A 130,401-nucleotide genomic window follows, 5' to 3' on the forward strand; every position below is an offset into this window, starting at 1 on the left:
AATGTGGCAACTTCTTCAACATATGCATTATATATATATTACATCCTATAAAAGTAAGAATTATGAATATAAAGTAATTGATATTATACTTGATATAAACTGATACTTGATGGAGAATCGCTGGCCTTCTGCTTCATAGTCAGGAGATCCCCTATCTTTAATGGAACTCAATAAATATAAAGTATTTGCTTGAGATAATAGATAAATTAAACGTATAAAATAATTCACCTTACCTTGCATAAAGAACAATTTGCTAGTTCAAGCAGTTGTTTGTGTGTCAGAGGTTCCAATAAACCAAAAGACTTTTAATTTAAACACCATTTCATATTATTACTCCTGAGTAAATGCAATATCTTATTGAATATACTCATATACTGTAACTGTTGCTATCTCACATGACATAATTTATAGATATTATTGCTGTTACTATGACTATTGCCATTAATGCATTGCAAAATATCAAATGAAACGGACATGAAAGCTTTATCTTTGACATTATAATATTACATAGAATCTTGGTGGCTTAGTGGTTAGTGTGTCTGCCTCTGAATTGGTAGGGAAGGGGATCGATACCCTGTCGGCCGTCGGGTCATACGGTACTACGGTATACAAAAGACTTTTTAAAAGTGGTGGGCCTACTGAATTTTACTCCTGCTTGGCACTCAGCAATGGAATAGATTTTGGTAATATTGTACTCAGTTACACCACTATACGGCTGCATTGAAACTGTTTGCATTGTACAGTAATAAGGAGCACCACATTCTGTGATGAATAGGCTACAGTGCTATATAAAAACATACATTATTATCATTATAATCTACTTTCTAATGATGTAGAATTGATGTTTTTGAATTAAATGAAACAAAAAAAAACTCGGTTCATGCCGTGAACAAAATGTATCTGTAAGCAAATGTCACACTCCCAGGTTTGCTCTTGATCATTGACAAATTGCACAACAAGTACGGTAAGTGGCCACAGTGCAACACACAGGTAGGCAACAGACCTTTAGAAGTACAATAGCAGAAATAAAATTCAGTAGGCCTACCACTTTTAAAAAGTCTTTTGTATAGTACTCTCTCTGTAGTACTATGTGTACTGGACCAGAGTACAATATAATAATAATAAACAGTCATGAGTGAAAGATTATTATGATATATGAACAGAAATTACAGTGTTGCATCACCTTGTGATAGTTTAATACTCAGGCAGATGCTACAATTACCATATATACAGCTACCGCAAAATGACTTCGGACCTTTTTAGTAACTGCAAATTTTACACCAGGTTTTTAGCTGTGCGTTTTACATCAGATCATACGACTAACAATAAGCATTATCACTAACAATGCAAAGATTGTCAAAAATGTGAAGAAAATTAGGCGGCCTACCAAAGCAATATCAATGCTGTAAAATCTTGTTTCAGTTTTTTTTCACTTCAGTTAAAAGTCTTGAAAGAGTATTCAGAGAAGGGAGCCCTAGAGGAGTTTAAACTTGAAAGAACTTTGCAAGCGTTATCCTTGAAAGTGAATTTACTATGCTTGGAAAGTACACCAGAGATAAGCAGAAAGCTTGTATACTCGCATGGAGGCAACAAAGTAAAAATAAGGGTAATATGTCAGCATAGTGAAAGATCAAAGTTGACCATTATGAAGATTTTGCCTGATGTCAAAGAACAAAACCTCCTGTGCAATGCAGTTCTAAAGCATAAATTTGGTGGTAGAAGAAAAAGAAAAACGTCAAGGCATAGGCCTACAGACTGTATAATGAAGAGAACTGGAAAAAAAGACCTCAGCTGGCAGCACTAGGCTTGAAAAATATGCACCCAGAACTGCTAGAGACCGTGACGATCCGACAATCCAGCACCGCTTCAAGAACTTGGGTTTGCCTTGCCGCCAAAAAACCTCCCATAACTGAGCAATGAAGCAGAGACGTCTTACGTTTGTGAAGAAATAGGCCCACTGGACTACTGAGCAATAGAGGAGTGTAATGTTTTCAGATGAAAGCAACTTCCAGGTTTTCCAGATGGGCTCCACCACAGTGAGGTTCTCCACCACATCACTTCTTTTAAAAGAAAATTCAAACACTACCTTCTTGATTTAAATGACATTGTATGAATAATAACTGTTTTGTCTATATATAATTACATTATTCTATTTGCTCAATGCTCACCTCTTTGGTATATATACGTTACTTTTGATTTTTTACTGATTAAAATTGTCAATTGATATCTCTTAAACTCCACAATTAATTCATGCAGTAGCCTAGCACGGTAGTAAACCTGCTTAGGTTTTTTAGTTTTTTTTTGTTTTTTTGCCTAATAAAAACATGTGTATCTATATCAGCAAATGCTTGATTTTTTGTATGATTGTTTGTGTATGTTATTTAGACCTACATCACCTAGCTTGAGGTGGCTGCTGACTAGATGACCGCTTGGTCTTTTCGCAGTCTCCTCGTCATATGACACACAGCAGACTATTGTATATTTTGTATTCTTTTCATGTTTGTGTTTGTGACAAATAAAAAAACTGACTGACTGACAAAACTGACTGAGGTGCCTTAGATCAGGGTTTCCCAAACTGTGGTCCGCGGACCATTGGTGGTCCGCGACGACTGCACAGGTGGTCCGTGGCGATATGACTAGAATTGAAAGTCACACATATACGTTGTACCGTACGTACCCTGTCAAAGATAATTGCCGCAGTTCTTTACAACTTAAATGATTTCAAAAGCTTTTGCTATCCAGTATCGTAAATCTTACTTGTTGCACCTTCGTTGCAGTTAAAAAGTTGTTGACGAAAAATTCTCGCATTCAACATTCTCATTTAACTTGCTTAGATTAAATAAGAATAAGATTAAATGTTGATAAGTTCGAGAAAGCGAACGGAGTAAGGTGGTATGGGCATGTTTTGAGAAGGGATGAAGATGATGTTTTGAGAAGAGCGCTGGAGTTGCAAGTGGAAGGTTGTAGAAAACAAGGAAGACCCAATAAAACGTGGAAAAGGCAAGTTGAGGAGGAAAGCAGCAAGGTGGGCTTGACAAGAGAGGACGCGTTAGACAGATTGATGTGGAGGCAGGGTGTGAAGGCGATTGCGGCACTTGGAGGTGAATCCGGCCACCCTCAGTAATGGGAACATCACCGGATTAAAACTGGACTACAAGTAAAACTTGTAGAACGCGTATTTGAACTGCGAGAGGAGCTTTTAGTTTTCCTGCAAGCGCAAAATGCTGACTTGGCTTCACTAGTAGCCGATGAAATTTGTCTTGGGAAACTTTCATACCTGGCAGGCATTTTTAACCTTCTAAACCAATTGAACTTGTCACTTTTCAGGGAAGAAATGCAAACATTTTATTTACTCAAAACAAAATAACAGCATTTGTAAAAAAACCCAACATATGGAAAACAAGGATAAATGATAATAATGTTGTGGATATGTTTCCTGTTCTGTGTGACTACATTACCAACAAACCCTTAATTAATACAGACTTGATTTTCTCTGACGTTACACAACATTTGGAATTGCTTTCTGCACATTTCAAGAAGTAGCCTACTTTTTAAATGAGACATATGAGAATCTTGACTGAATTTTAAACCTTTTTGTTGTAATAAAGACTGATCTGTCAAGACGGGAAGAAGAATTAGCCGAATTATCATCTGATCGAACTTTAATGCATAGTTTCAATCAAACAGGTATTCATCTTTCTGCTTGAGTTTGTGGAGGAATATACCCATTGCTATCGCAAAAGGCAACTAAAATTTTATTGCCTTTTTCCACGACCTACATGTGTGAGAGAGCATTTTCATCTCTTACTAACATGAAGACGAAATACAGGTCCAAACTTTCTGTGGACCCTGACTTATGAGTTTGCCTTTCACAAATAACTCCGAGAAATGATGACCTATGCAATAAGAAGCAATCACATCTGTCCCATTGATGTCAGTCTTTTAAATAAACAAAATTCGGTTTTATTCATTTTTACCTTTGTATTGGGGGTCCGCGAATAAACAGATTCACAAATAGTGGTCCGTGGCCCAAAAAAGTTTGGGAAACCCTGCCCTAGATCATCCAATTGCTTTGATCCTCGCTATACATATGATTCAAACCGTCAAACATCTGGACTAGGTCATGGTGTGAGGAAGTTTTTCTGGTGAAAGAGGAAGGTCAGGAGGGCTGTATTTCTTGCCAAAGAACAAAAAAATGAATGCTGATGTTTACCAGAAAGTGTAGGAGGAGCACATGCTGAACTTCTTCCACATTTATGACTGTGAGGTCTTTATGCATGATGGTGCAACATGCCACACAGCCAAAAAGATCAAGAAGTTTCTTGAACAATATTGCATTGATTTTTTTGTTTGTTTTTTTGTTTGTTTGTCTTTATCCTGCATTGCGGGAAAGCGGACTTGAGCGCTATGCATCGGTGTACGCCTTCCGACATACACCTGACCCACGCTGCAGCCGACGGCAATGTCTGTTTCCGGTTGTCTACTCTACTTATTGACTTAAATTTGGTACTACCCATTACTCGAAACCGATCACTGGGTAGAGGCAATTATCGTAAAGTTTCTTGCCTAGAGAAACAACAGCAAGTGCGGGTGGCTGGAGTCGAACATGCAGGCTTTCGACTGTGAGCCCAACGCGCTAACCACTCGGCCATTGCTGCCGACTGGCTTCAATGTGCTTCAATGACCTGGTACCGGTAACAGTCCAGATTTGAACCCAATCGAAAATTGCTGGCAGATACTGAAAAAAAAAGCTGGAGAAGAGAAGACACCAAATCTGGACACACTCAAGATGTACGGTACCGGTAGCTCAAGAATTAAATGACATACGGTATCGGTAGGTAAAAGAATTAAACGGCATCGATCTAGAAGATTTAATAACGCTCCACTAACACAGGGAAGGTAAACATAAAACTAGCGATTACACAACAGAACACGAAAGAAACATACTCACCAGAATAACACTTCTAACGCAAAAAACACTTGGTAACAACAAACTATACAGTACGACAGCAGCTAACTCGAACAGTGTTAACAATCTGCCATCGCTTACGGAAACATTTCTAGCTAGGCTACATTGCACAAAACAAAATCTTGAACTTTTGGCCTAAAGAATTATAAATAAAAACACATTTCTCACTTCTCAGACAATGAGTAGGCTATTTCCATTTTCTGCTTTTCCACAGTCAGGATCCATTTCTGTTGGCCATGCTTGAGTGATTCAAGCAAAATGACTCCACCGGGGCGTGAAAAAGTGAGAACGTTTCTTTGCAACAATGCTGACCTTTGTTTCGATTTTAATTAAATCAAATGCAATTTCACCGGTAATATGCAAGAATAAAACCACAACAAAATCTGAATTAAAAGAAAGTTGTAAAAATATGATTGAAAGCGCAGACAGATGAATTTTGCAGGCTGGCAAACATGCCCTTTTTCGCTGATGCACAGTCGGTATAGAGAAAAAAGACTAGGTCTACATTCAGGGGCGCCGGAAGCGGGGGGCAGGGGGGGCGGATGCCCCCCCTGCCCTCAATTTTTCTGCAGATGGAGGGGCAGGGGGGGCAATGGTGCCTTTTTAAAGTCATGTAAGCTACTGCACATTTTGCAATATAACAATTTCTGTTATTCGCTTTTAGCCTAATTATAATCTTTCATCTTTACCTCAAAATAATATGTACGGCACAAAATTTTGCAACACAGTTAACAGGCCTTAAAACTCGTTTATTTTTCGGCAGCCATCGTGGCCTACCGGGAGCTCCTTCTCGGCGGCCAAATCTGCGTGCTTGGAGGCCAAAATACAAAATAAAAATAACGATAGCACAAGGAAATAGAATTAAACTTGCAACAATGCTAAAATGATCACTTAGCGTTGTTGAAGTCTGGGCCTGGGCGACGTCCTACAATAGAATCGTTGCACCACGCAATAACTACTTTATCGGATTGTAATCCAGTACTACGGGACCATCTAACGACACTCGCACAAGTGTCTCCAATGTGGCTGATTTTAAAGAAGTTCACCACTCCCCTAGAATTCTTTTTAGCAACGAAAAACAACGTTCGACATGTGTTGACGATGACGACAAGGTAATAAAATAAATATTTCAATGATGTGAAGGACATTACCGGTACTAAAAGAAGCATCAAGCAAGAATCAAAAACTGTTTTCACCTCGGATGTCAACTAACTTAGTTCTCCTTTTTAACAACGATTCAATGTCCTACAACATCGAATCGACATAAAAACGACAATATTGCCAGCCGATGTAAATTAGCACTTTGAATTAAGGCTTTGTTAAAATAAACGTCGGGAATTACAAACAAGACTTACAGCGCTGGTGATCGCAGATGGATATATTCCATCAATAACAAATATTTCCGCACAATACAACAGTGGCGATTATGACGCGCTGACCTAATTTTGCGTCACTCTTTGATACTACAGTACATATTTTCGACAGTTAATCCACGATCATTCTATTGTGAAATTAAATAATTGGATAGAAGAGACCGGCGGCCAAACTTGGCCGATTGAGGAGGTAGCACCGGCGGTCATTCAAGCACTACTTAGCGGCCATGGCCGCAGGCTGCTTTAAGGCTTGACAGTAGGTTACATCATTATAACATAGCATGATGACCTTCTTTTTATACCGGACACTTGTAGGCTATCATTACTCAATGCATAGTGAGCTGATAGATTAGCATTATCGCAATACCTTATCTTAAAACTTGAAAAAAAATTGGCCTTTTAGTAAGCAAAAGTGCCCTTTTTTCGTAATCTTGCCCCCCCCCCCAGTCAAAAATCGTTCCGGCGCCCCTGTCTACATTGAAAAGTTGCATAGAACTCTTGAGTTTCAGGGCTTTCTTGTGTAGGCCTATTGTGTTTATATTGCCAGAAATAATCCTACACGAAGATAAGATATGGATTTGGATTAAGTTGTGCTGATCGTTTGTACTTTCTTTATTACCAGATTTAGCTGTATCCTTGCGTTATCTTAATAATCTTAATATCTTAATAAAACTTGTACTGTCGATTATCGAACGAAAGCATCGTGCACGGATCACTCCTTGCCACCACAGTGCCCCACTCCCCAGAGGTGTCATCAAAGATGTCATTTAGGTCATCTATGGTGTCAATGTCTTGCCGGACGCCTTGATATGAGCAGGTAGCTCATCTTACACAACGCCAGCTGCATGCCGTATATCCTTGAGAATAAAAATGTAATTAAATAGCTTTGTAGTTTCGAAAACAAAAAAACAGCAAAGATGGAAGCTGGGAATAGAAACCTAGTGTTTTAAAAGGTGTATAATTTGTTTAACTTTTATGTTGAGATTACCTTGACGCTTCACAATAAAAATTTGCTGGTGCAATGAAATGACAATTGGGAAAATTTTTCAAGCGTTTGAGTAGAAACTTGTTTCACATTATCTGGCAACACTGCTGAAAAAAAAGATTACACAAACCAAACGACAAATGCACATCTTGGACTCCCGCGTTTTATGAAGTTTTTGGTAATTTCAGAATACTCCCATATTTCCTGAGAAAATTTTCAAAATTCATGATTGAAGGAGTTTGTTAAGAAATTCGAGTTTATGGAAAAGAAATAAATGCTGAAAGCAAAATGCTTGCTCGTCATCTAGAAATACAATTCTAGTTGCAAACAAAGTGGCTGCATTGGGCCCACTACATAGCATACTACAGTATTCGGGTGCAATCTAATTCGTACCCTCACTTCGTACCATGAAAAGATTGAGAGAAAAAATAGCACAAAGTCGAAGTCTCTGATTGCAACAAAGCTTAAGTCGCTAATCGGAGTTTCCGCAAAAGTTTTAAAGTTAGGGTTAAGCGGAAACTCCGATCCACATGCTATTTTGGTTTTTGTTATTTTTTTCTCGATTTTTTTCAGGGTACGACATGAGGGTACGAATGGTTCAGGGTACAAATTAGGTTGCATCCACAGTATTCTATAGCAGGGATGGGCAACCTTTTTACATGCGCAGGCCAAATGAAGTAGTGATAGTGCAGAGGCAGCAATGGTGTATTCAATGACATAAGATTAGGCAAACTTTTGAAGTTTTGCATGTCATAATTCAAAAATTATGATTTTAACTGATAAATTAATTTTATTTTAATCTTAAACTAAATTTTAACAAGTGGAGTTGGGATCAGTATAACAACTGGAAAACAGACTAGCCTAGTCTTAGTTACAATATTTTGTTATTTTATTAGCAAAATTTATCATTTATCAGCAATTACCGTATTTATCAGCAAAAAGACTCTATAATCATATTGAAATTGTGTTTTTTCAGGCTAGTTAGCCACTTATAGGTTTTCGATGCCCGCTATGATTGTACCTCTTGAACCTAAAGAATTCATTCCTTGTGGACAACAAGTTTACTCTCTTCATCCAGGTTTGGTTGATTTATCTCTTTTGAAATTTTTTTGTTATATTCCATTTATTAATCGTTTGTTTCAAACTTGCAATCCATTTAAAGCATAAGAAAAGTTCAATTAATTCACTTGAATGCAACATGCACTATGAAACATATGCCATAATGAACAAGTACCGGTAAACAAAATATATGGGTACCGTACTCAAAAACTTTTTTCTGAAATTTCATCTTTGTTTCTTCTTACACATGTCTAAAAATGGCCGTTATTGTGTAATACTTAATAAATTTATAAAATTTATATAACACTAATTCTGTTTTGTAGCAAATTTTTTTTGACAAATTATAAGTTGAAAAGCTTATCTTTGTATTTTCATTGAGCTTGTATTATGGTAGTGGTAACATTGTATTTACATTTTGAACTGAAGTAATGTTTATGAACGGTCAATGAAGCCTTGGCCTGTGATGTCAGTGTAGCCTACTGCGGGTGGCGACGATGTCGTCCCCTGCCAATGTCGTACCCCCTATGTCGTACCCTCATACATCGGGACGCGCAATAATTTACGCCGGCAAAAAAAAGCTTCAGATGCGGCGCGCTGTTGGATTTCAGCTCGAGCGTCAATGCCCATGTCGTCTCCAGTGAGTGATCATGAATCACGCTGCCGAACAGACTTCAAAATGCGGCGGGCTGTTGCATTTCAGCTCGAGCGTCAATGCTCACGTTATTCTTTCAGTTTGGTACAACTTGTGGGATTAGTTGATGAACAAACAATTTTTTTTTTGTTCAGATGAACAAACAAATTATTTTAATTTCAAAAATAAAAATTAATTTCTAGGCTAATTTTTTTTCAAATGTCCGCTAGCCAGGGTTAATTATTTTGTTGCTGACGAGTAAACAGTTTGTTTATTTATTATTATTTCTTTAAAATAACATAACCTACGGACACGGTAGCCCACTGCTACGAGTGGCGGATCTATGCAAAATGGCGCCCATGGCAAAGTTTAAATGTGCGCCCTTTTTAACAATTTAAGTTAAATATTGCATACAAGTCTTTTATGAACAAATCGTGAAGAAAATAAATCAATGTATTATTGCCGTTTTATAATGTTCAAAGGCAGTCACGAGAGATTGTTTCGTCATGCAAATTTTGTTCTCTCTGCAGAGCTAATCAATTTGATAGAATGCTGCGCTATTGCGCCTTTCCAAGTTATTTCTAACATAAAAACTAGCCAACGCGGCTTATTACTTTTTCATCTGACGCTGTGTGTGTATAGTCTACTGTAGCCTACTACCAAGTGAATTATTGGACAAAATCAATCGGACATAAGCTTGTCTGCTTGACTTTTCAGCTTCTGCTGCTTGCAAGTCTCGTCTCTTTCGCCCTTCAGCCCCACTTTCCTTTTTCTTTGTAGGCTATTGGTTTGTTTCAGAGTCTAAAAGGGCAAGTAAAAGTTAAATTAAAAAAATCCTTGGTCGATAATTACAATATATAGCCTAGGCATACGCAAAATGTTTTCGTAGTTCTTTACGTAGGCCTAGCCAACTTAATTAAAAATTCATCTCAATAGAGCACTGTGTTGATGCAACCGGCGGTGACCGACCTGTAGATAGGGGTATTTTTGTCTGATAACTGTGGATAAAAATAAAACGACCCAAGTCCGGCAGATTTTTTCAAAAACTAATATTAATTAATTTAATTTGTCGCTGACATTTGTTGGCATGTCGGCGGGTTTTGTAACCGTTGGGTTATAGCCTATGCTAACTAGAGATTGAAGAAACTGATAGCGAATCAATCCCAACATTGGTGTGTAGGCTACTAGCTACTAAGAATTGCGTTCATTTTATCCGTTTGACAACTTGAGGAAGTTAGGTAAAAGTACGGTACCGTATATTTATAAAGCACAGCTTGTGAAGTTGTCAATGAACCTCAAAACTTCAGACTGCTTAGTGCTAGGCAGTGCCAGCACAGCACGTAAAAGAAATCATACCTACCATAATTCTTGGTCTCAAAATTTCACATAATGATGCTTATAGGCTCAATAATACTTCAATGCTAATTTCTTCCTAGAACAGACTGAGTGCTCTGGTCAGGACAAATTGAATTCATACAACAGATTGGATTTATAAATTCTTATAAAAATGAATAAGTAAGTTCTGTTGCTACTTTTAAGCTTCAACTAATCGCTGCTTACCGACTTTACTAAACTTCCAATTTTTAAATGGCAAAATCGTCATTTCCGTAGGGTGGCAAATGACTAGGTCGTCTCGTTGTCTCCCTGTCGGTATGGAAACTTGTGTAACTTTTGCATTGTGTATATTACTTGCATATTTCCAACATGTAGGCCTACTGTAGCCTACTATGTTCCTGTTACTGACAAATAAACCATTGATTGATTGATTCCAATTGTTGCTGACTGAACGTAAAGTGAGCCAGGAGAGGCACAATGTTGCTTTTTCAACGTCCATTGTTTGACAATGGCTACAGTAAAGAGTGACCTTTTTTGATGTTTGTTGGGCGCAAATTAGATTTTGAAGAAAGTATAACTCACAAATTTTATTTTTTACCAACCGATTTTTGCGCCCAAGGCTCGAGCCATGCCTGCCATACCCTAGGTAAGCTACACCACTGCAGTGCTACGGCCTCTAGGGGAACGAAGTCGTAAAAATGTGGCTTGTAATTCTGTTCACTTCCGTTTAATTGTGTGTCTGAAAATACGTTATCAATGGAAAATTACCATCACAGAAATGAAGAAGAGCAACTTCTAAAATTAGTTTGCAGTCATTATGTGTTTATATCTTGACCTAGCCTATAGCATAAATTTCAAGCTAATACCTGTCCGCTTACAACAGTTAGTTTTGTTTTCTAAGTAGGCTAGTCCTAGGCCTATGTTGACTTGCGAACAAGGCGGACTAAGAAAGCAGTATAGACTATATAGAAAGCAAATGCGAACCATCGATGCAGTGCAGTAACGTGGCACCTTTTTTTAACATTATTGTTAAGCAGAAGCGCTATGTTCTTTGCTTGGATTTGCTATCGTGCAATAGGCCAAATCCAAAAAAGTAATGCTTTGAATGATAATCAAGACATAAAATAGCCCAGTCAAGCCTAACAGTAAGAATATAGCTAAAACAGATCGAAATCTATAGAAAATAATTTCAAAATCGCAACCTAGTTAAGCTTTTATTTAACAACGTTTCTACTTTCAACAACGCGTTATCATTTCTCACTATGCGGCCCGTGGAGTTTTTCTCAGACTCTAATGTGGCCCTTCATGTTTGCAGTCTTGGACCACCCTGGTTTACACAATTGTTTTTTTTAGTCACACGTTAACTGAGGTTTACTCTAGCCTAGCTTTTTCTGTTTTCATGGTTTTAGCTTTCAAAGTAGGCCTAGCAGTTCAGATTTTCAAAGTAGGCTACTTATTAAAAAGTAACAGTTGAGCACATCTCTAATCTAAATTACCAGATAATGTAGGACCACACTTGTTGCATATCATAGTTAATGTTTTTGCTAGCTGTTTCTGTGTTTTTTGTCGTAGGTTAGATATGTTTACTTTCGCCATTTATTGTGTTTATTTATTGTCCGCCCCGTTAGCTCAGTTATGCGCCGGCTCAAGATCACGCGGCGCAAGCTCGACGCTCGGGATGTACGCTTGAGCAACGCATTTCAGGACTGCTCTCCATTCAGCGGGCCCTAGTGAATGGAATAATTTCTCGGCAACAACACATCAACAATCGGAAAACTTCACTCTGCCAATCTCGGTGACCGGCCCTGCGTCAAGAGCCACTGCAAGTACGCGTAACTACGGTACCAGGAATAACCAATCAAGGCTTTGTCAGTCCGAGGATAAAGATTCAAAACCAACGAACCAATTTGCAGTGGGCTACGTTAGCGATGTGAAAATAAATGTTCATGAAAAGAAATTGAGTGTTGATTCAGTGGCATAGCTTGGAAATGTGCCGCCCGGGGCGGATTCAGATTTTGCCATCCCTTCAAGAAAAAGTATGTGAAAATGAAATGCGTTTTTTTTATCAGATTATAATCAAAATCAAAAATCGTAGTCTTAAAGTGCCACCCCCAGACGTGCCGCCCGGGGCGGTCTGTCCCCCCCCCCCCCCCTTAGCTACGCCACAGTGTTGATTGCAAGAACATGAAATCCATGTTTTTCGGACAAAAAAGCAATGCGAAGTTCATGAGGAATCAGAACAGGGCAAGAAAGATTTTTTTGTTTTCAATTCAGTTTTATTTTTCTTTGTATAAGTGATGATAAGTTGAACAATGTTGTAACGAGTAAAACAGTAATGATAAATTTAACAATAGAGTACAGGAACAAAACCAACAAAAGAAAAAGGTAGCAAAAATTTCGTTTCGATTAGAATAAGTTCGTTTCGAAAAACCATAATTTTTACCTACATTTAAAATTTAAATGGACAAAAAAAGTTGAACATCTGGCAACAGGGACGACATCGACGTGGGACGACATCGGCAGGGGACGACATCGGGGGGACGACATGTCCAGGGGACGACATCGGTGGCATTCGCCTACTGCTTGTACTTCTAAATGCCCATTTTTGCATTTTTGAGTATTTTTAGGTATCACTTGGTCTTTTAAAAATTATCTGATGTATACCGGTACCATAGTTCTAGAAAGTATCTCAAAATGGCCAAAATTTCATGACAATGGCTGATGATCTCTGAAAATATATGACAATTGCCTAAAAATGCCCAACAATCTCAACATGTTGGACAACCTACTAAAAATGTCTGATAAGTCTTTAAAATCCCTAATGATTTTTGAAAATGATGGACAAAGTCTGACAATGACTGTTAAGAGATATTGCATCTGGGGAACAATTCTGGCGTAGAAGGTTTGTAAAAATAAATAGGAATTGAAGTTTCAATTTCTAATGGCTCTCTGATTATGGTATTCATACATTTAGGCATATTATGTCTTCACATTCAACAAAATCATGCTTCAAAAAGCTTGTTAGGAACTCTGAGTCAAGTCACTTTGGATGACAAACCAAAGGTGTGTACTTGACTTCTACTTTATGATCACTATGTTCTTTGTGTTTTAAAATTGATATTAGTGTTATTTTGTTTTATATAATACTTAAGCTATTCTTAGTATTTAGGTAAATGAGAAAACAGTGACATATCTTAATAATTTTTTGTATATATAATATAGTTTTCTTTAGTGCTACAGTTTAACAATATTTTGAATTTATTTTAATCTTCAATATGTTTGCTAAGCAAGTGGTGCAGTACTAAGCTAGTGGTGCGTTACTGATGAGCCCAGCCTCATGGGCGAAACACGTGTCTATTGCTGAGTTCCTGCTACACTCGACTGCCGAGAAACACAAGAAAATTATACTCGATTCAGAAAAAAAATGCAATAGAACAATTAATTATTTTTTTCTACTTGTCCAATTGTCAACGTTATTTTATTTATGTTTTTTTTTAAAGTTAACATCACTTTTGGGTCTTTGATTTCTATATGTGCTGAACTTTATTCACAAACCTGTAAAAGTTTAAAGGTAAAACAAAGTTCTAATTGTTCATAATTTTGTGTTTCGCAGCCTACTTCAACATTGCATATATAATAATTGCTTTTTTAGTCTGAAGAATCGTGGACATTGAGAACTCACAATGGAGTTGAGGAAGAACTTTACTTTTCCGGTCATACTGTGATTTGGAGCAGGGGACAGGTTTTATTGAAGTCATTCACAGTTGATTCTATCGTGAAACAGGTCAGTTACTTCAAAATTTTAAGTCACATTCACTTAGCTTAGATGTAATGTAGATCCCAACCCAAACAGGTTTTTGGACATTTTGAACAAACTGATTTTTTTTAAACACAGTTGAGTGAGTTAAGTAAAGTTTTTCACTAAAAAACTCACCATAAACCAATAAGGTCTGCTACTATTCGGTGAGTCCAATTCGGTGAGTTCCTAACCCCTAACTCGAACCCTAAAACGGCAATGATAATTAGGCTACGGTACCCAATAATTAAAAAAAAAATTGAAAATATCACCAAATAGGGATAGGACTCACCGAAACGGGCCATTCCGAAACCAATACACACTGAAGTGAAGGAATTTAAAAGTTTAAAAGTATTTTAGCGCATACTTAAAAGTTGCTAACTTTATGATACAAATTGGGGATAGAGGTTACTTTTTTAAACCATAAACAGACATGACTAAGCAAAAACACCACAGTATAATATATTTAACATCATAAAAACAAAAAAGTTACAGACTTGAAAAGGTTTGCATGACTGTTGACTAGCCAAAAACGATTCGCTTTTTGTTTTTATAATGTTAAATATAGTGTTGTTGCTTAGTTATGTCTGTTTATGACGTAAAAGTTGGAGATAAAATGACAATTGAAATCATGTTATCTAAATTACCTGTGTATAGTATACCCACGCTACTTGTTTGTACAACTTGCACTTTTGAAAACTTGATTCTAAAAAAATTGATTATTGCTACATTTTAGGCGGTTTGGTGCGATTTTGTTGTGAATGGTGAAGACCCGTACCAGTTTGATTTGCCACGAACACAGCCAAAAGGTTGTGCCCCCATAGAAGGAGTTGCTGTTGTGACAAATACCACACTGCATGTGTACACCAAGGAAGGGGAATCATATGACACCGCTCTGCCTTTTCAGGTTAGAATTTAATTTTGCTGCCGCTGTTAAATTTTTTAATTTTCTATACCAACGCTGCAAATGAAATTTTTAAGGCCCAAGAGTTGATTTTTCATCGTGTTATGAATCAGGACTATTATTATATATACATTACAATAGTAATATACATTAATAGTAATAATATTAATAGTTAATAGTAATAGTAATTAATAGTAATATAAATAATAGTAATATAAATATATACATTACAATACTATAGTATACATTACAATAGTACCTTTGATAAATGTTTTTAACAGTTGTCATTTTTTTTCAAATGCCAATACCACGATAATCTGTTGATTTCTAGTGATGTACCGGTACATGAAAAGTTGAAAAAGTGTTAATCAAAATAGCGCTTCATGTCTTGGTAGCACTAGTAGCTTCAGCTTGGTGGGAAGATTAAATGACTGAATTGGGATATGTCTGGCCTTGTCGGTTTTTATCTGTTAAGGTACGAGATGTGTGGAACTTCAAATTCGGATTAATTTTTGAGCGAAAGAAACCACAACCAAGCCTTTCATCCCAGAACGTATCAAACGTTTCAGAAGACGACCTCACAACTATTTTCTGCTTGCAACATCCTTTACGAGAATTCTCGCCAATCATCACGAAGTCGCAAGGTTAATACGCATGCTAATACTGATGTTAAATAATAAGACTGTTATTAGATTGCTAAGAAAAACAGCATTGTCGCTTGGTAGAGAATTCATATCGACATCATCGTTATACGGGATGGTCTCTTGTGTGATTTTAGGAGTTGGGTTATTCACTTTTAATCTAAACGTGTAGTTTTGTTAAATTTTGACTTCACTTTCTTTTTCCGTTATATGAAGTTTTCATGCAATTGCATGGACTTTGATTGAAAGACTATAGAAAAGGCAACTTTAGCGGTTTATAAAAAATTATTCGCATTTCATCGCTAGCATCTCAATAAAAATCTCATCGTAGTTGTGCAATGTGCACTCATAAAGGCGAGATTCGTTGAACTGTTTTTTGTCAGGTACACGCACAAAGTCAATTACACATTTTTGGAAGTTTTTAGCAGGAAGAGTTTGAGATTTAAAAAAAAAAACGTATATTACAACAGCTCTCACCTAGTGTTTAATCTCCTAAATAAAAAGCAACACGTATACAAACAATAAGATTAGATCTAGTGGAGGTTTAAACACGTGGCTTTCATCATACACTTACACAACGTCAATCATCTGTAGGCTCGTCAATGTTGTCCGTACAACGCCTTTCCTTCACTCAACGATGGCCACAGTACTAAATGTATGTTGATTAAATAAGGTTAACTTTGGTCTCTTTTCTTGTTGATTAGTCGGTGACGGCCATGAGATGACGTAAACAAACCCCCCCAACGATTGCGTCAGGCTTATGTAGCTGGCTCCTTAGCCGCATGGTGATTGGTGAAGGCCTTGGTTTAGCACTTGAAAGGGCACATGTTCGACACCACTCAAAAGCATGCGGCTGTGTCTTTGGCACTTGGCAGGACACATGCATGTCTGAAGGTTGACACGAAGATTAGCTTCCTTGCCTTTCCGTTCACTTAATATAATCTTCAGCAAGCCTTGATAAGACTTCATTGTTGGCTTCTTGATCTGCCAGGCAATGTGCGGTACATGAACAGGACGCAGGATAGCGTCGTGTATTGCGAAGACGACTTTGTGATGACTTGCGATGAGAGACAAGGCTTGCACACTGTGTGGAGGGCCAGGAATGTATCTTCGGATGACGTTAACGTGTTGCAAGCTGCAAGAGTTCAACCAAATCAGGTATAGTGAATATTTACGTCATTGAAATTCCCTTTGAAAGCCCCTATTCCGTCGTTATTTTTAGACCTCAGTCACCTCACATTGACCGAATTGAATTCATTCTTCTTATTTTAATAAAAAATATTCTATCTTAAAATGCTATGTTTAGAGTGAAATGGATATTTACTGATGTTGTTAGAATAATTTTGTTGACAAAAACAATTGCTGTGATTGGAAAATATACACAGGGAACTAAATTAAATTGTTTTGCAAAATTTTAGCACCGCGATTTATGAAAATAATTGATACTACTTTTGTATTGCTGTTATACTCTTTTTTCAGTGCAGAGTGATCTGTTCAACATTTTCACTGGCAACTGCCTTCATTCTGTAACCCATCCGTATATATAGTTGTCTGGCGTCCTTGCTTTTAAAAATCTTTTTCATAGTATGCTCGGCAATTTTTGTGATTAATTCTGTTGATATTTTGTCGTTATTGGGCATAGCATTTTTTGTTAAACTACTGCAGTACTGCTCTTATAAAATGTCTTACTCGTAACACAACACTTTTGGGCATTTTTTAGGTCAATAACAGCATTTGCCATATGTCGATGTCAAGCCCCGGGGTTTCCCCTTTCCGGAATAGTTTCAGAGGATCACCTGCTGGGGGTTATTCGTCTACTAGTGCATTCATGGGAAACAGCATTCTTGGAGGGGGTGCTATCACGAAAACCCCTCACACGAATCGCAACCCTTCACTTGCTCACCTGTCATACACCCCCCATTCGAGTAAAGCGTTTTCTCCTAGTGCTGGTTCTCTGTTGCATCAAAGGTAAATACGTTTTCAAACGATGAAATGTATGTTTGCTTGTTACATAGGCCTAGTTGAAATGTGTGAATTACGTTAACAAAAATCTAATTGTCAGTTACCGTACGTCAAAAGCTTTGGCAAATTATCCACTACTTTGCTTTATTAAGAAACTGATCGTTTGATAACAAAAGTGTTAAAAGAGTCCAAATGCGCATAGTTTTTTTTAAACTGCTTTAATTTGCAACATATTGCAGTTCCTTTGTTACTTTTTTATTTATTTTTTGCTTATTGTAGCGTAAGTTCTTTGTATTGATTTGACGAAGAATGGTTTTAAAAGTGATTGTTTTTGATCGAAAAAGGTTTTAAAGAACCTACTTTCCTGCTAAAAGAACACATTTTTGTTATCGTCAAGTAACTAGATTGTGTTATTTGTGTGTAAAAGTTGACTCAAGAACAAAAGAATGTTGGATGATGCATTAATATTACAACTACTTTTCACACAGCAATTCAGCCCCTTTTTTATATTGATTTAACGTCTGATCTGAGGACTTCAATTTACAGTTTGAATAATTTTTTGTTAATCTGTTGATACATTAACTTCTATGCACTTACCCTAATACCCGTCGAGTGGTGAGGGCCCTGGTACGTCACTCTAAAGGCCCAGTGGCGTAGCCAGATCCATTTTACAGGGGGGCAAAGAAGGGGCAAGGCTTTTTCCAGGAAGAGCAACCTTTTTCGTGACGTCATAAGTGAAGGCGATATAAATTGCTTTAAAATTGATGTTAGCGTTAAATTTTAATTGACGATAAAAGATTCACTTTCTGCCTTGCACTGCTCATTTGGATTGCATTTGCTGATTCTGGTTCTATTATAGTAGAAGGAAAAGCGACACAAATGACAGTTTCTAAAGAACGATCATGGTGAATTGAGATAACACACAATTTCGTGATCATATGAAAAAATTAATAGCATCAGTTGCGAAATGGACAGAGATAAAGTTGCTGCTTTCAATAACAATCATTAGAAAAATGGTTGCAAGAAAGTCTTGAAACTTTCTTTGATTCACTACAGTATGAACAAACTACAATAAAGAGGTTGCAGGTAACATTTAAGTTAGTTAAATCTTTTGAGCTTTTTGTGGTAGAGTGGGGAGCAAAGAATTTTCAGGGGAGGCATTTGCCCCGCCCTCTTGACTACACCACTGACTCAAAAGGCACCGGTACGACATCACTTAAAAGCATGCTGCTGTGTCTTGGCAGGACACTAAAGGCATGCCTGAAAGTGGACAAGAAAGTTGGCATCTTTGCCTTTCCGTCTACTAATCTAGTCTTCAACTACCGGGCGTAAGCTTGGGTACGACAAAAAAAAAACGAAATACCATGTCGCCATGCTTCATACTAATTCTTCCTCGTTAAACTTGCTTTGCAGTTATACGTTCTCTCCTTTACGTCACTCTCCGCATCTGACCAGGTCCCCATGCACTCCCTTGTCACATGAGTCGCTTTGCTTGAACAACAGTGTCCGCGAAACTGCTGAACCCTTACGTCCAGAGCTTTGCTTTGACCACATGTGGACAGAGACGCTAACAAGCACAAGAGAAGGTCTTAGCACTGGTAAGTTTATCATTTCCATAACGCGCTGGCTTAGTGGATATTGTATCCGCTCCTGAATCGGTAAACGTGGGTTCGATCCCGTGTGGATCGTACTGCAAACTTCGTTTCTGTTTCTCAACAATCAACATGTTTTGAACGAAGTTATGATACTGCTGTGGAACTGCCAGTGCTGCAATTCCTGCGAACTGCTGACAGCATTGGATGGATGTTTGCCTTATAAAAAATATTTTGACCAAGTGTGGATATTTTTTTCAACTTGCTCATACCTGTTCGGCTCGGCTTAATAAAATAACTTTACCTATGTTTTGGTTTACTTCTTAAAGTAACTTATTTTCTGGCCAGAAACGATACGATCAACAAGTTATTCAGTCTATCTTACCCGTGTAACTAGCCTGCTTTGGTTGGGTGCCTCTGTCTAAAGTCATTGTCTTGAATTTATTTTTATTTTGAAACTTGTTATTTGTGTTAACTGCGCGAGGTAGATACGTCGAAGTGAAAACCTGTTAATTTCTACAAAGTAAAATTGGTTTGATTTTGTCTTAGGCCGAGCCACGAAAGTATTTCGAACCAAAGACCTGTGTGGCCAAACGTACCTCGTGTATCACGTGGACAGTTCGTCCCAACTCCGCCTGGTCCGGTACAATCCGAGCAATGATCAAACACACCTTATATTTGGTGCGGTGACCCAATTACAAGCCAGAGATGCTGCATCTCTAGAGGTAATCATTCTATGAGGTTGTCACCAGCATAAGATGTTTGAAATAAATACTAGCACTTCCTGAATCTCATTTTTGCTTCACTCTCACTTCAGATAGGTGGAAATACGTTCATCCACCCCACACTCTAGTATCTGTCCGTAGTGTGGATAAAAATCCATAAATCCGGTTAATGATCAGCAATATGTGCAATTGTGTTCATGTCTGAGCCTGTCTGCTGTCACTTAATTTCATTTTGCACTCAGCGTGTGACATTTTTATTTAAAATTGGGAAAGTTTGTTAACCTCAATTATTATTTATTTCGTTTCAGGGTCTTAGGATGGTGGCAGTGTTGGACTTAGGTGGATCTGTCACTTTGTACTCCGGCCTGTCGAAAGTAAGTTTTTTATAGGGATTGTAGAACATAGGGGTGCGAAACTACATCCGCTTTTGGCTTATCCGCAACATTAGAAGGGTTAAGATTTTTTCTAATTTACAAAATATTGTACTTTTTATGGGTTATATAAGAAGAGTGAAGTTGGTTTTAAAGTAATTTAAGGTTTTTAGTTAAAAGCAAGCTAGCAGCAAAGCTTTAAAAAATGTCAAATTGGCAATTGACCCTTATAATGTTGGTGGAACAACAGAGTTGCGCGTCCCGTAATGTACTGTTCCTAGTTCTTCATCACACGCTCCTTGTTTGTTTATTTTTTCATTGAAACGTACACAGAAGCGTTGTTGTTGGTTTAGTGATGACAGCAGTCATAGTAATAAGGATGTCTTCCTCTTAGTTCTTTCCAAAGCAGAAATACACTCCAAACGGTCGGCCACCGAGTCGGTACTTGCAGTAAAGATAGTGCACCAACACAAGCACGCAATTCTTTTGGTTGTGTATCACCGGGCTTGTAAATTTCAATATATCTTACACGACTTTCAGGTTGTTAAAGTGAACATTAGCGGCATCCCCATGTCATCCCTAAGTGCGTCCCAAGGCCTCCGTACCCAGTCTGTCCCCTCCACCCCACAACCCATCAGCACTCCTGCCCACCCTAGCCGCCCGACAAGCGCCATGGCGAATTTAGACGAGGTAAGGAATTTAGCCTACAATTGGAATTGTTTGTGGAAAATGTATCCTCGGGCTGAGAAAGCCCCTTAAAAAGCTTACTCTTGTAATCTCGTTTAACTGTAAAAGCTTTGTACTACTACGCTGCCGTGGTCATTGTGGTTATAATTTTTTTAATTTCCGCTTATACATGTTATGTTGTTGCCTGTAAACTTTTGCCCCGAGAGAAAATCGGTCATTTTAACATTTGAATCGATGTAAAAATGACCCGTTTTGCTGTGAGATAAGAAACGCATGAAAAAATTGTTGCGAGCTTTGTGTACTCGTTCGCTTGACTTAGTAGTTTAGAAATGGATTTCTAAAGAATAATACCAGTAACATAACGTCTTTTTGTGGATCTCTGGATTATGTACAAATTAATGGACTCGCAGGTATGAGTCCTTTGCCCCAGTAGCAAACGCACCCTGGGCAAAGTGAAAAACCTTGCATCGACTTCGAACCGGTGTTGGCCGTGCTAAATCTGCAATGGTGAAGTGGGGCTACAACACGGGCCCAGTAACATGTATCTGTGGCACCAAGCTTCAAACAGCGGACCATCTTATTTTGTGTGCCCCCAGCTTACCATCCAGTGCAGCAAGTGGAGCCTTTCAATATACAACTCCGTTGCACAAGAATGTGTCGATCTGTGATGCATCAACCAAATTTAGAAGACTATAGAAGAAGCTATGATGGATATAAATTCTTTTGAAAATGTAGCTATATTTTTAAGGTCGGCCAGCTTTCCCCTGTCCCTGAGCTGGCGTACAGCGGTGATGACATCAGCATAATGACGGGCGATGAGTTTGCGTTTTCGACGAGCGGATTTCCCTCTGGAGTGGCAGGCATTCCCCACGTTGTTGGCTCTGCTCTGTTGGTTGAACTGACCGGAGGAAACCATTATAGAGTAGAAATTCCTCAGCTCTGCTCAACTGAGCTTGGTAAGTTATTTTTTGCTCATGCAACTAAGTCTCATTAAGAATAATGCTTTTATTAAATATCACTAAATTGGTTTGAAATATATTTTCGCCTTATTTTTTTTGCTGTAGGCCTACAATTGGGCCCGTTTATGTCACGAAACACACTCGTTGTAATCCAACTTGCTTTGTACCAAGCACCAAGGGCGATAGCCTTGCTTTCCTGCCCTCTCAATTTAAGTCTTCAAACACCGGATGCAAGCCTGTATACAATAAAAACAAAATGATCTGACCTGTAATCGAACTATGGCCCACCAGGAGCCCGCAAGATGATGCAACCACGAGGTTAATTTGTGATATCACAATTGATTCTAAAACTAGACTTTTGAAATTGCAGTCCAGACCTGTTTGAAAGCCCTGCAATATATGCTCCCAAATGACGTGTACCTCAGCCTCGCTATCAAATGGTATAGCTCGCGTCATGCACCGGGTGCACTGAACGGGCGTCGTGCTGAATGGTCACTCTTTGTCGAATGCTTACTGGATTTCCTTGGCTACTCCGAAGTCCGCGCCCTTTCTTTCAGACCAGCAAGAGCTGCAAATTCAACGGAGGTATCCAAGTTGGCTAGATTTTTTATCGGCACGTTTATGTTTCTTTAATTTTGATGCGTTGTGACGTATGCGTCGTTACGCATTGTGTGGTTGGTTTTTCGTACACGTACAAAAGATGGAAGCAAAGTTTGATTCCTTTCGGTGCCTGCGTGTAGCGTTACCACTGGGTATGAACAGCAAAACTTCAGCACCTTGTAACTTATAGTATACCTGATCACGTCTTCGGCCGGCATGGGCCAAGTTGTTTTCTTAACGTTTTTCTCTTGCAAATTACTTCACGGCTTTGCAGTTGGACGTTTCTGCTTCACCTGTCATTGCTGCTAAAAAGGCGAGACCTACAGAGCAAAACGACCAGGAGTCGGAGGTATTTGTTTGCAAGTTAACCGGGTATTTTTTTCGCTTTGCTAAGTTGTTTAACATTGTTTTAACGTTAATCGGAAGGATAGTTTAGTTTGTTGCGTTTGCATGCCGACGGTCGGCTGTAAATGATGCCCAATGGCAGACAACTGCTTAGACATTTAGGGTTTCACCAGCGCTGCGTTCTTCTTGGCCATATCTCAGTTGTCATTTTAACGTTGATTGGATTTAAAACGATTTCAAAACGATGTGAACAGAACACTTAATCCTAGCAGTGATGATTACCAATGATCGTGATTCGACAGTGGGTTTAATGACAAGGGGATTTGTGAGGAGTAGGTTTTATGAGATCACGTGCCTGGCAGCCCCCCCCCCCACAGCAACGTTCCAAGTCCCCTAAAAGACCAATCCATTCTCCTTCGTACGATTCTAAATGATGGGGAATTATATTTGTGGATTTATTAAAGTAAATTTTTGCAGCCGACAAAATCTGATTTTTATTCTTTGAGCTAACGTCTGCAAACGTTCAACCAATATGAAAAAAAAGTTGGGTTTTTTCTATTCAAGGTAAAACTGATTACGGTATAATATTTCTAGTCATGGAAGTATCTTCTGGAAAGTAAATACGAATGTGATCACAATGGGAGCGCTGACACCAGAGCAGAAGATTTTGAAGATAATTTGACACTCGGGCCTCAATCTCAGGTTTCTAGCTAATGTTCGATATCAACAAATAAGTTTTTTCAATAATCTGATGACCAAGTTTTGATTGTTATTAATTTTCTTATTTGGTAAATGCATTATCTTAACAAGCTAGTTATAGTTAAATGATTTGATCAATAGCCTTTTCAACCAAACAAATCTTTTCTAACGTTTACTTTGATAAAACGTCATTTATTTAACTGGTATATTCTGCCATGGCATTAGGTCTTTGTATAAAACAACTGCACAGTCTATAGTATAACTCCTTCACTCAACTTAGAGTTAAATTTGATTTCTCTGTAATTTTTTTTATGACTGCAAAAATACCAACTGGATTGAAAATTGAATTTTATTTATTTGTAGCATATCAAAGTGTATAATAATGAATGTTTTTTCTTTGATAAACTACTGAAGATAGAAACGATTGATCTCGCCTTATTCTTGACTAGTGGTTTTCAACTTCCTATAGCCAAAATTTCTTTCCATGACTTATTAAGGCTGAGGATCCCCAAGCCTACTGAGAATGGTCCTGAGTGAAAGTATCGCATGACAATTCATTTAATTTGGATGCTTAAATTTTAGCACGTTTTTTTTTCAAATGAATGCCTTCAAGAATCCCTTTAAGACTTTCCATTGATTCAAGGTCGGGACCCACTAGTCTAAAAGACTTAATTTTATGACCGCCCAGTTCTCCTTTTTACCCATAGCAGTCTGAAAAATGTTTTTTTTTTTTTACAGAGCTTTTCTTTGCAAAAACGCAGAAGTATCAATTCATCATTGGCTGGTGATTCAAATCTGATGACCAATCAATTGCTCATGTCTGTTTTCTTCGCTCTACATCTTGTTTACGAAGTAAGTTCATCAGGCAAGCGATTGTGGTTGTCGAGGTTTTATAAGAATTGCCCCCGATAATGCCTTTTCACATCGGGCTACGTCTACCCTTTTCCTGTTTTTTTTTTTTTTTAATTTACCTTCGCTGGACAAATTTGATCGAAGTAATTACTGCGAAGAACTGTGTCTCAAGTTTTACTGTGTGCGGTTTAGCAAACCATTCAAGAGACAGCTCAATGTTAAATATTTGCAATAAAGTATTTGTAGATATGAGTTGCTCTCGCCATTCGCTTTTCATCTCGAACAGTTTCAATGCAGCCGTATGGTGTTACAACAAGTATCAATGCTAGAGATGTACCGATATATCGGTATGGTGATATCGGCCATTTTTTGAGTATGGGTATCGGCATCGGTATCGGCAAAATTTGGCCGATACTGTGGCCGATACTAAACATGCAAAAACAAGGCGTTTGCTGCGGATCTTCTGCAGAAGCAAAGATGTAGATTTTTTAAAGTAGTAACTAACGTCACATTGATGTTGAAAAATAACAACCTGTTCAAATTTTTGATACCTCACACTCCCATGACTTCATGCGCGCACGTTTTGGCATTGTTTGCTTACAGTGATTCTTTCACTCAAACAAAACGTTTTGTTTCAGCAGTGTTGCGTTGTTCGATTCTTAAGTTGTGAAGGAGACTCAATTTCTCCAATATTTATCATTAGTGTTTATTTTTTACTCTCAGCAGAGGATAAACCCAGGCCAAGACTACCCAGGTAGCAAAAATGTATAATTTTGCATCGTTTTTACGTTGCTAAACGTTTAAAAAACCCACTCCTACGCCTTCAGGGCTACGGTCTTTCGCACTCTCTCATTGGATGCACACTGTCAGTTTTTGTTTTATGTATGTTTCGGCGTTTCGCATCCAAACAAAAATAAAATGACCATCCATCCATGTAACTTGGTTGTTTTTAGTAAGCTGGTTCTATCAGTTTGTGATTTAATTTCCACCTTTCGTTGTAATAAACTCACCAAGAAACAATGTCATGGCAGAGTAAGTAGGCTCAAAATGAAAGCAATGGGACTACGAATCCTCACTAAACTAATCAATAAATGGTCTTGTTGCGCGGAAGATGAGAACCTCATTGTGAAGAAAGTAGCGTTCTTCCCGTCTATCAGCACAAGGCTGAGCACTCACTAGTACAGCGAGCAGTTGCGATTCGCTAACCATAATGGTGTAGCTTCCACGCTAGCCATTTAGACCATCCAATCAACTATAATGTTTCTCGGCAGTCATTTTGTAGCAAGAATTGACATCGACAAGAATTGAAATGGCTAGTGTGGAAGCTACACCATTGTGGTTAGCGAATCGCAACAGCTCGCTGTACTGGTGAGTGCTCAACCTTGTGCTGATAGCGGGAAGAACGCTCCTTTCTTCACAATGAGATTCTCATCTTAGGCGCAACAAGACTATTTTGATTAGTTTAGTGAGGATTCGTAGTCCCATTGTTTAAGCTTGGTGAGTTTATTACAACGAAAGGTGGAAATTAAATCACAAACTGATAGAACCAGCTTACTAAAAACAACCAAGTTACACGGGTTTTTTAAACGTTTAGCAACGTAAAAACGATGCAAAATTATACATTTTTGCTAAAGCTTTTCAACCAAACGACAAGTGCGCTTAGGTTGCACATTACTTGTCGAATAGTTTTTGTACGACTACACAAATCACTTGGTTTACATTTTACATCTTATTATCAATTATGATAGCTTATTTGGAGAGTTTGCCCAAACACTTTATTAATTTTTCAGAAACCCAAATTATGATGTGATGTTTCTTCCCTTATACCCCAGTCCTCAATTACGGTGGACTTTCATTACTAAAACCTTGATATAATTCCTTGCAAATACCAAAATTGCTTCTTTTTATAACACCAAAATATCGGTATCAGTATCGGTATCGGCCTAAAAAAGTGATATCGGGATCGGTATCGGCCAAAATATTGGTATCGGTACATCTCTAATCAATGCCATTATGTAAAGTGCGTTATATTGACCCAAGTCCATTCTTTCGGTAACTAACACAATGTAACACATAGTAGAATTTGTTTTTTTAGTTTTTGACGCAACATTTTATACGCTTTATCTTCAGGAACAAAAACTGAGCACTCCAACGTGGGATAACGTCACTTTAATGTCATCAGTGCTGTTCCGACTTGCTTCGGACCTCCACCAAGTTAATTTCCTCCAAGTGTACGCCATGGACAACGTTACGCTGCTGGGCAAAGTCTTGTCCGGGCGCCTTCAAGATATTTCCGTCGCTGATTGTGGTCAGTTTCTTAATCGTCGTTTTGCGTTTAATTTACGTTTTCCTGGACAGCATGTAATTTGTAGTTTTGAACTGGTTAATTTGCTGCTTGGCAAGGAGTTTATTTTATTGCACTACAAATAAATAGAACCACATAGCACCAAATGGTTTATCATTATGCCATAACTTCAAACAAATACACCAAAAAGTAAATGCAATACTTTCGCACTCCATGTCAGCAATCTAAATACTAAATAATATGATATTACAAAAGTTGTACTATCAATACTACAAAAAAGTTCTCAGTGCCATCATCATCATCCTCAGTGCCAAGCAGTGCAAATTATATTAATATCGTTGCCATTCACCTAAATATCTTAACAGCTTATTCCCACTGCTTTGTGTTTGATGGTCTTAATGAGGATGAAGCAGTCTGTTAATGTTTTTAGGTGAATATCAACTATAGCCTATTTGATATAGGAAAAGTTGCAGATAGAAATTGTTTTCATTCATTGTGAATTTGGACTGAATTTTTTCAACAGTCACCGCTTCTAATCCGTAAGTCGTCCAAAACCGTGGTTCAGATGGGTGAACGTGCAGTTATAAGTCAGTGGTGTGGGTTTCAACTTCCAATCTTTGTGGACTCAAAAGAAATTTGAAGAGTGATTTATATATTGCTCACACATTTGTCACGGTTAACTGAGCATCTGCTTCAGCCTTCACGACTCGATTTTCAGGAAGAGTTCGAATTAAACTGCCTTACGTTTGGTAAGCGGTAAGGTATTTTAATTTGATGCTTTTCAGAGTTTGGCAAAGTTACTTTGCTCACTGCTTCTTAGTTACTCATGGTTTTTCAGAGTATGACCCGAAAAACCCTTTTCCTGCCGAGTCGAATCCATCCGTGTTCGAATCCCTGGATGAGCTCATCACCTCCGGATGTTGCAAGCGGCCTTTCCCATACATTCCGGATGTTACTAAAAGGATAGAATGGATTTTCAAAGTAATACGAAATGTCCCTTTTTGAAAGCAAAATTTGGACGTCAATTAACGGATAGGTTGCGTTGAAACAGCATATCAAAAAATAGTTGATTGCTTGCCAGCTGAGTTCTATGGATTTTTATGGCATTTGTGATGTTTTGTAATACTTCCTCTCTGCCGGGCCAACACCTTTTTTGTCCCTCATTTGATTCCTTAAATGCCCGTTTATCACTAAAGGAAATTTTAATCTAGTGGCAGAAAGGTTTTGTCTTATTCCACGCGGAAATTGCTTGCTGGTATACTTTATAGGTTTTGCACGAAAATTATTTTTCAAGCACAGGCATTGTTTTTGGATAGCAAAAGCTTTTTGTGGATGCATTAATTTTGTGGTAACACGATTTTGTTAGTCGTCGTAGTTTAGCTTCAGACTTCCTATATTTTGCTTTTTGCTGTAGGTCTTTGATTGCTTGTTCAACCATACCCAAACGCCATCTCTCACTGTCCTGTCACCTCTCATGAAAACCACGTTCAGGTCAGTTGAAAGAATACTCAATTAGTTAACGGAAACTTTTAAATTACCTTCCGACACGTCTTAATTCTACTCTCTAACTACTGTAGTTGACAAACGAAACGCGCAGTCATCTTTAAGGAAGAATACAGCTGATCTTTTTATTCTTTTGCAACAGTTTTTTGGTGTCTCGCTGAAGACACATCTTCTTGCTCTTTTGTGTCGATAAATGTCGTATTTCTACATTGCACTGTATGTTGTGTTCCGCATACTTATGTTGTTTTTCTATCAACTGGGACATTCAGCCACGGAGACCATGGTTCGGTGAAAGACAAGCGTTTAAAAGATGAAGGAGTTCCTCCAACCAACAGAGTCCTTTGTTACATGGTGGATGCTGGGATCGATACCACTGAAATGCTCTCATGGCCTCCTGGTGTTCTTCTCCCCATCCAAGAATCTTTGAACAACTCCTGTAACAGTCCTGATCTTAGCCTTCCAACAGCTGCCTTGAAGTTATTGGGTGAGCACTGAGCAGCCGAATCATGATCATTATTCAACGTTGTCAATGTAAATTCTTGGTAAAATTTATTTTAACCAATGCTTGTTGGCTGAGAAAATCTTTTTCCCCGGACCAAGAAAACCTCTTTGAAAGCAATCCCGACGGTTTTGCAAACTTGTAGAGGTTTCGAACCACTGACCTAGGCCCAGTCATTGAAATTTACAATTATTTGTCTGCAAAGTTTTCCAACCAATCCACTGGTTGCCACTAAATGGGGAGGCATCATGATAATCTTGATCTGTTAAACATTTTTGGCCAACATGTATTTTTTCATAAACGTGCACAATGCACAGTAAGTTTGTTTGTAAATGTGTATCCTCCGTGCTGTTTCAGTTTGGAAATGCGTTTATTTCACTGTGCTGCTTTTATCTTTGGATAAGTTTGAAGTACTTGAATTTGAGAGAACTATCCTGTTGAAACATCAACAAAAAAGCGATGAGTTATCATTGTATCGGCTTTAATGCGCAACAAACATTAGATTAAAAATAACAAGAGCAGAGAGATATGTACCAGTTTGGCACAAAGTAATGCCAATGTCTCAAAAACTCATCATACATCTTCAGGAAGAGGAGACTTGGTCTCTCAAACTCATCCGGATGCTGGAAAATGGCGAGAAGCAGGATTGTGTCCCAGCACCGATCCTCTCCGTTTTGCATGGACGGACCAGGATGACGAAGCAAAAACAAGTGAGGAGACAAATGAAAAGGATGAGATCATCGCTGTCTTGGAGAAGGATGACAATGAAGAAGAAAGTTCCTCACCCACAACCTTGGACCCTACAGAGGATAACGTGACCAGGCAAGTTGAAATTGTCTTCAACTTCTTCATCTTTCCTTTGAAAGTTTCGTATGAAAAGTTATTTTTGGACTACATTTCATTGGAGTCAGATGTCCGGGCAATCCTCGAGGAGCCACTTGATGGTAGAGATCTCCAGCGTTGACAAACCAACTTGGAGAAAAAGTCGGACAGTGGTAGAGTATGTGTTTTGCAGTCTGTTCCTTTGCACCACATTTGCATGTCGCAGAGTTAGTTTGCTCTTATGTAACATTTTCGTCAGTTTGATTTCCACACTTTCTCACACCAACTGTGAACTTTACTTGCAGACTGCTCTTTCCCAACGACCACCGCATTGCTGACGCGTACAACCTTCTCAACTCCGCCCAACCGACCAAAGTTGTACTGAAGGAAGCACCTAGCATGGAGTAAGTTTTGTGAGTTTTTAATGATCTCATTTGACGTTGCAACTGTCATATTGTCTCACACGACGACGCCATCCGTTCAGAACTACATTCGGAGAGCTTTAAAAAATCTTTTGCACTGTCGTATTTTGTTGCATTTTTTAAATGTTTTTACGATAAAGGAAGAATGTGATTTTTGGTAAAGAGGTGATTTTTTTGAACCATAACAAAATAAAACCTAGCAACCACACGGCATTTAACATAATACAATAACAAGAAAAAAAAACACACACATATATTTTCTTGTTATTGTATTGTTTAAATGTCGTGTGGTTGCTAGGTTTTAGATGAAGAATACCGGATGAATTTGTTAAATGAATGAAGATTTTCGACATTTTATAATTCTTTATGCGTGTTATTCCAGCGACCGTGAGTTGATGGAGCAGAAGGAAGCGAGGCTTCTGCAACTCTTGAACCGCTCTTTAGCGCTGTGCGTGGGCAGAGGCATGCTTCAGTACAGGTGAGCTTATCTCAGTGGATGTTTGAATATCTAACTGTTTTGCAAGGATGAAACGACGAGGCATTTTTTTCTTATTTGCTGATGCTATGTTGGGTTTATCATTTGCTACAATAATATTGTTAAGTTATGCAAAATGTCATCCTCCAAGTTATTTCACCACTTAAAATGAAATTTATCAAATCTTGTAACGAACAGTAAGCGTGCCGATAGTGTGTTTCTCGGCAGCCGATCATAGCAAGAATTGATAGCGATAGACACCGTATTTAGCCCATGAGGCTAAGCTCATCAGTATCGCACCACTAATTCATGCTACAAGGGTATTCGACCACCGCCTTACCGGTCAGTTTAACTCTTATCTTTGATATCTATCGCGTGCCGATAGTAGTTAATACGTGGAGAAGTCGCACCAGTGTAGGTCTAGTAAACGTCGTCTCTGTTCAGAACCCAGCTCCCCTCCTCTGTTGAACCCATCAGCTTTCACGAACTGGACCTATCGGGAAGAGACAACAAGTAAGTTGTGCATTTTAACATATTTTTACGTTGATATAACAATATATATGTTCGACGTATTCAAAGAGATAAACAATAAAAACTTCAATTGTATACACGCTTCCATCAAAAGTTGTCCTTGTTACGTCGTTTCAGTGTCGCAAGATGTAAAATGGCTACTTTGGTCGTTTCGTAGCAAAATAATTTCATAAGAATTCAAACTCTGTCGCAACTTTTCCATACAAACTCCGCTTCTCACACGGAGGACTTAGGTTCGATTCCAGGTGAAGTTGTTATGGTTGGTTATACTCTGTACCGCTTGAGAAAGACTGTTTTGCTTATTTCCGGGGGCTTTGGACCTTCTAACATACTCCCGGCCGCTGAAGCTGACCGTTAAGTTTCCGCTTCTTGGTGTAGCGTCAGCGCATGTCAGTTTGCTCATCCGGTAGGTGGCACTAAACAAAAAGCTGTTTATGTATTCTGCTGAGACTTCTTTTTTGTGATTTTCTCATTTGTTTTGTTCATGTTTCCTCACAGCAACGCCACAGTTAGTCTGATGTCAAGCAACATGGATATGCCGTCCGACCTGACAGACTGGCCGGCTTTCCACAACGGTGTGGCTGCTGCTTTGTCCATTCAATCTGATGAGGTAGTCACTCGGTCAACAAAAGTTTTTGTTCATGCATTGTTTCAACGTAGCCAGACATTGAAATCATGTGAACCAGGCAACTTTTGCTGTAAAACGATTTAAACCACAACTTATGCTGTTTGGATAAAACGAGCAACAAGTGTTAAGAATAGGTTTTGACGGTTTATTACTGACAAATTTTCAAAACTCAAAACTGACATTTTTAAAACTGAGTGACAAATTTTCACACTGGTAAATAACAAAACACGAAACATTGTGATTCTCTTTGTTGTTTTTTTGCGCTTCATTTGATTGCAAGCGAATCAATGTATTTTCTATTTACTTCAGACTTTGACCTCTATATTTAGTTTCTTGAAATAAATCCATTGTCAGTATCGTTAAGCAGAACATTTCATTTAATAAAGAACTGAAAAACGCAGTTTATGGATACTTTTTGTTGCTGTTTTACCATCAACTGTTGTTGTGATATAAACGTTTGCTACTTATCCTACATGCGATATTGCCGTTTTTGATGAGTCACTTCATGATTTTATGATTTGATTTTGCAACAAGTTAACTTGACGTTGTCTGACCAGAACACGATGTCATGGGTTCATCTTGGGGAGGAACAATCCTCCGCATCCGGGACACGACACGGCACCCCGACTGAACATGCAGGTATGCTGCATTGTACACAGTTACAGTTTATCTTTGAAATTCGGTATCTTCATCACCCTGCAGTTTGGTCTACGAAAGGAATTATTTCAACCAACAAACGCTTCTTTCTTTTCCTTGTTTACTGTTGAATTAAAATGTCTAGTTGGCAGTTAAAAAACCCACTGTTTTGATATTGCGTTTATTTTTACCAGTAGCCTACATACCAGTCCCTTTTGTATCCTTAGAAGACGTTGGATCATCCTAAAAAGAACGACTTCCTGATTTGTTTCTCTTTGATCTATTCTAAACTGATATGTTTAAATTTTTGCGCTTAGGCACTGCTTAGTGAATGTAATCCAATATCCTCCCTGCCTCTTATTCCCGTCATTTCCTCGACAGGGGCGCTGTTCGGTCTCGGGTTGAACCATCATCTGCAGGAACTACAGACACTGAATGTCCACGAGTATCTCCAGAAGTCCCATGAAATGACCACCATTGGTCTGCTGCTTGGCTTAGCAAGCGATAAGTAAGCGCAAGTTCACCCGATTCATGCCGCCATGTCATTTCGCAACACTTTTTAGTGATACTGTGTTTTCATATTTACATCCGTAAAACTTTTAACTGTCTATTGACCTATTTTCGTATTTTTCATTACTACGCTGTTGTGATATTATTTAATACAAGGTGTTACTTATAGTTAAAATAAAACTAACATTTTATCACTAAATTGAAAAAAAATCAGCTTGATTTGCCACTTTTCTACTTCATTAACGCGATTGCAAAGCTACAGATTTTATTGAGCAACAATAAACCCACTTTGTCACAACAGAGACATTTTCAATCATATTCGTGCAAATGCTTTTCAACACCAATGCACAACATTGTTTCAGTTTTGTCTCAACGCTGAAACAGAGGATATAAGGCCACTCTTTTGTAAACTGCTTTAACAGCGTCAAGACCTTTGTTGGTTACAGGTGCGGTTCATGTGACTCGGCCACCATGCGATTGCTGAGCGTGCACATTTCCGCGTTGCTGCCCGACACATCGACGAGCCTAGACATTCCCTACCGCGTTCAAACCGCTGCTGTCATGGCGGTCGGCTTCCTCTTTCTCGGATCTGGTCAACGACTTGTCGCCGAAGTCATGCTGAAGGAAATCGGTAAGGAAGTTGTCGACAAATAAGGGAAAAGTTAAAGTCTTCCAATCTCTGCTCAGATAAAATGTTTAAGGATCCATGAATTTGGGTGCTACCGAAGGATTTAATATCAGTCAATAAAATCAATCAACTGTATAGTTTATTGGTGTTGGCATAGTATGTGGTCTGCGTGTATGCTTCATGTATGCCACACACAAAATGACCTATTGTAATGTAAATAGATCAACTCCTTTAGATTGCTATAGATAATTTTGCGTGCAGTTTATATAACATGCTGACACCGTTTCAATTGATACAGCTTCCGCCACATATTCTGTTTGAATAAGACACTGAGCAAGATATCTTTAAGGTTGCAAAATAGACATGTTATCAAAGATAGCTTAGTTTGTTGATAAGAAGATGTTGGTATGACATATCTTTGAACAGAATTATACAAACGTGTTCTTTATAAAAACATTTACTGTAACAAAATCAGTCTGGAACATGTACCTGTTTCCAACTGACTAATTTCAATTATTAGAACATTTGGCCGAAACCTATGAGAACTGCATATGCATTGCAACTGTGTAAATTCTGCCCTCATGGAACTTAGGTCACGCTTCCTGTTAACAAATGCCATACTTACGTGAAATGCATTGTAACTGTACAAATTCAAAACCTAAATTCTGCTCTCACGGAATTTACCTTGCCACATCCTGTATTTTGGAAGCGACATAACTGGGCAATTTGTAAAGTTTTCGCAAACATAAATCCCACCGTGATGTTACCTTTAAAAAAGCACTGCATAAGGAAATAAGGCGGGGAATTGAAAAGTACTTGTAGCGTATATAAACCGAAAGGATTTCCATTTTTCAACGACTCTCGAACGGACAGACTGCAGGCCTTAAAACTCGTATTTTTTTCCGACAGCCATCGTGGCCTACCGGGAGCTCCTTCTCTGCGGCCAAATCTGCGCGCTTGGAGGCCAAAATACAAATAACGATAGCATAAGTAAATAGAATTAAACTTGCTACAATGCTAAAATGATCATTTAGCGTTGTTGAAATCTGGGCGACGTCCTGCAATAGAATCGTCGTACCACGTTATAACTGCTTTATCGGGATTGTAATCCGGTATTGCGGGACCATCTAACGACACTAAATTGTTTCAGCTGCTCAGTAAATTGTTTCAACTGCATTACCGAATACCGCCTTTCATAAAACCTGACCATTTATACCGTTATGATGTCACAATTGAGGGTGTGAAGTCACTAACCCATAGCGGGAACATTTCTCAACTATAAAGACACGTGTTTTCTCCTCGGATGTCAACTAGTCTAGTTCTCCTTGTTAACAAGGATTCAATTTCCGCCAACATTGCATCGACATAAAAACGACAATATTGCCAGCCGATGTTTTCTCCTCGGATGTCAACTAGTCTAGTTCTCCTTGTTAACAAGGATTCAATTTCCGCCAACATTGCATCGACATAAAAACGACAATATTGCCAGCCGATGTAAATTAGCACTTTGGATTAACACTTTGTTAAAATAAAACGTGAGTACTGCTCTAGTATAATCATGCAAAAAAATCGCAAACCTGCGACTTGTGGTTTCACGTCACGGTAATTAACGCTAGTATTACTTGTGCATTCCCGCACAATGGATGTGAATGCGAGTCGCGCGTTGGCCTAATGCGCTCACTGCGTTACAGCTGGTGATCGCAACTGGATATATTCCATATATACAATAGCAAATGTTCCCGCACAATACAACAGTGGGGATTATGACGCGCTGACCTAATTCTGCGTCACTCTTTGATACTACATATTTTCGACAGTTAATCCACGATCATTCTGTTGCGAAATTAAATAATTGGTTATAGACAAGATGAGCATTTCATAATTTCCCGAGTAAGAGCTTGTAACCGTGATTGTCGTAAAATACATTTAACTTTAATATATCGGACTTGTTTGAATTGTAGGCAATCATACTCTATACAGAACTAACGATACATTTACCATACCCTTAGACAGAGACACCCTAAATTAATCGTTTATACTAGAGACTCAGAGTCTCTTAACAAGCAGATAGCCTACACGAAAGAGGAAGAACCAGCAAAAAGCCCACAAATCTGCTGCATGGCCGCATGGTGAGAGCGTGGTACGGTGCTTGAAAGGGTGCGACACCATTCAAAAGTGTGCGGCTGTGTCTTTGGCAGGACACTTAAAGCCATGCCTGAAGGTGGACACTAAGATTGGCTTCCTTGTCTTCCCGCCTACTTAATCTAATCTTCAACTACTGTGCGTAAGCTTTTAAATGAAAAAACGAATCGAAAATTCCTAGGCTTCTCGGTTAACCAGGTTCATCCCAATGCATTTTATCTTTATTTCACTTTCAGACAGCTCCCCCGTGTGCGAGACAGAGACATCCATCGAGCGAGAAGCATACTCTCTCAGTGCCGGGTTCGCCCTCGGCATGGTCACGCTTGGCAAAGGCGAGAAGTTGCAGGAACTTTCAGATCTCAACATATCTGACAAACTCTTTCATCTGATGACTGGAAAGCATAAGCGGACCTCTATAATGTCAAGGTATGACGTGTCGAATCACGTGATCGCAAGGGACAGAGACTGTGACTTGACGCAGTGTTTATTTTGTTGTATTAATTACGCGAGGATTAACTGGCGCAGTATGTTTTCATTGCTTGATTGACTTCTATTCTTGTAAAGTTTCTTGTTGTGACTCCGCAACTACAGATCCCGTTTTCCAAAAAAATATTAACTTTCTTAGAGTAAAAGTTCCTCTAAGAGTCTAGTGAATGATGCAAAGCGACAACTGAAACCAGGTTGTGAGTTAGACCATCCAGGTTGAATCTTTCGATAGCATCCATTGGAAACCTATCATTGTGTTTCAGGTACGCCGACGCGTATAGTCCCAGCCACTCCACACACAGCAACAATTTCAATCAAATACTGGAAGGAGATCGGGTAAACACTGAAGTGACTTGTCCTGGAGCCACTGTAGCCCTTGCGCTTATGTTTCTCAAGACAAATAACATGTACTGTACCATGTTTTTTTATGGATTGGATGTTAATTTTTCGTTGTTACTCTCGTTTAAATCTCAACTCGTTGTTATTTTTCCGCTATATTTCACTTAATTATTTATTCTTACATTTGATTCATTTTGTAAGTTGTACAGTGTACACCCAGCATAAAAATAATTGCTTTTTAGAAAAGTTGAATTCTTTATTGACTGGCCCATATACTGTAAAAACTTAGCTAATTGAAGCATAAGAGACATTTTGCCACGTTCGTTTTATGGAAGGCGACTCCTACAATCGACAGAGCTCATTTTCTCAAACCGCTTTTCTGATACATCGTTGTCGTTTATTACAGGGCGGTCGCTGATTGGTTCATCGCTGCCGACACGATATCGCTGCTGGAGACAGTGAAGCCACAGCACTTGATGCTGCGCACAATGACGAGAGCCCTCATACTTTGGGATCAGATCATTCCTTCAACGGATTGGGTAGGTGGGGATTCTTAGACGGGGACTGATTCAAGTCGCGCAGTTGCACAGCACTTTCAAAGAACAACCTTAAATAGTCGGTGGTTGTTGTTGAGATGCGTTACTACTTGCGTTAGTTTACGGGGTTGAGTTACTTCCAGCCAAACTGCCACAACGAAGCTTTAGCCGAGGTTTGCATTTCCAAGATAAAATAATATTGTAAAAGTCGATCGGTTCGTAAATTTTCTGAATTTGAAGTTTATCTGTTAACTTGAACGTTATTTCTATGTTATTTAGTGGTAAGTAAGATGCAACAAATGTTTGCTCTTTTGGCAGATTGAAAGTCATGTTCCAGCAGTAATCCAGTTGCATCTGGATAGCTCCGGTTTACTTCACACAAACCAGCCAACGAGCGACCAATCACAAGTCGACGAACACACGATATTACAATGCCACGCTTCCATTATCACTGGAGCGTGCATTGCTTTGGGGCTGAGGTTGGTAGAAAAAATTTGAAATCGTAAAGAATTTGTTCTTTTATTATATCCGAGACATAGAGGTGTGGAGACGCTCTGGGTGCACTCCTAGCGTCCTCATAACAACTATCAAAAAAAGGCAAACGACATTTATCGGGCATGTCTACCGCAAACGCGGAATTGAATACTCAGCAATGATGGGGCGTCTTCCTAGTCAGAGGCTCCGGGGGCGTCCACGTTTGGAAATCTTCAAAAATCTTTCAACGTGGACAAACCAAAATTTTGAAAACTTGATAAGGACTATGGACAATCGATCGTTGTGGAGACTCATGGTAGCCGACGCTTTATTCAAGCATGGCCGATGATGATGATTATATCCGCAATGTTTAAATCTTTTTTTTGCAGATTTGCTGGCTCACAAGAAAAGACTGCCTTTGACACTCTGCTTCATTACGTGCAGTTCTTCATGTCTTTGTCAAAACAACACTTGGAGGTGATGGCTGATGACTCTCCCTAAATAGCCAATCGGTCGTTTTTTTACATTGGTTCAACGTCTGCAGACGTACACATAAAACAAATGATTTGCTCTACGGGATAGTTTATATAATTTGATCCTATCATTGCGGAGCATTAACGCAAAAACATCACATAAGAAACACTCGCTATCGCAGATCGTTGGTCAGCGTTTGTACGAGACCTGCCTGGCATCCTCCCTGATGGCGATGTGCATGGTGGTAGCTGGGAGTGGGAACCTCAAAGCCTTACAGGTTGGCGCTGGCTGTCGTCTTTCACAAATTGTTTATAAGCTAAGCCAGAGGTCACAAATTTTTTTGACTGTGAGAAGAGATGCTTTCAGGCCGGATATCATTTTGTTTGCACCTTGTGCTGCTGATTCAACAGGGGGTGTGATTTCTGCCAAAATTGACACGTTCGGTCGTTGCAGGCGAATTGGTTTCAGAGGATAAAAACTCCTTATTTTATCACAAACTCTCAGAGTCTCATAAACTTAATGTTATCAAAAATAACTATTTTCTAAAACTTATAATACAAAACAAGGTGGGAAAACGGCAGATTAAATACTTAAACCTCACCCGGCGTGAAGTTTTGGCAGGATCATATTCAGTACTATTTCACTTTTTTTGCATAGTTTGACGGCCTGGTGACAAACCTCCCGGGCGGCCTTATGCCTTCGGCCGTAGCTTGGTGGTCAGCTGACATATTAACTTTTTTAAATTTAATGCTGAAACTGTATCAGTAGCATTGTTTAACTCTCGTGTACAACTTGGCTTCTTGTTTTTATGTTTTGTCGTCATTACTCAGACAGCAAATCAACCGCTTTTTACATTGATTCAACGTCTGCATACGTTCAATCAATGTAAAAAACGGTTGATTTGCTGTCTGGGTAATTATGGCTACACATTAGAAGTGTAACCACAAATGCTTTCTCGGCCAATGGTAATTTGTCACTTAGCTTAGATGTGATCGGGTTACAAGAACGTAGCTGTTTTAATCATCTTTTGGATGCAAATAGACGTTTAGTTTATGTCATACAGACGCTTTTGTTGCTTTCTAGATTTGTAGATACCTTCATTTTTCCGTTGACAACGAGATCAGCTACGGGATGCAAATGGCCGCCCATATGGCAATGGGATTCCTCTTCCTCGGTGGATGCAGGTCCGCTTGTTCGAATTAGGGCATTTAGAAACAACTTTTTAGAAACGAAACCAAGGCAAAATACTCTGTTTCAAACACCGCTCACCTGTGTACTGTCTTTCCCAGGTTGTGTGATACCCAACCCAAGGAATCCGATTCACTAATTTCACCCGCACACTCTTTGAATTTTGATTTGTAACATTATTTTTTCTTGGAATGAATTTCTATGTTTGAGCACATTCGTAGTTTAATAGTGGTGTTATTACCGCTTTCATAATCCTGTTTCAAACCACCTTTCCCACCAGACATTTCCGTATGAAAAACAGTTTCCTTGGGCAGCTGACCGCCTTTGTTAGCTCTACATCTTTTCATTGCAGATACACACTCGAGACATCCAACAGAGGGGTGGCGGCTCTCCTTGTCTCAATCTTTCCAACTTTTCCCACAAAAAGCTTCGACAATCGATATCACCTGCAGGTGTTTTGATGCTTTCATTTAATAATGTGTAAATTAATTGTTTGTTCACATTTTTTACTACATGCAGATTACAGGATGAACGAGTTACAATCTTCGCTTTTCTTTTGTCGATTTATCATTATGTCCAAAGACGAAATCAATCTTTTTTTAAATTAACGTTGTTATTTTGTTCGAAAATATGTTGCATCAATGTCTGACAACGAAATGTTACCAGGCTTTCAGGCACATGTACGTGCTGGCAGCAGAGAAGCGACTTCTTGTTCCAATCGACGTGTCAACCCAGAGACCTTGTTACGCTCTGGTGGCGCTCAGCTACGTTCCCACCAGCCAGTCCGACCGGGTCACAGTGAGGACATTGGCGCCTTGCTTGCTACCGGAGTCCCGCTTCCTGCAATCGGTACTTTCAATTGTGCTGTTTATAATTTTTTGTTAACAAATATATTGTCGAAAATAAGTTGAGAGACTTATTTCCACACTTGGAGATTCTTTTCCGAAAGCTTACGCTGGCTAGTTTGTCCGCTTTTATTTGAAGAGTGAATTGTTCCATCCTCTTTGAAGTCGGCTGCTCAACTACATAAACCGTTGCTGTTTGTTTTTGGTGTATCTTTATGTACAAGATCGCTCCTTATCGCTTGAGGTGAATTTTACCATTAGGGAAAGTCTTGTTCGTCTTGTGATGAAGACACTGTTAGATTTTCAAACTGAAATCAAGGAAAGGAACTCGTCATGTAGCTTTGTTGTAAGTTGTTCATTGACTGACGTCACACAGCAATGAGGTTAAAACACGCGTTTGCGTTCGACCAACGCTAGCTCCGATGTCAATTAAAGCGCTATTACTGTTGCTCCGTTATTACAAACGTTGCTCTGTCCAAGCCTTCAAAAGTTGATATTTTTATCGTTTTATCTGACGACGTTGTAGCAATAAACAAAGTGGTAACTTTTGCCAGCTAGACCATCCCAGCTAGCAAAGATCGTCCTTTTTTGCATTGATTCCATGTTAAAAAGACAAGTTTTGCCAACTAGACCAATGCTCTTTCACTCTATGCAGTAAGTTTCTATTCAGATCGTAGTGGATGACATGCGCCACCTGCCGATGGAAATATGCGTCAAGAAGCAGCTAGACAAAGTCGAGCAAATACTGAACGACGGCATGTACGTTCAATTGAGGCCAGGACGCCTGTCTTACATACAAGACCCCAAGGTGTGTGATCGTTATTTTCAGCTGTTGGATTAATAAGAACTTGTGCTTTCCTGTTAACCCATTAATGCCCAATGTTGCGGACTGATGTTCCAGTACAAGTTTTGTCTTATGTGTTAAGTTTTGTTACAAAAATGCTTTATTTTTATTATGCCGTGATCAAGTTTTGACTGTTTACTTTATGAAATATGACTAGGCTTGACATAACTAGCTTGTGTTGATGCCAATTATTTCATTTTTTGAATTACAGTAAGACTAATATTGACTGTACCAACAGTTCTTACTTTTTACTAAAAATACATGTCGGCTGCATAGCCGAGTGGTGAGAACACTGGAACGGCAATGGAAAGGGCGCTGGTTCGACACCGCTCAAGAGCATGCGGCTGTGTCTGTGACAGGACACTCAAAGGCATATCTCAAGGTGGACACAAAGATTGGCTTCCTTGCCTTCCCGTCCACTTAATCTAAATCTTCAACTACCGGGCGTAAGCCTGTATACGACAAAGAAGAATAAAAATACATTGGAAGATGATGGAAATGTGTAACAAACTTAACTTAAATGCCCAGTGTATGATATATCATTGGCCAAAAAAATAACACTTTAAAGCATTTTTTTTAGAAATGATTGCATACAATGTGTATCAAAGACTATTTTGAAAAAAGTTACCAAATGGATTACAAAAATTGTAATTTTTAAATTTTTTCGAATTTCGGGCGTTAGTGGGTTAATGGAATGAACTTGCGATATTTTCGTAGCTTCTTTGGTTGCTTAATGGGAAGCTATATTTTTGTACTGAAAAAGCGCTTTTGGATCCTTAGACCTGGTAGTGTCGTATACTTTGGAGGCTTTGAACCACTGGCCCTAGCCCAGTCATCGAGCTTGGCTTCTCTTAGCTGAAGCGTTGTTGCCTGCCCGCAATTTATTCCATACCCTCGATACAGGTAGAATACATGGTGATCTGATATTGAAGCCACATACTCAGAATCGAGCCACCATTGTTTGATGTCGACGTTCTTTTGTGTCCACACTGCCGTATGCTTACCTACTCAGTTGCCTGAACGGGCACATTTTTTTTCATAGTTATCATTTGCGTGATCAAATACATCACGATCACTTATAGCGCCTTGGCAGGTAGTTTTACTTTTTTGTACCACGAAAGTTTGAAAATTCTAGTTTTGCCATCAGTCTGAGAATTTTGTTGTTGAAACGCGGGCATTATCACACAGGGTCACTGCACCTACTTGTCGCGCGCTTCCAAGAGAACTTTGAACGTTTCAAGCAAACTTAAGCGCACTGCGCATGGTGGTGATTTGGCTAGCAAGCTTTTTGACTTGATGGAAAACTGTGAGTTCTTTAGATTCATTTAAAAACACTTTTAATTCAGTTGAGACAAATGTTGTTTCTAAACAGATTTTGTGTTTGTGGTGGGGTGTATTTGCGTTATTAGCAGATGCGTTGAGGATAATTTGGCTCTGGCACCAGTGTAATATCCGGGCCCTTAAAGTAAGATACCTTTAATCAAAACAACAAGACTTTTAAGAGGAAAATAGATATAAAATCAACGGTTAAAGAGATGGTTCTCCCCCTCAAAAAACAAACATTGTTTCCAACAAAAGAATTGGGTAAATGCGCTATATCTAAATAGCACAGCGGGGTTTCTTTAAGTTCTAGAAAGATTACGGGCCGCTAAAATTATCCGAGTGGGATAATTTGGGTTCAAAAGTACCTCTGGACCTTACTTTCAACGTTACTAACACTGGTTGCTATTCACAATAATTTTGATGTTTCAACCTATTATGATGTGGAGTGGCGTTATTAATATTGTGAGGAAGATTTTGAGATTTGTCACCTTTACCTTCAAAGTAACGTCATTTCATACGTCATCATCAAGATCTGCAATTTTTAAGGCTTGCAAAATGGTGACGCACTCTCTCAAATGATGTCGCTGTTGAAAGACCACTGCAACCATAGCAACACGTTCTTCCAGTACTTAAGTCTGCTCCAGGTATGTCACTTCTTGTTTTTGTGATATACTTTTGTGTGTGCTTAATTAACTTAAGACGCTGCCGATGCCATAGCAGCGACGAGTTAACGACAATATGTGATATTTTTTGTAGTGATATAGCGAACGATAAAGCCAAGGTATAAAATTATTGTATTTTTTTCTAAACTACTATCTTGCAGTGATTTGAGTGAAATCGCTATGAAAATAGTGCAGGTGCTACTGATTGGCCAGCCGATACTCCTCACGTAACTTATTTTCGATTTATCGAAAGGTTCTATATTTTTTAACGACAAACATCAATATTAAACGTCACGTTACGTCTCCAGATCTGTCATCATATTGCGAATGAAGTGTCGGCCGACGCGTTGTCGACATGGCAGATAAGGTTGGCCGATCATTTCCTCACCAGTTCATCGTCACGTCATCATTCCGAGGAATCATCGAGGGAGTTGGTGCTAGTAATCACCTCGCAACTCAATCATTATTTCGATCATTTTGTGGAAGGTGTGTTGTTGCAAATTCGACTTGAAGGTCTTTTATGAGAGTTTTGAAAAGTAGTTTAAGTTTCGAAAGCTGTTTCGGTTCGCTTTTAAGTTAATTGTGTCGTTTTCAGGAATATAGTAGCCGTGTTTCAAATTAAACTGATACTTTTTCGATTTTTGGTCTTACATGCCTTTCAACTTACACAATATTTCCTTTTATGAAGAAATGATGTTTGGGTAGGGGTTGAATCACAGCTTGTTTCAAAATCATCCCAGCAATTAAAAAAATCCAACTTGTAACATCGTTTTAATGTCGCCAGACGTCGAAGCAACGTTTCCTGACATGCGCTGCTGAAGTATGCATGGCGCACTGTGTGAAAAAATATTTTCATAGTTTCTGAAACAGTTTTATTTTTACTTTTCAGCTAACAAGTCGTTGATTGAAGCGGTTGTTTGCAATCGACGGATCGAGACCCATTCCAGAATTTTAACTCGTTCCCAGAGTTACCACGAAACTGAACAATTTCTGCTGGACGTTTACCCAACTTCAAAACTTACACAATTAGCCTGCTATCTTGTTTATAATTCCGTATCGTTACCGATCGGTAAGCCCAGCACGCCATCGGCATCTCCGACTAAACGAAAAGCGAGACATAAAATCGATGAAAATATAACGTCTACTTTATTGCGGTTAAAACAATTGAAAGATTTGGGCCTTCCCAACTCGGCTTGCTTTCAGATGTGGTCGTTAACATAAAATTTTCTTTGAAACCGACACTATACCGATTATCACCGTTTTCATCGGGATCGCCATGACCCTGTGCGACGAATTCTGAAAGCGAACTATAGATCGTTCCATTTGTTTATCAATTTTTTGTTTTCTGTTGGCAATCGACTTCATTCTGTTTGGAAGTAGGCAAATATGGGTCTTACGTCTTGTTTCAGCCTGTTGTTTTATCAGCGTCGCAGAAACGACTTGCGGTTTATTTCAAAAATATCAGGTCATCGTTTTGCAACTTTAAATAAACCCGTCTTTTGTAGACTGCACTGTGTTGCTATTTCGGATTCTTGCAGAAGAAATCAACATCAGAATATAAATTAGATTCATCAAATCTATTGTTTCAGACCAAGCCCAAAAGGTTCTTGGATGAATAAATACCTTTTTGTGCATCGTTTGGGACTCTTACAGGCGGTTTTGCATACTCGCAGAGGATTTGAAAACCATTGACTCAGGCCCAATTTCCTATTTGTAATGCGTAGGTCGCTGCAGCAAATGGAGTATTTTAACCGGTAGAGTGTGAGAGGTAGAGCCTGATGATCTGGTCTTCAGTGAGACCCGGCATTTGCCTCCGCTAGCAATGTCCATCAGTTTTTACAGCCTCCACTCTATCCTTCCCTGTTATTCTACCCAGCTATCTTGCACAGGCATACTCGAACGTTGTCCCTGCCTAGTTCGACGGTCACCGAACTTTTCCGACAAAGGGCCAGATAACTTCACACAAGAAAGAAATGATTTCTTATCGAGGTTATTTTCTACATCAAACTAAATTCCTAGCTTCCAGCCAGCATTAAATCCTGTAAAACTAATTTCAATCGATTTGTTAGTATTCTTTAAGCCTGAATGTTTTCCCTTTTACATATGTGGCGCTCGGAAGCACTTCACCGCGTGAGCAACAGTAGCTCAAATTCACCTGGAGGGTTTCCTCTGCTAGAATTCCCTTGATAACTTTTGTCATCTTCACTTCAATACCAATCTCTGCATTAGGCTGGCTCAAAATCACAAAAAAATTTTTTTTTTTCTTTTAAATCTTTCGTCAGTTTGTAATATTGTTCCTTTTGGTAAATGTATCTCCTATACCAAATTTCATAAAAAAACATTAACGTTTGACCCTGGTTTAAATTTTTTCAAAAATATTGAATTTTCGCTTATCCCTGAAACTGCTCACTCGCTATCTTCTAATGCACTCTAGCATGGACTTCTAAATAGTAGAACCTGGACTGGACACGCAGTGGACAACATGAGGCCAAACAGTTGGTACAACAGTGGGCCAACAGGGTTAGTTACTTGGCTGTTGGCCAACTGTTGTACCAACTGTTTGGCCTAATGTTGTCCACTGCGTGTCCAGTCCAGGTTCTACTATTTAGAAGTCCATGACTCTAGCATCTTAATGGACACAATAAGAGGCAGTAACACAAACTTGTAGCAAGCAAAGTGGTTTAATTAGCAACTCCATGAAGACTGACACGTGTAGGCATATTACTCTCGAAATATCGAATTCTACCACGTTTCAGACATGATTTTTTTTGTGCACCGAAGTAAATATCTACTGCTTTCGGTTTCTTGAATCATTTGATGATGTTTATCGATTATCACAGGCCAACAAAATTTTTTTTTATATAGGCTAAAGGCAGGACATGTGAGAGTCATTTTAAGGTATTCCAAGGCCCCTGATTCTGAAAATGCACTAATTTTTCTCGAATTGTCTCTAGTTTTTGAGTTAGCCAAGATTCCAGCTACCACTTTTGATAACTAAATCTTTAACTACTACAGTAGGTGGTAGAAATGGTTTTGATAAAAAAGCTTGACCTTGCTCCAAAACATTACTGAAGGTATTGAGGTTACTCTCAGTCATGCCCGTTTTCCTAGGTAACGCCTAGAACATCACACAACTAAGGCGAAAGAGCCATGTCCATTGAGTCCTGTCTTTGTCATGAGTTACCAAGGGGGGTGGGGGGGACTTGTATACCTGGGACTGGTATATAAGTCCCCCCCCTCCCACTCCCTTTGGTAACTCATGACAAAGACAGGACTCAATTCAATTTTTCATTTCGCCTTAGTTGTGTGATGTTCTAGGTTTTTCCGTTTTCCTATTGTTTCAAGCAAATCACCACTTGAAACAATAGAGGGCAAACAAAAAACAGAAATACGGTAGCAACGTCCACGCAATGACTGCCTTGCACACTTCATGTAAACATGATGTTCCAACTTCCTTCGAAAATGCTCACCGTACAGAAGTATCAATTTTCATGGTGATTTCACGGCTCTCTGAACTTCTTAGCCTTGAGCCCAGAAACGGGTTTGAGTGCAATGTTTGCATACTTTAGGAGGAACCCAGGACTTATCTTGATCACCCAGCTTCATGTCAAAGTAATAATAATGCTTGTTTTTATATAGCGCTGTATCTATCGCAGAATGCGTTACTCCTCTGCGTTGCCTCATGCAGTAAAATATATCTGGGTTGTTTGTACAGCATCCTACTTGTCAAAGGCATATTCTATTAGCCTATATGCCATTTATTTAGCCTATAGACCAGAAAAAAACTTCTTGCAGCAAAGACTTGGCATTAGCAAAGGCTTAGAATAAAATTTCGTTTGTACAGTATCCATTTCAGTAGGCCTACCTTTTCAATATAAAGCTGCATTCATAAATGCATGACTTTCTGGATAATTTTCCTGTGATGTCGGCCTACTGATTCACAACTGTTTTCATTAAATATTTATGTCTCCCTTACGTTAAAGTTAAACACAGTTCATTTCAACCTTTGCTTGCGTTTTGAACTTTTGTGCAATATGAACCAATTGAACTAGACAAGTGCAATTATGACATCATAATGGTAAACAGGGCTGAAAATAAGTACTTTGCTAATTGAAAGCAACGTCAACACTGGGTGAGACCTTGTCGCGGTGTTGAAGCTTGTGTACTACAAAGACCCAAGAAGCTGTACTGAACACGTTCAACGAAATCAGAGAGGTTCTTGGCGAGTAGTCAGACTAACATCACCCTCCCACCTTCCAACCTGCACTGGGCCAGCATGGAAGGCCATGGCCCAACACTCCCCAATGAAAATATGCCAATAAAGACATCACCTCCCGTTCCCGGTGGATCAACGGAAAGAGGTCCATCCTCAGTACCTGCAGTACGCAGGGATACTGTGTGCAAAGATGACTACTGCGTACAAACAAGAATACCCGTTCCCGGTGGATCAACGGAAAGAGGTCCATCCTCAGTACCTGCAGTGAACAGGGGTGCTGTGTGCAAAGATGACTACTGTGCACAAACAAATCAATGCACCGGTACATCAAACAACAAAAAACTTTTCATCGCAACATACAATGTTAGAACTTTGTCAGAAGAGGTTCATCTTACCAGCCTATTGGAAGAAATAAAAACTATCAAGTGGCATGTGATTGGTCTTTGTGAAGTCAGAAGAAAAGGAGAAAAACTAATGAATATCAAGGATGGCCATCTGCTCTACCACAAAGGAAGAGAAAACGTTAAGCAGAGTGGTGTAGGATTTCTTATCCACAAAAATCTGGTCAATAATGTAAAAGAATTTCATGGCGAGTCGGACAGGGTAGCCAGTGTAACTATAAAAATTTCGAAACGATATGATCTCAGGATTATCCAAGTATACGCCCCAACAACCCTCAGCTCTCAGGAGGAGATTGAGGCTTTTTATGATGATTTGCAAAGAACTCTCGACTGCCAAAAAACTCAATTTAATGTAATCATGGGAGATTTTAACGCAAAGATTGGTACAGGAAAAGAAAGTTGCTTTGGAAAATTTCCATACGGAACAAGAAATGAACGTGGAGAAAACTTAATCAATTTCTGTTTGAGCAACAACTTCAGCATCACAAACACCATGTTCCAAAAGAAACCACACCAAAAATGGACATGGAGAAGCCCAAATCATGAAACACATAATGAAATAGACTACATAATTACCAACAAACCTGAAATCTTCCAAAACGTTCAAACTCTTAACAATGTAAATACTGGAAGCGATCATAGAATACTGAGGAGCATTGTCAAACTAGACATTCAGAAAGAAAGAAGAAAGTTATTTCGGTCAAAAAACAAACCATTACGAATAGACCCTTTTCACAAATTGTCATTCCAGTTGGATTTGAAAAATCAGTTTCAAGCCTTGGAAGAGCAACCAATCAATTACACAGAAAATACAGTTGAAGATTTAAATAACAGTATTGTTATCAATCTTACAAAAACAGCAGAAAAGTATAGAGAAGTAAAGCCTAACAATGGTTCAAAACTGTCAACAGAAACTTTAAACCTTATGAAGAAGCGTAGAGATCTCAAGCAACCAATATCAGCAAGGAACAAAATCGAAAAAGCAGAACTTGACAAACTCATCAGTAAAAAACAAAGAAGAGACATAAGAAAATACAACTCTGATGTTGTTGAAGAAACAATCCGGAAAGGTCGAGGTTTTAAATTTGCCAAAAGGCAGCTGAGCTTGGGAAAAATTCATATGACTGGAATAAAAGAACAAGATGGCTCTATTACGAAATGCAGAAACCGGATAATAGAAAGAACAAGAGAATTCTATCAAAATCTCTATGCTAGCAATCAGGGTCAAGGGCCAGTCGACAACTCCATTGACAAATCTCAAATTTTAGCAACCATTCCAGAAGTAAATATCTCTGAAATAAAACATGCAATTGGTCAGATGAAACGAAATAAAGCGCCTGGTGAAGATAATATCACGCCTGACCTAATTAAAGATGCAGAAGAAACAATTTCATCACCTCTTGCCCATCTGTTTACGGAATGCATTAAAACAAGACAAATTCCTTCCAACTGGAAGAATGCCATCATCATACTTCTTCATAAGAAGGGAGACCAAAAAGACTTGGGAAACTATCGTCCGATTAGTCTTCTTCCAACAATTTACAAACTTTTTACCCGAGTAATTACCAACAGAATTGCTAAAGATTTGGACTACCACCAACCGAGAGAACAAGCAGGTTTTAGGGAAGGGTTTTCAACCATGGACCACTTGCATACTATCAACCAATTAATTGAAAAAACAAACGAATATAACATCCCACTCTGCCTTGGACTAATAGATTATAAAAAAGCGTTTGACTCTGTTGAAACATCAGCTGTCATTTCAGCACTGGAAAAACAGGGAATTGACCAATCATACACTCAACTTCTTAAAAACATTTACGCGGAAAATACATCTATAATTCGACTACACAAACACTCTGAACCATTTCAGATTCAAAAAGGGGTACGTCAAGGTGACACAATATCTCCAAAACTTTTTACAGCAACCTTAGAAGAAATTTTTAAACAACTTAACTGGGAAGAAAAAGGAATCAAAATTGATGGTGAATACATAAACCATTTACGTTTTGCTGATGACATCATCCTTATATCTGAGCAACCTAAACAACTACAAACAATGCTAAGTGAACTCAATACAGAAAGCAAAAAGATTGGCCTTCATATGAACTTTAACAAAACGAAAGTTATGTTTAACAAACTGGCAGACATCGGCAACAATATTCTTTTGGACGGAGCGACTATCGAAAAAGTTGATCACTATATATACCTTGGCCAAAAAATTACAACCAACTCCAATAAAGAAGATGAAATCAAAAGAAGAATATCACTTGGATGGCAAGCCTTCGGAAGAGCAAGTACGATATTTAAGTCAAAACTGCCTCTTTCCCTCAAGAAACAAGTCTACGATCAATGCATCCTTCCAACCGCTACATATGGTGCAGAAACTTGGAACCTTACAAAGAAATTAACATTTAAACTAAGAACTATGCAGAGAGCACATGAACGAATCATGATGGGTTTAACATGGAGAGATAAAAAGACTGCCGAATGGATCAGAAATCAAACGAAATTACGAGATATATTAAGCACAATCAAGAAACTAAAATGGTCCTGGGCAGGTCATATAGCAAGATATCAGGACAATAGATGGACTAAAAAATTAACAACATGGACACCACGAGAAACCAAAAGAAAAAAAGGAAAACCAAAAGTGAGATGGAGGGACGACATTGACAAACAATGCAATACAACCAATTGGTACCAACTAGCACATAATCATGTAAATTGGCATGAAAAGGGGAAGGCTTACGCTCTGCAGTGGGCTCTCACAGGCTGAAAATGATGATGATGATGAATTGAAAGCTTTTGAGTAACGATTTCAAAAATATTTTCATTGTCGAATATCTCAAAAACTAGAGCCAATTCGAAAAATCTAAGTGCATTTTCGGAATCAGGGGCCCTGAAATACTCTAAAATGACTCTCATCTTTTGTGCCAAAAAATTTTGTTGGTCCTATGTCATAGATTCACTGACTGCGAAAAGGCTGTAAAATCAACTAAAATGACACTAAAAGCATGCACTATTAGTGACTTTCAGACTTGGAGTAGGGTGAAGATGTTCCACGTGGAAGTTAACAGATGAAGTGACGTCAAAATCATGTGGTCAAAGTTTGAGAAATCCCCTCTTCAGATACTGCTAAACCACTTCGAAATTTACTAATTTTTCAGAAAAATTCAGAACTTCTCCTTGGGTGAACCAGGGTCAAAGGTCAAAACCCAACAAAAATTTTTGGTTTGCAAATATCAGTGAGCAAAATGGAACATTATTCCAAACTGACAAAAATTTTAAAAAACATCAAGGAAAATGAGCCACCCTACTCTGCATCTTTTACTGTAAATGAAACACTGTATGCATTGCACGTTATTTAATGGGGAACTCTATAAGCCACAATGCACATATTACTATAGTGCTGTAACACGTCTTCATATTTACCCAGTAAGTTACAATGTGAAATATGTTCAAAATGAAAAATATAAATAAACGATAGGTTGATCACAACTCGTGGTTTAACAATGATTTTTTTCATTGTAGGCTACATCCGAATAAAAGTAGGCTAAATTTAAAATTCAAAATGTTGCTGATTTTGACACTTTGAAAACAAAAAATTCTATTAACAAACTGAAGCTTCAAAAATATGGATACGCACGGTAAATTAAACAAGCTATTCCACGTGATAAATGGTGTGCTTTACAAAGCACCGCACGACATGAATCAATCTCGCACGCCTGAAGCATAAAGGTAGCTGAGGACAAGTATCATTTCATCAAAGTAGGCTACTTCTACGAATGTGATGATCATCCCAGAATTACCCATGAGGTTAAGAAGGCTGCAAGCCAAATACATTGAAACACTACTCGTTGATAATAGTTTGTCTAAAATTGGATTGATACATGTTTTGACATTTTTATCTAAGATACTCCACAATATTTTCTCGCTAAAGAGCGATGCAAGGAAAAACACAATAGGCTACGTACTTCTTCGTCTCACAGATTGATTCGGTACAAAACATTCACATTCTACTGGCATAACACAAGGTAGATACCCAACGGGATACTTTACCTATGTTATCCAATCCATCACCCCAATATAAGTTACGTAACCGCATGTCCCGCCATGTTGTGAACCGAAGATAACCTATCCGTTATGAATGTTAACACCTTGACCATGGTATGCAGAAAGAATCAAGGAGTCAAATCGGGCCACGAAATAAAGACAAGTACACAGTATTCACTTTCCAAGCGACATCATGCATTGTTGTAGAACTTTCATGAAACCAGTAAAAATACAAAGCATATTGTGCAAGAAGTTCGTCGTGTGTCTGACCAGACGAAATGGTCATGTCTCCAAGTTTCACCTAAACCGGTTCATACCAGTTCATAGTAAACCGATTTACGAGTTATCATAACTTTCATGAGCATGACGTCATATGAAAATGGTCGGAATCAAAGAGTTGTTTTTATGAACATAAATGATTCGATAATGCATCTTGCATGGAAAGTTGATGAATTGACCGACGCGCTGAGACATCCACACATTCCACAGCAAATAATCCACGAATAACTTCCCACATTGAGCGATCATTAAAATATCTGTCTGGGAAGAAACACAAATGGCATACAATGAAAAGCATAACAGCAAACATGGCAAAAACGAATTCATGAATAAATCAGTGTAAGAACATTTTCTTTTATGACAATATTGGATCACACAGCGTTTTGAAAAGTGTACTGTAGAAGCTATTTTCATACTTGCTGAAATAAGTGGCACAGCACATTTGTTGTACTGTTGGTGCTACTGCAGCGATGCAAATTGACCGGGTAAGAATTACGACGACAGCAAAACATGCACTCCATAACCCTTAAAGCAGACATGCGTAACTCAAAATGATACAGGAGCCGCAACAAGAAAAACTCGATTTCACGAGCCACGCGCAAACGTTGTTAAAATGTTTCTATGAAGTGCAAATATTATTCAGATAAAAAAATGAAACCAATCGTCTGAAAGGTAACTACAGAAGAACCACGCTGTCTCGTTGTTGTGTTTAAAAAGTTATTTCGTACTTATAATCAAATCAATAGCCAAAAATAGTTTGTAGAATATACTGTATATAAATTACCTCGCGGGCCCCATGTTGTGCAGGCCTGCCTTAAAGCATGTAAACAGATTCATTTATCGACTAAGTTTCGTTAAAATAATGCTAGCTAAAAAAGCTTTTTTTCAGGAGAGAAAATGTTCATCAACGATTGGAGGGTCCAATGCTACCAGTATTGTAATGTTGTATGAGAAAAAATCCTAAAGACGTAGAATTTGGAAGACGATGGGCTCGTTAGAGGCGCTGTTTATTGCAAATATTTTTTCAAAAATCACTGGCTTTGAATGGTTGCATTCCTTAATTCTAAAGTAGCCTAACTGTAACCATTAATTGTTGCACTATCTTCATCACAACTGGTTTTCGTCTTGGGGCTGTACAATTATCACAGGACACCATCCACGTCTTACAACCCCAAAATAAGACAAACATGAGGTTTATTGCTATCCTAAGCAATGTGACAACTCTCAGGCTCACAACACACTCACTGCAGGGGACGCCACACGATATTTGAATAACCCCTGCGCCCTGTGCTGTTTTTGGAAATAATAACCTTTTATCAACCTGGACAAAAGTCGTTCGCAAAGTAAAACATATTCCAACCATCGCGCAAGCTGCACGTTGTGCAGTCCTGGTTTGCGGTATGGGACACTAGGGTGGAGTGAAAAAAACTTTTTCTGTCATATTAATGAAGAGGGGTGTTAAAAGGGTGTCATAAGGTCTAATATTGACTTTAAAATTATTTTTTTGACGTGGCACCCAAAATCGAGCGTGCCACCCAGCCCCATGGGTCACGCAAAGGTCAAAATCCACGAAAACAGCGTAACTTTTTTTATAATGCTTCTAGAAAGCTGGGAGTAGGCTTAAAAGTTGCAGAACAGCTATGTTCCTATATGCTCTAAAAGAACATTTTGTTCTAAATGCATCTATTGAGCAGATATTCCAAAAAAACGTATTTTTTCCATTTTCGGGGCAAATTTAGATGAAATTGCATTTATTTGATACTTAAATACATTTTTTTACTACACTTTGTTCATTTATTTTGGGTGTTATTATGGAGTCTACATATTTGGACAGATGGGAACCTTGGCTATTTTAATTGAATAGTTATGGTTGGTTACCTATGACGGTAGTTTGTTGGTAGGTAGGCCTACTATACCATACCGTCCTTAGCATTAGCATATTGTAGCGGACTTAATGAAGCAAGCGAATACTATCTTTTAATTTGATATTGTTATACATTCATCAACATTATAGAGAGTTACTTACAAATTGAACAGGATATTTAGAACAGCACATATCTAGGTATTTAAATTAAAATAGAAAATGCACAATCAAACCATAGCTAAGCCACAATTCGACTGACCTGCCACCATCCCCAGTCCACAATCGAACAATTGTTCAATCTGCAGGAAGTTTAATTTAAAGCAACAGTAGTCAGCTTCGAGGAAATACATGCATATAAAACAATTGTACAGTAAAACCATAAAAAGTGTTACAAGAATAGTAGGTATTCAAATAATCATAATATTAGTCCATTAAGAAGCAAAATGTTTCTTGGTGTCGAAGCGTTTCATTAAACACCGAGAGTTAATTTTTTGCCTGATCAATCCGTCACGTCTTTCATAGCCAGCAACTGAAGACGATGCCTCGGTGACAAGTTTAATGTGCCTTTCAACAGCTTGACTATGACATGGATGACACAATGGGGTGGATCTTACTTCTTCAAGCTGAACATTATTCAAGTGTGTGATTGCCGGATGTTTAGAGATGTCAGCCACGTTTAAATTGACCATTTTAAAATATTCTTTTGCTTTGAAGTTTAGCTTTGGCACCAAGAATTGTCGCACATCAACATTATCGTTGCTTGATTCGTTTTCACCATCTGATTGATCAACAAATCCACCTTCAAAATCACCCATATCTATATTTTCAATTGTGTAATTCGATAAACAACCTCTAATTGATAGAATCTTGTTAACAGCCATCCTCCTCACATCTTCATTTCCATCTGCTAGCAATAGCATGCTTAACAGTATGTTTTCAGGATGAGCAGAGAATGCATTTCTTTGCACAACCTTCAGTGAAATGTCCCTGACTCTCTTATTTGGAAATTTAACGATCCTTTAAACGAGGCCAAACAGATTTGTTGCATCACTTGTAATTCGATTCTCTCGCTTAATTTGAAACCATTTTGGAAAATATACTTTTATGCAAAATTCAGTCAATAATTGAAGCATTGCAGATGGCTTTTCGACTGAGACATAATACCGCATTATTCTGCAAGCGAGAGTCAACCGCTGGGAGTGAAATATTGGCCCAATTTCTAGAAGTTCCAAATCATAGCCCACATGCCCGAGAATAACCGCCCAACATATTTTATAGGCATAATGCTGATCAGTGCTGAGATTATCCACAATTTCATTTGTGAGCAACGGAAAATTTTGGTTTAAAATGGGCTTAAACTTAATAACTGGCCAATCAAATACACTTCTATTTTACTCCTTTCCAATTTTTCCAGAAAAGGTATCCGGGCTTTTTGTCGTTCCATCCAAAGCCATAAAAACATGACGTAGTGGCAACTCAAAATGTGGATATGGGTGATTTTGAAGGTGGATTTGTTGATCAATCAGATGGGGAAGTGAATTAAGCAACGATAATGTTGATGTGCGACGATTCTTGGTGCCAAAGCTAAACTTTAAAGCAAAAGAATATTTTAAAATGGTCAATTTAAACGTGGCTGACATCTCTAAACATCCGGCAATCACACACTTGAATAATGTTCAGCTTGAAGAAGTAAGATCCACCCCATTGTGTCATCCATGTCATAGTCAAGCTGTTGAAAGGCACATTAAACTTGTTACCGAGGCATCGTCTTCAGTTGCTGGCTATGAAAGACGTGACGGATTGATCAGGCAAAAATTAACTCTCGGTGTTTAATGAAACGCTTCGACACCAAGAAACATTTTGCTTTTTAATGGACTAATATTATGATGATTTGAATACCTACTATTCTTGTAACACTTTTTATGGTTTTACTGTACAATTGTTTTATATGCATGTATTTCCTCGAAGCTGACTACTGTTGCTTTAAATTAAACTTCCTGCAGATTGAACAATTGTTCGATTGTGGACTGGGGATGGTGGCAGGTCAGTCGAATTGTGGCTTAGCTATGGTTTGATTGTGCATTTTCTATTTTAATTTAAATACCTAGATATGTGCTGTTCTAAATATCCTGTTCAATTTGTAAGTAACTCTCTATAATGTTGATGAATGTATAACAATATCAAATTAAAAGATAGTATTCGCTTGCTTCATTAAGTCCGCTACAATATGCTAATGCTAAGGACGGTATGGTATAATAGGCCTACCTACCAACAAACTACCGTCATAGGTAACCAACCATAACTATTCAATTAAAATAGCCAAGGTTCCCATCTGTCCAAATATGTAGACTCCATAATAACACCCAAAATAAATGAACAAAGTGTAGTAAAAAAATGTATTTAAGTATCAAATAAATGCAATTTCATCTAAATTTGCCCCCAAAAATGGAAAAAATACGTTTTTTTGGAATATCTGCTCAATAGATGCATTTAGAACAAAATGTTCTTTTAGAGCATATAGGAACATAGCTGTTCTGCAACTTTTAAGCCTACTCCCAGCTTTCTAGGAGCATTATAAAAAAAGTTACGCTGTTTTTGTGGATTTTGACCTTTGCGTGACCCATGGGGCTGGGTGGCACGCTCGATTTTGGGTGCCACGTCAAAAAAATAATTTTAAAGTCAATATTAGACCTTATGACACCCTTTTAACACCCCTCTTCATTAATATGACAGAAAAAGTTTTTTTCACTCCACCCTAATGGGACACTTTGCTAGATTGGTTGTTCAAGAAAGAGTTAAGTTTAGATTAAAGTTTGCAACCAACCACTAAATCATATGGTTGCGAACCCCAAGTCTCCACAAGTGAGCATATTGCCACAATTTCAAAACAGCTATAATTGATAAACGAACTATCAAGTTGCTTCCCAGTCATTATCAACTCATTGAAATGGTAAACGAATTCATCGGTACCAAGAGGGAATTTTGTCGACTTTTGTTTAAAATAGCTTCGCTAGTAGGTAATCAGTATATGCAGAAACCAATGTGAGATCTTTGCATGAATACTTCATCTTGTCGATACAGCTACAGCAAGATAACACTAAGCAACAAGATCATGAGGTGGCTTGTACAAGTTGTGTTAATAGTTGCAGTTGTTAAATTACTGTTGTATTTCAATTTTGCTATCGTCGCATTCGCTTAGCTTTGCCAAGCTTATTATTTCTTGCATCCATTTTATTCTTACGCAGGTTGACATTATGAGTTTGTGAGCAATGCTCAATATGCCAGTGGGACACTCCCAAAAACCAGCAAGAATTCATCTTAAACAGAGTAAACATGAACCTTATACTCATCTATTGCTACATAACGAACAAATAAACCATTTTTAGAAACATATAAACATTTTTTAAACATCAATAACGCTGTTTGTTACTGAAAATAAATGGCCATAAATTACACAAAAAAATGCGACAAAATTCAAAGATGCACGGTTTGAACATAACTCAATGCTTGAAGCCAATGCTACGCGACTTCATAATTTTAAACGCACAATCTATAAATTTGAAGACATAATAAGCCATTTACTCTATCATTTCAGATAGGAATTAGACTAGCATGTAGCCTAATTTAATTCAAGTTCATATACAAGTAAACAAACAGTTCCTAATAGTAATCAACCAAAAAGAGGTCACCTAAATTCGTTAACACATTTATATAGTACAACCAAACATCTTACATTTCAACAACGTTGTAAAATTCATAAATGCAACTGTAATTAAACCTTTTCTCTTTTCAGTTAATACATAACTGAAAAACTGCATGTTCCGTTGACTTATTATCGCATGTAAATATTGATATTCTGTGATTAGATTTCCTCAAAACATGAAAGTCGAATTTTATCGTAGAATGATGCAGAAGCAACTTTGTGCACTTAAAAAAATGGATTAGTGGGCATTTGGTTCTGAGGAGGGTTTGAGTTGTTCATAAAAGGATTTGTGGCAGTTGGTTGTGCTGAAAAAGGATTTTGGGCTTGCTGCTGCATCATAAATGGATTGGCGGCTGTACTTGGTTGCTGTACAGCAGAGGGCGCAGCTGATTGCATGAATGGGTTAGCAGTGCTTGTTGCTGCAACCCCACCGCCAAAACCTTGTGATTGTTGAGGGTTATACATTGTTTGTTGAGAGTTATACATTGTTTGTGGAGATGTTCCGAATGCAGCCGCAGTGTTAAACTGATTGGTGCCAAGCGAAGTAGTGCCCATAGGAACTTGCTGTGCATTTCCAAATGAAGCCATTGTCTGTTGGGGTTGGGTACTGAATATTCCTGGCTGTTGTTGCTGCATGCTACCAAAAGAGGATACTTGCGGTTGCATGTTCATGACACCCGGTTGTGCCATACCAGCAAAAGCAGATGATGCTGGTGTTCCAAACAAGTTGGCTGCTTGCTGTGGCTGCTGTTGGACATTAGAAAATAATGTGGACGGCGGCTGAGCTGCTCCAAATACGGAGATCTGCTGCTGACTTGTGGCATTCAAGAGTGTAGATGGCTGTGCCGTACTTGTCATGCCAAATCCCGACATCCCTGTGTTCGCATTATTTACATTTGAAGTACTGCTAGAGGTTAACCCAGACCACATTGCTGTTATATCAGGTGTTCCAGCATTATCTGTACTGAATAAATCCCCAAGATCAGCATACTTATCGGCAGCCTTGTTTTGATTAGCAGCTGGCTGTTGAGGTGTGGTTCCTGTAGATATTGGAGTGATAAGACTAGAGAAATTTGCAAAGCCACTGCTGGTGGATGCAGGTGCAGAATCTGCTTGCTGACCCGACGTAAAGTCTCCAAAGGCATCAAAACTCTGAGAAGAAAAGGCATTACTAAAGTCTGCAAATCCTCCGTCTGATGATGTGTTGGTGTTGCTGTAAGAAGTTGTGCTTGCAGAAGGAGTACCAAAGTCTGGCAAAAAACTTTCAACTTTAGCAGGCTTGTCATGGGGTGGTCTGGACACTTCTACAGGAGTTACACTCTTACCCAGTAATGTTGAAAGAGGTTTAACATTCTCATTTTTAGAACTTTTGCTATCAGATGGTACAGAAATTTGAGTAGGTTTTTGCGCTTCTTCTGGTGGAACATACCAACGCTTTTTTTCATATTTTTCTTCCATGAAAAACTTGAACTTGGAATGATTTTTTGAATCTGGCCTTGTTTGTGATCGTGAATCATATTTGGCAAGATATATGTTTTTACAGAACTCATTTCCTCTACTTTCAATGAAAGATATTTCAGTTGGTGTAAAAGTTGCCATAGAAACAGACTTAACACGGTGTGGAGGATTTAATCCTCTCAAAATTCCACCACAAGTGGTGCAGACAAAAGATCCAATTGTGACATCGACATACGTTGGTCCACGCTGGTCACATTCAAAGCATCGCTTGTTACATTCAATCTGCAATGCTTTCTTCAAGGTTTGCAAATGTCTTTCTTCTTGCCTCCGCTTGGAAGACATTGGTGAATTATTTAAGATAAATTACGTTGTTGCCAAACAAGTCAATGATAGTTTAAAATATAGGTAGTTAGGTTGACAAAAACTAAACGTATGTTTTTAAACTGCAATAAAATAAATTTGTTTTAATATTGATAGACTAGCCTACTTTTTAAGTAAGATACAATGGCTGAAACCGAAAGCTAAGCTCTAGAGCAGGGGTGCCCCAAGTGCAACCCACATGAACAATATCTGCCCTCATAAGCTATATCATATAATAAAAAAAACTTAGTAGTTGTGAACAAATTTCCTAAACATTTTTGTAGTTGAAGCGGCATAAATTCAAAACTTGTGGGCTGTGGCCTAATACAGTATAAAGATATTTTTCTAGAATGTAAAACCAATACGTCAAAACAACACAGACAGGCCTACGTGCTTAACTTTTGGTTTGTAATGCAGTAATTCTGTCACGTAATAATCATACAAGGTATGATTTGCTAGTGTTGGGCAGTGGAAGTTGCACGTTCAGTCAATCCAGCTTAATCAGGACCAAGCCAAACTAGTCTTATTAAGTCTTTTTCATTTTATAATGACTTTGTTTTGCTATCATTCCTCTATCTAGTGCAAGTTGAACTCCTGTACCGTGTTTCCCTGTGTCGATAATGCTTAATCTGTACAAGACAAAGTAACATGAACACAAAACTAAATTTAAAGTTTTTCACTAGTCAGGAAAATTTTAGCAGTTACCGTACAGATGGTGTGGTGGTTGACTTCGTTTGGTTGCATTTCAAACCAAATTTCACAAAATGGTTGGTTGGTTTTGAATCTTTATCCTCGGACTGACAAAGCCTTGATTGGTTATTCCTGGCAGTTTCGCATACTTGTAGAGGCTCTTGACGCAGGGCCGGTTACCGAGATTGGCAGAGTGCAGTTTTCTGATTGTTGAAGTGTTGTTGCCAGGGAATTGTTCCATTCATTAGGTGCCGCTGAATGGAGAGCAGTCCTTAACGTGTGTTGCTCAAACGCACACCCCGAAAGTCGAACTTGCGCCGTGTGATCTTGAGCCGGGTGCGTAACCACTGAGCTAGCAGAGCTGACAATAGGCGAGAAATAAATATCATTTCAAGTTAAAAAATTTGTTTTTGACTTTAATTTATGCAAACTTTCAAAGTTTAGACTACTTTTGGGCTTGTTTTAACTTGGTATTGGATTGGGCTACTTTTTAGTTACAATTAGGCTGGAAATATAAAATGCATCTAGCAACCTTGCCACTGATAACGTAATACCTAACATTAACTCTTAACTTGCAATTTCGCTAAACACATTTCGAAAAAAAACCTTAACCACAAACACAAAACCTAATTTTGGTGGGAAGGTAGTCCTTTTAAGCAAGGTAGTGGTCCGATTAAGTGGGAAAAATTGTACCGAAAAATCGATTAAGGTTGGAGACTGTTTCAAATGTTTCAATTAAGCGGGTATTCTAATGAAACATGAACCGATTAAGTGAGATTGATTGTATAACAACGTTTTGTGATTGTGAATTGTTGTAAAGTAAGCAATCATAGAGATTAAGCCAAATTTCAAGGGCAAAATTGAGTAAAAAATTTACCGTATATTAGCATATATACTCAAGTATGAGTGCAACCTACTTCGTCCTCTGAAAAGATCGAGAAAAAAATGCAACAAAGCCAAAGTCGCTGAGCGGAGTTGCTGCAAACATTTCAAAATTTCTCTTGATCTTTTCAGGGGAATAAATAGGTCGAAATTCGATTATGTTGACAGCGGACAAACATATCCGATCTGAGCAGCTATTCCGCTGAACACATTAAGTCTTACGGCGGACACACCAGATTTAACATCGATCGTCATACTTAATCACTTTATCTTAATATATCTGCGCCATTTCAGCTACAGTTTAGAAGGTTTTTTAAAATTTCAATGAAGTCATTCTAAAAGGCTTTCATTAGACCAGATCATTGAAGGCTCAAAGCACTCTGTAGCTGCCAACCCAAAATTTTTATCCGCACACCGCACCGCAACTGACTCATCTATCCGTGCACCGCACACCGCAATTTATCTGGAACTTTGACACTGCACCGCACACCGCAAATTACAAAAATTTAAAAAAATATTTTAACGCGTTATTTTTTTAGAAAGTCAATTGTAGCAAAAAGCACCCATGGCATATAACTGGTAACCTACCACTACCAGTACAGTTGTGCACTAATTGGCTACGCTAACCAGATCATATTCTCATATCAGCAATGCATCTAAGTTCTAAGACATAATACAAATTAAGACAAATAGAATGTTCCTGGATCCATTATCAGGACTTTTGAACACTTTTTATAAGCAATAATGCAATTTTAATGTCAGTGGCTATATGAACTACACAGCACACACACAAGAGTAAAACTTATAGCCTGAACTCACTGGGCTAACTGTTATAGTAACTAATGCGGTAGTTGCGCTAGGCCTATAGCCTGGGAGCTGAGCTTATCAGCTAGGCGATTAACCAAAAACATTCATACAGCTTCCCTGACAAGCCAACCCCAAAACCCTGTCAACTGCAAGCCATTTGCAATTTGCATAGCTTTCCAGCTTAGGGTTTCCAAAGGAAAAAAACTGATCCGTGTTTCCAATTTAAATTTGAAGTTTCATAACCGATTTTCTTTAAAAGTTGAAAGTTTACGTTTACGATTTAAGTTTAATTTCTTGAAAGTTTATATTTACGAAAGTTTAATTTCTTGAAAGTTTACGCGGCAAGCGGCGCGGCTTTGTCATTTCAACCTTCCACGCGGCGAAAAAGTCTAAAGCGGCCGCGTACGCGGCGCGGCTTGCATCACTAGTCTGGTCACATAACTGATTAACTTCCACCGAACACGTGTGGCTTTTTGCGTCACAATGCTCTAGACACGAGTCGGAAAACTTCTGCACTAATGTTACTCTTTTCTGCTGTGCAACGTTTTACTAGGCTTTTTTCCTTTGCGTGTCATGTGAGCGAAAACGACAAAGAGCAAGTACAATTTTCCCTGGGCTTTTTCTTTCCTACTGTAACACTAAAGACGAAATAGATTGCATTCCTCAAGTATAGGTCGATCTCGAGTATAAGTCGAACCCCTACTTTTGAGCTAAAAATCGGTGATATTTCCTTCTCCCTTCCAACAGACTTACGTCTCATTCCTTATCTGGCAACACTATTAAGGCTATTATTGCACTATGGTATATACAGTAGTGTAAATATAGCCACAGCCTATTTTAAAAATGGCTGTGGCTATATTTACACTATATAGTGTAATAAGGAATTCTGCCCTAATTTGAGAAAAGTTTAAAACTATTGAAAACAAGAACTTGTATTTTGGAATTTTTTTTAGTCCTGGGCGAAGATCATAACCCTAATCTTATTCCTAACTCTAACCCTTACCCCTTCCTAACTTTAATCCTAACTCTGGCAACACCTCATTGTAACCATGGCATTAAGTGTGGAAAAATAGCTACTTCTTTTAAAAACAGCATATTAAAACCAAAAAACAAGCTACGTAGTTGGCATAAAAAGATAAAACTTACACAAGTTATGACAACATTATTGATATGTTTCTGAGCAGTCGAGTGTAGCAAGAATTGACAGCGATACCCACACGTTTTTCCTATGAGGCTGGGCTAGGGATGCACAATACAGAATATCGAATCTTAGAGATTCGAATCTCAATGTATTCGAATCGCATTTGCAGTTTCTTTTCGGATATCAGGATTCGAAAATAAATCTGTTAAATGAACAGTGTGCGACGTTAAACAAATGTAAAGTTGATATTTTCCGTCTTGCGCGCCGACTTTTTTTTTCATGGACTGTTTGTTCCAAGCGCCTTTTTTCTTCTTTCATATGGTTCACGCAGTTACCAGAACTGCAGACACGCAGTGCGTTCCCGTACGAGTGAATAATGCAGGCCTCGAAATTCACGGCAGACATGTCCGCCGTTACAGCATGTGATGTCCGCGGGAAGTACCATCTAGATCGGTCATATTTGTCCACCGAGAAATAACACAGGAACTAGCGATACAAATCGTCACTGCATGGCACGAACAATTGTTGCGAGAATATAATTTTTCGCGCATTCTACTAGCGCGCATCTAGAAAATGTGAATACTGTATTCCTTAACTTCTATTCGAAGAGGAAAACTTTCGATTTTTACGTTGATTCAACGATTGATGACATTGAATTAGCGTAACAAAGAGCATTGTGACGCAAGAAGCCACACGACCTCGTTCGGTGGAAGTTAACCAGTTATGCGGCGTATTTAGCAGCTACACGGCGCTTTGGCTCTTCAAGCGCATGTCGTTAGTCTGATGAAAGCCTTTCAGAGTGACTTCAATGAAATTATAAAACGCCTTCTAAACCGTAGCTATAGTTCTTAAATGGCGAAGAATTATCAAGATGAAGTAATTAAGCATGACAATTGACGCTAAAACTGGTGTGTCCGCCGTGAGACTTAATTTGTCTGCCGATATAGCTGCTCAGACCGGACACGTTTATTCGCCGTCAACAAAAACAAATTTCGAGGACTAATAATTTGTGTGTGCGGCCACGATTGATTCATTACGTGTGCTGTACAGTACTGCGCATTGATTCACACCACGCGCTTGAGATTCGTGAACTGGTGAGCAGTAGACTATAGAGGATTAAAGGGATACTAAAGGAAAAACCTGACTTGGCGATTGTACACGTTCTTTGTGTTTAAAATGCTACCATAAAACGATTTTCAATAAAAATTTTCCCCATTGCGGTCTGATCAGCATTCCGCGCATGCTTTTGTCAGAGCTTTCAAAACGGGAATGGGCATGAGCAGCGAAGCGTGCGACTGTACAGTTTATGTCACTATAGACTAGCAATCAGCTGATCGAGCAATAATTGTTACTGCGGGCGATTTAACTGTAGGCTATTATGTATGTACATCAAAACATCAGATTTCAACATCAAAACATCAGATGTGGTAACGTGGCTTTTGTTATTGCTGTCGATAGTGATGTATTCTCGAGCAGTGTTTCCACTTTTTGGTCATTTTTAAAAAATTAAAAATAAATAAAACATTGGATTTTGGGCCTTGCCAGTGCCATTGAAAACAATTTTTTTTCGGTAATTTTTTTTTAAATGTATTCTTGAATGTTCAGTTTACGCATTTTAATGTTTGATCTCCGTTTGAAATTTTTTTTGAAAAGTTTGATAAAAATCATAGATTCACAGTAACACAGGCATCAATTATTGGTTCGATATTATTTGGAAAAAATTACCGCGTAATTTCAGAATAGATTCGAAATTCTGGATTCGAAATTAAGTATTCTAGAATATTCTAGAATAGCCAGGTATTCTGTATTGTGCATCCCTAGGCTGGGCTCATCAGTATCGTACCACCAGGGCCGGATTTAGACCATGAGAGGCCCTAGGCTATTCCATTTGTGAGGCCCCTCCCTATTTTTGAGCTCAGAATTTCTCTCTAAACAACATCACATGTCATTGCTTAATGTTAAAAATATGAGTGCATTAAACTCTTCGTTCTTTCCATTTTCCACATTCATGGGTGCGAATTTTTAATTAAAAGAATAAAAATTTAGTTAAAGGGATACTAAAGAAAAAACCTGACTTGGCGATTTTCCACGTTCTTTGTGTTTAACTTGCTACCTTAAAACGATTTTCAATAAAAATTTTGCCCTATTGCGGTCTGACCACCAGTGCGCGCGTGCTTTTTTCAGAACTTTCAAAACCAGAATGGGCCTGAGCAGCGAAGCGTGCGACTGTACAGTCTACGTAACAAAAGACGAGCAATCAGCTGATCACGCAACAGTTGTTACTGCCGGCGATTTAACTGTAGGCTGTGTATGTATGTACATGAAAACATCAGACTTCAACGTCAAAACATCAGACAGTTTGCTCAAAACCTCAGATCTGATGTTAAAACATCAGATGTTGTAACGTGGCTTTTGTTATTGCTGTCTTTTGTTACGTATTCTCGAGCTGTGTTTGCCGTCAAAACATCAGACAGTTTGCTCAAAACCTCAGATCTGATGTTAAAACATCATATGTTGTAACGTGGCTTTTGTTATTGCTGTCTTTTATTACGTATTCTCGAGCTGTGTTTGCTTTTTTTGGTCATTTTGAAAAAAAATGAAAATAAATGAAACATTGGACTTTTGGCCTAGCCAGCGCCATTGAAAACAATTTTTTTTCGGTAATTTTTTTTGAAATGTATTCTTGAATGTTCAGTTGACGCATTTTAATGTTTAATTCCCATTTGAAAATTTCATTTAGTATGCCTTTAAGGCAGTTTTGCTTTTAATTTTAATTTCTTTGATCAAACACCGTTACAATAATTGTAAAGTTTATTCACGAGGACATAAAAAATAGTTACAGCCATCAAATAGAGTAAGACTAGGCCATCAAAATTTTTTTCTAGCTTTTGTCAAAACAAAATCATGCAAAAGTTCATTAAAATTTATCTGTTTAAGTTTGTCACTCTCAATCACACAGAATGCTCAGTGCGGACAACCTTTCTTGAGACATTGTCGATCTCAGTTTATTTTTGATGCTTTTGAGCCTTGAGAAAGATCTCTCCTGAGCAGTTAGTGACCATTAAGCTTAGAAACACTCTTAATATTGCTTCCACATTAGGAAAGGCAGTGTTAATTTTTTCCTTGCACATAATTTCATAACTTAGGTCTCCATGAGACAAGGAAATAAATTGCTCTTTTGTACCGGTCAGCTCTTGGTTTTGTGTTTGTGTTTGTCTCACGTATAAATAAAAATGTGGAAGTTCATCAGTAAGTTTCGGTTCAACATCATCCGGATAGGGTGCAACCTAGTTCGTACCTTGAACCATTTGTACAGTCAGTTCGTACCCTGAAAAGATCGAAAAAAAAAATTAAAAAAAGCCGAAGTCGCTGATCGGAGTTTCCCCAAACAATTTGAAACAAACTCGAGGTTTAGGATTAGCGGAAACTGCGGTTAGCGGAAACTGCGAAACTACGGAAAAATGTTTGCGGAAACTGCAATCAGCTAGGGTTAGGGTTAGAGCATAGATTACTCTATGGTTGTGGTTAGGGTAAGCGGAAACTGCGGAAAAATGTTTGCGAAAACTGCGATCAGCGAGGGTTAGGTTTAGAGCATAGATTACTTTATGGTTAGGGTAAAGGTTAGCGGAAACTGCGGAAAAATATTTGCGGAAACTGCGGGAAAATGTCTGCGGAAACTGCGATCAGCGAGGGTTAGGGTTAGAGCATAGATTACTCTATAGTTAGAATAAGGGTAAGGGTTAACGGAAACTGCAAAAAAAATTTTGCGAAAACTGCGATCAGCGAGGGTTAGGGTTAGAGCATAGATTACTCTATGGTTAGAGTTAGCGAAAACTGGGGAAAAATGTTTGCGGAAACTGCGATCAGCGGACTGCGGTTTTGAGCTATTTTTTCTCTCGATTTTTTCAGGGGGAAAATTTTAAAGTGATTGCGGAAACTGCGATCAGCGACTTCGGCTTTTTTTATTTTTTTTATCGATCTTTTCAAGGTACGAACTGATGGTCCGAACTGTTCATGGTACGAACTAGGTTGCATCCATCTGGATACGCTTCCTTTAAAATTTCTACGCCTTGTAGCATACAATTTTTACCTTAGTTGCTTTCAGATTAGCAAGAAAGAGGAAGATTTCTGCAATGTCACTGTACACATTAGCTCTTCTTCTTAAATTGGCTTCAAGTGCATCAAAACCGAATTTTGAGGCCCCTGGACGTTGAGGCCCTAGGCTTCAGCCTGCCTAGCCTATTGGTAAATCCGGCCTTGCGTACCACTAATTCATGCCCTAGCCAACATCGAGGAGCGAAACCACTCAGTCACTGAGCTGGTTTCATAATGGAGTATAATATTCAAGCAATTTTTACCTTCTTATAATTATCTTCCTTCAGTAGGCAAACAGACTAACTTGGTAAATTGATCAACAAATCCCATGATTGAGGATACTCTGCTCTTGCCTGGACTTAAGCTGTGAGGTGACTTTGCTTGGAGTTTTCAGTATTTCAGAATCTGACATAATCACCTTTTCTCAACTAGATATTATTAAATTGTTCTAAAATCATTCTAAAATTTGACATTTGACAAAAATTTCTAAAATTTAAAATTTCACATTTTAAAATTTGACATGACAAATAATCACAATTCCCATGAGTGGCAATGTGAAGCTAAAATCCAGAAAAGTGTTCAAATTCTCCAGATCTGATGAGTGATGCCTCTATTTCTGACTTCAGTTTTGCATTGTTGGGTTGGGCTCAGTGTTGCCAGATTATTTTGTAAAAAAACACGCATATAAATTTGAAAAACAAGCCCAAAATAGGCAAATCAACAAAAATGGTTATTTTCTGCTAAGTTGTAAGTGAAGAAAAGTGTCCAGTACTCACCAGCGTAATTTTTAACACTATGAAGTGCTGTAGCGTAATTTACATCTTAGATATGTTTTTTTTTTTTTTTTTGGTGCGCCGAATGCTTAATATTCTCGTACTTTTTATTGTTGCAACTAAAGCTTGTCACTTCACTTTTATAATGTAGCCTATGACCTAATTACCTTCATAATTTGCATAAAAATTGTCATTATTACTGCTCGTAGACTAATTTCGCAGACTAATTGGTTTCTTAGCAACCAAATAACATTTTTAGTCATTTTTTTAAAGTGAACTGCTGTAAATTTTACTGTACTATGCTGTTGATAAAAGTTGTACTGATGAGGGTTCAATACCCGAAATCGCGCGATATGCAACATAAGAATTTCTAATTGGAACAATACAACAGAAGAATTTCAAATTGGACTTTGTCTCACTTTTATGCATGTACTCATAGTCATAGTCATAATATTAACATGTACCGTACTCTAAAAGGTCGTCGTTTATATTATAGTGTTCACATTTTTCTTAAATGTACCTATGTTCCTGTTACTGACAAATAAAACATTGATTGATTGATTGATTGAATTGTTCTCTACGCCCTATCTTGTTATTACAATTTTTTGTTACCAAAAACTTGTAAAACAACAAGCCAAAATCCAAACAATCCGCAAATCTGAAAAAATATGCAAACTCAAAAGCATACAAGGCCAAGTTTGCGGAAAACCGCAAAGTTGGCAACACTCACTGAGCTTGTGGCCTCACCACTCAAGCACGAGAGCGCTAAAGATACCAAGATGTTCGGTAGGCTCTTATATCTATGGTGTGACTGTGATTTGTTTTCAATCGCCAGAATCTCCATAAAGCAGTCCATGAGGAACGAGAATGTGACGTCATCACAAGCAATCCATACGTCAACTTGAAAACGAAGAAAGTTTTATTTAAACAAAAACAAAAAAAATATATTAAAAATAAAGTTGTTTTGCTGTGCCAAGTTTGAAGTAAATGCATACAGCCATAGCTACGCTGTTAGCCTTCAAACATAGTTACGCACCACTGAGTTGCATATCTATATGTACTATATCTATATATCTATATATATATATATATCTATATATCTATATCTATATGTACGATATCTATGCTTTAACATAGGACAGTTTTCCTTGCGAATTGGCTGATTTCAGTCATCGGCTGATTTCGTGTGACTCAGCACGTGATATTCTGACCGATTTACTCGAAAGATTTTTGATACAAAGAAAATTAAGTGAATGTATCGCCACCAGCAGCGTGGCCTAATCGGTTAAAGTTAGGGCAAGGGAATAGTCATTTCGATTGCGTGGGTTCGATTCCCACTCTCTGCTAATACTTTTTTTTCTTCTGCAACTGAACTGAGTGCAAGAAGGATCTTAATGACTGTAATCAATTGAGTTTATAAGAAAAATTGTCTTACTTTTCTTAACCAATGCGCCGCGGCGCAGTGGTGGTAGCTGGTTCGCACGGAAAACTGTCCTATGTTAAAGTGCCTACCGAGATGTTCGGATTTCAAATCTACCTTTTCCAGATCCTGATCCAATGGTTTTGAAAATTTAAAAGATCCTGTCTTGATCCTAACAATTTTCAATGATTCTGTAAATATCTCTGCTTCTTGGAAACCCTAATTGGAAACCCTAAACCCTAATAACACAGCCCTTAATCTTTCGTTGTGGAATCTAGATTGTTATGGTTATGGTGCTATTGCTGTTCGCATTGTTTCGTTTTGAATCTTTATCGGCAGGATCTGAATCCTGATTCTATGAACATCACTGCCAAGTATCAACAGAAACTCCCGGACAGAAACCAACAAAAAAGCAGACAGTCTTTTACAAAGTCAAAACTGATTTTACCAATGTAATTCTGAACACATTTTTGCATGTGCATGCACGTCTATTTCGATCTATGCACGTCCCTTTCGATTTTACCACCTTTTCCTTTTCTTGGTTTTGTTGCTGTACTATATGTATCGTTTCTTTTGCGTTCCAAAAAAAAAAATCGAATTTAATTTTATTGGCAAAAGGGAGTAATTCCCCCTTTTCCGTTCACACCCTGTTACACAGCAGCATTTGCAGAGGTGGGCTTCCGTTACCAGTACGGTAGGCCTACTTTAAAAGTAGCGCGCTTCTCGCTACCTTTACTGGGGCTAAAGTAGCGCCCCCCGTTAACACCCGCTACCAATCGATAAAAGTAGTGCACTACCAGCTACCGCTACTTGGGCTAAGTGAAGTGCACTACCGCTACTTTTGTCTTGAACTAACACAGGACAGAAATCACCTTTTGTGACGTTAAAATCACATTGAAAACGAATGATATCATTATTCTTACACTGCCATTTCAACATCCAGTGCCGGTCTTAAGGTATTGCGGCCCTGTGCGGAATATGCTTTGCGGGCTCCCATGACAATGATCCAATTTGTTTTACAAAAATCGGTTTAATTTTATTTGGTTACATTAATATGCATACAAAGCATGAATGAAGATACATCAAAAACACGAAATTGCTGTGTTAGTCATATTAAATAAGTCAACTTCGTATATAATTTATGTTGACGTATGATAAAAAATCATTCAATTTTGTTCACAATAGCCTACTGTTTTGCGATTTCTACAATAATGTTTCCTTTTTTCGTTTGTCATTTAAATAACCACTATTCGAGCAAACAATCAAAAATAAGTTCAATTGTAATAATAAAATTTTTGAAACATGTTGAAAGTTCTTGCCCAAACGTTTGTCTAATTTGCCCAAATTTTCAACTAATTGAAAAGTTTGGGGTTGCAGTTATATTCCCTGCACCCCTAGCTCCTATAGGCCTACGCCTAAGTTTAAGGATACCGGTAGGCCCAATTGCTTGCGAATTAAATCAAATTCGTTCCATTAGAACTGACAAAAATTAATGTATTTTCTAAGTAAATTGTGGGCCCCCTAATTTGCGGGCCCTGTGCGACCGCGAATCGCACACCCCAAAGACCACTACTGCAACATCATTATAGAATTTTATCGTCATGCATCTTTTCCAGGCATCTTAAAAAATCACGAGCATTTCAAAATGCGAGTTGCTGAGTCCTTCCCGCTTTGGCTTCAGCACGTCTTTATTATCGGAGAAAAGCCTCTCAACCGCAGCACAGAAAGTAAGGGTTTAGCCACAAAAAAATTTCGAGGGGAGGCAAATAAGTATTTTCAATGAGTTACCGAATGCTGAGCAGCCAGAAGCAGGTCTCCCCTAAAATTAAAAAAAAAACTAAATTTGCGCATTCTGAGAGTACTTTCAGCCTAAATCTAAAGCAAAATTTGTCAAATGATGCTGTAACAGATCTTAAATTTTTATTTGAACTAATTACTTATTATTATATTTGTCAGGGGGCAATTGCCCCCTAACTACGCCTCTGAGTGGAAGGAATTGAGGGTGTTGTATTTAATGAATAGACGTTTTAAATCGGCATTGGAAAGCTCAAGGACTCGCTTCTGTTTGAAAAAAAGATGACTCATTGATATGACAGATAATTATATGACTCATTAATATGTGCAAAAATACCATTCCTGAAAAATGTTTATTTTCCCCTGTCCCCTTCTCAAAATTTTATGCTGGCTACGTCTCTGCTGTCAGGAATCTTTGTGATAGAGCCTCAAGTCACGACCCTCCCTTCTAAACTTTTAACAGCCTACGGTAAAAGAGCTTGTAAACTAAGGAAGCTAGTTAATGCAAAAACCGGACCGGGATCTTGTTTTTTTCAAAGGAAACAGGATTCGGACCGGATCCTAAATTTTTATCGAATCACGAGATCCTGAAATAACATTTAAGGATTAATTTAAGTCTCCTAATGCGACACCTGCTTTATTGGCCCTCTCAAAACTATTCTCTTTTAATTTATGCCATTGGTCGACTTGGTTGGTTGCTTCTGCAACAATCATGGTGAAACACCGCTTGTTCTGTGCGCAATTGCTATTCTATGGCTCAAAGCGAGTTACAATAAATCGCTCATGAGTCTTTAATAAAATTTTAGTAGGCTAACTGCAACAAAGCTAGCATTAACTTCGGGGGGTTTACCTGATCAGTCGCCCAGTCCTGAAAGTTGTTGCAAAGTGTCCGCACCAGCCTATAACAAGTGATAATATTCGGGCAAACATAAACTACAGGTACGACTGGTACGTACTACGTAACCTGCATTGGTTGGAAATGATTCGATAGCAAACTGAGCAACAGCTTTTTCTGTGCAAGTTTATGTTTGAAGTAGTGGTACGATACTGATGAGCCCAACCTCATGGTCGAAACACCGGATGTCTATCGATCGCTGTGAATTCTTGCAACAATCGGCTGCCGAAAAAGCATTAAAGTTTCTGTGTTGTGATTCAAAAACAACACATTGCGTAGTTTGTTTTTTTTTTATTTCGGTCGTAATGCAAAAGAATATAGGAGAAAGTTTAAATGAAACAAGAAAATGCTATTGTATACAAACTGCGTCGCAGTCGAATACACAATTGCACATTAATATTAAAAAAAACAAAAAAAAAAACAATGATAATAATGGATAAACTTTTGAAACTAAGATTCGTTTGTGAAAGCTTTAATTCCCTATTGAACAAGCAGGCAAGCGATGGAAGGGGGTGAGGGGACTAACTCAGTCACAGTTTGGTAAAAGTAATGAGTCACTTTTAGATGCTAGTCAAGATGGATATGAAAAGCTAAACTATTAATCTAAAAACATAAGATCTAGGACGAAAAATGTTCAAATTGCAATGTGGCAACTCTGAAAGTGACTTAAATTTTCAGTCAACTTGTACGTGAGTAAAACAATGAATAGCTGATATGGTATTGGAAGCACTGACGTAATGAACCGATTTCCGCGTTCCTTAGACACCTGGTGACGCTGAAGGAAAGTTTTGACAAGAGATGGAAACGCAGACAAACAAAGGTGGACATTTTAAAAGCACATCAACAAAATTCATTCACGATTTGAACGTAAATCTGAAATTTCATTGGACAACTTGACGTTCAGTCAACGTCGTGACAACCTAAAGTGCCGCAACTAAAGCAAAATTATAACAAATATCTGGCAATGCAAAAATTACAATGAGCAAAAACATCAACAATTAATCTTTGTTCGTGGTCGAGCATAATGATCTGGACCAAGTCTATGGTAGGCTACGTTCAAATTGTTTCCGGCGCAGTACAATATGGTAAACATTAGAACATGACCATTTGTTTAACAAAGAATAAACAAAAGCACAAGCTGTGAGAAAAAAGTGTGGATTTTGTTCCTGGCTGCTTATTCTTCTTTTTCTAAAATGTCAGTGTCTCATTCTCGTAAACCACACTCTTCTTTCCCCAAGAGCTTATGCGTCTCTGCCTTCTTTGTTAAATTGATGGTCATGTTCCAATGTCTATGGTACAATATGGAAGGTCGTGAGTTAGCAGATATCATGTCTCGCAAACAACATGAAAAGAAGAAATAGAAACAAGTTGAGGCACCTTGGTACAACTTAAAAATAACGGTGAAAATTGTATAACATACACAAAATTCTAGATTATCCAGACAGCAAAATGTGTCATTTTTACAAAGACTCAACGTCTCCAGAGGTTGAATCAATGTAAAAAATGACAGATTTTGCTGTCTGGGTAGTTCACAAAACTCGAACGTAACCTAAACAACATAATACTGTGTTTTCGTCACTAAGAATAGAAATGGGTTCCGCGTGAAGGAAAGCAGTGATATTTGAAATACGCGGGCTATGGCTGGTTTGAGACTAGTGGTAGCAGATGACCCAACATCATCATGTGACATGTTGAATATGACATAGTTGCATAAACTCAAGAAAGATAAAAACCTTGCAAGAGGCATGGAAACGATTTAACGCGTTTTAAGATGCGTTGACAAATATTTGTCAGCTGTATGGCGGTAAAATGCTTTTGAAAACCTCTTGGCCAGTCTCGTGAAGGAAGACTTACTCACAGGGTGCGGTTTGGACCTTTTGCAAGCGTTCAATGGTTTTCAATAATTTCAAAGGCGCTGCTACTGCTTTCAACAGAGTGAATCACTGTATATGTCCAAGTGATTTTTCTAGAGAATTTATTTAAAAAAATATTTGTTGTCAAAACAACATGTAACCAACGGTTGTCCTCTAGCTTGAAACAACGACAAAAACCATCCGTCTACGTCAAATGCCAGACGATCATAGCCAAACTGGCACGATGCATGATATGCTGCGCAATCTCAAGAGATCAATAGTTTAATTTGCCAGCGTAAATAAAGTTAACCCTCACACAGGCCTTGTTCAACTGAACCTCCACCCAAAAACACAACTTAAAGTTGATTTAACGTTTGCAGCTTGCATTCGTGAATATAAATCTACAGCGTTTTTATCTTGGTGGAACTTAATTAAAATATCGCGTTCAGAAGCAATTCTTACAGAAATGTTCAAAATCGTAAGATGAACTTAACAAGGTGTCAAATAAAACTACTTTCCACAAAGTTTTTCAGCTTTCTCCACGCAACACATTTGCTATAACGTGTTGTCTGACTGTTCGGTTTCCATTTTCTCCGACTCTGTTTCAACCTTCTCGTTGTGTGTGTCTTCAGTGGATGCTTCCGACCGCTTGGCTCTAAGTTCCTCCACCATTTTTTTAAGCTCTTCGCTTTGAGCGACTTTCTCCTCATTGGATATTTCCGTAGGTTGTTTGTTCAACGTACGGTAGCCGGGAGCCAGACTCAGTGACTGTGGTCGCTGGTTTAGTGACGGTTCCATAAAAGCATCGGGTGACCCTTCAGAGGAGTTTTGTAATTGGTCAGGTTGGAACTTCGAACAAGGATGAAGACTTTTCGAACGATCTACGGGGTCGAGTGTTTGCTTTGTGTGTTTTTTTATAACGAATTTGATTTCTTCGTTTATTGGGAAGTGACCCACAGGCTCAAGACACAGATCAATTCTGTCGTGAATCTGATTGTATAAGAAAACATAATCAGAAAGCAGAGGTAAACGGCAATGAAGTCCAGGATTCAAGCCAAGATCTTGTTTGAATTCCTCATAGAAATAACCGCCCGGATAGAAAAGTTCAGGCTTGTCAAGTGCGTATGCCACTATCGATGAAGAACTGCTGCGTCTGAACGATTGAAGCAAGAGTGCTGTCTCTGTCCGCTTGTCAAACACGGGAGCAGAAGAAAGACGCTTCGACAGATCAAGATCCTCTGATGAAGATAGTTCCATTGGCTTGTTAGGAGGATAATTTGGTTGTTTTGCAATCACTTGGATTTTGTCACCTGCTTTAAGAGCAAGGGGTCCACCATTCACTGGTGGAAGTAAAAGTTTCGGAGGAAAATCATGCTTCAAAATTTGTTGACCTGGTGCCACTCCAACAGCTTTGAATATCTCCTCCTGCAAGCGGACATAGTCAACATCCGGATCGAGCTTGAGGGTCCTTGTTGCTCCTCCTGACAAACAAACTTTCACAATGATCTGCGACGGACCACCGACTTTACTCTTTTGCGTCTCACGCGGCGTTGCGTTAAGCGAAGCCAATTCACCGCTGGATTTACGCTTTAAAGCAGATTGCAACAATCCTGTTGTGGACTCTGTTATGTTGGACGGATTAAGACCAGCATTGGTTGAAAAATAGTGGTCAGCGTCGTCAATTTGCATAGGTTTCGAGTCGCCGCCTTGAAAGTGACTTGAAGAGGTTGAGGCACTTTCGAATGGTGTTCGATTCAAGCTTGTTTCGACAAACTTTTTTTCAGACCCAAGAAGCTCAATGCAATCTTTGCTGATAATTTCAGAGAGCTCCTCGATAAATTTTCCATTTTCCAAATCTTCCGGGAAGTATTTGTGAACGATGTTCACCGCTTCCTTTGTGGGATCACTGTTCAAAGCAGGATTCGAATCACCGTGAAACCACGTGATCTGGAATGAAAACATCAATTGACAAACCAAAAAAACAAAAACTTTACATAGTAATTGCTCAAATGTTAACAACAAAGCTGATGTGCCAAAACGAAAAGCAGATTCCTTCGAAAAGGATTCCGTTGGCATCCCTTGACCACGGAATACGTTCAACACGGAATAAATTAAGATCTTTTGCAGCAGTGCAAAGAAAAAAAAGCACTTGAACTGCGGTGGGAAAATTTTTTTTGTTTGTGGAAGAGTTCCACTCTATTTTTAAACGGAGTTTAACACGGAGTGGAGGGCTCCTAGTTTATGGTACCACAACCACAGCACTAGCTGTCAAAGAAAGCAACGGCGGAAAAGTGCTTTAATTTGTACTTTACACTCTTCGCAATATGACAAAATATTTGTTCACTTACAGGAGCCTTTATCACTTTCTCATTCCGAGACACAGTCAGTCTAAACTTCACCGGCCTGTTGTCATATTCATTGCCGTCCCAGTGATACTTGTTCCCGCTGATGACGCTTTTCGTTTCCGTGATGTCACCGTTTATGTAGCAGACTTTACCAGCTAGGTCGACATGTCGCGTATCTTCGGACAAGCAGTAAGTGCACATGCAACCTATTACAGTGAGCCTGCAAGTGAAATAAAACAGAGGTTTTATAACACACTAAAAGACTTGAAACACACAAAATGCGACAAAAGCATAGTAGTGGAGTGAATTTTAAGTTAGTTTAGTAGCTGAGTAAGTTTAGCAGACAAATACCTGGTCGCGCAAGATGTGCTTATTTATCAAAATTAAGCGTTATAACCAGCAATGTGCAATTCCACATGGTCATTTGTGCACATAAAGCCGCAGAAAAGCGTATCAAGTCAACTTCCAAAGTTTTTTCTTTTATAATGTTAATAACATAAAAAAATACATTATTTCGGCACAACAGTGGACAGAGGACACATGCTCCTTTGTTGCGGATGGATGAACGGTCGGTTCTACGACAGTTTATCGAACGACAGTTTATCGAACGACAATTTATCGAACGACAATTCATCGAACGACAGTTTATCGAAACGACAGTTTATTGAATGACAGTTTATCGAACAACAATTTATCGAACGACAGTTAATCGAAAACCTAACCCCTAACCTAAAACCTAACCCTATTCCTTAACCCCCAACCACTAACCCCTAACCCTAACCTTACCCCTAACCCTTAACCCCCAACCCTAGCCTCTAGCCCCTTCGATGAATTGTCGTTCGATGAACTGTCTTTCGATAAACTGTCGTTCGATGAACTGTCGTTCGATAAATTGTTAAATTATCGCGTCACGCACTCTGTATTGATCATCACGGTGTGAGCAATCTTGTTTGAGGAGTTTCTTCGCTTTGCAACTTGAATCAAGATGTGAGAGCAGTAAAGTCACAAGTGTTGAGCTGTGTTTCCAATGACAAGTAAACGTTTTCAAACATTACTTCGATGTTCTCAAGCACATGGTTGGCCCTCGTTTTTCGCACATCTTTTGCAAGTGGTTCGAATCACTCCGCCATTACTACTTATCATGTCGTTTTGACAGCAGTAACGCACACTTACATGTCTGCCTCTGTGCTATACTCGCAAAGGACCCTGCGGGTAGGGAAGCTGTATATCCTGTTCGGCTTTAGCTTCCCATGGAGCTCTGCCGCGAGTTCGTACAGCTCTCCTCCTGGCCCTAGATGCGACTGAGAGAAAAACACTTCTTGGAGAGCTTTGCATTTCTGGAAGATAAAAAAAGAAGTAGAGAGTTGAGATGTCACGAGGACGTTCGACTCCTGTACACTGTGAGATGTTGTGGAATGTGGAAGGTCCACTCATAAGTCCAGTGTTTTTCCACTGGGGCTTCAGCATTGGAGATGAGAAAGTTTTCAACGACGATAGAAAGTCAGTTTATTTTGATATTTTGTCCTGACAAAAAACAAACATTTTTTTGAATACTACAAATTTAATGCGGTTTAAAACAAAATACATTTTCGTTTCTTTTTATTGTTTAACTGCAAAAACAAAATAAAATTAATTTAATCAATACGCTCTGTGTCATCTGCAGCAGTAGTTGCAAGCTAAGGTTGTTTTGAAAAGTTTTCAATCTTCAGTTCGAGAAGAAAACGTCTTTAACTGAATATAATCACACTACGACGGCCACGAGAATGATGACGATGACAGCCGGAAAAAGTTAACCTTACCAGACAACGGAACAATCGCCTCTCCATCACTGCGCGTGCGGCAAGCCTTGTCAGATCTTCAAGACTGACGCCCAACAACTCATTGTAGCTGTACACGTAGCGATGAAGATCTTCAACCAAAAACGGAGCGACAAAATGATGGCGGATAAACTCAGTTTCCATGGCAGTGGAAAGTTTTTGAAGATAACTGTAAACAAGAGAAGCTCGGTTAGAGTGGGGATACATTCCACAAAGATGTGGGAATTAGGCTGTACCAAACTTTGGTAACTTTGTCGGATTACTTAGCAAGTTTCCCAAAAGTTGTGGCTTAGGTACCTAATCAAAATGCCATATTTATTTCTTGAAAAAAAAATTGGTCTTACGCCTCCTCAATGCTTGTTTCCATGACGACGGCCTAAAATTGACGAAACAGCTATAACTCCGGAACCACTAGAGGTAGAACCAAATTTTTTTTTTCAAAAGATGCAGAACACCCAAGTTCCTATCTGTTGTCAATACATTTTGTAGGCTTATGTGCAGCACTTCTCCCAAAATTTACAAAAAACGTGTTTTAGCCTATTTTATCAGCAACAACTGCAAACACAAAGCAATGAAAATGAATTAGTAATTAGTATATATAATAGCTAAAATCCTATTTAAGCAAATCAACAAAGATTAAATAGTTTCACACATCAGTTAGCAAATAACACTTCTCTAAACTTGCACATTTCAGCATGTCTACCTTGAATAAAACATGAAATACTGTACAAACAGTCAGCAACAACTAAACAACAATCTATTGGCAATAATAAGCTGAATCCTCACATTGCAACCAAAAAAGTTTAGCTTTGTACAATTGATATTGACATTCCCAGGCAAAGAACATTACACAGTGCAATAATACCATTATTAAATAGAATTGCTGAATACGTTTAACAAACTAAAAAAATTTATAGCAATAACTAGTCTATGCCAGAAAGCACAATGCAACACAACAGGCTGTGATCCACAGTCAATTGATTGTTTAGTCCATCGCAAAACTCATCCTTGCAACTTCAACAATAGTTTAGGTGCTGGTGGTCATGGTCTTAAAAAGACTTTTTTTAGTCACTCTTTCACTAGATGTTGCTGCTCCAAGTTGAACAGGTCGTAACTGAGACACCATCTTTAACAATAACCATTTAAATTTAACCATTACCATTTAATTTAACCATTTAGAAGGACAGAACATCGTGAATTGCTTGCCTTGCAAGTATGTTTCTATTGTTGTTCTAACAAACTTTCAACTCATCTTAGTAAAAATTATGCAATTACAGATCATCTCCGAAACTGCCAATGCCAACCGTGTTCAAATAATGAACTCTCGTTGAAGTCTTTCGAGATTGTTTGTCCAAGTTCGACACAAATATGCACGAGGCCATAATTATTAAAGCGTCCAACCCAGGGCTTAACAGGCAATTGTTTGCCAGCGGAGCCTCCTATATCTTAGCCGTCTTTGATCAAATTGTTACGTGTGTGTTTCGCACATTGTTGCTTTGTTTTGTGCAATTATCTGGTTTTGTGCTTTACTCCATCTTGCGCAATCTGCCTGGATACTTCTCCTCTGAACTTAATTCTCTACTTGATCCGTTGTGTTGTGTAGTCATTTTGTATGTGAGCAGAATAGTCTTTCAATGTTTAGATTAAACAATATTTTTTTTGTTATTTTCTTCTGCAATGTATAATTACTTTTTTCTTTTAAAGGCTTGAAAAGGGTATTGTCGAAAACGTTCGATTTTTTTTTTTTTTGTTATGTTAAATGTCGTATTGTTGCTGTTTAATGTGTTTATGATTGATAAAACTTTTAATAAAAACAACACAGAGTAACTTGCCTGGTTCGTATACACTTCCCATCGCATACAGTCAAGCTTCCGTCATCGTTGTAAAGGAGATAGCGATCAGCAACCTGTGATGAAACTCCCCACAGGCCTGGTATGAGAGTGGCAGGAATGCGCGGGATTTCCCATCCCTCGACAGCAACTAAGGCAACGAAATGGTTGTGAGCCGCCCCGCTCCATGCAATGCACAGCGGCGAGCGGTTGGTGCATTCTTCAGGCGGAGTTAAGGCGGGAACGAACAGACCGGTGTAGTCGCCAGAGCTTTGCATTTTCTGCAAAAGTGCAATTTTATCGCTTAAGCCTTAAAAGACATTCCACACAGAATACGTGGGCGGGTGAATACACCATGAAAGCTTGGCTTAGGGTAAAGCAATCGAGCCAGCAAAGTTGCCCCTTTGACATTGTTTTAACGTCTTCAAGAGAAAGTTGAGATACAAAACTGGTCGTTTGAAAACACGGCGAAATACACCTTGACAAAACGACACAAATTGAATGAACGTGAATTGGAAATCCAATCGAATGGGAATTCTAATTCTAACTAACTAACTTGTAAATTTCAACGTTGCTGGTGATACAAAAACTTCGAGTTAAATAACATCATTTTCAAAGCAATTTTTCAATAAAAAAAGGAATCTATTCCACTTTTTCCGAATGCCAACAAATCATTCCTTTTTTGCATTGATTCAGCGTCAGCAAATGCTGAATCAATGCAAAAAAGACAAATTTGCTAGTTGGGTAATAGTTTCCTTTTTGTCAATCGAATGGGACTAATAGTTAGGAATTTAAATAGGCTACTTGGTAGGATCAACAAACCCAGTTTGGAAAACCAGTCTTTTTTACATCTGCAGGAAATACAAACTTAGATAGAAAACTAACGAATTTTACTGTCTGGAAAGCTATCGTAAACACTAAACAGGGTTGAGAAAAACCCGGGTTTTATAAAAAAGCCCAACCAGCATGTTTTGTTTTTTTTAAAAACCCGGGTTTTTTTGGGTTTTATTTAAAAAAGATAGATTCATACTTATTTCACCTCAAATACTACTTTTTACCAATGAAGTGCCTCTCACTCACAGTACATGCTGGCATAACTCAATAAAATAATGCACTAGGGCTGTTTAACTATGAGGCCTTCTTGCATAAATGAGTTTTAGTGTAGTACAAAGTGGCATTACTTGATTTTTGTGTACAGAAATATCCACTGTGTTTTTAATTTATTCTTGGAAATTTCCTTCACAATCACATCCTTAAGCCCTAATTTGAAGTTTGGTTTAAGTAAGTTACCTTGTAGTACTTTGGTTCATTTTTTCAATTTTTTGATAAAAATTGGACAAATATGATGCTCTGGGTTTTTTATGTTTTTTTTGGTTTTTTTTAAGTGTTTTTTTGGGTCGGGTAAAATCGGAATGGCCCGAGTAGTAAGGAAATGTTAGTTTCGACTTGTAAATGTATTAACCCTAAGTGGTCACGCCACAAGCACATTTGATTTCATACCACATTTGATTTTATATAGTTATGAATATGAATGGACTTGTAAATGTATTAACCCTCGGTATTAACCTGCCACAAGCCCACAAGCACATTTGATTTTATACCACATTTGATTTTATGTGAGAAGGGTCAATCGCAGAGGCATTGGGCGTCACATCCTCGATGCTCACATCTCCTAGTATCCCATTCATCACCGGTTTGAGGGGGGACTTCGATGCTTTCTTGAAGAGGAATTGAATCAGCTTCTTCATCACTTTCGTCCACATTAAATATTGGAGAAGGGGGTAACAAAGCATCAAAGAGAGTAGATAGAGGTGGAATGCATCCTTCGCGATCGGCTAGGTTGAAACTTTCAAAAACACCTTCGCCTTTAGGGGTTGAGCTATCTAGAGGGATAACATATCTTGGGCTGTCGGGTTCATTTTCACCATCTTCATCATCACCATTAATCGGTTTGAAGTGTTGAGGGAAAAAAAAGTTTTGAAGATCATCATCATCCCGGCTTATCACACGCTGAAGGTTTTCATAAGACATTCTTTTACCAAGCACTCCTTTCGTGTTTAAATACAAACATCAGAGTAAAAAAATTAATCTGCTCACTCTTTATAGAACACAAGCTTTGTTCTGCCTGCCTCTATCTCTGTTTTATATACGTAATGAGCATTTTTTCAATTCTCCGCTTATTTCATAATAAGGTGCCTTTTTATCAGAAATATTAATGTGGTGAGCTAATTCCCATGAGAACATAATTTTCGGACTTAGCACTTTGCGATTGACCCTTCTCACATAAAATCAAATGTGGTATAAAATCAAATGTGCTTGTGGGCTGTGGCAGGTTAATACCGAGGGTCATAGGCGTCGAAATAGGGTGGGCCGGGTGGGCGACGCCCACCCTGCCGTGAAACGAGGGTGGGCAAAATATGTTTCGCCCACCCTGTTTTCATGCCACTTATGAAGTGTTCGTTACAATTATTTCCGTTTTTCTTAAACGCTGGACTATCCAACCAACTGCAGCGCAACTTCTTGTTTTACGCTATGTCTCTCGCTAGGTATCCGACAGAACAAAGCAATTCCGCAACAACGCTGCGTGGAAAAAATGCGGTACTCACTGCATTGTTGTTGCTACGGCAACTGCCACAGCTGGCAATTCCTGGTAAGAGAAAGCCACGTTTGATTTTTTCTCCGAATGGTCTCACTTTCGTTACGTCACAATCAAACTTCAGTTCCCGGTCAGCGTAAGGGAATGTGAATATGACATCATAATGAACATGACAATAAAATAACCGATACAAACTAAAGACGTACTAAAACAATCGCTTTTACAAATCAAAATGCGGCAAATCCGAAGGCGCCACTTTAAAGATAACAAATCACGAGTTACGCGCTTTTTAGGTCGCAAAGCAAAACATAAAAGAAGTTTGTTTAGTTTAGCAGCGCTCATAAGATCGCAAGATGCAAGAAAGAAAACATCCAACCTATTAAAGCTTAATTGCTGCAGTGAGGCTAAACGCAGTCTTTGTGAGAAAGACTAACCACACTTTTCGAAATTAGCGTAGGCAATTGCCGAGGTGATTGTAAGGACCACAAGATTACAAGAAAAAACTAATTTTCTTAGACTACACCAGACTAGGAATTTGATTCAATCTTACTATTGCTGGATGTTTTGTTTGGGTTACTTCCTACTTCGCCCGCGCTTAGACACGTGCCCAGCTGGGAGAATCTTTTATAAAAATATCACCCTATTTGCATTGATTTAACTCCCAATAGACGTCAATTTATTGTAAGCATCTACTCCTTGTTGCGCCTCGCTTTCCGTTATCTCGTCCAGCTGATACAGCATCTGATGATACCGATTCTGACTAGTTCTTTATCAAACAGGCTTTGTGTTGCTCGCAGTGTCCCAATTGTGCCGAAATTATGTTGGCTTATAACAAGCTTACATAAATCGAGGCGATCTCGCAGGGAGCTATTAATATGTCACCTGTACCTGGTTGAGCAATTAACGTTATTTTATGATAATTCAACGTCGCTACATGTCGAATTAGCGTAAAACAAACGTAAATTTCTTATTGGGCATTGTTGTTACGCAATATAACCCGCCGGAAAAATTAAATCGACTTGTGCTGACTCGAACGTTGAATCAACCCAAAATTAACTTACTTTCCCCTCCCCGTGAGTTTTTTAACGTGAATTTCCATAACAGCGTGCGTATCGCGCTGCTCGCTTTATCACTACTTTTGGTATTATTACATCACAACAAATCAAACAATGCGTTCGTAATAGACTACTCGAGTATATTTTTCGCTTCTCGTTTTACATGTTTTAGTACAATCTTTTCCTAATAAATATTCACAGTAATTGCCGAGGCAATTTCAAATTTTCCGTTTGGCCTCGGCAACGTTTTTGCCGAAGTAAAAATATGCTCATTTTGAAGACTGAACCATTGCGAATTTGCAAACATACACATTCAATCAAATCTGTTTGAAAAGTCTCGCCCACCCAGAATTTCTCTCTTCTAAGAAAAAAATCGACGCCTATGCCGAAGGTTAATACATTTACAAGTCCATTCATATTCATAACTATATAAAATCAAATGTGGTATGAAATCAAATGTGGTATGAAATCAAATGTGGTATAAAATCAAATGTGGTATAAAATCAAATGTGGTATGAAATCAAATGTGGTATAAAATCAAATGTGCTTGTGGCGTCACCACTTAGGGTTAATACATTTACAATTCGAAACTAACATTTCCTTACTACTGGCCCGTTTCGGTGAGTCCGATCCCTTTATTTTTTCATTTTTTTTTTTAAATTATCGGGTACCGTAGCCTAATTATCATTGCCGTTTTAGGGTTAGGGGTTAGTGGTTAGAAACTCACCGAATCGGACTCACCGAATAGTAGCAGACCCGGGTAAAATACCGGGTTTTTTTGGGTCGGGTAAAATACCGACAACCCTGATCGTAAACCTCTCACCTGTGGTGAATCAAAGAGTATTATTGGTCTTTTTAAAATGTTTGACAAAGCAAAAATATGAATGTTTCCCAAGCCGGCGGTCATTTGGCCACTGGAGGTGCAGTTCGGATCGGCCTCTTCAATGATACCGGCCCACTCCTCTGTGTCGTGAAAGTCTTTAAATAATTCCTGAACAGGTGCGTAAAGAATTGTTAGCTGCTGATGATGAAATTTGCTTCAAATAGAGCTTTACGTGAAGGTGCTTTTTTGTCTTTTGTTGGCTCTGAAAACTTTTGACACTGTCACCGAATTGCTTTCTTTTGCTGGAAAAACCTTTTAACTCATCTATAGAAACAACCCAGACAGATAATAATCAGCCCATTTTTACATTGATTCAACGTCTGCAACGTAAAAAATGACGAATCAATGAAAAAAGGGCTGACTTGCTGGCTGGGGAGCAACAAACAGCGATGTCAGTAAAGACAGACAATTGCGCTTGATGCAAGCAACGCTTTGAATGGGTTGCGCAATAGCAAGAAAGTAGTACGTGTGACGTGTGTGTGTCATAAGGGATTTCCCTTCACAAAGATACGAATATCATGTGATGACAACAAAGCGGCAGTGCTATTGTCGTGCTTTGTGCTTCTATTTTTGCATTGATTCAACGTTGACAGACGTAAAATCAAAGTATAAAAAGGATGACCGGGTGTTGACACAAAGGGGATGATTGAAGGGAAGGTACAATGTGGTGGAAATGCTCGAGTTTCGGTTTCATAAAATCTTGCAATTTGTGAAACTATTTGAACAAATGAGAAATCACGCAATGAGGAATTTACGTTTAGTGATAAGCCTACTTTACCAACTACAACATGAACGAAGAGTTACGTTACTTCAACGCAACCTTTCACATAATCAACGACAGCAAAAATAATATCAAATGGCACAGAAATGATTCAGAACGTAGCCAATGTGTCCACATAAACCCACACAAAAAGTGATCCTAGTAAAATAGAAATGCTTCAACAGAGAGGGTTTTCAATATCAACTACAATTTAAGACATACCATATAATCATCAAGGCGTGCTTTCAGATGATCGTAGAGGTTTCTTCTTAAGCCATGCCAGAATAGTTCTCTCCCGGTCAACGCCCTTGACAGAGCATGCACCAAACAGTGGCCATCACCGTCTGCATGGATAGCTACTAGTCTTTCTTCACCGCCGTGAAACTCTTTTAACAGATCTACAGTAGAAACAAGCGGTGATGAAAGGTAGCTTCACAATCAAGTGACACAAAATTACTCACAGATGGCTGTCATTATACTAGTCAGCATGTTCAATAACTAATTTTTACTTCACAATGTAGAATTGTAGATATTAACGACCTGTTTTAGCCTGATGCTGCGAGTTCGCTGTGGTAGTAGCGAATCGCACCAGCTTTCGGAACACAGTTCCTAGTCATGTGCTGTGACGAATGGTCTGTGGAAACCGTGTTCCGAAAGCTATTGTAATTCGCTACTACCACAGCGAACTCGCAGCATCAGGCTAAAACAGGATGTCCTTAATATCTACATTGTGAATAAGCAACAATCATGCTGCTAAAAGCTAAACTCAATCTATTGCAATTTTTAGTTACGAGAAGGTATGCAAAACTGCAGGAGTTTATCATATTTATAAAGCAGATGACAACGATTTGACGCATTGACAGCAGCATTATGTTTGTGCTCCAAGGGAACAAAAATGCCTGTGTCCGGTGTAACAGAGTGGAGTCTACCCCAAAGTAGCTCATGAATAAATAACATTGTTGCTGTAAGGCAGCTATCAACTAAATGTTAATCGAAATCAAACTTGAAAAAAGTATCTCGCACCAACAAATTTGTAGCCAGTACTCAAGCTGTCAACCCACCAAAGTGAGCCCTGGTATTTCATTCTTGATGTGAAGCAAATGACAACGAATCGAGACCTCACAATCAAGGAGTTAATAACGGATGAAACTTATGCGCTCGTCCACTTACCAAAGAAGCCACTGAGATAGATCAAGCTCCCAGACCGATCTTTGCCATAACCCATGATGTTAACGTGATCAGGAGATATCATGAATGACCGGCTGCCGAGCAATTTCCCGCAATCTATGGTCTCAGCATGTCCAAGATCTTTTAACAGCTTGGAACTGTGAAAGGAAGGTTGAATTAAGACGTATGGACCCAGTGGTAATCTTGGAATCTGGTATATGATTGTCAATGAAAACATCAGGGCTGTGGAGTCGGGCAAAAAATATACGACTCCGACTCCTCGATTTATAACTGGCCGACTCCGGCTTAAGTGTTCCCAGAATTTTATTAATTTTTATCTTTTTTCAGTTTTAAAAATTAATTATAATAATACACTTAAGTTGTCATCGAAATTGAAAACATTCACAAAAAATGACAGAAACAAACAGTTTTATTTTCGGGTAAAGTTTTAGAGCGCAATGGTGAGAACAAGAAATATGATTGCAAACAAAAATTTTCTTGTTCATCGTTTTTTTTTAATGACTCCGGGCACTCCAAAATCCCTCCAACTCCACTTCCCAAAAATACTCATGATACGAAAAGTCCATTTGAAAGAAGCTTGTAAGGTTACATAATTATGTTGTAAATTAAAATAGTTATGATTTGGAACAACACTGTATGTGCATATTGTTCAAACAAAACAAAAAATTTGTAACCTTTCACACAAACAAAAAATTTTGAGTACGGTACTTACTTTCCGGATTTATCCATTCCATAAGTTGTCAATAATGGAGACAGGAGTTTACAACAAAAATTGGATAATCCACTGACTTTAATAAAGTCTGGACCACCTCTGGGTTTAGGATAATTTGGTTTGAACTGTTAACATAAAACATGTATTTATTAGACAAAAAAAGAAAATCAAACAAGTGTATTTTGAGACTAGAGAATGGTGCGAAAGAAACTATCCAGTTTTACCAAGATATTGTAGAACATCAGTGAAACCTGTGAGACTTTCAGAAACTTGCCAACTTAACAAGTGAAGTCAAGCATTGAACTACTGTAGTCATTAAATTTTTTGGCTGAATGCTTTATACTGCATGCTACATTATAGTATATACAAAGTAAAATAAACAATCTGTAAGATTCATTTCACATAGGGTGCAGAAATGTGGTTTTGCTTCCCCACCAAAAAGTTGATGTATGTTGAACAATCAAGTCTGTATGTGTACGGTCCAAAGACACATTAAAGCTCAATTTAACTTCTGCACCACTGGTTTGCAATGACTTGAAACTTAACACACTGGGTGGTTCACTTCACACAGTTATGGCTAACTCAAGTGTTTGGTTTGAGTTTCACTTGGGGAATTAATTAATCGTTTAATACTTTAGCAAATAATGGTTAAATTTCATGAGAGTAAATAATGTTGTATACTGGTAACTTAATCTTATTTTAAAAAGTAAATAGCATTTATTATATGCTTCATATTGAATTAATGGCAATCATTGATGGAAAGCAAATAACCAATGTGATCCTGATGATTGATGAATAAACAAGATTTTCAATTTCAACTATAACAATATAACCTGATGGTTGTCAGGCTTCATTAGCAAGTAGAAACAAATTGAAACATACTTTCTTTTCGGTTTCATGTTGATGTAACAAAGCCTTGGCGTCATGGATCTGCAGGCATTTGTCACATTCAACTACTTGATCAGTAGACCAAAAATACAGCTGTGTCTGTAAATAAAATACAACAGAGAACCTTTACCCGCTGTTCTTACTTAAGGTAGCCTAACCAAGTAATTTGTAATCAACTATCAGCTTCTTTCCATGGCTTAACTTTTTGTAAAGTTTAATAAAAACTGGATTGAAATTACATCATTTACAAACAGTATTAAACAACCTAGACCATCTAAAAACAAAAATTAATATACAACTCTACTAACTACATGCACTGCTTGAAAGCTTACGCTTTAACTAAAATTGGAATGCAAGCACATAATGAACCTAAACACAACCAACTCACAAGAAAATGAACTATAATGTATATACGGTAATATACAAAATCTAGTGGTCCCATAATTTCTGACAGCATATCTGTCATGGTGTTGTATCTTGTAGGCTATTGATTAAAAATTTCCAAAAGCACCACGGTGATAAAAAAAAAACATAAAAAATAAAGTTCAATCTATTCTCTACCACAGTAATTTCTCAATTATGCAGACTCTAAAATTGGCCAACGTATTCAGTTGTACAGGTGTGGAGTACGGTACATAATATTGGGTTAAACATTCAAACGTTACAAAATTTGACATTATTAATCAACAAAATATTTGAAATCTCTTGCAATACAAGAATATATGAGCAGATTATAAAGCAAAAAGAAAAACAGCTATTACAAACTATGTTTAGTATTATATATCTTTCATACCAGACATGCTTCATCTGGGCATACTCCACAATACATTTTGAGCTCTTCTTCCATTGTATATTATAAATGTCACTTAACATTGACGTTTTACATTTGTCACTTCATGTTGACTATTTAAACACTAGTCAAATTACAAAGTGGTTTAATATGCATTGTTTAAAATCTATTAAAAGACTATTAATTTAGATTAACTTTTGGCGAAAAAGATGTTGCAAAAGTTAAACCTAAGTTTTTTATTTTCTGATTTGCTGTTCCATTACCACTAGTGATGTATAAGTAAGTATCATACTAAGTAAGCTTAACATATTTAATAATTTACAGTACTGGTAATAAGAAAAAAATAAGTGTATACAAAAAAAATCCACCAAGATTTCTATGTAACAAGTGATTCAATTTGTTAACCTATTTAAATCATAGGTATTTAATTTTAAGGCTGGTTTTAACATTTTCAAAATGGATGGCTTTTTCCTCTAGACATTTTTACAGCTTCTGGTAGAGGTATAGGCAGAAGTTAATAAAGTACAATGGTACAAATATAATCATCATTTAATGTGAATCGTAGAATGTCAATACATAATATAATAATTTTAGTAAACTAGAAAGTCAAGGCACTAGATTTCAAGTTAATACTGGTATACTGTACTTCTTCACATGCTAATGATAACTGACCTAAACTGACAAGGATGCAACCTATTTCGTCCCCTGAACACTTCGTAGGCTTACCTCAATTTCGTCCCCCGAAATCGGAGGACGAAGTGTTTTTGGGACGAAATAGGTTGAATCCATAAACATATCTAACCCTGATGTCATTACACAGCACGAACAATTGTTGCGAGAATATAATTCCAGTGCCTTCAAGTTCAACGATTGATGACATTGAATCAGCATAACAAAGGTAAATTCTTCACTAAGAACAGATGGGAGTACCTACTACCTAAGAACAGATGGGAGTACCTACTACCTAAGAACAGATGGGAGTACCTAGTACCTAATTTAGTTCAAGTCTTACATCACAATGTCTGGCTTTGATCTCCCAGTAATATTGATAAGGCAAGGTTGGTTACAAAATTAGATTATACGAGTAGGCAAAGTTTTAGTATTACGGTAAGAAAGAAAAGGCCCAGGGAAAATTCTATAAGTGAGAATGACGACAATGAACCTACTTGCTCTTCATCACTTTCACACACATGATACGCAAACACAAACCTAAGGAAAAAAGCCTACTGAAACGTTGCACAGCAGAAAACAGTAACCTCAGTGGAAAGTTTTCTGACTCGTGCCCGTAGCATTGTAACGCAAGAAGCCACACGACCTTGTTCGGTGGAAGTTAATCAGTTATGCAGCGTATTGGGCAGCTACACGGCGCTTTGCTTCTTCAAGCACACGTCATTGGTCTGATGAAAGCCTTTTAGAGTGATTTCGCTGAACTTTTAAAAGGCCTTCTAAACTAGGCTATACCTACAGTTCTCAAATGGCAAAGAATTATCAAGATAAAGTAATTAAGCATGACGGTCGACGTTAAAACTGGTGTGTGTCCGACGCGAGACTTAATTTGTCCGCCGAGATAGCTGCTCAGACCAGACACATTTGTCCGCCGTCAACAAAATCAAATTTCGAGGACTGCAAACTATTTCATCCCATGAAAGGATCGAGAGAAATTTTGAAATGTTTGCGGCAACTCCAATCAGCGAATTTGAATCTGCTGTATTTTTTTCTAGATCTTTTTAGGAGACAAAATCGGGGGACAAAGTGTTCAGGGGACAAAATAGGTTGCACCCAACTGACAAGCAAAATTTTCTTTCTCTGTTAACATTAATAACAGAGACTTTATTCAGTTTAGTTTTCTATATGAACAAATGTGCTAATTTCTATAATGTATTGTATGGTAGTAGTACATAACAATTTGATCAATAGGCATAGGCTGCATCATTGTTGTTGTAGAGTTTTGATCTCTTGCTTTTATCTGTCATTGGCATTGTTTGTTCTAAAAATATTCATTAGGCTTGAGTTGAAATATGCAAAAATGCTCACGGATATGATACAATAGTGGTGCAAGACCTTCATGTTTGACTTGGGATATTTTGCTAAAACTAAAAGTGCTGGCGTATGCTAATGCTTATTTCTTCAGTTCCTCTTTCACATAGCAGGTTTATAACGACAGCCGAAAGACGTGTTAACAATTACACGTACTATGGCCTAATTAAAAGTGCCCTAAACTGCTTTTTTACAGTTAATTATAGGCTAATCAATTATAGTCATGATCAAGTTCTAAATATCCGGAACAACAGACGTTCTGCCAGTGCCACTGTCAGCCCAGGTCAAAACAATCAAACGGTAGAGCTTCGCAGTTCGCACATCTCCTGTGATTTAAGAAAGAGAAGTGAGTAGCCTAAAGGAAAAAAGGAATGTGATTTACCAAAACGAGAGACCAAAAAGCTATAGTTGGCAAGGATATGCGAAGCCACAATTCTTTGTTTTTAAAGATAAGATATGACGTTCATTTCGTTTGTTGTGATCAATGCAAGTAGAACAATTCGATTACTTTTACCTTCGGCTGAAAGCACGAAACAAAACGAGTAGAATTGCTGTTTAAATCTAACCGACGTAACGACGTTACCTTTTACATTATAGTCGTACGAGGTAGGGGTCGCTCTTCTCCTATTGCCAGTGGCGCCGGCAGAGGGGGGGCAGGCGGGGCAGCTGTCCCCCAATGTTTTGGGCATCATCTGTTTAATTTTTTTTTATATTAATACATACCGTATTCATATTTTTTTTTTTAATATTTAGATCCCAACCTGAAGTCAACTCAACTTGCAAGGGGGGGGGGGGGGGAGGGGGGGGTAAAAGCTTTCTCTTTTATTTTAAACTTGCTCTTCTCGCTGCCTATTACGATTTTGTGATTCTTTTCACGTACTTCGCCTGCTGCCTGTCATGTAACAATTGCTACCGGTGTTAACAGTGACGTTCGGTGCCTTAAACCGTTGGGAAAGCAACTTGGAAATATGCTGCAGCAAGGTAGTAGGCACGAAGGGCGTAACCGTCGGGCGAAGCCCAAAGGCGTGTTGCCGAAGGCAACACTTCCAGCGGGGGGTCTGGGGGGCCTCCCCCAGAAATTGTTGAAAAACACTTCCAATTTGGTGCGCTCTGAGAGCATTTCCAAAACAAATCAAAAATAAAAATCTGTCAAATTGTGCTTCGCCTATGTCGTGATCATACATCCATTGAATGTTTAGAAGTCATGAACAATCTTAATTTTAATGTTGCAGGACCAAAATCCTGTGTTAGACATGGAATAATAGTTGTCTAAATGTTTGATTTGTCATGAATGTTCATTCTCAGATATTCAGTTAAGCCTACACTACAAAAACTAACACTTAGGCCTAAACATTACAACCGCAAGCAATTTGTACAAAAAGCTGGATAAGTTTGCCTCCTGCGTATAGAAGCTTAACAAACTAAATATTGCATCCGCACCTGAACGTTCATTGGCGAAGTAACGTTATATCAACGCTGTAAAAAGGGCAAAGGCATGACTATGAAAGCTAGTACAGTAGGCTAAAGTACATGGCGAGGAGACATCAAAAAACAGCAACAAGCTTTTTGGCAATATGATGCTGTGCGTGTACCGTGACGAGATACCATTCTGACGAGTTAGTCTAGTCGCTCTAGCGAATGTACGCATTGACGTCACTGGGAAAGCACAACTAACCTACCATAACCATATAACACATGTGATTGGCTAAGCAGCTGGTGACGTTTTGCAAAACGGCTGAGGATTGGTTAAAACGAAGGCGTTTTTTGACATTTTTGAATCTGGGAAAGCAAGTTTGATAGTTGCTTACCTGGAGCCTCAGTGATTGTTTCTGACAGAAGCCTTTGCGTCAATTGGCATTTATAGGCAAGACATGCGGTTTGGTGAGGACTTAGACTACTCACAAGCGTTACGAGTAATTCTAGTCACGAATACAGTAATTTTCAAGTTAAAATAGACGTGATAAAAATAATAAGTTAAACCTAGAATTCAGTCATTATATTTTGCATAGTTTTTGCTAAGGTAAGCACTGCTTTCCTTGCTTTCCCTCACCGATCGTCACTGCCGGTGTAACGGTCCAGGAGTTACTGCGGTCTGAAAGTTACCGTAACTTCTGGACCGCGTATACGCAGTCTGGAAGTTACTGCCAGTCCAGAAGTTACTAAAACAGGGTTGTCAGATTTGGCGCTTGCAGCAGATTTGTATAAATGATTTTAACATTGAAAACATGTTGAACTTGAAGACTTATCCACCATTGCATCTTAACAACATGGTTTATAGCAGAAACGTAATTGAGAATGAAGCGAAAATAAGATGAAAGTTAAAAGATGAATTTTGTACCAGAAATTGTTGCTGTATTGGCATGAAATGTTAATTTGTAACCTAACAATTTACGTAGGCTATCATTTTAATCTGATTTGTTTGTATTATACCATTTGAAGTTGTGTCCGTGCCTTGCGTGCGTTGGCAAATAAATTTGCATTGGGAGGTGATTGACTAGATGACGACTTAGCCTATAGTCTTTTGCTGTCATCCTGATTGTGCTATGATGCAACCTACGATTCACAATGTAGGGTTATGAGTGTTTTATTGACTCGTTGTAGGCTATGGCGCTGTTGAAACAATTTTTTAATTGATCATCGCTCCGAACATTTCAAAGTTTAAATCGTCGCTATACGTGAAACGGTGGCATTTAATAAGCTACAGGCCTCAATATATCGTGCAAAGTTTGCATTTGAAGGCTGACTTGTTAGCCGCTGGTCTTGAGTTGTAGTTGACGAACATAGTCTTTGACTAGGCCTATATTTTATGTATTTCATGAAAGTTAAAACCAAAGTTTTCTAGTGAATGAAGCACTGAGCCTACTTTTGGTTTGGTTTTTCATAACTACCGTTTTGAAGAAATATAAAGTAACTTAGGCTACATGTAGGCCAGCCGGTAGTCAAAACGCCACCAACCTTCAGTGAGTAGGCTATCACAGTCTCACACGCGGGGAAGGCTTTAACTTTTACGAAAGTGTTGAACACTTTGAGATTCCAATGAATTTCTGTTGGACTCCCATCGAAAACACGTGGCACGAAACTTAAAGTCAAGAATAATGATTTCGTGGTGAGAAAATTTATCCTTGTGATTCATCTTTCGCATACTTGCAGAGGGTTTTAATCTACTCACCAAGTGAAGTTTAAAAATTTTCAGTCCATTTACTAGTTTTCCTAAACGAATTTCGAAAAAGCACACCCATTTACAATAGCAGTAACTTTTGGACTGCTTCTGCGGCGTTGCAGTCTGGAAGTTCCTGTCAGTCCAAAAGTTACCAGAGGTGCCCGGCGTTTTCGCAATCGATAGAAAAGCGAAAATTGTTTTAACTATATGAATTCATTGCTCTCAAACTAATGCAAGCTTTTCAGTTAACATTACAAAATACTTATAATTATTAATCTGACCTTTTGAAAGGTTAAAAATTTAATTATTTTTCAAAACAAAATTAAATAAAATTTAAATGAAATATTTGGCAACCCTTGTAACTTTTGGCCTGCAGTAACTCTTGGACTGCTACACCTGCTGTTCAGCAGATTGGTTCTTGCTTGGTTCTTGAGTGGTGGCAGTGCATACAGCAGTGGGTCATTCAATGTTTCAAGGCTATAATGTAGATTTAACTCAACGAAGTCTACTAAAGTAATACAGTAGCCTAAGTAACCAGTGGTTTGATGGCTATCTCGGGCTGGAGTAGGCTGTTCAGAAACTAAGGATGCCACATTTTGCTTTCCTTGTCGAGTTTTCAACAGCTTGGTATGTTCAGGGCCTGATTAAGGCTCACGGGGGCCCGAGGCACAGCTAAGTTTAGGGGCCCCTATTGGCAATCGCTTTCGATGCAGAGCAGCAGTGATCAACCGAAGCCTAACATACCAAGTAACTTTCCATGTAGCAAATGTGCCTAAGACCATGCAAGCATTAATAATGATATAATATGGGTGCACCGGTGCAACCTATTTCGTACCCTGAACACTTATCGTAGGCCTACCCTGAAAAGACCGAGAAAAAATAGAACAAAGCCGAAGTCGCTGATCGGAGTTTCCGCAAACATTTCAAACAGCGGAAGTCGCTGGTCGGAGTTGTCGCAAACATTTCACCTCTCAATGCTAGACTGCAGTTATAGCCTATTATTACCCCTAGGCTAGCCTAGATCTACTTAAATTAATTATTAACTCTAATTATAAGAGTTGATTGCAGTGCAATTTGCTAATGTGGACTGATAGCCTTACTCTTTGAGCTTTTTTTATTGTTAACGATCAGCACCTACAAGTCGCTGATAGGAGTTTTCGCAAACATTTCACAAAGTTGCTGGTCAGACTTGCCGCAAACATTTCAAAATTAACCGAACTTCACTTTCCTCCTCTCAATGCTAGACTACAGTTTTATTATTGTTGTTTGGATTGCTCTAACCATGTTTTCCTGCTTTTGCTATTCAAAAATGCGTTGTTTAAATAAAAACGTAAATCGTGTGCCGTATTGCATGACAGCTCCTATCATAGGCGTAGCCAGGGGGGCGAAAGGGGCCATGGCTCCCCAAATTATTAAAGTTAGGATTCCGAAGTTGAACCCTTTGTTGAAAATATAATATAATTTGTATAATAAATTTTTATCGTTTTCCAAGACATCTGGCCAGTGGCGTACGCAGGATTTTCTCAAGAGGGGGCCATTGAGAGTAGCGTAGCCAGGAATTTTGAAAGGGGGGGGCTTTGACGACCGGCGGGCAAAGCCCGACGGCGTTTTCGCTTAAGACGACACCCAGCGGCGGGGGGTCTGGGGGGCCTCCCCCAGAAAATTTTGAAAAATTACTTTGAATTTGGTGCATTCTGAGAGCATTTTCAACAAAAATGTGGGTATGAATATTTCTGTAAAATGGTGCTGTCAGGTGGCATAGCAAAAGGATAAGATCATGTTTTCTTCGGCATTTTTCGGAAATAAAGCTAAGTCTCTATGTTTTCTTGTTGTTAATTCCTGGCTGAGATGTTTGGTATTGGCAAAACTCGCTCTTTTAATGCAGTTTTGTTTAAAATTAGGCAAGTTTTTTTTAGACTGAAAGCATCATTCCCAAGCATAAAGAGACTGAAAGCATCATTCTCAATATCGTGACGTCACACGCGTGCCAAAGTGTGGTTGGTGTAACCCCCCCCCCCCCCCCCCCCCCCTTGGCTACGCCACTGGCCATTGATATTCCAGACGTCTTCATGATATCCCAGTATGGTTTTAGTTTAGACTTTATCCATTTCTCTCTCACTAATCACTATAATAGGCTTACAGAACACTATTCTACATTGGCATACCTGGGGTGGGGTAGGTGGATTGGGCCATGTATTTCGTATTGGCTTAGTCTAAAAAACAACATTGTTACAGTGATTGCTTTGACAAAGCAATGCAAAACATATTAAATGCCTTAATTTACGTCGTTAACTACTAAGCCATTTTTAAGGGGGGGGGGGGGCATGGCCCAATGCCCCCCCCTGCGTACGCCACTGCATCTAGCTATTAACACCCCCCAGGACTTGTTTTAGACACACAGAAAGACACCAATAAATTTTGAAAACTGTAAATCGCGCAAACTTTACGCAATTTACGCTTCTTTTAACTAATCTGTGGAAAAAATTTCAGAATTGCTTACTCTGTTGGGTTTTCGGGTAGCTGAGTTTTTTGTGTTCTCTATCTTTAGTCGCAGTTTTTGCCCGTTCGTGTGTAACAGCTACCTTTAATAAGTTAATAGCTGTTTAATCAATTAAACTACCATTCAACGTTTTATAGGCAGAGAAAACTTTTTCTCGAACCGTAGAAAATTTCATTATCAGATCACCGCTTCAATGCGTGATGGAAATCTACAGATAAATCTGCATCAGGCATTGCAGAGTGCAAAAAACAGTGTTGCAGAACGCGTTTTCGAATATTAAATTCTCATTAATTTCTCATATTATCTAATAGCTGTTTATCTGCTAATAAATTTCATACAAATATTACCTTGAAAGTGTCTCTAGAAAGCGTTATAATCCATTATTTGAGTGTAATTTTGCAAAAAATTTTCCGGGGGAGCATGCCCTCGGACCCCCCATAGAATACGCGTGCCTTTGGCACGCTCTAATCCACCAGCTTTATTGCTCTCCTTGCTTAACCGACCAGGATACGCCACTGCACATCAGGTGGCGATGTCTTAAATCAAACACTTTATCGTTCTCTTCAATTCATCAAATATTTGCCCCCCCCCCCAAATTATTTTCTGGCTACGCCACTGGCCCCTATGAATGAGTTTTGCTCATTGTGACGTGGCCTACCGTAACAGGAAAGAAACAAGACAGTGGGGCGCAATTGCATTGGAATTCTCTAGCTGTAGTTGCATTGGTAACAAACACAACCTACGCAAATGACAGTGTTAAAATGTTTGCGGAAACTGCAATCAGCGACTTCGGCTTTTCTATTTTTCTCTCTCGATCTTTCAGGGTACGAAATTGGGGGACGAAGTGTTCAGGAGACGAAATAGGTTGCATCCATATAATATTATGCCTCGGTGGGCATCTCAGTGTATGCTAGCATGAAATTCTACATTAAAAGTGAAATAGGCCTAACAGAAATATTGTGTACAATGTACATTGTACATTTAACACCAAAAATTGGGGGCCCCCAAAAGCAGGGGGCCTGAGGCCTGTGCCTCGTGTGCCTCATGGTTAATCGGCCCCTGGGTATGTTATAGTCCTGTTAATATTAGTTAAAGTTTATTCTGTTAAACTGCAATTATGCTCCACCGGTGTTAAATAATTTTTTATTCTTAATGTTTCTTTATCCTATCCACGAAGATTTCATGCGCAATATAAGGACGATAAAGTTTAAAACACAAAATGAACGAACAATTATATTAGCCTATATACCTATTAAGTTGCAAAAAATGCAGTTTCGTCAGTATGACGAGATAATGCAACTAAAGTTAACATGTTCCTACGTTTATTGGACGTTAAAATACGTTTAACTTGCGTGACCCAAAGTGCCATGCCGAAACTTTTTCAACGTAAGCAAATTTAATAAGAGAAATGAAAGTAAAAAGATGGCTTTTCGTTTTTTTTTTCCAAAATTCATCAAGGTAATCACGGACCCCCAAATGCTTTCTCATGGACCCCAGGTTGGGAACCATTGATCTAGATCAGGGCTTCCCGATTCGTTTATCACCCCACACCCCATGGGATTGATGAAGCCAATCTCGCACCCCCTTTTTTGAAGCGGAGTGGTTCTGAGAAAAAAATTCAAAATAGGCTACGTACGAAAACAACGCAGAAAAGCTGCTCACCGGCCTTTATATGGCTAACGAATAAGAAAAAAGGCAGCTTTCAACAACGCAATCACACAAAATACAAAAGCGAATAAATTAAGAAATAACACAAACTAAGAACACAATGGCGTTAATCAAGATCTTTGACTTTTCTCCTGCCTCTTCTTTACAATTATCTGTTCGAAACATGGAGCCTTGTGGGACAAGGACAATTCAATGCGCAGATCATTTTCGGGGTCCAGAGCGTTTCGGTATTTATTCTCCATGTAAAGTAGAGATGAAAATTCCGATTCACACAGCGATACAAGTGGTAGCGAATGAAACCAAAACTTGCAATGCTTTCTTAGCCAGAGTTGGATACCCAGTTTGAACGCTGCAACAGAAAGTTTCGAGCACTACAAGCCAATTGTAAAGACAATAGCAACAATGCCCATTATCAACAACAAACAGCCTGGACCGACAGATTCCTGACTTCGTTAACACCTCCAAAAGCGTCAGTCAACTAGTCGTGAAAAACATTCCTTTATTGCAAGGGCCACCGGCGTGTAATGCCAATGGGATGGCCAATCAGCACAACTTAGCTCACTCACATCGACAGAAAAAGCAATCCAGTTGCTAGTCAGGCCAATATCAGTTCTGTTTTTAGCCTGACTAGTAGCTGACACTTTCCTTTTCGTAAGTCAATCCACAGTCTACATTCTACAACGTGAAAAACTTCGTTCTCGCTTAAAACGCGTTCTTTCCCAATGCGTACGATAAGAAATTGCCAACAATGAGCAAATTCCTAACACAATATTATCGCATTATCCCACCACCATCACGTGACGTTCAGACCACAGCCTTTTCGTTATCAGGGTTAGGGTTAGGAGGTAGGTATTTTCTTCTTGTTGTGCATTGTGCTGTATTGGCCAACATACAATGTTCTAAGAGATAATCACCACCTCCCTCGATAAGCAAAATCCATCTCTGTATACGGTAGCCTATAGCTCTTCTTCCTCAGTGGATTCTCGCATCCCCAGCAACAGCTACTCGCACCCCAATGGGGTGCGAGCACCTCCAATCGGGAAGCCCTGATCTAGATTGACGTCTAAACAGCTATTCGTTATACAAAACTTGAATATATTAGAAATAAAGTAACTTCATTGTCTCAAAGCTTTTTGTTTGACACTCATCAAGATGTATGACGTCTATGACGTTACATTTTCTAAACTTTGGGTTGCCTTTAAAGCAGGGGTTCTTAACCTGTGGGTAATTACCCACTAGTGGGGAATTTGAGGATTTCAAGTGGGTAATTTGAAGTTGGGTTTGTTGTTCTATGTGTACTCCAGTGGTTCTTAACCGGTGAGAAATTTCCCACCAGTGGGAAATTACTGAATATCCATGCAGTGGGAAATTCTTTCTGGTCTGGAAGTGGGAAATTGTTTTAAGTTTTACTCGAATATCCAAGGAAGTAAATCTGATTAGTTAGTCACAAAAGTAATTTTTTTTAACAAACACCGAGTCCTAGTGCATTGTTTTACAATTTGTAATGATTTGCCTCGATTTCTACTGATGGCGCAATCCTCGTTGCATTGTTACGTCACAGACACCTGTCACCGCTCAACGATTGGCCACGAGGTGCGAGGAGTTAAGTTTCTGATTTCTGAAAGCTGATTTTAGTTAATTATGGTTAAATTGAAGTTAGATTTAGGTGAGGATTAGGTTACTTGTACTCGATATAAGCTAGCAACGTTATGGTAAATAACTTTTAGCAGTTATCTGGTAGATTCTAGATTTCTAGGAGTTATCTAGATTTCTAGAAAGATTCTCTAGTCTAGATTTAGTTGATCATTATGACTAAAGTTAAACGAAAATATGACGATGATTATCTGAATTATGGATTCACATTTGTGGATAAAGGTAATGAGCAGTTACCACAATGTGTTATATGTCTTAAAACTTTTTCAAACGCTTCCATGAAGCCCTATCAACTGAAACAACACCAATTAAAAGTCCACCCACAGTTAGTCGAAAAAAACCAGAGCTACTTTGAACTAAAAGCAAATCAAGTAAAGAAAATGTGATTGGATGCTACCGGTCAGTTTCAAACCACTTCAAAGGCAATTCTGACAGCATCTTATGCAGTTTCCTTGCAAGTGGCAAAAGCCAAAAAGCCACATAACATCGGATTCGGCGAGACACTGATAAAGCCGTGTCTCGTAGCGTGTGCTAATATTTTGCTTGGCTCAAATGCTGTTTCCAAGGTTAAGCAGGTGTCCTTGTCCAATGACACTGTTAAGTCACGCATTGATGATATGGCATGCAATATCAAATCTAAACTCATCGCTAATATCAAAGCTTCACCTGTATTTGCAATTCAGCTCGATGAGTCGGTTGACGTTGCAAATCTCTCTCAACTGATGGTGTTTGTCCGGTATGTTCACAATCAAGCCATTGAGGAGGACTTTCTTTTTTGTCGGCCATTGGAAACAACCACAAAGGCCAGCGATGTGCTCAAACTGGTGGAAGAATTTTTTGAGACTGAAAAATTGGATTGGGATAAACTCGGTGGTGTATGCACAGATGGGGCACCTGCTATGTTGGGTGCGCGGTCTGGTTTTGTTGAACTGGTGAAAAGGAAGAATCCGTTTATTATTGCAATGCACTGCACCATACATCGAGAGGCATTGGCCTCAAGGACAATGCCTGAGGCACTCAAGAAAACATTGGATTCTTCAATCAAGATCATAAACTACATAAAAGCGAGTGCATTGAATACCCGGCTCTTCCGAAAACTATGTAAGGACATGGAATCAGAACATCAAAATTTGCTGTATCATACTTCTGTTCGCTGGCTTTCCAAGGGAAACATGTTAAATCGCCTTGTGCTTTTACTGCAAGAGGTTATTGAATTTCTTGAAATTCAAAAGAAAATAGAATTGAAGTCGATTATTACTGACAATATATTTCAGAAGAGATTGGCATATCTTGCAGACATATTCGGTCATTTGAATGAACTAAATCGCAAGTTACAAGGAGTGGGTTCGAACATAATTGTACAACGGGACAAGATAGCTGCATTTATTGCAAAGCTGGAATTGTGGAAAGGGAAAATACAGAGTGGTCATAGTGTTGCGGCATTTCCAACTTTACATAAAATGAATGGTATTTGTTCCGTTATTCAAGGTGACGTTGTTGAACATTTTGACAAGCTTATTTCTGAATTTCATCGTTATTTTCCATCATTTGAAGCTGACACTCCAGTAATGGCATTAACAAAGAATCCATTTCGATTCCCTGTTGCAGGTGTTCAAGAGGATGAAGAAAACACACAAGAACAGTTTTTGGAATTGATTTATGATTCAGCTGCCAAAGCTTCATTTGAAGATAATACCTTGGATAAATTTTGGGCAATTATGATGAATACATACCCAAAAGTTGCTGCAAAACCATTATCATTGCTGACTGCTTTCTCATCAACATACCTGTGTGAATCAGCATTTTCAAACGTTGTCACCATAAAAACAAAAGCTCGAAACACAATGTTAAATCTGGAATCAGATTTGCGTTGTGCAATCTCAAAAATAGAGCCTGACATTGGCTCGATCGTCGCTGAAAAGCAAGAACAAAAATCGCATTGACGTTGTTTGAAACTACGTAAACGTTCTTTAATGTTATTCTTCTCATTGAAATTGTTCTTTTTGTTAAATACCATTGTGCTTTGGGATATGTCACACAGGTCACTAGGATTCATTTTGATTTTTCAGTCAGTTTTAAAAGTATGTGGGGAATATAGGTTTATTAAGTAGCGGAAGTGGGTAATGAAAGAAAAAGGTTAAGAACCCCTGCTTTAAAGCATAAAAGTTAGTGACTTACCGGAGTAAGATCGCTTTTTGGATCAACCATGGCCACCTGGAGATGCAGCCTGATTTATCACATTTTGCAGATTTTGATTACAGCTACTGCTAGTGTTTGACTGACATTTTCTGAGATTTTTTACTTTCTGCTGTCTCCTAATGATATAAAAGCTTTTTGTTGGCTTGGGGAAGCAATAGCAAATGAGAAAAAGTAAGTTGAAAAACGCCAAATCAGACTGCTATTGAAAAATTAACAGTCTGACTAAAATCTTCGAAATCAAATTTTCTTTGCTTTTCAACATTTGATGATGTTAAAACCTATTGTGTCATCTGGGGAAAACAGTAAAGAAAGTGTAAAAATGTAATTTTGAGAAGAAATTATTTAAACATTCGCCCAAAGTTAGGAAAATCTGAAAATTTCTGCAAAATATGACAAATCAGGCCGTATCTTTAGGTAGCCATGGATCAACCAAGGAGAAAATTGATAAATAATAAAACTGTAATAATCTCGCACTAAAAGCAATCAACCTATGTCTCTAAAACAAAGTTTGCCTAATTTTAAACGAAACTGCATTAAAAGAGCGAGTCTTGCCAATACCAAACATTCAAATATCTCAGCCTGGAATTAGCAACAAGAAAACATAGAGACGTAGCTTTATTTCCGAAAAATGCCGAAGAAAACATGATCTTATCCTTTTGCTATGCCACCGGACAGCACCATTTTACAGGCATATTCATACCCACAATTTTGTTGAAAATGCTCTCAAAGTGCACCAAATTGAAAGTAATTTTCCAAAATTTTCTGGTGGGGGAGGCCCCAACACCCCCACTGCTAAGTGTCGCCTTCGGCGAACACGCCATCGGGTTTCGCCCGCCGGCCGTCAACACCCCCCTTTCAAAGTTTCTGACTACGCTACTGTCTTTCACTGTCAATATTTTGCCCCCCATTGTTGAAGGTCTGGCGGCGCCACTGTCTATTGCCAAAAAAGTCACAAGTTCGAGGGAAATGTGCAAGCATATATGTCGTGTTGTCGTGTCCACAACCAATATTTACAAAACATATATTTGGTAAAAAGAATGACTCATGTCACTAAATTATGACATATTTTAGCTTACTTTTTTCAGTAATTATTCAATTCAATAAATACTGATTGTTGGCAAATGATTGGTTTTGACGAAAGACCCACGGCGACGTTCGCGGCCGTTGGTCAACGAACAGTCCGACGTTATTTGCTGCTCGGAAAGTTGCCCAAAATATATATGTAGGCTATGTTGGCCTACAGTCAAGTTTTGATTGTTTGTTAGCTCACCTACTGTATTCAGTGGCGCCGCCAGACCTTCAACATTGGGGGGGGGGGCAAAATATTGACAGTGCAAGACAGTAGCATAGTCAAATATTTTGAAAGGGGAGTGTTGACAGCCGTCGGGCGAAGCCCGATGGCGTGTTCGCCGAAGGTGACACTTAGCGGCGGGGGGTCTGGGGGGCCTCCCCCAGAAAATTTTGGAAAATTACTTTCAGTTAAGTGCATTCTGAGCGCATTTTCAACAAAATTGTGGGTATAAATATTTCTGTAAAATGGTGCTGTCCGGTGGCATAGCAAAAGGATAAGATCATGTTTTCTTCGGCATTTTTCGGAAATAAAGCTAAGTCTCTATGTTTTCTTGTTGCTAATTCCTGACTGAGATATTTGAATGTTTGGTATTGGCAAAACTCGCTCTTTTAATGCAGTCAGTTTTGTTTAATGCAATTTATCTTACGATTTTTCATTTTATGTATTGCAGATTTAATTCCTGATGAGGACACACGTACGTGTCGAAAACGTTTGAGTTTATTTTATTTAATTATGTTATATTTTGTGTGAAATAAAGTATGCTAAACCCGCTAAAGTTACTATGTTTTATTTCTCTATGGTTCAACAAAGCAAACTCTCTACCAAAGCTTTTTCGTTTAAAATTAGGCAAACTTTGTTTTAGAGACATAGGTTGATTGCTTTTTTTGCGAGATTATTACAGTTTTATTATTTATCAATTTTCTCCTTGGTTGATTCAAAAAACGATCTTATTCCGGTAAGTCACTAACTTTTATGCTCTGAAGTCAACCCAAAGTTTAGAAAATGTAACGTCATAGAGGTCATACATCTTGATGAGTGTCAAACAAAAAGCTTTGAGACAATGAAGTTACTTTAGGCTATTTCTGATATATTTAAGTTTTGTATAACGAATAGCTGTTTAGATGTTAATCTAGATCAAACAAGCGATCTCAGCAGTTGCAGATGGCTTGCATCCTTGCACAGTTTGACGTGAAATTACATCATAGGCTAAAACTTTTCTTGTAAACAATGTATTAACATCCGTAAATTCAATTTGAAAGGTTGAAACCCCCGACCCCCCTCCCTTGGCTACGCCACTGGTGCAAGACATGCAAGACAGTGGTATATTATTTAATTTCTCTTGTTTTCTACCAGGGCTGGAAAAAACGTTTAGCTTCCCGGGAATCTGTTTTTTTAGAGAAAAAATTTCCCGCGGCTTACAATCACGATAATGAGAACCTTATATTTTACTGATCTCGGGGGCTGACGTAAACCTTAAAAGTCATGTCGACATATTCTTGATGCCCCCCTTATCGAAAATTGTTCTTTGTATTACCGCTTTGAAGGAGGATTACGACTATGAACAAAAGAATAAATTTTAAACTTCATTTTGAATGGAAAAGACATGACGTAATGTCTTCCAACCTTAGTTATATATTTTTTCATTACGTAACGTCTTGTAGGAATAAATTGAAAATCAGTATGATCACTCAAAATGAAAGCAATGGGACAACGAATCTTCACTAAACCAATCAATCAATAGTCTTGCTGCACTGAAGATGACAACCTTATATTTTACTGATCTCCGGAGCTGACGTAAACCTTAAGCCATAGATCTGTTGACTCAATGCAAACCCTTTGAAGGTTGGGAGGGGGGGGGCTGTCAATTCAACTTTTTTGTATCAACAGTTGTATCTTTAAAACCACTGAGGTTGCGATAACGAGATTTCTTGACTTTTCCTAACTTTTATTCACCTCTATTGAGCTGAAATTTTGAGCGAATAAAGGTTATAAATTGAAAGATATAAGGCATTTCTCAACACATCCTCTGAAATATTTCATATTCTATTGTGAAACATTTTCCCACCAGCTGGATGAAAGTAATTAACTTGGCCCATGTCTCGTTAATCCTAACTGTTTCACAGCGTGAAGGGCATTGGCTGTATGTAAAATAACGTAAAAAAAATTAATCTCAACATTACTATGCACGTTCTTCATTACTCTACCAAAAAATAATGTATAAACTCACGCTACAAATTACATTCAAAAGTGACCTCAACATTTCAACGTATATGAGCACTTGAGCAGTTCTAAAATTCACATAGTTTTAATTTTCGGATATGCTCAGCGTGAATAATTTTACAAAGTGAATCCCAAATTTTGAAACCGTGCCAAAATGACAGAGATATGACTCCTAAAGCATAAGAAGAATTGACAGCCCCCCCCCCAAACTGAGCAAAACTCAGGATCCCAACCTTCTAAGGGTTAAAAGTCATGTCGACTTATTCTTGATGCCCCCCTTATCGAAAATTGTTCTTTGTAGTACCGCTTTGAAGGTGGATTACGACTATGAACAAAAGAATAAATTTTAAACTTCATGTTTGTATTGAAAATACATGACGTAATGTCTTCCAACCTTATCACATTTTTTTCATTACGTAATATTTACCACCACCAAACCACTTTTGACGATCGAATTTGTTAATTTATTATTCCGTAAAATGTTTAAATGATGTCACGTCATTAGGTTGGGATTATACTTGAGGTTGGGATCCAAATATTAAAAAAAAAATATTAATATGTATTAATAAAAAAATGATGTCCAAAACATTGGGGGGGGGGGGGGGGCAGCTGCCCCGCCTGCCCCCCCCCCCCCCTGCCGGCGCCATTGACTGTATTTGTTTGGCACTGTATAAATACAAAAGTTCAATTCTATTTTTCATTGCTGGCGCGAACATGTAGAGATTAGAGAACGATAAAGTAAACACACAAATTTGCCACCAACAAAAGGAAAAGATGACAAGAGAAGGATTCACAAAGGATACAAACTGATATGCATAAATCAGCAAGTGAATAAAAAAATAACAGTAGCCTAACCTCTCAAGTAGCCTAAGTTCCATGTAGCTCCACACAAAGTCATACAAATTTCGCTTTGTGTGAAGCTACAGTTTAAGCTTAGATCCCGGGATGCATCACGCCAACTAAATATTTCCTGGAATGGAACCAAACTGCATAGCCTATGGCACACTATACCAATCCTACATACCTTGGTGTCAAACTAGATAGATAGATAGGTAGGTCCCTCACATACAAGTCGCATATCGAAAGGTAAGAGCTGAAGTGGTTTCTCGAAATAATATCTTACAGAAACTAGGAAACTCTGATTGGGGCGCCCTTCCGGATACAATGCTTAGGCTATTTATACCTACGTTTATTTCAGTTGTCATCTGAGGCCTGCGTTTGTTTCTGAGCTATCATAACTAGCCTAGGCCTACAATACGCGAATCCCTATGCAACCGCGTGAAATTTAGCCCTCTAAATGTTTTGTTTGCTCCAATGACTGATTAATGATTATAAACACTTCTAATAAGTAACGTCAACAAGGCGTCCGGAAAAATTTTGGATCCTAGCCTGGAATGATTTTAGGGCCCGTAGCCTTTAGGAGAGGCCCGAAAACATAAAAAATAACCGTGTATTCTTTTAATATAGGCCTAGTGCCTTTTTCTGAAAAGTGTCTTCATATGGATCCCGAGGGTCTCATTAGTACCGCGCCCAAATTTTTCTCTCCACGGTCCTGCTTCTAATGCCGACAGAGTCATGTGACTCGGGACACAGTAAATTTCCTGACACCAATCGCTTACGCTATATTTGTTCAGATAAGCCAACACAAAATAGGCCTACAAGCATAGTCTAAATTAAGGTAAAGCATGGCCACCTGAAGATGCGGCCTGATTTGTCACATTTTGCTGATTTTGATTACAGCTACTGCTAGTGCTTGACTGACATTTTTTTAGATGCTTTTACTTTTTGCGGTTTCCCAACGACAAAAACTTTTTTGTTGCCTTGGGGAAGCAATAGCAAATGAGAAAAAGTAAGTTGAAAAACGCAAATTCAGACTGTTATTGAAAATTAACAGTCTGACTAAAATCTTCGAAATCAAATTTTCTTTGCTTTTCAACATATGAGGATGTTAAAACCTTTTGTGTCATCTGGGAAAAAGAATAAAGAAAGCGTAAAAATCTAATTTTTAGAAAAATTTAATTAAACGTTCGCCCAAAGTTAGAAAAACCTGGAAATTTCTGCAAAATGTGACAAATCAGGCCGTATCTTTAGGTGGCCATGGGTAAAGTAACGTTAGTTCCATAATTCATCCAAGCATCGGGGATGAGAAGATATGGCTCTCATTGTACTAAGCCATCGGCACTAACGAGCGTGGGGTGGCCGGCCAGTTCCTTTCTCTCGGCCGCCTTTTCTTCAGCAACTACGCCCAGCCAATTTATTACACCCTGGGTAGAGGTGAGCAGTGTTATTCGAGATCCAGCTTGAGCCGGGAAGCGAACCTGGATTAAATGATTAGATAGCGAGCGCCTTATCCGCCGCGCTATCTAAACTAAGATAGGCTCTTAAACATGACAATTCCCTGTAAGACAACCAGGGGCGCCGGAACGATTTTTGACTGGGGGGGCAAGATTATCAAAAAAGGGCACTTTTTTTAGTAAAAGGCCAATTTGTTTTCAAGTTTTAAGATAAGATATAGCGATAATGCTAACCCCATAAACATTGGCAGTGAAAAACACGAGAAATATACGTGTATTACACGAGTTTTTCAGAATTTCACGTGTTTTCACGAGCCAATGTTTATGGGGAATCTATCAGCTCGCCATGTATTGAGTAATGATAGCCTACAAGTGTCCAGTATACAAAGAAGGATCGTGGATTAACTGTCGAAAATATGTAGTATCAAAAAGTGACGCAAAATTAGGTCAGCGCGTCATAATCGCTACTGTTGCATTGTGCGGGAATATTTGTTATTGATGGAATATATCCATCTGCGATCACCAGCGCAGTAAGTCTTGTTTGTAATTCTCGACGTTTATTTTAACAAAGTCTTAATCCGAAGTGCTAATTTACATCGGCCGGCAATATTGTCGTTTTTATGTCGATTCGATGTTGTCGGTCATTGAATCGTTGTTAAAAAGGAGAACTAGGTTAGTTGACAACCAAGGAGAAAATTTTTTTGATCATATTTTGCAAAAATTATGCTTCTTTTAGTAATGTCCTTCACATCATTGAAACACTTATTTTATTACCTTGCCGTCATCGTCAACACAATCATGTCGAACGTTGTTTTTCGTTGCTAAAAAAAATTCTAGGGGAGTGGCTAACTTCTTTAAAATCAGCCACATTGGAGACACTCGTGCGAGTGTCGTTAGATGGTCCCGCAGTACTGGACTACAATCCCGATAAAGCAGTTATTGCGTGGTGCAACGATTCTATTGTAGGACGTCGCCCAGGCCCAGACTTCAACAACGCTAAGTGATCATTTTAGCATTGTTGCAAGTTTAATTCTATTTACTTGTGCTATCGTTATTTTTATTTTGTATTTTGGCCTCCAAGCACGCAGATTTGGCCGCCGAGAAGGAGCTTTCGGTAGGCCACAATAGCTACCAAAAAAAAAGAGTTTTAAAGCCTGTAGCCTACTGTGTTGCAAAATTTTCTGCAGTAAATATTATTTTGAGGCAAAAATAAAAGATTATAATTAGGCTAAAAGCGAATGGCAGAAATTGTTATATTGCAAAATGTGCAGTAGCTTACATGACTTTAAAAGGGCACCATTGCCCCCCTGCCCCTCCATCTGCAGAAAAATTGAGGGCAGGGAGGCAATCCGCTCCCCTGGAGTAACTAGATATTATCTCTTTCACAACATTTGTTCTGAGAAAATCCATGTCCGAGTAACTTTTTAGCATGTAAAACTCTATCAAAACCATTCTCGTTTTACAGCAACTGGGAAAAATGTTTTCCAGTATAAAACACGATTTGACCTGGAACGAAATCATCACTATCAGAATCATAAAACAGAAGTTTAGTTTTAAGTTCAACTGAAGTGCTAGTAGTAGCCTATCACATTCAACTTTAAACTTACTGCTACAAACTGTAAACATGTTGCCGTGGTTTGACAATAATCGTAGCCTACTCAAATACAAAATTTACGTCTTAAAAGGAGCCATTATCAGCAAAAAAAAAGCACAAAAGCAACCAAGACAGGAAAAAATGTCGAAGTTTTTTTCTAGGCCTGTAGTTCATTTCCCCGATTTAAAATCTTTGCACCTTCGTGGCTCCTTCGTTTCGTGGGCTATCTTCTCTTCCATCATTTACTTATTTACTTCGATAAAGCAATATCAAGACTGTACAGTAAAACATTATTTACATGCGCTCATAAAAACTGAGCAATAAACTTTTAAAGTGATTTCTTTCAAGAGTCATGGTGCATGCGTAATTTTATAAGACCCGTTCATCATGTAACACCGGATCATCAAAGCTTGCCCGAACACGAATTTCTTGACTGATTTTCCCGGATACAGTGAGAGATGAAGAATGGCCAGCTGCTGAAGCATACTTCGCTTTGCAACGATTCGTGAGAAATTTCCAAGTGGCTTCGCGTATTTGTCTGCAACGACAAGAAAATTGGTAAGCCAACTCATAGTATGATTCTGAAAGCTACAATCTGTATTGACGATCAAGGCCGGGTTACGAAAGTAAAAGAAAGGGAAACTTATATGATGAAACAATGGATCGCTACAATAGTACTAGTTAGATTATTGGTCAATAGTTTATTCCGTGTTCGTACGAATACTTTTTTGTACGTCATAATTTTTAAAAAATCTTTGTGGAAAAGGCACTTTTTTTGTAGATTTTCACGATAGGTCAAGACAACTTGTAACTTTCGCTAAGATTTTTTACATGTAAATTTAAGCTAGACCTAAGTATGCTTGATTGATTTTATTGCTTTTAAAATATCCAAACGTGAAAGATATATGAGCATATTTGCAATGGCATTTTATTGCCTGTTTTTATTGGTGAAAAATGTAGAAATACGAGAAATAAAGCAGAAGTTAGATACTCAAAGTTGGGACTGACAAAACTGACTCGTAGAATATATCTATTTCTTCAGAAAGCTCTTTGCAGGACATTTTCGCTGTTTATGATTACTATAACTTATTTGATTACTAGGCTGACTAAAATCAACTGCAAATTTGTACAGCGCATTTTAGTGAGGTTTTAGAAAGTATGCTTGTTCTTGAGCAAGGGTTCCCAACCTGGGGGCCATGGTCCCATAGTGGGCCATGAGCCTTTATCAAGGGGGCCATGAAAAATTTGAAAAACAACCACAACCAGCAAAAACAAGCTCAACCATCACATTAACTGCATAGTGCATATGTAATAGCTAATTAATGTACTATCATGTTTATTGTGTTTTGTATTTATATCATTTTATCATTCTAACTACCGGTTACTTCATAAAGTTAAACAAGTTTTTTAATTAAAATGACGTTTCTTAATTTTTTCAAAAGGTTGAAAAAATAAAGGGGCCATTGATTTTTCAAAATTTTCAAAGGGGGCCACGATGTAAAAAAGGTTGGGAACCCCTGTTCTTGAGCAAGCTATTTATTACTAATAGGGGTCATTGTTTCAAAAGTTTTGTCATAATTTCTTGTACGCAGAGACGTTTTTTGCTCGTAAACAAACTTTTGCGCTCCACATACACAAATTTTACGAAGACGAACATGAAGATTTTTTTTCTGTCGAAAACACTCAAATCATTTTTATTTTTTTATTAGTGCAATTATTTCAAAGAAATCCTGACTGTTGTTGTAAAACATTTAGCTAAAATTAAAATCTCCGTGTTTCAAAGTAGTCGTTCACAGCTTCCCAAATAAAATATTTAAACACAAACGGCTTACAAATGAAGAATATTCGTGTTCGTACGAAGAGAATAGTTTGTGGCCCCTGCTCCAGAGCACTGAGAATAAGCGCTAGCCCGAAAAATGTTATTGGAAATCAACAAATATGTTAATTAGGAAATGCAAGCATATGAACTCATTTTCATTTGAAACTTAAACATTAGAGTTTCTTTGGTGCACTCACTGTTAAAGTGGTGCTGTAAACTTTAGCAGTGCAGAAAAATAAATCATCTCTGCAGTAATGTATTTAAAATCTGAAACGAAACACACCAGAAACGAAAATCTTCTTTGAAGGCGATCGCATGCTGCAATTAAAAAATTCATTGACGAACGAATATGGTCAATTGTAATATTGTATAATTGTATTATGGGTAAATATGAGTTGTAAAAACTCAAAATAAACTGAAACGGGAGAATATTGTGAAAACCTATTGAAGCCAAACTGTAAAAGAAACTTTAATTTGAAAGAATCATGATTGTAGTTTTGAAGGTGTAAGATAGAGGGATAAACTACGAGGTGTAGGCAAGGCAATGAAGTGTAGGTAAAAATCAGTGGTGCATACTGAAGGACGTACTTTAATTACTGATGCCAGAAAGTTGAATTAATGAGCTTGTTTCAAGTAAAGTAGTCTGGACAATAATTTAAATGCCATTTGTCGAAGTATTTTAAATGATAAGTTAATTGGTATTATTAAAATTTAGACACAGTTGCAATGCATGAGAAAAACATCCGTAATGACAGCCATTTATTATTAAATTGCTGAAACAAAGAAAGCAGCTGTAGTTATTCTTTTTCCTTTTAAGAATAAAAGCATTTCTTACGAAGATCCCAGATTGTAGAATAATGGATTCAAACATTCGGATAATCTCAAACAAATATAATACGTCGTCCCATACACCCAATCAAATCGAAGGACAGTGTTCCCACTGCTTCTTCGCAGCTGCGTGTAAAAAGCATAACCTGCAAATATAAAATACAGTAGCAATAAAATATGAAAGTAGTGGGAGAATTTTTGAAAAATATACTCGTAGGCAGGTGGCAGGGCCTCCAAAAGCCCTGACGGGCCCCGGTGCAGATGTTACTGCCGGCCCCCCAGCGCGGCGCGTGATATCTCACCAATCACAAGCAAAATTTGCGGTGCGCGTTCTTACAAAGGATAAATTAGGTTAAAGTATTAACACTCCATTATTTCACAAACAATGCACTATTATAAATATAACTTTAAATTCACAGATACACACTAGTTATACACAAAGATAAAATGCTAAAACACTACATAACACTACATGATGACTACATAGTGTAAATATAACCTCAATAGCGTTGTCAGATATGGAATTCTGTCCTAATTTGAGGAAATGTTTATAGCTGTTGAAAACAAAAACTTGTATTTTAGATATTTTTTTTAGTCCTGGGCAAAGATCAAAACCCTAACCTTTCCTAACTCTCACCCTTCCTACCTCTGGCAACACCTGATTGTAACCATGGCAACAAGTGGGTAAAATCAGCCAATTCGAAGATAAAAATTGCAATACTATCCGATATGGCTGACATAGCATTGCATATGTGTGCTTACAGCTCATACAATACCATTTCTGACCTTGAAATCTGCAGAGACTAGAGCAGCAAACTTGGATGAATGCATTGCTATTGTTCATGACATTAAGAAATACCAACTTCATATAAGAAATACCAACTTCATAGAAGAAATACCAACTTCAAAATATAAAAAACATTTTATGCAAAATTGACCTTAACACGCAAATTTAAACATTTTATTGGCACCCTGAACGCAAAAAATGAAAATATTGTTGTTCTAAAAAAGGGCATACCCATGAGGGGGCCCAATCGACATACGGAACTAATATAAAAACAATATTTTATGCAAAATCGACCTGAGCACGTAAATTTAAACATTTTGTCGGGCCCCCCTAAACTCAAAAAATTAAAAATTCTGTAATTTAAAAAAAGGGTATAGCCTAGGCTACCCATAAGGAGGCCCCATTCGACATACGGAACTAATATAAAAACAATATTTTAGGCAAAATCGTTGAAATCAATCTTTTTATCGCGTGAATTTAGACATTTTGTCGGGCCCCCTTGAACTCACCGGGCCCCGGTGCAATGCACCGGTTGTCCCCCTCTCTTGTGGGCCCTGCTCGTAGGTTAGTTTTTGTGGAAGGTCTATCGAACTCAATTACTATTCATACCATGACTCCTTAAGTTAAGGACTGGAATGTTACGATCTGGGGGTTTGTAACTTGAGTCTGAATGATTCTGGGCGTTCTGGACTGAAATGACTTCTAGAGAAGTTAGAAACACAATCTTGGAATCCATGTTAGGGTTTTTGAGGATGGCGAGTTCAATAGTGTTACTTTCAACACCGTTTGAGGTTATTTTCAAGATTAAAATATTATGTTTTAAGGTAAAATTACTGAATTTGGTAATTTTTGCCCATTTTTGCGTCTAACTCGTAAAGCAAAACATTTTTAAAGAAGTCGTGACAAAACATGTTATTACATAAACATCATATGTATGTATTTCTCAACAATATGGCTATTAGCTAAAGGAGTCTATGATTACAATATAATACACAAAGTGACAATACATAACAACATGACACTATAATAGACAATGTCTATCACTCGTTGGAAAGCTTTTCTTGCCTCCTGAGGCATCCCAAAGACTTTTCTATATCACTTACATTGAGGACATAAGCTTTCAATAGAATGTTAGCTAAAGTGGTACAAGCAGCATTACTACTAGCTAAGGTGCATCTACAAAGGATAACCCTAACCCAACCAAAGCAACTGCAACGACGTGGCATATTGTCACTAAAGCAGAAAACAACACAAGGATCTACAAGATTAGCAGCTATATACAGCTTCTGAAAGAGAAACATACAAAATGTAGTTGAATGAGTTTCGCTTTTAGCAGCATGATCGTTGCTTACTTCACAGTGTAGATTCAAACGATCTGTTATAGCCTGATGCTGCGGGTTCTTTTTGGCAATATCAAATTACATATCAAATTACAATTACATAGCACATGACTAGGGAACTGTGTTCCGAAAGCTAGTGTAATTTGATATTGCCAAAAAGAACCCGCAGCATCAGGCTATAACAGATCGTTTGAATCTACACTGTGAAGTATACAAAATGTAGCCTACATTAGTAAACGATGATAGATATCAACCAAGATATTATCCTATAATAATGTGATATTATCCTATATCACGAGGCTTGACCGCAAAAGCAATCCGACTGTTGTCGAATATAGATGTAAATGGTTTATTGCAATGATACTTGATATTTTTTGTCAACAATCTCTCAAACCACAATTCCGAATGATTTTACAGGAATCGAATACTGTTACAATCCAGCTGTAGCAAATGAAAATAACGCGTTACGATACGTCGAAAATACGTAGATCATGCGCAATAAAATTTTGTCATCAAGTAAGCCTTTTTCCAAGTGGACACAGCGCGTACAAAGCTGATAGATATGTCAGACGTTTAACACAAAGCAAAAGCCAAATTAGCAATCAATTTGTACTCACATGAAGCAATCTCTTTCAAGCTATAATACAGCGGCTGAAATCAAATAAAGCAGGCTGAAATCATACAAAGCAGCGGCTGAAATCCCCTTTGTGCCTGCCGTACAACAACTACTTAAGAACGCAGAAGAACTTGGTTTAAGTGCGGCACACTGGACGAACCACATGTGGAACACGGAGTGGCAAAATCACACCTCCACGCTCCGTGACTTCATACCCGACGCGGATCCCCGTCCACCAGGGATGTCCCTCGCAAGGCTTGCGTGGGTCAGGCTTAACCGCCTGCGAACTGGCGTCGGTCGCTTTCGTTCGGACATGCACAAGTGGGGCCTGGCTCCTTCATCAGAATGCGAGTGTGGTGCCACTGAACAGACCGCAGACCGTGTGATCCACCACTGCCTAACTCACCGGCCTCCACACGATGCGCATGGTCTGAGGGTCCTGGACGACGAGACTGCTGAGTGGCTGAAGATTTCCTGCCCTCCAATCTAGCCTGGAAAGATCGCTCATACGCCATCATCATCCTCATCATCATCATCATCATCCGCATTCTACAAATCTCGACTTACTAAATAAGTCCGAACTGGCCGACAAAACGTTGTCCCAAATCAAGTTCACAAATGAACAGAACTCTTGCCCCACATTTCCACTTAATCAATTGCAGTTGATGGATCGCCAGGAAAAAGCTGCTATGCCGCCAAAAAGGGCATTTATCAATCTATATCGCCATTCGTAAACACGTAAACTTCAAACAACTTAGGCAGTGTAGAGAAAATATCTTACACAACCCAGGTAGCAAAAGCTGTCATTTTCCCATTCATTCAACGTCTGCAGACTCCAAATCAATAGAAAAAGTGCGAATTTTGCTGGCTGGGAATAGATGCAGTAGGTGCATAATATCATGTTTTGTCACAGACTTCTTTCAAACAGTTTGCTTTACGAGTTAGACGCAAAAATGGGCAAAAACTACCAAAATTCAGTAGTTTGACCTTAAAATATAATATTTTGACCTTGAAAATGACCTCAAACGGTATTCAAAGTAACACTATTGAACTCGCCATCCTCAAAAACCTTTACATGGATTCTAAGATTGTGTCTCTAGCTTTTCTAGAAGTCATTTTTGCCCAGGAGTCAAGTTAATCATTCAGACTCAAGTTACAAACCCCGAGCATGGGAGGTTCCAGTCCTTAACTTACGGAGTCCATGATTCATACAACTATTAAAGCGCAAAAGAAAAAAGTTTAGTTCTTTTTCGTTTGAACATTTGTTGCTATAGTGCAGACTAAGGGTCGAGAGAGGCTATCTTTACCACCCTTGAGAAGTAGCGGTAACTCGGATCGGATGTGAGGTTGTTGGCAGGTGTTGATCAGCTATTGTAGCGATTGGTGATCTAGTTCGCGCAGACCATATGGCCTGCAATGCGGTCTGTTTTTCTTTGCCGCACTTATAGATTGCGGATGGTGCCATCTCTCCTTTGTGCATGTTAGAGCGAAACAATGCGATAGCAGCGGCGATTGTGCCACACTTCGAACTTTCCTTGCAAATACATAGTATATTTCGTAATGAAACTGGCTTAGCTCTAGACCAGGGGTGGGCACACTTTTTGAATTAGGGGCCAAAATTATTTTGTTCTTAGACTGGCGGGCCAAGTGATCGAGCCGCCACTTACATATAGTTTGTCACACGAATAACAAAGGGACAAAAAAACGGAAGATTAAATTAACAAATAACTGAAAAATACAACCAAAAAACAAAATCGAATTTAAATACGACGTCTGACAGGATTGTCAAGCTTTATTTTTTGCCAAAGCATCGAAATTTGGCATCATTTTGGTTGTGGCGATAGTCAGGATAGATTTGAGGTGCGCATCACTCAGCTGAGACCTGTGGCTAGATTTGTTAAAATTCATCAAGCTGAACGTCTGTTCACAAATATATGTGGAACCAAACAATACCAGCATTTTTTGTGCCACCTTTCGAATTTCTGGAAATCTGGTGTTGCTTAGCGATGCGTAAAACTCATTTAGCTTCAGGGCTTCGAATTTCTCCTTTAAAACGTAGTCACTCTGAAGATCGATCAATTCCAACTGCAGTTCTTGTGGTGCTGTTGCAGCGACTTGTGAAAGTGGAGCCGAAATAATCTGAAATGGTTTTTGGAGTTTTTCGAAATCAAGAAATCTACGGCAAAATTCGTGGTGCAAATCATTTAGTGATTTGCTGTATTTATTTGCATGTTTAGGGGCTTCTTTCATCGTCAGTAATGTGGGGAAATGAACAAAAGAATTGTTGGACATTTGTGCTGAGAATAAAGCCAATTTTGATTTGAAAGCCGTAACGCTTGTGTACATATCGTGAGCGAAGAGTTCTTTCCCTTGCAGCTTTGCATTCAGCTCATTCATATGTGTTAATATATCGACAGAAAAAGCAAAATCACAGAGCCAATCTCTGTCCTCCAGCTCAGGAAATTCATCAGCTTTCCCGATTGACTTCAAAAATGAGGTAATTGCCTCTTTAAGGTTCCAGACTCGTTTACATGCTTTACCCAAGCTTAACCAGCGCACATGAGAATGATAAAGCAAGTCCTGGTGATCAGAATCAATTTCCTCAAGAAACTTGATAAATTGGCGATGGTGAAGTCCTCTCCCTTTTATGTAGTTGATCAGTTTTACTACTGCCTTCACTACATGATTGAGCTGCAGTACAGATTTACACAGGGCTTCCTGATGGATAATGCAGTGCAAAAAAGTTATATCCACCCCAGCATTTTCCTCATTCATCTTATCTTGAAGTCTTTTTAGCAGTCCAACATTTTTTCCTGTCAAATTTGGTGATCCATCAGTGGTGACATTCGTAAGTTTGTTCCATGGTAATTTAAACCTGTCGATCACACTAGTGACTTTAAGAAAAAGGTCCTCTCCTCGAGTAGTCCCTTTTAACGACTCCATTGCTAAAAGTTCTTCTATTATCTCAAACTTGTCATTAATTCCTCTGACGAAAATCAAAAGCTGTGCCGTGTCTCTTACGTCATTACTTTCGTCCAGCGCTAACGAATAAAATACAAAAGAATCTGCTTTTCCTTTCAACTCGTTAGCTAAGTGCTCATCAATTTGTTCTATACGGCGAGTTACAGTTCTGCGTGATAAACTGATTTGTTCATATTTGCTTTTTGCATCTGGACACAAGAGACTTGCTGTCTCTACCATGCACTGCTTGATAAATTCTCCATCGGAAAATGGTTTGCTTGCTTGTGCTATTTTGAAAGCCAGTAAAAAACTTGCCTTGGTGATTGACTCAGAAACTGCACTCTGCTGAAAAAGAGTGCTTTGCTGAATCCGAAAATTTGCCACTAATCTCTGAGAAACGTCCTTTCTTTGCTGAGTTGACAGGCTGCTATGATGGTTTGCATGATTGGTGTCAAAATGGCGGCGGATGTTGCATTCTTTCAAAACAGCAACGTTTTTTTGGCAAATAAGGCATACCGCAGTTGATCCCACTTCGGTAAAAAAGTATTTCGTCGTCCACTCCTTTTTGAACACTCTGCGCTCACTATCGACTTTACGCTTCTTCGCTGCACTCATTTTAACAATATAATTTATTAACAACTTAGCAATGTCTATTTCGCTTAGCATTCCACACTGACGAAACTGTTGATAAAAACACTAAACTAAGAAATATGGTACATTACTGGTTAAATTGACTAATAAAACTTTCTGTTTTTAGTGAACCTCCCAGCAAACTGTCCACTTGAAGCGGTTGACTGTCTCTTATCTATAGTCTCGTTCTGTTGCTCAACACAACAAACAGTTTACCAGCCTCATTTTTTTAAAAAAATGAGGCTGGTAAACTGTTTGTTGTGTTGAGCAACAGAACGAGACATTACTGGTTAAAAGCAGAAAGCACTGTTGCGTCAAGCGACGCACAAATGTACCTGTGACATCATAATGCTCTACATTCTACATTGTATCGCTATTTAGAGACAAGAGGTATCTAATCCTCCTATTGAAACTTCACAATAATAAAACTTGCAACATGTCGATAACATCCGGCGGGCCAGAATACAAGAGCCGGCGGGCCGGATTTGGCCCGCGGGCCGTAGTTTGCCCATGTCTGCTCTAGACGCCACAACAAAATTTTGTTATTTTTGATCTTCCCACTGTTGCGTCTATCAAACATATACGAGATTGATTGCTGATCGGTGACAAGTGAAAAGGTGCGACCCTTTAAAAAATGAGCCTATTTTCGAACGGCTTCAATGAGTCCTTTTCGAAATTTATTTGGCGGGGGAGAATGTGGTGTAGCGCGTGTCGTCACGCACCACATCTCTCTTGCCAACAGCGCAGTGTGAGTTTGCCGATTGCCTGGCTTGGCTTCTTTTGGTTTCTTTCGTGTTAGTTTATTCTCTAGTTTTCAGTTAACAGTGTAGCAGACCAGCTCAGTGGCCGAGTGGTTTCGCCTTCGGCTCTGGTGCTGGTAGATCTGAGATCGATTCCAGGTCGGGTCAAACCGAAGACTTTAAAAACGGTACCGATTGTGTTCTATCCTGCATAGCGCAGTGAGAATGAGTCGGGTAATAATGTGATAACATCGTAAACCTGATATAAATTAAAAATAAGCCCTGTCGCTAAAAGACCTTAGCTGTTGTAGAGCGACAATAAATAAAACCATAACATTATTATTATTAACAGTGTAGCAGTGTAGCAGTGCAATCGGCAGTTTAAGTAGAGTCACGGCGAACTGGTAGAGTCTTGTTTTAGTTTGTCATTTAATACTTTCTGTTAACATTCTTTAAAGCTAGTTTTCAATTGCAGGATAATTAAGTTTTAAGTTTATTAAAGCCTACTTTACTTAAATGAGTTTGTTGGTTTCAATGTAGGTCATGTCAATTTAATAAACTTATTTAAGCAAGAATAAGAAAGATGGACAGACATATTCCTCGTCCTAAAGACCTTTCAGTTGATCCTAACTCCGCTGACGCTCCTACCATTTTCAAGTTCTGGTTTCAGACTGTCACTGACTACATCGCTACACTTGAAGAGGTTTGCCAGGAAAGAACTCCTAATATCAACAAAACTAGAATAATACGTAGCTTTTTGTCCCCAGAGGTATACCTCTATGTCGAGGAAGTTGACGACTATGATGCAATTGTAGATACTCTCAAGAGAACATACGTAAAGAAGAAGAACAATGTCTACGCCAGGCATTTACTAATCAGCCCAAAGCAAGCCAGTGGAGAAAGGGTCTTGGAATACCTTAGAGCGCTGAAACTACTCTCTAAGGACTGCACTTTTGGGGACGTTTCTGCCCAAATGTATAAAGAGCAGCTTATTCGGGATTCTTTCATAAATGGCTTACAGTCTCCTGTCATCCGCCAACGTCTTTTGGAAGAGAATAACATAGACCTTCAACGTGCTTCGGAACTGAGCGACAGTATAGAAAGAGCACAATAACAACCTTGCATCATGGGGAGAGCTGCAAACACTTCGATAGCCTCAACGACAAATTATGCGCGAGAAGGTAACAACATGCGTCCAAAGCACAAGGATCACGACGTTTCTGCAGCCACTTCCAAGTCCAAGGTACAAACCAGAAAATCATGTTAGTTTTGTGAAGGACCACTCCATGACCGTTGGTCCTGTCCAGCACACAAACAGAAATGCTACAATTGTGGAAAACTAGGGCATTTTTCCAAGGTCTGTCGCAGTAAAAGTTCATCAGTATCTTTGGCTTCTGCTGCAGAAAACCCAGTTGCTAACGCGGATTCTCTTAATTACTCGTCAACGCTTTCCAGGCACAGAGGCCCGTTATATTTTGCTGGAGCTCCTAACTGCCTACATCGCACAGTGGTGGACGCTTTGGTAAATGGACATCCAGTTAAAGCCTTGCTGGATTCAGGTGCCTCCGATAACTTTATTGATAGAAAATTGGTAAACAAGCTGAAGATAAACCTTACGAAACAATCTCGCACTGTTACCATGGCGTCGACCCATCACTTGGTCAAGACCGATGGCTGCGCTTGTTTGCATCTTGAACTCCTCGATAGAAGTTATCCAAAGATTTGTTTCGATGTCATTCCAAACTCTTGTGCTGATGTGATTTTAGGCCAAAATTTCTTTCAAAAACACGAGAAAGTCACCTTTCAGTTTTGTGGCCCCGAAAAACCGCTTGTAATTTCCTCAGCAACACCGAAGCTCGTAGCACTTACCTCAGCTCGCGTGGATCCACCAAGTCTTTTCCAATACATGCAACCTAATTATAAACCTGTTGCAGCCCCTTTCCGTTCTTATTCAAAAGATGACGTCGCATATATTGAAAAAGAGGTGGAAAGACTATTAGCCGAAGACATAATTGAACCTTCAAGATCTCCTTGGAGATCGCAGGTGCTTGTTGTCCGGAATCAACATAAATGCCGCCTTGTGATCGATTATTCACAGACCATCAACCGTTTTACACTTTTGGACGCGTATCCCCTTCCGCGAATTGAAGACATTGTCAACAAAGTTGCAAAAGATAAAATCTACAGCTCTCTTGATCTTCGGTCCGCTTACAACCAAGTTTCCCTCTTGCAAGAAGAAAGACCATTTACAGCATTCGAAGCTCTCGGTCATTTGTATCAATACAAATGCCTTTTGGTGTATAAAATGGAGTTGCTGCCTTTCAGAGAGTTATGGATGACTTCATCAAAAGATACAATCTGAAGAAACTTTACGCCTATTTAGATGATCTGGCCGTTACAGGGGAAACTATACAAGAACATGATGAAAACTTGAATGCCTTGCTTGATGCTGCAGAGAAGAGTGGATTTACTTTTAATAAAGACAAATCGAACATTAGACAATCTACAATCAATTTACTTGGCTACCAAATCTCGCACAACCAAAAGAAACCAGACGCTGAACGACTTCGACCACTGTTGGAAATGCCTCCTCCAAAAACTCTGAAAGAATTGAAAAGAATTTGTGGTATGTTTGCATACTATGCTAAATGGATTGAAAGAATTTCATTGAAGGCTGGTCCACTCTTAAAGGCTGTTATACCTTTGGACGAAAATGCTTTGAATTCTTTTAAAACACTAAAGGAAGAATTGGCGGCTGCTAGCCTGGGAACTATTCGTGATGACCTAAGTTTTGACATCGAAAGTGACGCTTCTGACTACGCTATAGCCACAATCCTCTCCCAAGGCGGTCGCCCTGTCGCTTTTATGTCCCGCACCCTGAGTAACTGCAAACAGAAGTATCCGGCTATCGAAAAAGAAGCTACAGCACATAGGCTATTTACTGATCAGATGGAAGCCAACGTTGGAGATAAAGCTTTGAAATCTTGTAATAACAATCATTAGCTTAATAATTTATAAGACAAGCAGCTCTTACTTGTAAATGGAAGATAACCAAGAAGAAACGAACCAACAATAAGAACAAGCTGAAAAACCGCCTGATTTTCTTTCGTCGAACTTACATCTAGAACAAAAAAATAGGCAAATTCGAAGATAAAAATTGGCAGAGCATAGGTTTAATTATTTTATATAATTACATTTTGTAGGCTACGTTTTTATGAGAAAAATTTGGTTTTCATGAACAAATCTGCAACTTAACATTCTGTGGGGTAGGCTACTAGATAAGGATGCATAAACAGTTTCCCGACAGCCGAAGTGAAATCATTACACATATACTATTTACCTGGCAGGGGCGGATTTAACAATTAGCCTTGGGGGAGGGAGGAAATTTTAGCAAAACATAATGATGTATAGGTCTACATTATTCCAGCCTTGTAAATACACCATAAATAAAGACAAAGTCCATTTTTAGTTTTTTAGGAAATGGAGCAAGCATCCCTTTGCCCCCACTCTCTGGCTCTGCCACTGTACCTAAATTAAGCTTTTTTACAATAAAAACACAACTACATCTGTAAAAGAAAAGAATACAAAAATAGCTTCTTTGCTGCATCCTGCGCAATGCTCCAACAAAAATGACAAGGTAATAAATAAATAAATGAGCAGAGATGCTTGACAAACAGTGCGTCGCGCTCAGAAGCATACGACACATTCCACAGGGCGTCTCATTGGTAATGTGGAGTGTAGAACAATTAGATCCCACAGTTCCTTTATTATTGATTTCTTAAAGTTTAAGCACATAAACAAATTCCTGACCCCTTCAGACGTCAACACTGACAGAACAATAAAAAATGCACCTTTAACTTCTTGAAACAGGAGATGTTGGATGTTTTTTGTTTGCTGGTTCAAACTTTGGCTTACAGCATACCGATAAATAAATTAGCTTAACTTACATCGTTTCAAAGTAGTATCTCGCCTGTAGCTGAATTGAAGTGTAATTTTATAACATGTCAAACTTTAAATTTTTTTCAATTTACTTTGTAAAAGTTGATTATTTCAGTTTGGCTTGACACATGGCCACCTGGAGATGCGGCCTGATTTGTCACATTTTGCAGATTTTGATTACAGCTACTGCTAGTGCTTGACTGACATTTTTTGAGATGTTTTTACTTTTTGCGGTTTCCTAATGACATAAAACTTTTTTGTTGCCTTGGGGAAGCAGTAGCAAATGAGAAAAAGTAAGTTGAAAAACGCAAAATCAGACTGTTATTGAAAATTAACAGTCTGACTAAAGTCTTCGAAATCAAATTTTCTTTGTTTATCAACATGTGAAAATGTTAAAACCTATTGTGTCGTCTGGAGAAAAGAATAAAGAAAGCGTAAAAATGTAATTTTTAGAAAATAATTATTTAAACGTTCGCCCAAAGTTAGAAAAACATGGAAATTTCTGCAAAATGTAACAAATCAGGCCGTATCTTTAGATGACCATGCTTGACAGAATGCAGTAAAACGTTAGAACCACGCTAAAATAGAACGTTGTGGTCACATGGAAACAAAGTGACGAGTCTGCTGAAGATTTCATTTTCGGATAAACAAAGTTACAGTTCATCAACCAGACTGTTGTTTCGTAAATGATAGAAAAATAAGCAAGAAGAAGCCTAGTGAGAGAATTATTACCACTTTGGTTTAACTTTTGAGAAAGATTTTGTCTTCTCCTTCTCAAGATGCAGCCGATCAATATGGAAATAACAATCACTCCAACGCAGGGAAGGTAAAGGAAGATGGAATATGCAGATGTTGTGTAGTATTTGCAATAAGATGTCCTGTTGAAAAAGACGATTATAAAATTTGCAGTGTAATAAAAACCTTTTTTTGTGATGTTTGAAGGTAGGCAATAGGCGTATCAAATGTAACCAAAAAATATTTATATACTTTTTACAGCTCCACTTTTTTATGTCTAAACACTGACTAAGATCGAAATAGTTTAATTTTCCATAGCCTACAAAATAGTGCTGGAATAGTTTTCGTGCCGTTCAGACAAATTTTATTCAAGAAACGGTGAAGGGATTTTTTTTTTAAAACAATTGGTTACTTACAACATTCCATATTTCTGTTATTGGAAGAAGCAAGAACACACGTTTTTACTACCCTTTCAAAGTCTTGCTCGGCCAGTTGTCGTAGCCAGGGGTGACGAACCTTTTTGCGGTCTCGGGCCACTTTGTCAATTACACATGAGTTATCGGGCCACACAACTTTTTAATCGTAACCTATTATGCAATCTTTTAGAAGCAACTCAAGATATTATTTATGAAAAGTAACAAACGGCAGATGAAAGTAATAAAACCCAGACAGTTGAAATTATCTTACGCAGAATCGAAACATACAACAGTAAAAAATAATAACAAATCAACTTGAGCAAAAAGGATAGAGCAACAGTACTTGCACTGATAATTAATAAAGACAGTTTAACTTTAGAAGCGTTTGCTTTCATATGAGTATGATTTCTTCTTTTTTTGGCTCTATCCTTTTTACTCAACTTGACTAAATGTTTCGACCATTATGCTCCGAAACAACAAATCAGTTAATGAAATTTCTTTTTCAAACAACAAACAAAAGCCCATGCAAATCATACAGCTGAAGCTATCTAATGCAGCATTGAAGCATAAAATATTAAAAAGTAACATGGAAGCATTGAATTTTTTTGCTTAGTGGCATTTTTGGAAATTTTTTTGCTTGACTAAGCGTTCAATATTAGGTCGAACAGACGATGTGGCAACTCTCAACTGCATAGCCTACTAAGATTTTCATCTGTCAGCCTCGACCTGTAACGACTTTTTGTAAAGTTCATTACTCATTACAAAAGAATTTTGACTCTTTGTACGATTTTCTTGCTAACTTCGACAAACCTCCTAATGTTATTTGCATAACTGAAACTCGTCTCCGTCAAATATTACTCTACCTGGGTACGTGTATAAATACGTTAACTCCATTACTTCTGCAGGTGGAGTTTTGATTTACGCATTAGACAAATATAATATCGCACCCTTGAAACCTTTTGAAGTGCTTTGTGTTGACTGTGAAAGCTTATTTGTTAATATAAGTAACACCACAACAAGCGCCAACATGAAAATTGGCGTAGTATACCGTTACCCAAACACCAATATCCAAGGTTTTGTTGATGCTCTTGACAGTGTGCTAAGTAACTTAAACAAAATGAATCAAACCTACTATATCTTAGGTGACTTCAATATCAATATTTTAAATGACGTTCTCCCTTCACCCGTCACAAATTAATTATCTAAATATGCTAAACAGCAATGGTACTTGCCCTATAATTTCTCAGCCTACAAGAGTTACTGATAAATCGTCAACACTTATTGATCACATTTTATCGAACGATGTTTCTCATTCCGTATTATCTGGAATAATTAAGTCTGACATTTCTGATAATTACCCTATTTTTTGTATAATTTCCCTTGTTGACAACTCGCATCAACGCAAACCTCGTTTCTACAGAGACAAGCGTACCAACCTTGATTCGGCTTCCTTTATTGAGGATTTGAACTCCCAACTTGGCACGTTTCAGTTGGGTATTAAATCATTACAACCTCATGAACTGGATTATAAATATAGCGAACTACTACAGATTTAAAAAAATGCAATTGACAAATACGCTCCACTGAAAAAAATGTCAAGGAAAATGTGCAAGTTAAAAAGGAAGCCGTGGATTACCAGTGGGTTGTTTACTTCAATTAAAAATAAGCAAAAAATGTACAAATCGAACTACCTGAAAGGAATCAAACAGACAGGCTAGAGTACAAAAAATATGCAAATAAGCTCACCAAATTGAAATACATTTCCAAGAAACATTTTATGCAATCGGAAATTGAACAGAACGAATCTTCTCCACGCAAAGTTTGGGAAGTCAATAACTCACTGCTGTCAAATAAACAAAAATCAAAGCAAACAATCAATTCTATTAATATTGATGGAGTGTCATCAAACAAACCCATCAAAATGGCGAACCAATTCAATAAATTCTTCTGCAATATTGGAAAAGTGATCTCTGACAGCGTTCCGCTTGCCAACGATAACAACTTCACATCCTACCTTACAAACCACGTTCCTTCTTCTATTTTTCTTGAACCAACAACTGGCGATGAGGTACTCAAAGAAATCCGAGCTCTAAAACCCAACAAAGCAACTGGCTACGATGACATTTCAGCATACTTCATACAGATCGCTTCCGTGATTATTGCCCTGCCCTTCTCAATTCTTATTAACTATTCCTTTCAGTTCGGTATTTTTCCAGAAACATTTAAACTTGCTAAAGTTGTACGTTGTACCTGTCTTCAAATCTGGAGACAAACTTGAGGTAAATAATTATAGACCTATCTCCCTTTTATCGTCTTTCGAAATTTTTTTGGAAAAGCTCATGTATAAAAGGGTCTCTTCCTTTCTAGATAAACATTCTGTCCTTGCTCCTACGCAATTTGGATTTCGGTCTGGCTCATCTACTTCATATGCCTCTATTGATATTATTAGCGTCACCTATGAACACGTAAAAAGCAACTTGTACACAGGTTTGGTTCTCTGGGATCTCAAAAAAGTCTTTGACACGGTATACCATCCCATTCTACTTTACAAACTCAACCACTATGGAATCCGAGGTACAGCAAACGAATTATTCTCTTCCTATCTAAAAGACAGAAAGCAGTATGTCGCGATTAATGAACAGGAATCTGAAAAGAGACGCATAACACATGGTGTACCTCAGGGTTCAACGTTGGGTCCATTACTGTTTTTATTGTACGTAAACGATTTACCAAACTGCACGTCTTCTGTTCCAAGACTTTTCGCAGACGATACCTGCCTGGTAATTAACGCTCCTAATCCATCCTACTTAGAAAAGGAAATATCGTCTGAATTACCTAACATCAAGAACTGGATTAATGCCAATAAATTAGTTATCAATCCTTCCAAATCAAATGTCATTGTGGTTCCTCCTAAAAAATGCAGCTACCCGGAAAATATCAATGTACTTTATAATTGTGCTCAGATCGAACAAGTTAAGTATGCCAAATACCTTGGCATTATTTTGACAATGGTCTAAATTTTGAACCTCATATTAATATGCTCCACAAGAAACTTTCTAAATCTGTAGGAATATTGTCCAAACTCAAATACATTTTACCAAACAAAACATTATTACAATTATACTACGCACTGGTACATTCTCATATGGTATATGGGATAACGATTTGGGGTTCATGCTGCAAGACACAAATGAACAAGCTTAGCACCTTACAAAATAAGACTGTCAGAATAGTAGCAGGTGGCTGGTGGTCTGATCATGTCACACCTTTCTATAAGCAACTTAACATACTCAAGCTTAAAGATTTGTACGAACACGAAATTGCTAAGTTCATGTTTAAATTTGATACGGATGTATTGCCTCTGCTTTTCGCACACTACTTTGAAAAAACCAAACTCATGTATAATGCACGTCTTACTATAGACACTCTACCAATGATTGTTATTTTGTCCCACGTTACGCCTCATCCCGACTCCAGCGCAGCATTAAATATGCCGGAGTGAAAGTCTGGAACTCCTTACCAACGAGCATGCGTAAATTGTCATTTTATTCTTTTAAAAAGCAACACAAATATTCACTCATCGCCAAATATTAGCACGACTAATTTTGTACTACCTTCATGTTACCGATAGGCTACTTTGGCTACTAAATATATTGCTCTGCGCAAGACTATCATCTAACACCTTGTCTCAATTTTCGTTATTGAATTATTCATTGTGTAGTCGCTTATTCGTAGTGTTCATTTAGATGACGTAACTAACTGTTATCGCAATTCTAGATCTTCTATTAGAATCTGGGGTATCTGCTTGACTCGAAGACCCATGGTCTCTTCGCAGATTCCCGTTGCTGGGAATTCCTTTTTTATTGCTGTATTTATTGTACTATATTTACCTACAACGAAATAAATCAATCAATCAATCAATCAATCAAAAGTGCATTTTAAAAGTGAAGGCATAAAACAGCTTTAAGATGTCTTTTGTTTTTAATGCATGAGCGATTGTCAAATTGTTTTGCGGGCCGCACAAAATTCTTTGACGGGCCGCATGCGGCCCGCGGGCCGCAGGTTCGTCACCTCTGTACGTAGACGAATATCCAGCCTTGGACGTCGCTATTATAGCGACGTCCTCGATCCAGCTTGCTAACATCTAATCTAGAGCCTTGTAGATCAGTAGGCCTACATGGATTAGCTACTTATATTTGTTTTTTGACACGGCTTATTAAAAAATATAAAATTTGTAATGTTTCTTTTACAAAACATATAAGTGACCCTACTCACAGTGCTGATACGCACGTACACGAAGGCCACTTTGACGCTGGGCTGCTGTGGAATCTGTTTCGAGGTTCTGCATCAATTAAAATGGCAAATGGAACAAAGCCTCCAAACAAAGTCACCACCCATATTCCAATTATCCAAACCTGAGTATTAATTAGTCCAACATTCACATTCACTATAGATCTTTATGCAAGACGTGGTCCATACCATTCCAGGGCTTCTCATACTTTTTTTATGCCCCATATCAAAAAATAATTTTCATGAGTCCTCTTGGTGGGCAGTTTACGGTGTAAACTATTCACTGTAAGCCCATTTTTAATTTCTTTGGCAACACTAAAGTTGTGGTTTGAGACCCCCTTTAGGGTCGTCACCCATAGTTTGGAAAGCCCTGGTCTAGCCATTTAATAGTCAATAATTTTTGTATTACTAAACAAAATATAATAAAAAATTCATTTTTACATCATATTTATTTTATTACTTACCTTGACCCAGAAGTTTCGTTTATCGTATTTCACTTATTAGGATCACAGCATAAGGTGACCTAAGATAGGCTAATCCTCTTTGTTTTATTTACTTGAACAAATAGAACTGCACAGAGGTTTTTTTGTCCCGTAACAACTGAGTTAATTTCAACAAAGTAATTTGATATTGTTTTCGTCTTTACTTTAATTGAGTGTTATCGATGCTTATCGATATCTTGACCCTTGAATTTATATTTGAAGTTATACTTTGATTTATATGCCTGCAGGTAATCGCTTTAAAGCTCTTTGTAAATCCTGTGGGCTATTTTATTTATTTTTTAATAAGCAACAGTGACAAAACGCAAGCGTTTTGATCGTTAACGTTGACAGTGGGTTCAGAACAGAGATATTGAATCAATTCAATCTACAAATGAACGAATCAGTTATAGCAGAAACTTACTACGGTGCAGCGTTTCGAGATGTGTGAGAACTTGTGAGGCCACCTTACTGAAAGTAGACGGAGCAAAGCGAATGAAAATACATGGCCTGCTGTCGCATAAGATGTCCACAAGTCTGAGGCCCAGTAAAACTAGAAGTAATGGAATATAAAAGGGAGGAAAAAGTTTTAAACATTCTACGTTAGTTAGGCTACTTCTCTTAAAGATTTAAAGTTGTGATAAAACCGTGAGGCGATATCGTATTTAAAGAGGGACAAAGCTAAAAGTAGAACTGGCAACAAATGATTTAAGACAGTGACGTGGCTATAGAAAGATAATTCTAGGGGGGCAAAAGAAAATATCGGGGAAGGCAAATATTTTAATGTTTGAAATAAAGAGTTTGTTTAAAAATATATCTGCTGAATGCAGCCAAACATTTATGAAGCATCATTCAACATGAAATACAATATTATTAAAACGTTGTAATAGCAATAGACACATTTTTCGGGGGACTAGATAAAAGTTTGGGGAAGCGATTGCATTGAAGTATTGTTGTCTTTGAAACACTCCATCCACTAAGTTTCGCTGAATGAAAAACTGTTCTTAAAATACGATCATTAAAAAGACAACAAATTTAGTATTTTTCCACTGTCCTTTGTTTGATAACTTACCTTGCAAAAAAAGGAAGGAATCATCCAATCGTCAAATCCCCAAATTCGTCTGTGCAACGCCAGCGGACTTATCAAAGCCGAATACAGATCAGAGATACACAAACTGATCAAAAAGAAGTGAAAGACTGACCTGAGAAAAATAATTGTTGTCAAGTCAGTTGGTCTGTTACGGAAACGCTTATGCTGTTAAGATTAAGCTTAAAATAACATGATATACGTTACTAAATCCTGGTGAACAGCCTCATGCAAGTCTTAGCATTAAGCTTAAAAGTTTCGAATTCTCGAATTATGAAACCGTATATATAGGCTATATATATTTTGTTTGCTTAATAACACGTTTCAATGGACTTGTTAAACTGTTTGTTTTGCGTCATAACTTACAACATTTCGAGAAAATGCAGATATAGGAGCGAGAAGCAGAAGCCGGATTAACCTAAACTTCGCTGGACACGAAGTAATTTAGCCACTTGTAAAAGTATCAAATACTTCAGAACAACCTTAAACCTACTCCTAAAAATAGAGAAAAGGTACTTTATTTACGGTGTATTTGCAAAGCGAAATTCATGTAGACCGACACATCATTGCGTTTTGTTGAAATTGCCCTGTTCCTTTAGGCTCTTCGCTGAATTCACCCCTACCTAAACCTTAATCGTCTATTTACTGCTTTGAAACTAAACCTAAACAGTATATGGTCACTCACCACAATTGCAATCGCAATACAGTCTATAGCAGCTATTAGTAAATTTGATTTTTTGGTTCAGTGTAGTCACATAAAATTATTAAACCACTGAAGCTAAGGATTCTGAGGAAGGCACGTGTGGGGAGTTGAAATTCTTTGCACTCCGTGCCTCTGCAGGCTGAATGTGGCTGATAAATAGCAAAAACAAAAAACAAAGCAAAAATATCTGTAAAGTACATCCAAGCTCATTTATAATTTTTTCAAGTAGTAGCCTAACTGCATAGAAAACTGAAACTAAAAATGAAAGTTCAATTTTTTTTAATTAGTTTGTAGCACAACGCAGTATCGGAAATATCCATTTGGAAA

At 38.3% G+C, this 130,401-nt stretch overlaps 4 protein-coding genes across 4 annotated transcripts; 2 read left to right on the forward strand and 2 right to left on the reverse strand.

Moving 5' to 3' along the window:
- Positions 1-8,313: 8,313 nt before the first annotated feature.
- Positions 8,314-44,263, forward strand: LOC145779377 (anaphase-promoting complex subunit 1-like). Its single transcript, XM_082590954.1, has 42 exons — positions 8,314-8,405; positions 13,327-13,415; positions 14,005-14,136; positions 14,885-15,055; positions 15,528-15,696; positions 16,685-16,851; positions 17,414-17,661; positions 19,069-19,253; positions 19,797-19,972; positions 20,281-20,346; positions 20,884-21,033; positions 21,779-21,986; positions 22,360-22,574; positions 22,864-22,938; positions 23,529-23,636; positions 24,372-24,485; positions 26,616-26,793; positions 27,629-27,771; positions 28,205-28,281; positions 28,563-28,777; positions 29,380-29,614; positions 29,920-30,018; positions 30,419-30,514; positions 30,956-31,024; positions 31,541-31,652; positions 32,228-32,309; positions 32,688-32,814; positions 33,263-33,447; positions 35,823-36,012; positions 36,336-36,479; positions 36,818-36,950; positions 37,266-37,426; positions 37,811-37,898; positions 38,077-38,172; positions 38,979-39,079; positions 39,436-39,535; positions 39,750-39,932; positions 40,599-40,736; positions 41,961-42,078; positions 42,642-42,739; positions 43,066-43,243; positions 43,647-44,263. The coding sequence occupies exons 1-42, from the start codon at positions 8,330-8,332 to the stop codon at positions 43,976-43,978; spliced, it is 6,027 nt and encodes a 2,008-aa protein (XP_082447080.1). The 5' UTR covers positions 8,314-8,329; the 3' UTR covers positions 43,979-44,263.
- Positions 44,264-57,501: 13,238 nt separating this feature from the next.
- Positions 57,502-59,076, reverse strand: LOC145779580 (uncharacterized). Its single transcript, XM_082591206.1, has one exon. The coding sequence runs from the start codon at positions 59,074-59,076 to the stop codon at positions 57,502-57,504; it is 1,575 nt and encodes a 524-aa protein (XP_082447332.1).
- A 12,818-nt stretch (positions 59,077-71,894) lies between these two features.
- On the reverse strand, positions 71,895-88,395 carry LOC145779494 (deubiquitinating protein VCPIP1-like). Its single transcript, XM_082591097.1, has 11 exons — positions 88,311-88,395; positions 87,512-87,616; positions 86,630-86,754; positions 85,900-86,054; positions 84,952-85,127; positions 83,910-84,077; positions 79,439-79,716; positions 77,589-77,775; positions 76,963-77,126; positions 75,793-76,009; positions 71,895-75,391 (listed from the first exon to the last, which is right to left on the reverse strand). Exons 1-11 carry the CDS (start codon positions 88,362-88,364, stop codon positions 74,000-74,002), a joined length of 3,021 nt encoding a protein of 1,006 aa, XP_082447223.1. The 5' UTR covers positions 88,365-88,395; the 3' UTR covers positions 71,895-73,999.
- An 11,085-nt stretch (positions 88,396-99,480) lies between these two features.
- Positions 99,481-101,268, forward strand: LOC145780294 (protein FAM200C-like). The gene is made up of 2 exons (XM_082591997.1): positions 99,481-99,547; positions 99,773-101,268. Exons 1-2 carry the CDS (start codon positions 99,481-99,483, stop codon positions 101,266-101,268), a joined length of 1,563 nt encoding a protein of 520 aa, XP_082448123.1.
- The last annotated feature ends 29,133 nt before the right edge of the window (positions 101,269-130,401 follow it).

The sequence above is a fragment of the Aplidium turbinatum genome, chromosome 11 (assembly GCF_918807975.1).
Source record: "Aplidium turbinatum chromosome 11, kaAplTurb1.1, whole genome shotgun sequence".
Classification (NCBI taxonomy): Eukaryota; Metazoa; Chordata; class Ascidiacea; order Aplousobranchia; family Polyclinidae; genus Aplidium; species Aplidium turbinatum.

Bases quoted from the DNA above. Each gene is read 5' to 3' on its own strand.
- LOC145779377 (XM_082590954.1), top strand. From the start codon at position 8,330: ATGCCCGCTATGATTGTACCTCTTGAACCTAAAGAATTCATTCCTTGT. The intron at 13,416-14,004 runs GTGTGTACTTGA...TTGCTTTTTTAG, and splicing joins CTTTGGATGACAAACCAAAG to TCTGAAGAATCGTGGACATT. The intron at 24,486-26,615 runs GTAAGTTCATCA...CTTTATCTTCAG, and splicing joins CTCTACATCTTGTTTACGAA to GAACAAAAACTGAGCACTCC.
- LOC145779580 (XM_082591206.1), bottom strand. From the start codon at position 59,076: ATGTCTTCCAAGCGGAGGCAAGAAGAAAGACATTTGCAAACCTTGAAG.
- LOC145779494 (XM_082591097.1), bottom strand. From the start codon at position 88,364: ATGGAAGAAGAGCTCAAAATGTATTGTGGAGTATGCCCAGATGAAGCA. The intron at 87,617-88,310 runs GTATGAAAGATA...TTTTATTTACAG, and splicing joins GCCCAGATGAAGCATGTCTG to ACACAGCTGTATTTTTGGTC. The intron at 75,392-75,792 runs GTAAGTGAACAA...TTTTCATTCCAG, and splicing joins AGAAAGTGATAAAGGCTCCT to ATCACGTGGTTTCACGGTGA.
- LOC145780294 (XM_082591997.1), top strand. From the start codon at position 99,481: ATGACTAAAGTTAAACGAAAATATGACGATGATTATCTGAATTATGGA. The intron at 99,548-99,772 runs GTAATGAGCAGT...CATCTTATGCAG, and splicing joins ATTCACATTTGTGGATAAAG to TTTCCTTGCAAGTGGCAAAA.